Genomic DNA, 144,179 nt, shown 5'->3' with positions numbered 1-144,179 from the left:
CCTGGATTAATGGATGGAGGTTAAGTCATATCAACTGAATAAGTTGAGTGACTAACTAGTATGTTTTGTATGTCTCCTTAATAAATAATTAAATGACATATTGTGATTTTGGACGAATTTTAAATACATAATTATGGTATCATGATATAAGCTTGAGTTTCAGAGTCATTGGTTAGGGTGCGTATATACAGTGGGTGCGTAGCTGGATATAGTAGGTAGGTGTACCCTGTTAGGTCTAGGTACTTATGCCCACCCTTGGGTGCGTTTTAGCATGTTGCCTTCTATTCAGGTTGAGACCCCTACTGTAGTCCAGTGAATGTCCCTTAGTGTGGACATATATATATATATATATATATATATATATATATATATGGACTAGATAGTTATTGTGAGGTATATACGGTGTATCTGTGTATCGGGTCACTTCGTGGGTCTGACCCACGCTTCTATTATTCTTTTCAGGTACAGGACGGTTCCTGTGATACCCCTCAGATCCGAGACGCGGGTTGATCAGATCCGAACCCAAACCGAAGGGATATCAAACAATTAAAGTATTTTAAATCGAACACGGAATACAAAGTGAATAAGAAATAAAAGTTAAAAACTGAAAGAATACTAAATTAAAAAGAAATCCTCAACTTAAACTAATTAAAAACCAACTTATTTAAACTCCTCTAATCCATACAACTCAGGAATCCATCTCTAGTGGACCCCTACTGAAACTCCAAATTGAAATGAAAGTAAAAACTGAAGATAAAATCCAAATTGAACGTCTGGAAAGAAATCCTATGTCATTGGTAGAGTGGAAGTTTGTATCTGTTTTGCTCATCCAAGCTTTAACCTTGGAACTGATGAACACCTGAAAAATAAAGGAGTGGGTCAGGCCCACATGCAAGTCCTATTCTACTACGATCCAAACAGTAATCCGATACGCAGATACATTCTAGGAAGACTCAACAATATCTAGAGTAGTCCATAGATGTATATATAGTACATACTATAGGACGCTCGCTAGTCCAGTAGGTCTTTCTCAACAACACTTATGTCCAGTTATTCATCCTATGCATATACGCGCCCTAACCGTGGTCATGAGACTCAATCTCATACCACGGCACCATATAATATATATATAAAGTCCGCACTCCTCCTAATACAAAATACCATCCATCTGTGTAGTGGTATGATATATGTATAACAAATCCATCCTGAAACCATAGTAGTTCATTCAATTCACAATTGATATGACACATGTAGGTGATGGACTTAACCTTTATGATTAATCCATACCTTAATCCAAGTTAGGTAGAACTTAGTATTTGAACTAGTCCATACCCAGTATGTCATCGTCCCATACCGGTACATACAATCCTCCAGTGAACACAGTTGACAAACAATATTAAATAGTCATCAACCACACTCTAGAATATGCACAAGATAAATTTAATGCATGTACATAAATATTAGGCATTCATTATAGAGCCCAAAGTCCAAATCCAATACTGTAAACTGCTACAACAAATTTAAGCGATCACATTCACCAACACAGTCCAGGAATTGATATCGTTAATAGGATTTTAAGTATCAGTTACATCCAAGCTAAGCATAGGAAATTTTAGTTAATTCCCTATACTTATAATACTATGGAAATATGATTTATATTTATAGTTAAACCATATATAACAATCTTGCTAAGCTTAAGAACATAAACCTTGCAAATCCTTCGACATTGTCCATGAATTGATAAAATTTCATAACAGTTTAAGTACCAATAAACACAATCTAAGTATAGTTGAGTTTAATTAAGTCTCCATACTTAGAATACTGTAAGAAAAATATATGATTATATATAATTAGATTATATAAAACTTTTGCCAAATTCCAGTAAATAAAATTAGCATAACAGTGAACAAGTTACAAATTTCCTCTTGGGTTTTGCTTGCTCTATTCCTCAATCCAATTGTAAATTTATATTTTTCCATCACAATTTCAGCCTTATACAATCCCACACATCATTTAAACAATTTAAATTAATTGCAGAAACCCAAAAACCCAAACAGTTTAAAAAAAAACACATTATAGTGCATTTCAAGAGAGAGCAAGCTCTTAAAATGGGTGCCTGCTCTATTTTTCAACCTAGAGCTGGCTCTAGGATCTTAGAGCCGGCTCCATGACATCTAGAGCTGGCTCGGAGAGCCAGCTCTAAGAGGTTTGGAGCCTTCTCTCCTTTCTCTTAGCAGCCCTCGTCCGTTTTAGCTTCAACTGCTTCAATTCCGGTGATTTACAGAACCCTTTGTGATGTTTTTAATCCTTGTTCTAAGCTCCAACTCAGTCCTAGGTTCATCTTAAATCTCTTCGATCCAATCCCAACATGTATAGGATCTAATTTTTAAAGCCACGAACACAGAACCTCTGCTAGAAATTTTTAAGTAAGTGTTTACAGATTTAATTCCAATTAATTTTGTGCAATTAAATACTGTTCTATGGACTTGTTTTAGAGTTCAAACTCAGTCCTAGATTAATTACGAGGCATCCAATTATAATACTAAGCTCAATTAGAACAATGCTTGATTGTAAACACAGAAGGAACAGATTACAGAATTTCAATGATTATGAAAAATAGTTAATACAATGAGATCAAATAAATTCATATATGCATGGAAGACATGTAATTATGTTTGTTTCAATCCGTTTTAGCTTTTAATAAAACCCTGGAGTCTAACTAGGCATGGACAGAACATGAATTAAAGGGAAAGAAAAGAACAGAGACTTGCCTGCAAATTTCAGATTTTGAAATTGTAAACCACCGTCTCTGAGTTCTCCGTCAACGTTGTCGACTACTGTTCTACACCTCTGGCGCTCTTGGTTCAATCCAGAAGCAATCTTGTTCCCTTCTCCTTGAACCTCACTATTAAATCCTCTAAGGTTTCACACTCTTTTCTGTTTGTTTCTAGGTACGTGAACAAAGGTTTCTGTATTTTTTCTAAAACCCTAAACCCACATAAAGAATATATTTATAGAAGAATTCATTATAACCCTAATCCATGTATAATTATAGACTAAACCCTAATTCCCATCCTAGCCGGCCCATGAAACAACTTAAGTTAAAATCTATGTCGGCTACACAAACGTGACTTCCAAAAATAAAAATAAAAGAAAACCTAATCCTATACATAAAGCATTTAACTTAACTCAATTAAAATAATCCAATTAAAACAATAATAAATAAAAGAGAACAATTAATTAAAAAAAAAACACAATTAAATAAAAATAATCCACAACTAATCAATTAATCAAATAAAATATAATTTAAACAATTAATTAAATAAAAATACCATTTAAAAAATTAATTAAATAAAAAAACCATTTAAACAATTAATGAAATTCCAGGACTGTCCTTTTAAAATTAGGGGTATTACAGTTCCAGCCTTAGAGCTTGATCGTGCTGTTCGAGGACAGTTTTCATTCGTCAGATTACATAAGACTTCTCACGATGTTTTCAGTTTTATTTACTTTCAGTTTTCAGTTCAGTTGGGATTTTATTTAGGGGTCCATTAGATGGATTCCCGAGTTGTAATCATGGAGGTTTTGGATGTTGGATTCTATTAAGTTTTATCGGTTGAGGATTCTATATTAGTATTCAAGTCAGCTTTTAATATTTATTCTTATTTCATTTTGTCATCTGTGTTCGTTATAAAATACTTTAATTGTTTGATATTCCCTCGGGCTTGGGCCTGGGCCTAATCAACCCACGTCTCGGATCCAAGGGGTATCACAAATTTGTCCCTCTATATGCCACCATTCCATACCGGTGCATATAATGCATATGATCCGTAAATGATACAACGCTTTAACCAGTACATCAAATAAAATGCATATGATCCACATAACCCATATAGTTGATAAAAACAGAATTTAAACATTTCATCAACTAAAAATCCATAATAATATCTATGTAATTGACGAGACAATGTTTAATCGTTCGTCAATTTAAAATCCAGAATCCATCCAAGTAATTGACAGAAAATATATAATTAATTCTTCAATTAAATCCAGGAGAAACATAACAAAATTTAATATGTATAAGACCCTATTATGCATCCAAAACAACTTTAAAAATCATGCTCCAGTCATCTAGATTGCTAAAATAAATGTAAGCAACTAAATACTTTACAACCATCAACCGTGTGCGACATTTGCTTAAAACTTCTACACGGTGAATACCATTAGCATATAGAGATAAATTATGCACTGTGGGTTCAATTATAGCATAATATCATATTTAGAGTCCATGCTACAATCCGTTAAATTTTTAAAACAAGATTAAACAATTCAGTTCTTCCTATTCGTTAGTAGCGTGCAAAGTTGTTTATTTTAATACTGTTTATTCTATTTGCACTACGGATTAAATTATGCAATTAAAGAGTTTAAAATCCCATGAAATTACTTTTAAAATTCTTATTCCAATCTTTGAAACAATTCAGAATCCCAAACATGTCCAAAACAGTGCCCAAAACTACTCTGGAACTCACCAAAATCACTCCAGAACGTACCAAAACCATAGAGCCTGCTCTCAAGAAGATGGAGCAGGCTCCAAGCACCTCAGAACCGGCTCCCTAGACCTTGGAGCCGGCTCTCTCTCCCTCTGTGAGAGCACTGCTCCTCTTCGCCTCGTCTACTTCGTTTCCGGCCGTTTCTAACCCTACTGTTCTACATCAAAACTGAACCTAAGGGTCTTAAATTACATCCAGTATTATTCTAGACCTTTGATTATAACAGTAAGACTTGATTACAACAATTAAACAACACCGATTTGTTATGCCTTAAAAAAACAGACGACGCACTCTATCCTAGCAAGAATTATTTCGGATAAAACTTTAAACATATACAGATGATCACTCTGACATATAATACGCATGCAAAAACTTAATTAATATTTAATTAAAATCCTAGAGACCATCTAGGTATGCACAGAATACAGGCTAAGGGGAGAGAGAAAGAAAAGAACTTGCCTTTGTGGTTTTTAAATAAAAACCTCGTCGCCGTCTTCCTAAGTTTTTTCGGCAATTGTGACTGCCGTCAAGGACTCCCCTGCTCCGGTTTTAACCCTCGAACAACCCTCAACCTTCCTCCTTGGTCCGACCTACAATCCTTAACCAATACCCTAACTTCTTCTCTCTCAGTTTCTCTCTAAAAACCCTATGTATCCTCCTGTCCCTTACTGCTGCTATAAGGGTTTTTCAAACCCTATTGTAGACCATCGTATATATTTATAGTTTAAATAGAATCCAACCCTAGTCCTAATTGAGAGCTAAGTCCGGAAAGAAAAATAAAAATATAATACATAATACTCCAATGTCGTGATAAATAAATATATACATAGTTTATAATTAAATATGTATATATCACCTACTAACCCAAACTACCATTATTTGTATTAATAATAAATAATTATTAATAAAAATCATACCTTATCCTTATATACGTATATAACCATATAAATCCATACAAACATCCATATATGGTTAAATATCCGTACCCACAATCAACTCCATTCAGATAGTCTATAAGACCCCTTTTGGGTCGGTCCATTACTCCTATTCCAATCCATCATTTTAAACTAAAATAAAATACATATTTAATCTAGCAAATAAAACTTACAATTAAACACACACCTTATCAAAATCAATTAACAAATAATTTCACACAACACTTATTTCAATTACACATAAAACAGGAAACCATCAAAATACATAGTCATGTAAGCATCTAAAATCAATAAAATAAATAACTAAAACAATAAAATAAAAAAATAAAAATTCCAATTATATCATTTTTAAAACTAAGAGTATTACATGTCGTTCTTCATCGAAGCCCTTCAACATTCAAAAAATCTAAAGAACAACAAGCACGCAAGTGCCGTTCTCCTACACAAGTGCCGTTCTTCATCGAAAACCTTGATCATCTTCAACGTAACTAATGATCCTGTCAAATTTAACATGGATGTGGAGGTTTATCCCAAATAATAACTCACAAGAGAAGCCTTACTCAAGTCTTGTTTGATTACACAAGAGAAGCCTTGCTTCTTAACAGTTTAAGGCCCTGTTTGCATTGGTTTTTAAAAATTATTTAGAGCCAAAAAGCTTACTTTTTAGTGTTTGGATGAGTTAGGCAGATGAGCTTTTGGTTCTAGAGGAGCGTTTAGACAAATCTAGTCTGACCCAGCTTCGGTAGGAAGAGATGCGGAAGTTTTTTTGGAGATTTAATGAATTTTTCATATTACCAAGCGTACCGCTCGTGACTCAAAGTAAAGAAATAAAGTTCCAATTGTATCCTACAACATCATCGTTCTCCTTCTACCCCTCTCGCTGCAACTGACGTTCACGACACGGGCATCTCGCTCAAATTAGGTTTCTTTCATCTTCACTTCTTTTTCTGTATCTCTGGAATATGTTTGTAGCTATATATATATATATATCCACGGACATCCCTTTTCAATAAAATTATGTGTATTCATTGGATCACAGTCTTGTTCGTGATTTATGCTCCACCTTCGGCAAAAAGGGTGATCTACAACGAGCTAAGTTCGTTTCAATTGGGGCATATAACCATGAAGCTCAGAGTTTTTTAAACGCAGAAAGTTCAATTTCACACACAGCTTGGTGTATTTGTTTACGTGAGTGATTGATTTGCTGTAGGTTGTATACCGAGGTTGTAAAAATCGTCACTGCGAGTGTGAAGAGAAGGAAAGGGTGAGGAACCTAAAGTGTGTTTCTTTTCAATCCTGGTGATTATTAGTTTTTTTTTTTAGTCTAAAGGCTCTTTGGATGTTTCCCTGTTCCATGTTAAATTGGTGTGTAATTTTCAATCAATATTTTTTCTTCTTCTGATTCATAACTAGTTGCGAAACAGAACTAAAATTTAGATTAAACCAATTCACCCCCTATTGGTGTCTTCAAATACTCATGTATCTCCGAACCTTCATATTGAAAAATGGAGAGGACTTTTGGATTAAAAAAAAATAATTATTTTGTTATTGTCATATAGTTCAAAACAAAAACCAAAAACAATTAATCTAAGAATAAAATAGTTATTTTAGTATTAAAAAAGCTTCAACAAATATTTTGCTAAACAAATAAAATAACTCTTTGGGCATAAAAAACTCTATAATTTCTAAACACTAACACATAAGCTAAATGAAAGTCATTACTTCTACTTTTCTTTTTCTTTTGCGTAAAAGCATAAACAAAAACTATACCAAACGAGCCATAAGATATTCAATTAAATGCGTTTGATAATACAATTTAAATATGGCTGAAAACGATAAATGTCACTTAAAATGAGATAAAATTTTATGTTTTAAAGTCATCACTTGTCATTGAATACTGAAAATTTAAAAAATTAAAAAATATCTATTTTTTAATTATCACTTAAGAACTTTAGTGCTTAAAATCCAGTTCTTAAAATTTTCAATTTTATCAAACAGCTTTTATAAAGAATGTCCATCACGCACGCTGCTTAAACACTCATTTTGTCCATTTAGAGACTCCAACCCTCGCAACCCATTTTAAAAGATAAAAAAACATACCATTAAACCACAAGATCAATAAACTTGTACTTTGTTTTGTTTTGAAAGGCAAAACACATCTTTTGAGGAATAAATATGCTTATATACGCACATTATAAGCAAATTTCTAATACATTACTCCGTATCAATGATGTACAGTGGCCCATAAGTATATGGGATGGAACTTGGTCTAGTGAGTGAGGGCGAATGGATCATTCTAGCAGTACAAGGCTAAGCCCAAATCCACCCTGAGGTAATCCTAACAAACCTAGTAATAGGTTAGCCCAATCAAACTCACCAAGCCCACATAAACCAACATACAGTGTCACATTATTACCTTTCAAAAGGACTATTTATTAGTAGTAACAATGGCAGAAAACTTCAATGATATCTTCTCAAATTCTTAAATTGAACTACTAAAGCTGTTTCTGTGAGGAAAAAAAGTTTTGGTGTGTTATTTGCCACTAAATCTCGAGGAGAAGAAAAAAAAAAAAATCATACTAAGACATTAAGATATTTTTTTTTTCCTAATTGGTATTCACACACATGCCTCTACTGAGATTCGAACTCCTGACCTCTCTTTAAGAAGAAGGGGCATGATATCACTAGGCCACAAGCCTATTAGTTAAGACATCGAGATATTAACACAGTAATATAGCGTCACCAAGAAATGCTAAAAGGCTTGAAAAGTATAACCGTGCACCCAATAACCATATTTTAGTAGATATGAATTTTACACACAATGAGGAAGTTCCCACTTATCTCCATACAACAGTGAGATTAGGAGCTCAATAAGAAACATCTTCACAATAGGTCTTTTACATACAATAGAAACACACGTAAGCATGAGATCACTTGGACAGGTTTGGGTAATTAAGAAAAGCCAGAACATAATAAAACACACACAACAAATACGTAGAAACACATCACAAATATTAATGTTCTTGTAGGCCAAAGAAGGGTCTCAAACACCACAGTAATCTTTGATTGGGAACTTGGATCTCTTGCCCTCGTTGGAATGAAAAAATTGAAGAAATTTGTAGTGCTGAAATGGCTTGTACTGTAAAGGGTGTGTGTCATCAACTAGCTCCTCTGGTATTTCTATGAAGAGATCCTTGATGAATGAAAATAGACCGAAGGAGTATCTTTCTTTGCTTCCCATGATCACCCGATGATTACAAGATTTTATTCTGCCATTACTCCATGCCTAAACATGCAAAATCAGAAAAGGGGATTCAAAACATTTGGTTTTGTCCACGTTGCAACTTTAGGGGCAATATTGTAAACATGTGTACGTTTGTTTAAACTTTTGGAGAAAAAAAATGAAGCCATACTATTCTACCCAAATGGTCAAATCCATTTGCCATCATCAGATAGATGACAAATGATCTAATCAAACAACTGACTTTAAAGCGTCTGAAGTTACAAATGATTCGATCAGACAATTAAGTAGAGAATTCAGAATGAAAGTTACATTGATTTGGACATGAATTGAAAGTTTCATACCTCGAGTTTAACTAATTTCTCAAATTGATTTAGAATCATGTTGCAACTTGATTTAGAAGCTCAATTAGAATGGAAATTAGAGAAAATTAATTTAGAGACTCACCATGCAAACATCACCTGCCATGACAATGAAAGAGGAAGGAGAAGGGTCAATTGGAATCCATTGGTCGTCCTTTGTTTTAACCTCCAAACCCCCAACTTGATCTTGATGAAGAATGGACATGAAGGTCTTGTCGGTGTGAGGGATGATACCAACATTAGTCTCATTCATTTTAGGTTCTCTGTATTTTATAAATTTAAGAAGGTAACTTGTGGATCCAAGGAGAGACTTGTAATGTTTCTCTATTCCATAACTCTGTGATACCATTTTCATCACCACTTGATCTAATTCTGATACTTGCTTTGAGAAGGCAACTGCATTTTCACTAACCAAGAAACAGCAAAAACAACAATAAACAGTTACAAACTCTAATAAAATATTATAACAAAAATTATATGCAAAAATAATAATAATAATAAGAAGTTGTGATTATTTTATGTGTGTGTGTGTGTATATATATATATTTTGCACAAAAGTGGTATTCGCAAACGCCAGTGAAAGTTTATAATTTGAATTATTTTTGAGATCTGCATTTGACAATGTCGACGCCAAAAAAAATAAAAATAAAAAATATCATTCATGATTGGCAAGTTTTTCCAATATGTATTATATATTAACAAAAACTATACTACCTTACAGCTAAGGAAAAAAATAAAAAAATATACCAGAAAAAATCATTTCCGGAGGGCCACATGTGATTAGTGAAATTCTGAGGTCCTTCTGGAGTGGTTGAATTTTCGATGCCCAAGCTTTCATAGAGAGGAATTGCAGGCACTTGTCCGACATAGCCATGAATATTTGTTTTAGAAGTGTTGTGTGTTTTGGTTTCTAAGGGAAGATCAAATAACTGTTGTGATGCTTGAAAAATTGCAGTGTGAAGCTCCGAAGATACTCCATCATAATCTACTACAAAACAACCATACTCTTCAAGAGCTCGCACGGTTTCGTTTCGTGTCGATAGCCAAGAATCTGTACCAGGCTTCAAGTTTTTCTCAGAGAAATCAATAACAGGAGGCTTAGGCTGTAAAAGGGAACCCATAACTTAGGGTTTCAAATCAATTATGATTGAGGGCTGCTAAGAATGGACTATGTGGGATGCTTTATTTATTCATTTCATATCATATCATATGCATGTTTTTTTTTTATAGGATACTACACCTAATGTAAGTCCAATAACAACATAACATGGGGATTAAAATATTGTTATCCAAAATAACGTAACATGGGGATTAAAATATTGTTATCCAACTAACGAGCTTGTGGGCTGGGGCCAGATTGGGCCCGGGTGCCTAAGGCCCAATGTGGCTCCTAAGTATTTGTATTGTTTAAAAATTGTTATAAATTGGCCCTCCTAAAATTTCTCATTTCTAAACCTGCCCCCTTAGAACCACTGTGCTCTTATATACTTCAGTATATATATCCTGATCTCCCATGTTTGTCCAAATTTACATCTCTCAGCTGAAATTATTATCAAAATAATCTTGACACTCTTTGAGATTTATCCAAATTTCTCTCACTCTTGACGTTAGTCAGAGTTAAGTTTGTGAATGAAATATTTTATAAATGTCCAAATTACAACTAAGTGAGAAAAAATAACTCAAATGACCTTGTTATTATATCAAATGCTCATTTCAATATATAATTCAACATATATTTTTTTTTCGGTAATTAAGTGTTATAATTAAAAAATAAATATAAAATACAGTAAAAACATGAGGCATTCCCCATCGCCCAGACAGAAGATGGGTAAAGAAAAGAAAAGAGAGTGGTTAACCATTGTCCACTCTAGTGGCCCAAAGGTTTCATGAACATAAAAAACAAATAAAAACCAGCCCAACAACCCATAAGTAAAATGCAATCAAATGTAAAAAACACTGGTAGATCAAACCCATATGCATAAACGAGGGTGGATTGATACAGCCAGTTCTCTCTTCTTATTCCTTTATTTATTTATTAACTAAAAAAGAGAATTGGGTTTTGTTTAATCTTATTCCTTTTTTCTCTCTCTTGTTCTATGAATTTCACAGTAATTTTATGAACTTAAGGTTCATATTTTATATATTTTTTATTATACATATTTTTATAGTAATGACATAATATTTAAATTTTGATTACTGCAATTCTACTTTGTGCCTCATGTTTTGCCACGCTGTTAGTTGGGAAATATATATAGTATATATGTCTGTGTGTGTGTGTATTTATATATATTATGACAAGGAAATGGATTATAGATTGATGGATTTGTGATCCTTTGGCGTTACATTTTTTAGGGTTTGGAAGCTTGTAATGGAATATTCGTGGAAAGGATAAAAGAGAATCAAGACAATATTTATGCGATAATTATGCGTTGTTTTCACCAAGCTCTTAATTAATCTTATAGAATAGTTGTATATATTAAGAGTATTGACTATTTAATGAGAACCAAATGCCAAAGCTAGCTAATTATTGATGTATTAAAATACCAAAGCTAGCTAATTATTGATGTGTTACTATATATATATTTTACATCAACATGATTAAACACACACACATAGATAAATGTGTGTAATATTTCAAGATTTAATCAATATGTACTTTATATTTATATTAGTAATAGTGATAAGTTACATCGAAATAGCTAAACAAGAAATCTAAACATTATATTAAACTATTACAATGAAAGGGTCTAATTAATTGTACTGTAAATATTTTTTATTTTCTGGTTAATAATTTCTGCACTTTTATAAGCTAATAATTAAATATCTCTTTCGTACTCACAGTGGTCCATGTAAATATCCTTTTCCTTAGTGATTGTATTATATTATGTAATTTATTTTTTTATAAAAAAAATACTTCAAGTCAATTTCATGTTCACAGAGAAACTTTAGATTACAGAATATCAATATTTGGATAGGTGTATTCTATTAGGTATTTATTTTTGTTCAATCACCCCTACAGGCAATGCCACCAGGAGCCAAAAATACACACCTGAAATAAAAGATTAAATTCCTATATAATGAATTAAAAAACCAAAACATAAGGCCATAATGTCGAATGTTTGTCGTTGCATTCTATTTATTATAACTTAGTGGAGACAGAGAATTGAAGCGTCTTAATTTCACAAAGTGATGATAGTAATTCAGTTCAGATTTGTTTTATAGACAAGCTAATTGCAAATATTGAAGTTCAGTAGGTAATTCTAGAGGTTATTCTCTCAACCAGAACCATGCAATCAGCTGTTCCAAGTCTAGAAGCAGTTGAGGGAAATCCCAAATATCTAAAGGGAAAATGCCCTATCCCAAAGCCAGAAGATGTGACCATCGTGCTTTGTGTTTACAGAGGGACACATGTTGTGAAGATGCTACATTTGGTCAAGCTAGGCTTCGCCAGAGACCACCTGAATACCCTTTTGAGTAGAACTACTAGATAATGGGGATCACCATGACAAAATAACATTAAATATATCATCTGTAAATCAGAAGTGAGAAATCTAATTTTCTTTGCATCTCCAGTGATATTTAAATTGAGTATCGTCAACAATAAGCTTGTTTATAATAGAATTAATATGTCGTTCAACTATTTTAGTTGACAGGACATGAAACCATGTAGGATTTAACTGTTTTAGTTAATCCATTCCGTATATATGAATGGGTTGGAATTTACGTTTTGATCTAATCCGTCCCTCCGTATGTCACCGTCCCATACCGGTACATACCATGCATATGATCCGTAAATGATGCATTAACTCAATCAGTACACCAAATAGAATCCACATAAATCTGTGTAGCTGATATGCAATTAATTCTTCAATTAAGTCCAGGTTCACTCCCATGTAAATTACAAAACCTATGTTTTAGTTTAGCAATTTAAGTCCAAACCATCATCCAGTTGAAAACCATCATCCAATTAATTGCAGAATAGTGTATCTAATAATTCAACAATTTAAAGCAAACCTTTTACTCATGTAATTGCAGGAAAATTAATGTTTCAGCAATATAAAAATCCAAAGTATGCACAGGTCTAATCTGTTAACTAAAAGACTCTACTGTGCATCTAAAACAAAAATTAGAAACATGTTATAATTCATTAAATTGCCATATTAGAGCAAGCAAGTAATTTCCTATCCTTAATCTACGTAATTACAGAACGGATTTATTAATTCAGCAATTATATTCCCGAGTGTGCACAGATCAAATTTATTAAGTAAATGACCCTAACGTGCATTTAAAACAAGATTAACATCATGTTATAATTACTTAAGTCGCCCATTTAAAAATTGAACAACTACTTCCCTTCCAACCGTTAACAGTATGTAAATTGTCTAAATTTCACACTGATCATTCCCTTCCTATAATAGGCTAACTTATGCAATTAGAGAGCTTAAGATCTCTTGAAATTACTTTTAAAATTGTTAGTTCACTCCCTAAAATAATTTAGAACTCCAAACATAGCCCAAACAGTTCCCGGATAGCTCCAGATTGCAACCAAACGTAACCTAACCAAAGAGCCTTCTCTTGAAAATCATAGAGCAGGCTCTTTACACCATGGAGCCTGCTCTACAAAAACTTAGAGCCTGCTCCATAAAAATTTAGAGCCTGCTCTTAAAGGCTTAGAGCCTCCTCTGTCCAATTTTGCTCCGTTTCGCCTTTCAGCTTCGTCTCCGGCTATTCCCAACCTTCGGTTCATCTTTAATACTGAGTTTAAGAATCCTATTTACACCCAAAATCATCCCCATGACTGGTCTTATAATCCGTCTATCATTGAATTAAACTGCGCAATTTAACTTTCCTCCAACCGTTAACAGTACTGAAAAGTTGTCTATTTTCCTACTGTTTAACACTTTAGCGTAAATGTATAAACTATGCATTAAGAGGTTTAAATACACTTGAAGTTTAAATTAAGAACCCAAATGCCCTCACAACACAATTCGAAAAAAATAAAATCATCCAAACGGTGCCCAGAAAATCAGAAAACATTAAAATACGTCAAAATAGGAGAGAGCCTGCTCTAAAATGCAAGAGCAGGCTCTTGCAAGCATGGAGCCGGTTCCATGCCTTCTTGGAGCCAGCTCTTGAATGATGGGAGCCGGCTCTTCAATCCCCAGAGCCGGCTCTTCATCCCTCTGAGCCTCTGTTCTCCTCCATCTATGTTTTTTCGACCATCTGCTTCAGCACCGGCCACTTCCACTCCCTTTGTTGGTTTTTAAAATTGTTCCTAGGAGTCCTAAGTATATCTAAAACCATCCCAAATCCTTACTTAAGCCAATTTGCATCAAATTAGAACTTAAAACTTTTACCAATCCAACATGCTTAGAAAGAGCAAGCACTGCAACCAAAACAAACTTGCATGAACTGTAACAAAATTAATTCACGCCTAAATACAGATAATTGATTAAACAAATACTAAGTATCTAAGATTTAGTTTATTAGTCTATTAAAGCCCTAGAGACTATCTACAGATGCACAGAACACAGGCAACGGGAGAGAGAAAGGAAAGAACTTGCTTTTGCGGTTTTGGAATCAAAACCTTGTCGCCGTCTTCCTAGGTTTTTTTCAGGCGATCATGACTGCCGTCAAGCCTCCTACTGCTCAACCTTCCCTTCTCCTATGACCAATCATTTATCCACAGTTAAAACCCTCACCAAAGATGGTCTGTTATTGTCTCACAATTTACGCTTTGTTCCTCTCTATCTCTCTGGTACGTGAAAGAGGTTTACATATTTTTTTTAAAACCTTAAGTCAACATAATGATATATTTATAGGTTTAGAAAAACTAAAACCCTAATTCTAATTTTAATCCGAGAAAGAAAAACAACCATAAAAGTTATAATGTAAGTCGGCTAAAAACGTGAGAATATATGTAACCCTAAAATTATAACCTATATTAAATTAGGATTAATACCTCAAGTTTAATTATTAACAAATAACAATAATTAAAACTAGCTCTATATACATATATACCCATATATATACATGTATATACTTCCATGGGTAAAATGGTACCCATTTACACTATCCAAATAGTCCGTTAATCATATCCAAGCCCAAGTTTGATTAAAAATAAAATAAAATAAAAGCAATACATTTAATTTAACATTCCAAATGCCACTTAATCACGCACACTTATAATTAAACAGTTAATTCATTTAAACAACAAAGCAGGAAATCACGTAACAAAAGTCATGAAAACACCTAAGAATAATAAAATAAAAATAAAATTCCAATTATGTCCTTTTTAAAATTTAGGGGTATTACAAATAATTAAGCAAATAACCAAATAAACACATAAAGAATGCAAAATTGCATTAAAACCATAAAAAAAAATACCGAGACTATCATTTTAAAATTAGGGGTATTACATTTTTTCCCCTAACAAAAGGAATTCCGTCCTCAGAATTCGTTTTTACCTTTTTCCAGTATTTCATGAAACTGCGAGCGAATGACATCCTTCCGTTCCCAAGTAGACTCAGCCTCATTGTGATGACTCCACTGAACACGCACCAAAGGTATAACGTTGTTGTGAAGAATCTGTTCCCGATGGTCGACAATACGACATAGTGGCTCCAAATATGTTGCATCCAGCTGCAACTTGGTGTTGGTCCGTCATCCTACCATAAGTTTCAGAGTGTGCATTAAGGCGAGGGCCAAGAGTTTTACATTTATAGAAGCCACTACTACCTTTCACTAAAAATATAGCTAGGGCGAGTAGGGATCGTCCCAAGGGATTATGAGGATCGAGCAATGTCGTGGAATTGTTATTAGGGCTAGTAGGTCGAGTGATCAAACAATTGGTTGGTTGGTTGATTAAAGAGCAACTAAATTAAACTAAGTGATAGCAAAGAATGCAATTAAGAGTAAGTAAGAGAGAGAGATCTTGGGGTTTAGAGATCAACACCAAGCAATGGATTTCTATATCATTGACAAGTGATTAATGAGGGCAAATGGTGTGTTGCAATATTGGTGTGTGTGTGTTTGGTTGATTCAACAAGTAAGGATGACTAGTTAAGCATGTATTGTCTAAACATCATGTGAAAGGCACAATATATCTAAGCAATGAAGCATATATTGTCTAAACAACATATGAAAGACACAATAAATCAAAACAAGTCATTAATCATTTCATTAAGCTCACAATCCAAATTCAACACAAGGATAGAGACATATGCTACTTGCATTCAAAAGCTTGGATTATCAAACAACAAGCATAAATTGTCCTCCCATTTAACACTACACTACAACTACACTACATCTACACTACTAGCATGAAAATAAATTAAGGGAGAGGCACAATTGTAACAACCCACTCTACCACATGGTATGATATTGTCCGCTTTGGGCCTGAGCCCGCACGGTTTTGCTCTTGGGCTTTACCCCAAAAGGCCTCATACCAATTGGAGGTGACACACTTACATATAAGTACTTCACCTTTCCTCTACCCAGGCGATGTGGGACTGTGCACCCGTAGCTCGCCAGTGTGGTAGCCTGACAGTGTCTCTCGCACCCGCCCACGGCACACCCGCCCACAGGGTCATCACAATCCACCCCCCTTGGAGGCCCGACGTCCCCGTCGGCACACTTCCGGCTGGGTCAGGCTCTGATACCATTTGTAACAACCCACTCTACCACATGGTATGATATTGTCCGCTTTGGGCCTGAGCCCGCACGGTTTTGCTCTTGGGCTTTACCCCAAAAGGCCTCATACCAATTGGAGGTGACACACTTACATATAAGTACTTCACCTTTCCTCTACCCAGGCGATGTGGGACTGTGCACCCGTAGCTCGCCAGTGTGGTAGCCTGACAGTGTCTCTCGCACCCGCCCACGGCACACCCGCCCACAGGGTCATCACAACAATCCATCAAGAGATAAGTATAAACCATCAAGAGAATCACAAAAGCATTCCTTTAAGTATTATGTTTTGATAATCTCCAAATCTATAACATCAATACACATAGACATGCATCAATAATATAAAATCTAGAGACAAGCACATGAATATCTATTCTAGCATACATAGAAATATGGATAGAATGAAATGATCAATTAGAAGCATTACACCACATAAATCATTGAATAAACAAGATTTATATATATCAAAGTGTCAAAACATCAATTACAACACTAATCCCTCAATAATACACAAGATTAAGATATAGAAAGCATGCTTGGGGCTAACTCTAGCCCCAAGAGGATGTCTAGCCACTCATGGTGATGTTGCTCCAACCCTCAAGGGCTAACTCCATGGTTGAAATCTGTTCCTTGTTGATGAAGAACTTCAATGGTGTCTCTAGCCTCCTCCTCCTCTAAGATTCCTCTTAAGAGATTAACCCTAGAATAGTCTATATGCTCAAAAAGTGCATCATATTCCTTTTATAGGTATGTCAAGTGGTACACAAAATGAGCTGGGGTTGTGCAAAGAAAATTCTCTAATGATTGGATAGAGGATAGATTGCACAAGCTGGAATTTTAACTTTTTCGCACTGGAGGAAGTTCAATCGATCAAACCTTGGACTTGGATCGATCGAATTGGCTGAGATCTATCGAACTTAGGTTGGATCGATCCAACTGGTTGAGCTTTTTGGGAAAAGACAAATCCGAGATATTTTGGAGAGATATTTATGGGAAAAGGACAAAAGTAGTTAGTGGGTGGTATAGCTGTGGATATGATCAATCATTTAAATAAGGACAAAAGAGTTCGATCGATCGAAGGATGGTGTTGGATCGATCGAACTTTTAGGACTTTATACTTTTGGGTCTAGGCTTGGATCTATCTTGAAGTGCTGAGATTGATCATTGTTCGATCGATTGAACCTTGAACTTGGATCGATCGAGCTTTGCTGCTTCCCACTTTTGGCTTCATTTGCTTTCTTCTTTCTCCACTTTGCTCCTTTCTTTGTTTAATCCCAGAATTGCTTCAATTAAGCTCTTATTTGGCTGAGTTAGCTTATTTTCGGGATAAGTGCCTGAAAATGGAAATAATACGAAATCAATCTAAAATGGTAAAGTAAGATAGATAAAGGTACTAGACTGCCTAAGCTTAAAGGGTTTAAATACGCACTTTTCAGCGCTAATCACAACTCAATTTCCCCAATATCGGTATACTGATACCGATCCGCATCTCGTAGAAATTTCTACAACATGGAAACATAGAACACATTGTGCACACAATCCAAATGATCTGGGAATGCCAACTGATAAGCAACAGCTCCAACTCGATCTATAATCATGAATAGACCAACAAACTACGGTGACAACTTCCCTTTCTTCCCAAAGCGCATTACTCCTTTCATAAGAGACACTTTGAGTAAAACTTGATCTCTAACCTGAAACTCCAATGCATGAATACGACGATCTACATAACTCTTCTGCCTACTCTGGGCAATACGCATATGATCCCTAATAAGAGCAATCTTTTCGGAGGTATCCTTAATGAACTCAGGACCCAAAAATCTGTTCTCTCCAACCTCTATCCAACAAATAGGAGATCGACATAGTCGGCCATATAATACCTCAAACGGTGCCATACCAATAGTCTTCTGGAAGCTATTATTATACGCAAACTGCACAAGAACGAAGCACATCTTCCATAATCTGATTAACCCTCTCGGTCTAACCATCTGTTTGAGGATGATAAACAGTACTAAGATGCAACTTTGTACCTAAAGCCTGTTGAAAATTTTTCCAAAATCCTGACATAAAGCTCGAATCCCTGTCCAATATAATTGATAACGGAATACCAAGTAACTTCACAATCTCTGTAATGTAAAGTCTCGCCAATTGCTCCAAAGTGAAGTCAGTGCGAATAGGTAAGAAATGAGCTAATTTAGTCAACTTATCCACGATGACCCAAATGGAATTGTGATCCTTGAATGAATTAGGCAATCTCTCCACAAAATCCATAAAAATGCTCTCTCATTTCCACTCCGGTATAGGTAGTAACTGAAAAGTTCCTGGTAGTCGATGATGATCAATCTTGACCATCTGACAAGTACTACACCGAGAGACAAAAAAAAAAACAATGTCCTTTTTCATACCTGCCCACCAAAACTTCCGCTTCATATCCTAATACATCTTGTCTCCTCCTGGATAAACAGAAAACTCAGAGTGATAAGTCTTAATCATTACATCCTTCCTCAAATCATCAGCAGAAGGTATAACTAAACACCCTTTATACCTTAAACCTCCCTCAGTCCCAACAGAGTAAAATGGAACCTCTCCAGAAGCTATCTCGAAAATTTTGTTAATGCACTGCTGATCTGTGAGTTGTGCCTTCAAGACTTTATGAATGATCGAAGGTGTAACTACCATGCAAGCCATAAAAGTATCAGATAACTCATCACTTCAAAGCATTCCACTCAGTGGTGAATAAAGCAGAAAGACTTGCATAAGGTCGGCGACTGAGTGCATCTGCCACCACATTCGCTTTCCCTGGATAGTACTGTATAGAGAAATGATAGTCTTTCACAAACTCTAACCATTTGCACTATCTCATATTCAGCTCCCGCTGAGTGAACAAATACTGCAGACCCCTGTGATTGCTAAATAATCTGATAGACTCTCCCAACAGATAATGCCTCCAAATGCATAAAGCAAAGACCACAGCTACGAACTCCAAATCATGTGTTGGATAATTAAACTCTTGAGGCTTAAGTTTACGAGACCCATACGAAATTGGTCGCTTCTCCTGCATTAATACACACCCAAGACCTTGCAAAGAAGCATCTGTGTAGACAAAATACTTTATTCAGCTCTGTGGAGTAGACAGAACCGGTGCAGAAATCAACTTACTCATCAAAAGCTTTCTGACAGTGTTCATCCCATACAAACCGTACACCCTTCTTAGTTAAGTGAATGAGTGGTCCTCCTATCTTCGAGAACCCCTGGATGAACCTACGATAATATCCTACCAATCCGAGGAAACTGCGAATCTCGGTACGTGTAGTAGGCTGTCCCCACTCTACTACCACTGAAACCTTAGCTAGATCTACCGCTATTCCCCTTTCTGACACTACGTGACCCAGAAACTTCACTTCTGTGATACCCCTCGATTCTAGAGCCACGGGTGATCAAGTCTGAGCACAGATCCGAAGGATATCAAACAATTAATATTTAATCGAACACAGATGACAAAATGAATTTAATAAATAAAGTTTAAGCTGGAAGAAACTAAAAGTAAAATCCTTTATAACTAAATACTTAGAATCTGATAATCCAAAACTCCATCAATTTAACAACTCGGGAATCCATCTCTAGTGGACCCCTAATAAAAAATCCCAAACTGAATGAAAGTAATATCTGAAGATAAAATCCAAATCTAATATCTGGAAAGAAGTCCTACGTCGTCGGTAGAATAGAAGACCGTCTCTGCTCAGCACGAACAAGCTTTAGACTGGAAATGTCCGATACCTGAAAAATGATGAGTGGGTTAGGCCAACATGCAAGTTCTATACTACTACTACCCAAGTAGAGACCCGATACGCATGTACATCCTAACCAATCCAACAATAGCTAATAGTCCGTAGATAAATATATATATAATCACACTACAGGACTCTCACTGGACTACATGCCCGTCTCAACCTGACTAATAGGCACCATGCGAAAACGCACCCAAAGGTGGGCATGACTACCTAGTCCTAGCAAGGTACACATCCAACCATCATAGCCAGCTATGCATCCCAATGCATATACGCTCCCTAACCAACGACTCTGAGACTCAGGCTCATATCGTGGCATCATAAAAATATATTTAAATTCCATTCCAAACCAAAGTGCCACTCAATTATTTATTGATCTGACACAAAATATAGGTAGGATTTAACTTTTGTAGTTAATCCGTCCCTTAATCCAGAGTAGGTAGGACTTAGCATTTTTGAGCTAATCCCCCTAGTATGACACCGTCCCATACCGGTGCATACAAACCATCCATCCAGTATTGATAATATATATATGATAGCATAACATATCAATATCAACATATCCAATCATAAGCATAACAAGAATGTTTAATTAGCATGCTTGTTTAATACATCTAGTACCTGGTTCTCTGACAAATTTTTAAGTGCAGAGAAGAAATATAATCATCCTGTAACTCACAATAAGCATAATAATAATAATAATAGTATATACATGCTTACTTGTAATTACTCCACAACATCCCACAAGTTGACATAAACAAATTCTTGGAAACATCAACTAGTTCCTTATTAAGTGTTAACTGAATTTATATTAGTTAATAGGCTTAATCCCCATACCACTGATATATGATTTACATATCAAACTCCTAATTTAGTTGCTAATTTAAAACTAATCAACTTAAATCATCTACAAAATTTCAACCATGTAAACTTCCTTAAAAGTGTCTTACTGTCACTTATGAATATATATAATCATTCTGTAATCTAATAAATTTAACTTAAATTACAGAAAGATGATTTAACAATATTACCATTCCCAGATAAATTGCAACTCATAGGGTTATGCGCTTAAAACCCTCTGCCTCCAAGAACAGTCCACAAGTTCACCTAAAACTATAACGGCTTAAATCTACCGATTTCTTTGTAATTTATTACATATCATCACACCTTCAGAATTTCTAATAGGACTTAGATGCTACTGAAACATCCCTGCATAGCTCCTAATAGCATCTAAAAACACCAAATTCTGAAAACCGTAGCCAAAACCATCACTGAAAAGGCGAAAAACTGAAACCTGTTGAAGGAGCCGACTCCACCCAAAGTGGAGCCGCCTCCACTACCAAGTAGAGCCGGCTTTACTACAAAGTAGAGCCTGCTCCACTTTTTAATTGAGCCTGTTCTACTTGAAATAGAGCAGGCTCCTTCCCTTGTGTGTCTTCTTCTCCAGTTCAGGCGGTGTCCGGCATCTGTATTCCTCCAATTAAGTTTATTACTGATTAATGCTTAGGGTTTTAAGAAAAGTAAAACCTATACACGTTATGGAAACAGAAGAAATAGAGAAGAGGAAAACCAACGGGGCGCCGGGAAAACTTAGAAGAAAGACGTTGAGATTTCTGAACCGAGTCTCACAGGCAAGTTTTATAACTAAGTCCAATTATATCCAAAGTCTGAAACTCGGCCCATAAACACAACCTAGTTTATAAACCCTGTCGGCTCATTAAATTAAACCTAAATAGAACTAAAACCCTAACCACACTTTTATACCTAGTCATTAGTTTATTACTGATTAAAACTAAGTCTTAGGGTGTTCCAAAGTTAATTAAATTCATAACTTATTAACCAAATCATATGGAACAAGAATTACACAAAACAGCTTCAAAGTGGATTAAAATCCATACAAGAACACAAACTGTTTCAGGTATCTAGCCCTGCGACCCAGATTAATTTTAATATTTCCCACTATGTTTTAGAACTATTAAAATTCTTAATCCTTTAATTGAAACCATTAAAATCATGAATTAAGTAAAACAAAATAGTAAAACAAACACACTATAAAACGAACAATTTAACAGTTCATAAACATATGCTTATTCAACAATGCAAGCATGCGAAACAGATTTATTTTAACCCTTATTTCATCCTGAGATTGTGTTAAGGATGCAAAGAACACAGGTCAAAGAGGTAGAGCTAGTTATAAAACTTACCTGTGAGACTCGGTTCAGAAATCTCAACGTCTTTCTTCTAAGTTTTCCCGGCGCCCCGTTGGTTTTCCTCCCCTCTGTTTCTTCTGTCTCCACAACGTGTATAGGTTTTACTTTTCTTAAAACCCTAAGCAGACTTATCTTATATATTTATAGGCAACCAAAAACCTAAGTCCAATTATATCCAAAGTCTAAAACTCAGCCCATAAACACAACCTAGTTTATAAACAAATTAAACCTAAACAAAACTAAAACCTTAACCACACTTTTATACATAGTCATTAATTAAAACATTTAATTATTAATTCAATTAAAGAAACAATAAAATTCCAAGTTAACGTAAAACAGAAAATAAAATACAATTTAATAACTAATTAATTAATTCACAAACCACCACTAAATAAATAAAAACTAATTAATTAATTCACAAACCACCACGAAATAAATAAAAACAAATAAAGTCACACTTAATCAACAAATTTACAACTAAAATCAATAAAACACAAGTTAAATAGTTAAATAAATTCCAGAATTATCCTTGTTAAATTAGGGGTATTACAACTTCTGACTGCCAAAATTCACACTCCTCGAACTTAGCATACAACTGATGTTCACAAAGTGTCTGCAACACTATACAAAGATGTCTGGCATGATCGTCCTCCGACTTAGAATAAATCAAAATATCATCAATGAAAACGATAACAAATTAATCTAAGTAAGCCCTGAATACTCTTTTCATTAAATCCATGAAGACTGCCGGTACGTTAGTCAATCCGAACGGCATGACACGAAACTCATAAGATCCATATCTACTGAGAAACGCTATCCTAGGAATATCCTGCTCCCTAACCCGAAGTTGATGATATCCAGAACACAGATCAATCTCAGAGAAATATGTAGCTCCCTTCAACTGATCAAAAAGATCATCAATTCTGGGCAAAGGGTACTTGTTCCGAATAGTCACCTTGTTCAACTTAGCGAACCATCCTTCTTCTTTACAAACAAAACCGATGCTTCCTAGGGTGAAATACTTCTATAAATAAAACCCTGGCTTTGTAATTGCCGAATTTGATCCATCAGCTTTCGCATCTCCACCGGTGCCATCTTGTCTGGAGCTCTAGCAATAGGCGTAGTGCCTGGAGCTAAGTCAATCACAAAGTCTATCTTTCAACTTGGTGGCAATCCTGGAATCTCTTGAAAAACATCCAAAAATTCCTGTACAATCGGTATGCTATCCAATAATACAATAATCTCTTCCTCCGTTTCCTATTCCACATAGAACAAATAAGTGCTAGTAACCCCGTTAGGATGTGGCAAAACAACGACGTACATATCTTGACCATGTATGGTGAATAAAATAGACTTATCATAACAATTAACTTAGGCATGGTAGTGAGATAACCAATTCATCCCAAGTAATACAACATAAATGTGCATGTCCAGGACCGATAGATTGACTAGAAATCTGAGTCTACCAACATCTAGTGTCTCAGGCCCATTACTCTCATGTAAAATGGTAGTATCACCGATCAGTGTAAAAAGAAAACCTGGTGATCGATCACACACTTGTGTCACCAACTAAACTATAAAAACCCAAAATTTCTGAATACTCCGTAAATCAAAACACATAAGGTAAACAAAATGCTTTGAAATCTACTCACATTTAGAATATCACTCTATCTTGGGAATTCTTCCTTCGAAATCAAACTTACTGTATTGATTTACACAAGTTTTTTTATAAACTCCTTGATAATCATTCCGTCTCAACACAACGTACTTACAAACAAATATTTGTTTGCCTATCCAAAAACTAATTAATACTTAACTAAACCATTTAACAATTAATTCAATTAAAGGAAACAATAAATTCTATTAAAGAAAACAATTAAATCAAATAATTAAATAAAACAAATACTGCAATTAACTTAATTAATTAACAACAATTAAAACAACCAAGCAAATAGCCAAATAAACACCTAAAAATGTAACAATGACAATAAAAACATAAAATAAACTACCGAGACTATCCTTTTAAAATTAGGGATATTACATGTGGTACATGTTAAACCCATGATGAACCTATTATGAACTAAAAATCCGAATTCACAGAAGCAATACATGATGAAACACAATTAAATAACTTCAATAACAGATTAAAATATGATTACCCTTCCCATTCATCAACAAGTGTTTACATATTATCAAATTTACATCCAAAAAAAAAAAGAAAATCATCAAGTATCTTAATTATATTACATGACCATGATTTACAAAAGAATGGGAAAATATACAAAATGCATAAATAAAACTCCTAGTCATCATCATGCTTGTGGAAGGTCAGCATCCACTACTTCTTTTCAGGTTCCTGAAAAAAAATATTAAATAATGGGGTGAGCGTAAAGCTCAGTAGGTAGTGCCTAAGACACACCTCTTGTAGCCCCGTGAATCCAAATAATGAATAGATCAATAGGAAATGGGGTCTTACAAAGCAGGGTAGAAATATAATATCAATCCTAATTCAAAACAATTATGTGTCATGCTATGAATGCTCACTCCCCATTTTTCAGCAAAATCTATCACTTCACAAACTGTTAATATAACCCACCCTTTGGTAACTCCGCAGCGACACGAGAGAAGGATTGGCTATTGTCCCTTACCTTTGGTACCCCCGCAACGTCATTTTGGACCTAGATAGCTCAACCACGCTAGGGCAATCTCCCTAGTTCCCTCTAGGTTATATTAACACACCGGCCTTTTGGTAACTCCGCGGCGACCGGGTTTTCTCAAAACACTTTATCAAAATTTCTCCCCAAAATCCCCTTTCACTTTTATTTCGAAACACTTTCCCTTTTCTTTCATGTCCAATGCTATGAAATGCATGTCATGTACTTCACCAATAATATGAGCATAAAAGAAACTTACACTACACAATTTAACATGCTCCTTCATAACAACTTCTAGACAATTAATAAACACCATAGGCATGCAAATTAACATCTAAGCATGTTTTTCACATAATTTCATCAACACATACAAGTATGGATTCCAAATACAACAAATATATCATTCTTAAGACAATTAACTTAAAATTTAGCATGCCTTAAAACAAATATAGAGAAATAATTCACAAAGGGATAAGAAAACATAGATTAGGGACCCCTACCTCAATATTTTGCAAAACCCCCGAAGTCAAAGCCCTAGATCCTAAATCTCCTAGAGTGCACCAAACACCAAATTGCTCTGATCAATTTAAAGATCTCGTCGTGGGCTTTAATTTGCCGCAAACGGCTCTTAAAAATACCAAGTATAGAGAGAGAGATTTAACTTCAAAGATTTGAAGTAAAAGGAAAAGGAAAAAGAAGAGAAAATGAGGGGGAAAGAAAGCATGCGGGAGTGAGAGAGAGAATTGAGAAAAATTGAGACCAAAAGTGGTCTCCAACCCTTTTTGTGCAATAGTGGTGGGTCTCACTTAATTATTTTTATTTTCCTTTTTCTTTTCTTTCTATTTCATACCACATACATGTATAAATACACATTTAACTTACAATCACTTAAAACACAATAAATAAAAATGAACATGATGCAAATGGACCCAATCAAAATACCCGTATGCAATAGTCCCCGTAGCGGGTCCCACACAGGACCGTCCGGCCTCGAAAAATGAAAAATGCAAAAAATGGTCACCCTTACATTTCAAAGAGTCTTGGACTCAATGAAATGTCTCAAACAACTCTCAAACACAACCGGCACACCCCGTAGTGTCCGGTACGCAAAACGGTAAAAGATGAAAATGCCCTTGCGGCTTCAAAATTTTCGAAAAAAAGAAAAATGCCGAAAATTGAAAACATCACAATCTCCCTAACTTAAAAATGATTTCATCCCAGAAATCAAGCCATACTTGGGGAAGAAAATAATGTTGGATACTTGGAGCGAACCTCCTGCTCAAGCTCCCAAGTAGCCTCCTCTACTCCGTGGTGCCTCCAAAGAACTTTCACTAAAGGTATCGTCTTATCCCTTAACACCTTCTGCCGTGTGTCAAGGATCTAAATAGTTCCCTCTTCATAGGAGACATCCTCATCAATATTCACATCAACCCAATCCAAAACATAAGATGGATCTGGTTCATACTTCCGTAACATCGATACATAGAAAACATTGTGGACTCTGTCCAACTGTGGTGGTAAAGCAAGTCTGTAGGCAACCTCTCCTACAAGGTCCAAAATCTTAAACGGTCCAATGAATCGTGGCGACAGGTTAACACTTTTCCCTAATCTCATTAATCCTTTCCATAGAGAAACCCGTAGAAAAACATGGTCTCCCACCTCAAAAAATAACGGCCGTCTTCGCTTATCCGCATAACTCTTCTGTCGGCTCTGAGCTGTAAGTAACCTCTGTCTGATCAGTTTATTCTTCTTAGTAGTCTTGAGTACTATGTCAGGTCCTAAGGCGGTGGTCTCACCCACCTCAGTCCAACAAATAAGAGACCTACAAGGTCTACCATACAACGCCTCAAATGGAGCCATCTGGATACTCGCCTGATAATTGTTATTGTAGGCAAACTCAATAAGCAGTAGATGATCTTCCCAACTACCATCCAAGTCAAGCACATATGCCCGAAGCATATCCTCCAAGATCTGGATAGTACGCTCCGACTGGCCGTCTGTCTGTAGATGGAATGTCGTACTAAGATGCAATGCTGAACCAAACGCTACTTGAAGTCCTTCCCAGAATTTTGAAGTGAACTTGGCATCCCTATTTGAAACAATGGTTATTACAACTCCATGCAACCTTACAATCTCCTTCACATATAGTACACCAAGTGCTTCTGCATCATCTGCTGCAGTAATAGGCAAAAAGTGAGCTGTCTTGGTCAGTCTGTCAATGATGATCTATACGGCCTCATTGCCTCTCCGTGACCTTGGAAGGCCTGTCATAAAATCCATAGCAATCTGCTCCCATTTCCACTGCGCTATGGGCAATGGTTGCAACAAACCTACTAGTCTCTGTTGCTCGGCCTTCACTTGCTGACAGGTAAGGCACATAGCCACAAATTGGGCAACATCTTTCTTCATCCCGTTCCACTAATACTGACTTCTCAAATTGTGATACATTTTGGTACCACCTGGATGAACTGCAAAGCGGGAAGTGTGAAACTCCAGTAAGACGTCCTCACGACAAACCGTGGGAACCGCCAACAAACCTTTGTACCATAAAACCCCATTATATGCAAGGTCCAATCCTTCACGATCTCACCACTGGAGATCAAAGTGTGAATGGCATCTAAATCTGGGTCCTGTCTCTGTGACTCAATCACTCGTACAACAAAAGTAGGCTGAGCCACAAGACTAAACAAGAATGCTGGCTCACTATCAACATCGTCATCAAAACAATACAATCCCATCCCTACCAAATCCTCAAGCATCTTCCACTTCCGAATAGCCAAACAAGCTAGAGTTCTACGAGATTTTCGGCTTAAGGCATCTGCTACTACATTTGCCTTTCCCGAATGATACTGTAAGTCAAAATTGTAATCTTCCAAGAATTTGACCCATCGCCTCTGTCTATTGTTCAAGTCCTTTTGGGAGAAAAGGTACTTGAGACTTTTGTGATCCAAAAACACCTCGAATTTCTCACCATACAAATAGTGTCTCCAACACTTCAAAGTAAAAACAACTACCGCTAATTTCAGATCATGAGTAGGGTAATTAAGCTTGTGAGTCTTTAACTGTCGAGACCCATAAGCTACTACTCTACCATCTTACATCAATACATAACCTAAACCATCACGTGAAGTATCACAATAGATCACATAACCCAAGCCACGCTCAGGTATCACCAACACTGGAGCCGTAGTCAACCTTGTCTTCAACTCTTGAAAGGATGACTCACAGACTCCATTTCACATAAACTTGATCCCTTTTCGGGTCATAGGCGCTGCTAAGTGGGAGTAATCTTTCACGAATCTCCGATAGTAACCCACTAGACTAAGAAAACTTCGGATCTCAAACACATTCTTGGGTTGCTCCCAAGTCAAAACTGCTTCAATCTTTGATGGATCAACCGATACTCTACCTTCTGAAACAACATGCCCCAAAAACTTCACCTCTTGCAGCCAAAATTCACACTTCTCACATTTGGCATACAATCAGTGCTCCCGCAACATCTGTAAAACAATACTCAAATGAACCTTGTGCTTCTCCCGAGATCGTGAATACACAAGAATGTCATCCACGAAAACTACCACAAACTGGTCTAAGTAATCGTGAAAGACGCAGTTCATCAAGTCTATGAATGTCGCTGGCGCATTAGTCAAGCCAAAAGGCATAACAAGGAACTCATAGTGTCCATACCATGAACGGAACGCTGTCTTTGGGATATCCTCATCTCTAACTGATAGTAGCCTGACCTAAAGTCAATCTTCGAAAAACAACTGGCTCCCCTCAACTGATCAAATAAATCATCTATCGTTAGCAAATGATATTTGTTCTTGATGGTGGCATGGTTCAACTTCTGGTAATCAATGCACAACCTCAAAGAACCATCTTTCTTCCTCGCAAATAAGACCGGTGCGCCCCACGGTGACACACTCAGTCGGATGAAACCTTTTATCCTCAAATCATCAAGCTGTCTCTTCAATTCTTTCAATTCAACTGGTGCCATACGATATAGTGCCATATAAATCGACACGGTACCAGGCATTAAATCAATAGTAAACTCTAATTCTCAGTGTGGAGGCAACTCTGTCAAATCCTCTGGAAACACATCCAGAAAATCACAAACAACTGCAGGATAATCTTCTTCCACAATATCATCTTCTTCGACTATAAGACTAGCTAAGAAGTAATCACCACGACTCTATCCACGCACTCCATAAAGTGATGAGATGTGGGAATTAATCTGATCTCCCACGAAAAAGAAACAGTCTCCCTCGGGAGTGTAAACTATGACTTTACCTCTAAAACAGTCCATCGTGGCATGAAATGAAGCTAACCAATCCATCTCGAGAATGACATCAAAGCTAGTAATCTCCAGGAGGATAAAGTCAAACACAAAGATCCGCCCAGCTATCACAATGGAACAATCCTGCACAACTCGGCTTAAAGACACTAAAATCCCAACTGGCGTATCTACATGTAACGTCTGATCCATAAAACTGACCTCTAACCCTGATGTAAGTGCAAATGATGATGATGTCAGGGAATGAGATGCACCAGAGTCAAACAAAACACGGGCCTAAGAACCAAACACTAGAAATATACCTCGGAGAACTGATGGACAAAAAGATGCGTCGACCTGTGCAAGTGCAAAGACACGTCCCTGCTGTGCTTGTGCCTGAGAACTGCCAACCTGAACACCAGACTGCTACGCCAACACAGTAGGAGTATCCCTCCTAGCTGGTCGTGAACCCTGAAAAGATTTAGTAGGCTGTGGTGGTGGTGGTGGTGGTCTGAAACCTGACTAGACTATAGCCGATTATAAAAGCCTCTGTCGCGACCCTCTGCCACTAGTGGTGCCTGCTCTCTGACTCGGGCAGTCTCGAATCAAATGGCCCTGCTGGCCACACCTATAACAAGCCCTCGAAGCTGAAGAAACTGAAGACGATCTCATAGGACAATTGAATTTGTAATGTCCAGGCTACTGACACTGAAAGCAAACAACTCCACTCCTATCAGACCCAGCTGACATGGGAGTGGTAGGAGTGGATCATGTAGACTGCTGTCCCTGAAACTGGGATGAACCACCCCTGTTCCTTTTCCCTGAAAGTCCCTCTAAAAATTGTCCTACATTCCTCTTTTGCTTCCATTGTTCCTTTCTTGCATCTTTATCTTTGGCCTCTTCTTCTAGCATCAATGCTCTTTCTACTGCCTTAGAATAAACCTTGATGCCCTGTGCTATTAACAACGGCCTTATCTTTTAGTCAAGTCCGGAGATAAACTTCCGAACCTTATCAACTTCATTATTCACCATCTCTGGAGCAAAGCGAGAAAGAGAAGTGAACTTGTTCTCGTACTCCGTCACTGACATATTGCCTTAGATAAGGCCAATAAACTGATCCTTTAACTCACATCTCTTGGAGGCAGGGAAATACTTCTCATAGAACAACTCTTTGAACCTATCCCAACTCATCTCTTCAATCTTATACTGATTTGTAACTGACCTCCACCAAAACTTGGCATCCTTTGAAAACTTATGATGATTTTCAAGTGATCATCCATCACATCCATAGAAGTCAATTGAGTTTCTACTTGATCCATGTAGTCATCCATTACCATGGGATCCGCACCACCCTCGAACATTACCGGCATCAACTGAGAAAACCCTTTTATAATCTTGAGATGTTTCTGTGCTGGCGTCTCTTTAACTTGGGCTATAGGTTGTGGTACCGGTTGTGGCATCGGCTGCGGGTGAATAGCAATGGTGGCCATCAAGGCCTTCTGCAACAAGCGATTCAATACTAATTTCGCCGAGCTTTCGCCCTCTTCAATGGGTGCTTCCATATTATCCCTTCTTTTAGGAACAACTCTTGGGGCAATCAAATCCCTAAGAAGTATATCCTTATCAACTGGCTCCACCGGATTGAAGATAGAACTTTTGCCAACATCACCCCTTGTTGGCCTAGGGCCAACTTCTCTTGGTTCCTCACGCCGTGACATCGTACTAAAAAAATGAGAAAACAATTCAATGACATCACTCCAAGGTCCACCGTGGACGATTTAACATGCAATGATGCCGCACTAACACTTAACATGCAAAACTATGTAATAACACCTTAGCATAAATATGTAAGCACATCAACAAATAATCAGTTAAACATGCTTCTTCAAATAAAAAAAACACGTAACCACTGGAGGATTGTATGTACCGGTATGGGATGGTGACATACTAGGGATGGTTTAGCTCAAAACGCTTAAACCTAACCTATCGGATTAAAGAAATGGATTGAAAAATATTGAATCCTAATTGTGACTAAGTCAGATCAACTGCAATTAAGTTGAATGGCTTCCTGGATTAATGGATGGTAGTTAAGTCATATCAACTGAATAAGTTGAGTGACTAATTAGTTTGTATATTGTATGTCATCTTAATAAGTATTTAAATGACATACCCTGGTCTTGGACAGACTTTATATATATGTTTATGGTACCACGAGATGAGCTTGAGTCTCAGACTCGTTGGTTAGGGTGCGTATATGTAATGGATGCGTAGCTGGTTAAAGTAGGTTGAGGTGTACCCTGTTAGGTCTAGGTACTCATACCCACCTTTGGGTGCGTTTTCACATGTTGCCTTCTATTCAGGTTAAGACCCCTACTGTAGTCCAATGAATGTCCCTTAGTGTAGATATATATATGTATAGACTAGATAGATATTGTTGAGCTATCTAGGATGTATCTGCGTATCGGATTACTGTTTGGATCGTAGTAGAATAGGACTTGCATGTGGGCCTGACCCACTCTTTTATTTTTCTAGGTGTTCGTCAGTCCAAGGGTTAGAGCTTGGACGTGCAGAGCAGATACAGACACTCATTCATGCGACTACGTAGGACTACTCTATATGTTTAGCTTTAGTTTTCATTTATGTTATTTCAGTTTCAGCTTGGGATTTTATTAGGGGTCCACAGGATGGATTCCCGAGTTGTATGGATTGGAGGTTTTGGAAAGTTTGGTTTTAATGATTAATAATTGAGGATTTTATTATTTAGTATTGTTCAACGTTATTATTTATTTCTTTAATTCATTATTTTGTATTCCGTGTTCGTTTTAAAATACTTTAATTGTCTGATATCCTTCGGGTTTGGGCCTGGGCCTGATCAACCCGCATTCCGGATCCGAGGGGTATCACAATGTAGTCCGTACATATATATATATCCACACTATGGGACTTTCACTGGATTATGATGAGGGTTTCAACCTGAGTAGAAGGCAACATGCAAAATGCACCGAGTGGGCATGACTACCTAAGCCTAACAGGGTATACCACAACCAACATAGCCAGCTATGCATCCTACTGCATATACGCTCCCTAACCATCGACTCTGAGACTCAAGCTCATGTCGCGATACCATAAATATATATTTAAAGTCCAATTCTATCCATCCAAAAGAAATCCAGTTAGTCGTTCAGCTTGTTCAGCCGCATAGACTTACATATAAGGAGGATTCTATTTTTATAATCCGTACCCTTATTCCAAAATAGGTAGGACTTAGCAATTTAAGCTAATTCATCCCTAGTATGCCACCGTCCCATATTGGTGCATACAATCCAATCCATCCAGCAGTTGATAGAATAAATAATAAATGTAACTATCAACTAATTCATATATTCCACAATCAATAATAAAACATTAAGTATAAACATCAATTGTTCCATATTAAGCATGATAAAATGTTGTAAATTAACAGGCTTAATCGATACTACTTCGCAATGTCCAATAATTGATACTACAGGTCATACATGTAAACCAATTAATTCCAAGTAAGCATCATAGAATATAAAAGTTCACAGGTTTAGTTTTATAACACTAGAACATAATTAACTGAAAAACCATCAATGAAAACTGCTATCCTAAGATTAAGCAACTTCAAATCCTTTCCTCCCAGAAACAGTAACCTAATTTATTAAAATTGTCTACTATTCAAGTATAATCCTCAAGACAAATAGATGTCTCTAAATTGGCATGCTTATTTGAGATTACAGAAACATATTAACTGTAATCTATCACTGAGAATTGCTATTTTAAAAATATAGCAATTTAAACTCCTTTACATCTAGGAACAGTAAACTAGCTTATTTAAAAGTGGTCTACGGTTCAAGTAAAACACCAGTTGGTTTAATTTTTCATTAACCTACTCTCCGAAATTTTAATAGGGCTTAGAACATATCTAAATACCCCTATTATACCTCCTACCAGAATCTGAAAAATCCTAAAATCCAAGCCCCGTAGCCCAAATAGACCGCTGGAACACTGAAAATAAAAAAAAATATTTGACGGAGCTTGCTCCCTCAAAGAAGGAGCCACATCCCTAATGCATGGAGCCGGCTCCCTCTTTGAGGGAGCATGCTCCATGGTCCCTAGAGTCGGCTCCCTCCTTTAGGGAGCCTGCTCTTTGCTTAGGGGAGCTGCTCCCCTCCAACGGGAGCCGACTCTCCTCCTGTTCCTCATCTCTTTCAAGTCTGGCGATTTTCCGACGGACTGTCCTCCATTCCTAAGGTACCTAGGTGTTTAAATTAGGTCCATTATGTTCCAGAAACAATTAAACCCTTTGTTTAATAATTAACAACAATTAAAACCTGAACTATGCAATAAGGATTTAAAACGAGCAACTTACAGTTCATAAACGTTTACTGTTTAAACAAATCAAACATGCAACCCAGACTTATGTTAAGGTTTCCCCAATGTGTTCCAGAACTAATTAAGTTCCTTATTCAATAATTCGACGTCAATTTAAATCATGAATTAAGCAAGAAAATTCAAAACAACCAAGTTAATGATACATGAAACACATACTGATTTAATTACATCAACATGCAAACTAGATTAATGTTAATATTTTTTTACTCCTGAAGTTGTGTTAAGAATGCAAAGAACACAAGTCAAAGGAAGAGAGTTAGGATTAGAACTTGCCTTTAGGTCTCAATCCGAAACCTTACACCGTCGTCCTCCTAAATTCTCCGGCGAACGTTCTGTTTTCCCTTTCTGTTTTCTCCCAGACTTCTCTAAACGTCTTTCTGCCTTCACTATGCCGTGAATAGGGTTCTAAAACCCTAGGCAGACCTTAACACATATTTATAAGCCACCCTTAAACCTAAGCCTAAGTGTAATATGATACGGAGAACTAAGTCGGCTACACATGAAGAAAAATAACAAAACCCTAAATTAATCCCATTAACGTATTACACAATTAAACAATTATAATAAACCAATTAATAGTTAACTAAACCATTTAACAATTAATTCAATTAAAGGAAAACAATAAATTCTATTTAAGAAAACAATTAAATCAAATAATTAAATAAAACAAATACTGCAATTAACTCAATTAATTAACAACAATTAAAACAACCAAGCAAATAGCCAAATAAAGACATAAAAATACAACTATGACAATAAAACCATAAAATAAACTGCAAAGACTATCTTTTTAAAGTTAAGGGTATTACATGTGGTGCATGCTAAACCCATGATGAACTTGTTATGAACTGAAAATCCGAATTCACAGCAGCAATACATGATGAAACACAATTAAATAACTTCAATAACAGATTAAAATATGATTACCCTTCCCATTCATCAATAAGTGTTTACATGTAATCGAATTTACATCCAAAAAAATGAAAATCATCAAGTATCTTAATTATATTACATGACCATGATTTACAAAAGAATGGGAAAATATACAAAAGGTATAAATTAAACTCCTAGTCATCCTTATGCTTGTGGAAGGTCAGCATCCACTACTTCTTTTCTGGTTCCTGAAAAAAATTATTAAATAATGGGGTGAGCGTAAAGCTCAGTAGATGGTGCCTAAGACACACCTCTTGTAGCCCCGTGAATCCAAATAATGAATAGATCAATAGGAAACGGGGTCATACAAAGCAGGGTAGAAATACAATATCAATCCCAGTTCAAAACAATTATGTGTCATGCTATGAATGCAATATTATGCATGTCACTCCCCATTTTTTAGGAAAGTCCATCACTTCACAAACTGTTAATATAACCCGTCCTTTAGTGACTCCGCAGCGACACGAGAGAAGGATTGACTACTGTCCCTGACATTTGGTACCCCCGCAGCGTCATTTTGAGCCCAGATAGCTCAACCACGCTAGGGTAATCTCCCTAATTCCCTCTAGGTTATATTAACACACCGGCCCTTTGGTGACTCCGCGGCGACCGGGTTTTCTCAAAACACTTTATCAAAATTACTTCCCAAAATCCCCTTTCACTTTTATTTCAAAACACTTTCCTTTTTCTTTCATGCCCAATGCTATGAAATGCATGCCATGTGCTTCACCAATAATATGAGCATAAAAGAAACTTACACTACACAATTTAACATGCTCCTTCGTAGAAACTTCCAGAAAATTAATAAACACCGTAGGCATGTAAATTAATATCTAAGCATGCTTTTCACATAATTTCATCAACACATACAAGTATGGATTCCAAATACAACAAATATATCATTCTCAAGACAATTAACTTAAAATTTAGCATGCCCTACAACAAACATGGAGAAATAATTCACAAAGGGACAAGAAAACATGGATTAGGGACCCCTACCTCAATATTTTGCAAAACCCCCAAAGTTAAAGCCCTAGATCCCAAATTTCCTAGGTGCACCAAACACCAAATTGCTCCGATCAATTTAAAGATCTCGTCATGGGCTTCAATTTGCCGCAAATGGCTCTTAAAAATACTAAATATAGAGAGAGGGATCTAACTTCAAATATTTGAAGTAAAAGGAAAAAAAAAAAGATAAAATGAGGGGGAGAGAGAAAATACGGGAGTGAGAGAGAGAATTGAGAAAAATTGAGACCAAAAGTGGTCTCTAACCCTTCTTGTGCAATAGCGGTGGGTCCCACCTAATTATTTTTATTTTTCTTTTTATTTTCTTTCTATTTCATACCACATACATGTATACATACACATTTAACTTACAATCACTTAAAACACAATAAATAAAAATGAACATGATGCAAATGGACCTAATCAAAATACCCGTGTAGAACAGTCCCGGTAGCTGGGTCCCACACAGGACTGTCCGGCTCGAAAAATGAAAAATGCCAAAAATGGTCTCCCTTACATTTCAAAGAGTCCTGGACCTAATGAAATGTCTCAAAAAACTCTCAGACACAACCAACACACCCCGTAGTATCCGGTACGCAAAATGGTAAAAGACGAAAATGCCCTTGCGGCTTCAAAATTTCCGAAAAAAAGAAAAATGCCAAAAATTGGAAACATCACACTCTTGCTCCTCCCCTTGACAGTTGCTACTCTTTCTCAATTTGCAGACGCCGCAGGAAATCCTGCTGCCTACGTGCCGTTCCCATTCGCCGCCTGTTGTTCCGTCTGGTTCTAGCGTTAACCATTCTGTTAACACAGCAAGACAAACATCAGCACAATCAAATGGACCGTAAAAGAATATAACGAATCCTAACCTTAAGCTCTAAATAAGAGAATACGCTACGCGAAAGTCTTAATACGATATAACCTTAGAGACACTTGAACCTAGAGTGCTCTGATACCATTTGTAACAACTTACTCCACCACATGGTATGATATTGTCCGCTTTGGGCCTGAACCCGCACGGTTTTGCTTTTGGGCTTTACCCCAAAATACCTCATACCAATTGGAGTGACACATCTACATATAAGCACTTCACATTTCCTTTACCCAGGCAATGTAAGATTGTGCACCCGTAGCTTGCTAGTGTGGTAGCCTGTCAGTGTATCGCACCCGCCCACGGCACACCCGCCAATATGGTCGTCACAATCCACTCCCCTTGGAGGCCTGACTTCCCTGTCGACACACTTCTGGCAGGGTTAGGCTCTGATACCAACTGTGATACCCCTCGATTATAGAGCCACGGGTGATCAAGTCCGAGCACAGATCCGAGGGATACTAGACAATTAAGTATGTAAATGAACACAGAATGCAAAAAGAACTTAAAAAAAATAATTAAATAAGCTGAAAGAATACTAAAATATAATCTTTAAGATTAAATAATTAAAATCCAATAATCCTAAAACCTCCGATATTTAAACAACTCGGGAATCCATCTAGTGGACCCCTGATAAAATCCCAAATTGACAAGTAAACAACTGAAACAAAATCTAAAGCTAAACCATGAAGAGAGATCCCACGTCGCCGGAACAGTGAGTGACTGTCTCTGCTCAGCACGAACAAGCTCTAAGACTGGAATCGTCCGATACCTGAAAAAACATAATAGTGGGTCAGGCCCACAAACAAGTTCTACTCTAACTACAATCCAAACAAAGACTCGATACGTAGATATATCCTAGATAACTCAATAATAACTATCTAGTCCATAAATATATATATATATATCCATACTAAAGGACTCTCACTGGATTACAAATGGGGTCTTAGCCTAAATAGAAGGCAACATGCAAAACGCACCTGAGTGGGCATCAGTACTTAAGCCTAACGGGATATACCTCTACCTATTATAGCTAGTTATGAATCGCACTTCATATACGCGCCCTAACCATCGACTCTGAGACTCAAGCTCATATCGCGGTACCATAATTATATATTTAAATTCCATCCAAAACCAAAGTAGTGCCACTCAACTGTTCGTTGCCATGACACCAAATATAAGTAGGATTTAAATGTTATAATTAAATCCATTTTCTTAATCCAGAATAGGTAGGAGTTAGCGTTTTGATCTAATCCGTACCTACTATGCGACCGTCCCATACCGGTGCATATAATCCACAAAACAATTCAATAATAGCTAAAATAGAATAAGCAATTCATCAATTAAAATCCAGAGAAGAGGATAATAAGAAAAATTAGACATTCACTGAGTATATTATACTGTAATTTACAAGAGTAAATTTATATCCATCCATTTAATTTGCTAACATAACGACAAGCAATTTAAATCCTTCCAAGCCATTAACAGCATGCAAATTTAATTTTAAATCTCATGATGTTCAAGTTCCTAGTATGGATTAGTCATTCTTAGGTATTAACATGCTTAATTAAATCATTTAAATCCATCCATACAAATTCAAAACTACACTGGAGCCCCTAAAATCCCAAAAACCATAAAAAAAATACACTTACTGTGTATTTACAAAAGGGGAGCCGGCTCCTTTCAAGGTTGAGCCGGCTCCTTCCATAGTTGAGTCGGCTCCATACAAGGTTGAGCCAGCTCCTTTCAAGTTGAGCCGGCTCCTTGCTATGTGGAGCCGCCTCCACTTCTCCCAGACTCCGTCTTCTCCAACTCCGGCTACTTTCTGACTTTCCAGTTGCCCTTGTTAAAGTCCCTAACCCTCTTTTCTAAGTTCCAGATAATCTTAATTATTTATAAGTAGTATTTATGCATCATTTACATGAATCAAAACAAGTTTACGTTCAAAGAAAATCAAGAATCAAACCAAAAGCACATATTAATTATAACCACAGTTTTAATTCAATTTAATACAATTCAATTCTATTCAAATCAAGCAGGATTAAAAGATTAATTTTAATGTCCATTAAACTCCTGGAGACTACCTAGGCATACACAGAACACAAGTCAAAGGGAAGGAGCAAGAAATAGAACTTGCCTTTAGATTTCAATTTGAAACCTTGCACTGTTGTCTCTGAATTCTCCGACGACTGCCAACTACAGTTAAACCTCCTACTGCTCTGGTTCAAACTTACAAGGCTTAGCGGTACAAGGCTCTTACTTCCCAAAAGGAAGTCAGGGGTTTGAACCTTAGTGGAGGCAGTGTATATGAGTTTCCCAACTAGAAAAAAAAAAAAAAAAAAAAAAAATCCTACAAGCAAACCTTTCCTTCCTTCTTGGTCCGACCTTCAATTATGGCCAAAACCCTAACTGGTTCTTTCAGTTTTTCTCTCAAGTCGCTCTCTGTTTGTGAGTAAGGTTTTCAACCCTAGACAGACGTATACTGTTGTATTTATAGCCCAAATTACTTTAACCTAATTCTTATTATACTAAGAGAAGGAAAAGAAAAGAAAACCAATTGAATTATCAAAGTCGGCTATCCCGTGAAAAATACAAAACCCTAATATTATTATTAATGAAAACAGCTAATTAAATTTCCACACAAGCATACATTAAAGAAAACAAATAATCAAATTTAAACCATTGACCAATTAAAACAAATAATTCAATTAAATAAAACAAATAATACAATTAAATCAAATAAATAATAACAATTAAAACAATTAAGCAAATAGCCAAATAAACACATAAAGAATGCAAAATTGCAATAAAACCATTATACAATTAAAATAAATAATTCAATTAAATAAAACAAATGATACAATTAACTCAATTAAATAACAACAATTAAAACAATTAAGCAAATAGCCAAATAAACACATAAAGAATGCAAAATTGCAATAAAACCATAAAAAGAAAATACCAAGACTATCATTTTAAAATTAGAGGTATTACAAGAATGGTCATGGATGTCTTGTCTGTGTGAGGTAGGATACCAAAATTACTCTTATTTATTTTGGGTTTTCTACCTGTTACTGGTCCATCTATTGGTTATGAAACCTCAATTACCTCTATAGCCAATGTAAAAGCAATTAACTTTGTTGTTGATCTCACTCCTGCAAACTTAAAGACCAGTAAGAAAAAGGTTGTCACAACCTCTCCTATTTCAATCTCTAACCAATTTGATGCACTGCCAGTGGAGAACTTGAATGAAGACAATGAATACTCAGTGGAACTAGCATCTTCATCTGAGGAAGAAACTGTGTCTAACACAAATGATCCAACTTTCTCTCTTGCAGTTGAAAAGCTCCTTAAGCCAAGGAAACCCACTCATTCAAAGCACTCTAAAATTGAAAAAAGGGCAAGAGTAGCAAAAGATTTGACCACCCTTAAAGGGTTTAGAGGTATGTGTTCACTCAAAACCTCATCCCAATGATTTGGGGAGCTTGGAACATAAGAGGGCTCAACTCTCCCCTCAAACAAGAAGTGGTTTGTCATCTCATTAGAGATAATGGTCTGAGTCTAATGGCAGTGTCTGAAACCAATGTCAACAGTGGGAATATTGAATCAATTCATAGCAGTTAAAATGTAACTACTCATCTTCTATGTTAGGAAGGGTATGGATTATGTGGGATTCTCGTATATTGGATATTGTGGCATCTAATGAATGCAACCAGGCTATCACTTGTTTCATTTTTCTCAAAGACCTGAAAGTTAATTGTAGAACTTCTTTCATTTATGCTGTTAACACTGCAGTGGATAGAAGAGCATTATGGAGGAACCTAAAACACAATTCAACCTCAACTAAGCCTTGAATACTACTTGGTGACTTCAATGTTCTCCTACATGTCAATGATTCCTTTAGAGGTGCTCTTAGGTGGACTACTGGTATGACTAAGTTTAAAGAGTTCCTGATTTCACATGGTCTTGAGGACCTAAGGTACAATGGTATATTCTATACTTGGTCTAATGGAAGTTTTGGGTGTGCAAATATCTCTAGGAAGTTAGACAGAGTTCTAATCAACCAGCCTTGGATGGCTAAATTTACACAAGCGGAATGCCACTTTCTACCACATGGAATCCTAGACCACTCTTCTATGGTGGTTAATTTTGGTTCACTTGCCCCTAAAAGGAACCTCCCCTTCAGGTTTTTCAATTTCTGGGCATTAAATCCTAACTTCTCAACAATTGTTTCACAAGCTTGGCAAATAGAGGTGCATGGTTTAAGAATGTTTAGGTTGGCTCAGAAGTTGAAAGCTTTAAAACAACCACTTAAGCAGTTGAATAAGAAGGAGTTCAGTGCAATCTCAAGAAGGGTAACTGCTGTTAGAAAGGACCTGTCCCTTTGCCAGAGAAACCTTAATTCTAACCCATTAGATGATGTTTTTAGACTCAGGGAGAAAGAGCTATAACAGAAATTCACTGAGCTTTTACTGGTTGAGGAGATGTTCTTCAAACAAAAATCTCAGGTACATTGGCTTAAAGAAGGAGGCCAGAATACCACATTTTTCATGAAAAGCTTCAACTCCAAAGCCAACAGGAGGAAAGTTCATTCAATTATTGATCCAAATGGGAATCAAATCTAAGGTCAGGACCTTAAGAATAAGTTGCTCAACCATTTTCAAAGCATCATTGGCCAATATAACTTCAGCTATCCAGGTATAGATTCATTCTCAGTAATTATCACAAAGATTGTACCATCAAACCTGCTACCTTCCTTAACAGCAATCCCCACAGACCAAGAGATACAGGCTTGTATTCTCTCATTCCACCCTTACAAGAGGTCGGGTCTTGATAGATACAATTCTTGTTTCTTTAAGCACTCCTGGCCAATTGTGGGGCAGGATGTCACTGCAGCTATCAGGGATTTCTTCATTTCAGGGAAAATGTTGACTGAAATCAATAGTTCTTATATTGCTCTAGTGCCTAAGAAACCAAACCCTACCTCAGCCAATGATTTTAGACCTATTTCCTGTTGTAACATAATCTACAAGGCCATATCCAAACTCATCTCCATCAAGCTAGCTCCTATACTTCCCTTGCTTATTAGTTCTACCCAAACTGCCTTCATTAAGGGTAGACACATGTCTGACAACATCATACTAGCACACGAGCTTCTAAATGGCTATCATAGAACCAACCATTCCCCAAATTGTGCCCTAAAAATTTATTTAAGGATGCCTTTTAATTCCAATCACTGGCAGTTTATCCTGGACACTCTTTAATTATTTGGTTTCCCAGCTCTTTTTATCAATTAGATCAAACAATAAATAACTACACCAGTTTTTTTAATCTCCCTGAATGGGGAGCTGTTTGGTTACTTCAAAGGAATGAAAGGTATCAGACGAGATCTTCTTTCACCCATGTTGTTTGTTATTGCAATGGAAGTCTTGTCACTATGTATTAACAAACATATTGCAAACAATCCAAGATTCAGGTTTCACTGGAGGTGCAAAAGGCTGTCAATCACCCACCTCTCTTTTGCGGATGACATTTTGATGTTCTTACATGCTAGCTTGGACTCAGTTCAGGTGTTAATGGAAGCTCTGTCTTCTTTCTGTAATATTTATGGAATGCAGCTGAATAAGGAGAAATCCAAGGTTTTCTTCTCAAAGGTTGACGATGGTCTAAAAACAACAATTTTATCTCTTCTTCAGTTTGAAGCAGGTTCACTTCCTGTCATGTATCTTGGGCTGCCACTTTCTTCATCCTCAATTAAAGCAAGGGACTGCCAAACACTCATTGAAAGGATCACAGCAAGAATTGGAGCTGGACATCAAGATTTTTATCGTATGCAGGAAGGGCTATTTTGGTTAAATCAGTTCTTTGTTCCATTCAATCATTTTGGTCTCAGGCTTTCATTCTTTCCAAAAAGGTTCTTGAGCAAATCAACCAGTTGCTTAGAAGCTTCTTCTGGTTTGGGGTTGATTTAAAGCATAAGGGAGTAAATGTGGCTTGGCAAGCTGTGTGCAAACCCAAGTATAATGGTGGGCTTGGTTTTCCAGATTTGGAGCTGTCTAATAGGGTTGCTAGTCTGAAGCACATTTGGAAAATTTGTTCGAGAAAGGAGAGCCTGTGGGTTGCATGGACACTGGAATACCTTGTAAAATCAAAGAGCTTTTGGGCGCTTAAAACTTCATGTCTGAGTTCAGGGTTTTGGAGGAAACTACTAGGACTGAGGACAATGGCAAGAGGTCTACTAAGGCATAAAGTGGGGACAGGGAATGATACTAGCTTATGGTTAGACTACTGGCTACCAAATGGTCCTATTGTACAGCAATTGGGTCTCATTGGTTTGGAAATTCTTCAACTAGATAACAACATCTTAGTTGATAAACTAATTTCCAACAACCATTGGGCCAATCCAACCACTATTCAGCTTCACCAATTTTTCCAATCTAGAAGTTTCATATCCCAATTACATGAACTGCCCTTACCTTCCTCCAATCCAGATTCAATCGAATGATTACCTTGTCCAAATAGATACTTCTCTATAGCTCACATATTGAAATACTTCAGCCCCCCATCACCAATCTTTAATTGGCACAAAGTGGTATGGTTTAAGCATCACATCCCTAAGCATATATAGTCTAATTCTTTGGCTAGCAGTAAGAGGAAAACTCTACACACTTGATGCAAACCTGTCCTATACAAAAACTACACAAACAAATGCTACCTCTGTGAGATAGACTAGGAGTCAATTGACAACATTTTCTTCAAGTGTGATTACTCCTGCAACATATGGAAGTTTGTTCAAGTAGTGGCTGGGTTCTACATCAGGCCTAACAGCTGGAATGACATGATCCAATGGTGCTCCACACACTGGTTATCAGCAGATTGCTTAATACATAAGCTGTTGTGGGCAGCTATAATGTACTTTATTTGGATAGAAAGAAATGCTAAAGCCTTTAGTAACCAAGCAACACCCTACCACAACATCATTGCACAAGTTAAAAACTGTGTGAGAGCCAGACTAGCAACACTCAAGTTAAAACCCAGCTCTGACATGATGATGATCTACTCTCCCTCTCAGCTACAAACTCTCTTTCAATAGGGATGTTCCTTAGCATATGGACAAGCCTTGTTCCTACTTTGACCTATGTTGCTGAGAAGATTTTAATGGAATGCTGGCGTGAGGCTATGGTATTCATTATTTGCTGCTGTTGTTGCTGCTGAAAAGGTTGTAGTTTAATTGGATGGTTTAGCTTTTGAGTATTTTGTTTGTAACAGATCAAAATTTGTATTGGTTGTATCTTCTTTGTTGTTGGTCTATGTTGTATCTTCCCTATATGGGGACTCAGGGCATGCTTGGTGTTGTGGAATGAATTGGAATGGAATGAGAATGGAGGTGGGAATGTAATGGAATGGGAATAATGATTCTCATTCTACCGTTTGATTGCAAATATGGAATGTGTAAAAATGGAATCTCATTCTCATTCTTATGTTTAGTAAGAAAGTTGGAATATAATGAATTTATATTGTTTCTTTAAATTACATTATTAGTAAAAAAAATTAACTAAAAAAATTAATCTGCAAAAATAAAAGGGAAAGAGATAATAGAGAGAGAAAATAGACGAGATAGAGAGAAACATAGGGCTCTCCGATGACTGCAAAAATAAAAGGGAAAGAGATAATTGAGAGAGAGAGAAAAAATAGATGAGATAGAGAGAGAAAATAGACGAGATAAAAGAAACAGAAGGCTCTCCGACGACTGTAAAAATAAAAGGGAAAAAGATAATTTTCCGATCATCTTTTCCGGCGAGAAAAAAGAAACAAAAGGACTAGATAATGACTGAGAAAGTTGCATAACAAAGCACAAAAGCTCATAGAAGTTCAATTACACTATTTTTGTCTCATCCTTGTGTGTGTAAATCGGAGAGAGGGAACAAACGGCATATAGAAACATATTATATATATATTATATAGTGTGTGTATGCGTGAATTATCTCTTTAAATTACTTTATTACTTTATTAATTCTTGGTGGGAATGGAATAGACATTTCACCTCTCAAGAAGGAATGCCCATTCCACTATTAATGTGACACACCAAACAAGAGAATAGAAACAAATGCATTTGATTCCACCTTCATTTGATTCCATTCACTCACACCAAAAATAGCCTCAATGTAAATTTTTCAACCTTATATACAAGCTTACCTTTAACGAAAAAAGGGGGATCCAAGGAGAGACTCGTGTATTTCTGTATACCATAACTCTCTGATACCATTTTCTTCACCATTTGATCTAATTCTGACACTAGCTTTGAGAAGGAAAGTGCAGTTTCACTGACCAATAAACAACAAAAATAACAATACAGTGAAACAAAAAGGTACTCTAATGAAATACTATGAAGAGAAATATTAAGCAGTGACTATTTTAGGTTCGAATTACCACATAAAATACATAGTTATGGAACAATGAACTTTCACTATATAGTTTTCTTTTTCTTTTTTCTTCTAATATTTCAAAGACCAAAATTCCCTTTACTGTAAATTTTTTGTGCTAAAGAAAAAAAACACACGCACGCACAGAACCCCAAACACAAATTATACCAGAAAAAATCGTTTCCGGAGGGCCACATGAGATTTGTGAATTTCTGAGCTCCTTCTAGAGTTGTTGCATTTTCGATGCCCAAGCTTTCATAAAGAGGAATTGCAGGCAGATGTCCAAGATAGCCATGATTAGGTGTATCATAAGTGTTTTGTATTTTGGTTTCTAGGGGGAGATCAAATAAGGGTTTTAATGCTTAAAAAATTGAATGGTGAAGCTCCAAAGAAACTCTATCGTACACTGCTATGAAACAACCATACTCTTCAAGAGCTCGCACGGTTTCATTTCGTGTTGATATCCAAGAATCTGTACCAGGCTTCAAGTTTTCCTTAGAGAAGTGTATAACAGGAAGCTTAGGGTGTGGAAGGGAACCCATAGCTCTAGGGTTTAAATTAATTAATTAGAAGGGACAATATTGTGATCGGAGTGCATTATTATTATTAGTGCTCATCCACGATTCTTATAGAATTCTACTGGTGATGTTTCTTATATGAGCTGCATCACCTCCTCGACACCTGACCGAGGCTGCCGGCCGTCGTGTGTTTTAGAGTTTTCCGTTCTTATATATATATATATATGTATTAAATTAAACAATTTCAATTCTTGTAAGGATTTAACTAGGAAAACTTATGATGAGGACACTCTTATCGGGACTTCAACTTCTTAATTGTTGGAGCTGACACTGACATCTTCATTGATTCACGTATAGATATCATCGATCACATTAATCCAATCAATGAGGATATGAACTGTTGGGCCATTAGCTTAACCGGGTATAAACCTCTTCTCCTTTTAAAGACAAGAGGAAGCATTTCCAGCTTCAATATACATCTACTTTATTTATTTTTATAATAATATCCTCCAACAAATAATAATAATGATAAACAAGAATATGGGCTCTAGATTCCGAGGGCAGTCTCGTCATAAACTTTCAAAGTGTGTGCTTGTGGTCGCGTGTGTTTTATGGCAAGGAAATAGATGATAGATTGATGTATTTATGGTCCTTGACAATATTACATATTTTTAAGGGTTTGGAAGCTTGTTAATGGTGGTGTTGACCTGTTTCTACTAAGTTCTTAATATTCTAAAATAATTGTGGTTGTTAAGAGTATTTACTATTTCATGAGAACCAAATTTCTAGATTTTATTTGGATAAACATGAGAGAAAGAAAAGAAATGATATTATTAATTATAAGAGAAAAGAAAAAATAGTAATAATATTTATTCCTATTTGGATAAATTATGAGATAAAAGAAAGAAAATGACAAAAAAGAAGGGAAATGACATTATTCTTGTTTGGAAAAGATAAGGAAGAGAAAAGAAATAAAAATAAATGATAAAAATTAAATTACTATCATAACTTTTTAAAAATGTTATAAGATTAGAGCCAAATGTTATAAGTGGGTAATTTTTAAGATGTTCAAATCTGGTTAACTTGAACTGGTTTAACTTTTAAAGGCTTTCCAAGATGTTCAAGTCTGGCCAACCTGAACCGGTTCAGCCCCACCTGAACCGGTTCAAGTTTCAACGTCATTTTCTCAAAATTCTTTCCGGCCAACTTGAACCAGTTCAACCCCACTCGAACAAGTTCAAATCCTTCACACCTTTTTGGTAACTTTGTTTCCTCGTTTGTTTTTATTCCTATTTTGGGTAACTTCTTCTATATTGGTGATGCATGAAATTGACTTATTTCCCAAGTTCAAATAGGTTTTTAAAAGTCTATAAACATATTTTCTCACTTAGGGTTTTACGGCTTTTTGAATACAAAATTCTGATTTAATTGAGAGCCATATTTGTGAGAATTTTTAGTATTTTTCATTGAGAGCATTTACACTATACACACGAGCGATTTATAGTGTTATTCTTATTCTGATCGGAGTACGAGTTTAAAGATATCATCAATATCGATCAGAGAAAGTAGAATTCATTCATTCTACAACAAATTTAGATTCGAAGATGTTTAGATCACACTTTGAAGAGGTCAAGGCATTTGTGAAGTGTTGTTGATCAACTGGCAATTCTTCTACAAGGTTCGAGGAGTAAGTCTGAAGTCGAGAGCTGTTGGATGGGGGAATCACAAAGTTAGGGGCATTTAGTGAGTTGGGTCTTGGTAGAGTGAATGGGCGTGAGTCTGAGTCAAAGTTCGGTGTATTTTACTTCAAATATAATGGATCATTTACACTCGGGACATCTCAAAAATCCTCGAGATTTTTCAATTGGTTTCCTCACTAAAATCCGGTGTCACTCTAACTTACTTGCATTTATTTTTATTTTGTGGTTTGATTAATTTGCTTTTATTTCGGAAAATTTAATTTAAGCAAAAATAGGATAAAAGACCAAGTTGAACCTATTCACCCCCTTTAGGTTGCTTATCCATATTATATTCCACAATCATTCTGCATTGTGCAACTCACAAGAGTATGTAATTCTTGGGAATGTAGTCCAAATGAAAGAATTCGTGGGTTTTTGCCATCTATGGTTGTCTATTCCTTAATATATAATAGAGAACTAATTTAAGTGAATCATGTAAAATATTGTGTTACATGGATGTGTATGATTGTTATTTTCATATATGTGTGATTGATAAGAGCACTGCTATTTCACTCGACTTAAAAAACCCTATTTAGTACGGACTCCTCCATAAAATCTAAGTGTCATGTTGTAATTAGTGGAGCCCTTAATAGAAACAAACACACCTCTCTCTTCTTCGCCCATGCCCCCAAGTATTCTTATTCCCTTTCTCTCTCTCTCTCTCTCTCTCTATATATATATATATATATATATATATGTATTCTCTCTCTAAACTCTCTCTATTTTCATATTTTTTTCAAATGAGTTATGGAGACCCGGTTAACCCATGAACCCCGGTTCTTCAATTCTCAATTATTATTATAGATATCCAAAAAAAAAACCATATGACAAAAACGAGAAACGAAATAGATCTGCAAACCCAAATCTTTTTTTTCTTCCTCTTTTTCTTTCTTGGGGTGAAATCTATAGTTGAAGTTGAAAATAATAGCAAAAGACAAAAATTTCATTCCTTGCAACAAATTCATTTAATGGAAAAGATATTTTATAAAGAGAAGGAATTTTAAGCAAAAATATGTACATACAAGTAACTTGTACACTGAGAAAAGATATAATAAAAAGAGCAGAAAAGGAAATCAAGAGAAAAGGGTAATTTTATAAAATAAAAAAATAAAAATAAAAAATAAAAAATAAAAACAAAACGTATTGCATTTAATATGTCATATGAGACTTGGTATTGGGTTGGCTTTTATCGGTATGAGGAAGCCGTCAAAAATATCATTTTCCAATTGATAATGATGTTTCCACTCCGTGAATGATTTAATTCTTCGGAACCGGAAAAAAATAGTTGGACAGAGTTAATATATATCCCTAACACCCTTTTATTTTTTGGTTAATTTATTAACTTGCTGTATCCCTAAAAAAAAAAAATTATTGTTTAATACGTGCTCTTCGAAACGAATTATTGGCTCCATTACTGAGGACCATAGTGATATTTTTCAAAATCTTATAGGGAAGATTGAGATTCAGACGACAAAATATTTTAGTGTGTTAAGCACCAATAAATCCTTATATAATAATAATAATAATAAAATCCAGCAATTAAGATATTAACAAAGCCTGCAATAAAGCATCAGCAATAAATCCTCAGAGGCATGAACAGCACAAACGTGCACCCGAGAACCATACGCAGATATGACTTCGACTTTTACATACGTAGAAACACACGCAGATCAGTTGGACAAGTCCAGCTCATATATTAAGAAAACCAAGGACATTATTAAACATACACAACACATACGTAGAAACACATCACAAATATTCTTGTAGGCCAAAGAATTATCTCAAACACCACAGTAAATTTTGATTGGGCACGGACACTTGGATCTCAGTCTCCACCCCTCATCCGAGTTCAAGAAGTGAAGAAATTTGTAGTGATAAAATGGTTTGTACTGTAAAGGGTGTGTTTCATCAACTAGCTCTTCCGGTATTTCAATGAGGATATCCCTGATGAATGAAAATAGACTGAGGGAGTATCTTTCTTTGTTCTTCATGATCACCCGATGAGTAGGAGGTTCTATTCTCCCATTAGTCCATGCCTAAACATGCAAATTATAATAAAGGGGATTTAAAACAGATTGAATTAAGTGCAGTTAAATCAACAAATATAAATAACATAATATTGTTAAATCGTTGATGCATAGATGTATATTACCGGAATTGAAGGCAAATGAAACTCGAAATGGAGAATTCAGAAAGAAGGTTGAATTTATTTGGACTTGAATTGAAAGTTCCATACCTTAGGTTGAGTTAAATTTTCAAACTACCCATGTTGCAACCATGTTTAGAACTTCGTGATGAGTGTTTCCTTTTGGGCTCTCTTTTTTTCTTTCTTTTATTTTTATTTTTTTCCTTTTCCCAAGAAATTCAAGAAAATTGTATATATGTATATGGTGATATGAAAGAAGATAGAGAATATTTAGGGAGTACTCACCATGCATACTTGGCCTGCCATGACTATGAAAGATGAAGGAGAAGGCTCAATTAGAATCCATTGGTCGTCCTTTGTTTTAATCTGCAAACCCTTAACTTGATCTTGATGAAGAATGGTCGTGAAGGACTTGTCCTTGTGAGGGACGATACCAACATTAGTCTCATTCATTTTGCGTTCACTATATTTTATAAGTTTAAGCAGGTAAGAAGTGGATCCAAGGAGAGACTCGTTGTATTTCTGTATACCATAACTCTCTGATACCATTTTCTTCACCGTTTGATCTAATTCTGACACTAGCTTTGAGAAGGAAAGTGCAGTTTCACTGACCAAGAAACAACAAAAATAACAATAGAGTGAAACAAAAAGTTACTCTAATGAAATCTTATGAAGAGAAATATTAAGCAGTGAGTATTTTAGGTTCGAATTACCACATAAAATAGTTATGGAACAATGAACTTTCACTATATAGTTTTCTTTTTCTTTTTTCTTTGATTTTTTTCTTCTAATATTTCAAAGGCCAAAATTCCCTTACTGTAAATTTTTTGTACTAAAAAAAAAAGAAACAAAAAAAAAAAAAAAACGGAAACACAAAATATACCAGAAAAAATCATTTCCCGAGGGCCACATGAGATTAGTGAATTTCTGAGCTCCTTGTAGAGTTGTTGCATTTTCGATGCCCAAGCTTTCGTAAAGAGGAACTGCAGGCAGATGTCCAAGATAGCCATGATTAGGTGTATCAGAAGTGTTCTGTATTTTGGTTTCTAGGGGGAGATCAAATAAGGGTTTTAATGCTTGAAAAATTGAATTGTGAAGCTCCAAAGAAACTCTATCATACACTGCTATGAAACAACCATACTCTTCAAGAGCTCGCACGGTTTCATTTCTTGTTGATATCCAAGAATCTGTACCAGGCTTCACGTTTTCCTCAGAGAAGTGTATAACAGGAAGCTTAGGCTGTGAAACCAGGGAACCCATAACTTTAGGGTTTTATTAAGAAGGGACAATGTGGTCCTCTGTTTCATATTAAATGTTCCTTTTGGAAAATTGTTCCAAAAAAATAAATAAATAAATAATAATAATAATAACTATTATGGGGTGGAGGGAGGGAGTACCACTCATCCATGATTCTTACAGAGGATGCTTCTTATTTGAGCTGCGTCAATTAATCCGACACCTGACCGACGCTGCCTGCTGTCGACGTGTGTTTTAGAGTTTTCCATTCTTTTATATATATATATATATATATATATATATATATATATATAATATTAAAACAATTTCCATTCTTGTAAGGATTTAACTTATGACGAGGACACTCTTATCGGGACTTCAACTTCTTAATTGTTGGACCAGACACTGACATCTTCATTCGTGAATCAACCGCATAGATATCATCGATCACAATCCAATCAATGAGGATATGACCCGTTGGGCCATTATTAGCTTAACCGGGTAAAAACCTCTTCTCCTTTCAAAGACAGGATGAGATTATTCTAGCTTCAATATACATGAAGTATTTATTTAAGTAAACAATAATAATAATAATTATTCTAGCTTCAATATACATGAAGTATTTATTTAAGTAAATAATAATAATAATAATAATAATAATAATAATAATAATAATAATAATAATCGACTTTGATAAACAAGAATATCTTGTTAAACAAGAATAATTTCTGCTTTAAATAACGAAACAAAATACTCCTATCAATAAAATATGAATATCAAAGTTCAAAAGTCACATCTACTTTAATTATTTTTATAATAATATCCTCCAACAAATAATAATAATAATGATAAACAAGAATAATTTATGCTTCATTTAAATAAACATTAGGGAAAAGAAAATAAAGGATATTATTAATTATAAGAGAAAAAAAATAATAATAATATTTATTCATATTTGGATAAATTATGAGAGAGAAAAAAAATGATAGTAAAAAGGAAAGGATAAAAATTAAATTAATATTATAATTTATTTATAAAATATTATAAGATGAGAGTCAAATGTTATAAGAGGGTAATTTTGGAATTATGAAAATACTACTTAGTCAATATCATAACTTATTTATAAAATGTCGAAATTATGAAAATACTACTTAGTTACTATTATTTTGTTACAAATTTTCTCATTTTTGAGAGGATAGCACGTGAAGAAAAGTATCCCACCAAATATGGGATAACTATTCCATCAAATCTCTCCCAATCATTTTTTTTTTTTTCTCTCCACTAAAAAATTATCGAAATAAGATTTTCACTATACTTTTTTTTTCTTTTCTTTCCAAATCACTTCTTTTCTTTCCAAATCACTTCTTTTCTTTTCTTTCCAAATCACTCAATAAGCATAAAATGCCAAATCTAGCAACTAATTAATGTATTATTATATTTTAATTCAGTGTGTGTGTATATATATATATATCTATATGTAATATTTTAGGATTTAATCACTATCTACTTTATATTTATATTAGTAGTAGTTAGCCGTTACATCGAATTAGATTACATATAGATAAATAGGAAAGCTAAACATTGCATTAAACTATTACACTGAAAGGGTCTAATTGTATTATAATTTTTTTTTTTTGTTTTTTTTTTTTTCTGGTTAATAATTGCTTAACTATTTGACGCTAAATCTCTCTTCCATACTTACAATACTCCACCTAAATATCCCTTTTCTTTTTCATTTTATTATATAATTTATTTTCTTATAATAAAATATACATATTTCAAGTCATTTTCATGCTGACAGAGAAGCTTTGAATTACAAAACAAATATCAATATTTATATAGGTGGATGTTATTAGGTATTTATTTGGTCCAATCAGCCCCACAGGCAATGCCACCAGGGGCCAAATGCACATCTCTAATTCCTATGGAATTAAAATGCCAAAGTCTAAGTCCATAATGTTGATTGTTTAGATTAAAGTCATAATGTTACCAAAAAAACCTGTAGTCAGTTAAAATATGAATTAATCAATAAAACCAGATCCCTAAATGCCAAAGCCTTGCCAATTCTTGATGTGCTACCACAGTTTCAAATTGTTTCAAACATAGCTTAGGATGATCCTTTAGTTTTTTCCTTGAAACTAGACGTTAGGAGGCTGATCCACATGTGTTTGGTTTATATTACACTCTCAAAAATCATTGAAACTTTAGGGTATACGCATATACTTCATCCTACTGAGTAACTCGTTTACTTACCCTAATTAATATTTGTTTTTCAGGCAAAGAGACTCTTTTTTTGGATACACAACATTCCTAGATTGGCTTGAGTTTCATTTGGATACATTTTGTATATTTTTTACATGCAAGTGTTGGCATGATATAACTCTTTTGAAGTAGTTAATCACTATAAGAAAAATAATTTTTTAGAATGTCTTTTTTTTCCACGGTTTTAAAATAACAACCGTGGTACCACGGTTGTTATTTTAAAACCGTGGTAGTAATTATACTTTCTACCACGGTTATAATAGAACCGTGATAAAAAGTAAATTTATTTCACTTAAATTTTGTGCGTACTCATTCAAACTTTTATATCGTTTTTTTTTTTATCACGGTTAATGAAAAATCGTGATAATAAATTATTCCAAGGTTCAAGCACCGTGGTAGAAACTAAATTTGAATTAGGGCTGTACGCGCGCGGGTCTTATTCCCGCTACTTTCTTAAAATTTTAGGGCAAATTATTTTAGACCATACACACCATACCACACATGTTAGGGCAAATCATTTCGGCCTCCCAAATCGCCTCCATCTCTATTCTCGTTCTCAACTCTAAACTTGCCCTCTCTATCTCTGCAACTGCAAACTACAAAATCTACAAGAATCAAATCAGCCTCCCAAATTGCCTCCATCTCTATTCTCGTTCTCAACTCTGAACTTGCCCTCTCTCTGTTTCTGCAACTACAAACTACAAAATCTACAAGAATCAGAACCCATATCGGCATATCATTTCAGATTGTTTAAAAAATTAAAACCCATATCCTTCAGTTTCCATCGCCCGCTGTTCCAGTTCGGGTTCGCCGTTCGAAAGCTTCAGCCTCAGGCCCGTTGTCTCTCAACTCTCAAGCCCTTTCTACTCTCTCATAAGGATGACGTTGAGTAACGACTTGAAGATCAGCAATAGACCAAAATTGCAGAACTCTACAGGTAAATGTTTCTGTTATATCTTTCATCTCAATCTGTTGGCGAAATATTTATCTCCGTATGTGGATAAGTAATTGTGATGAAAAATCAGTTGGGGATTTTGGGATTTGAGGATTTTACTAAATTAATTTGATGCAATTTATTGATTTTCTTGAAGCCCTAGGTTTAATTAGAGTTCTATTATGTTTTATGTTTGTGAATTAATTAAAAATGATCTCAAAATTTCATCATCTCTCGTGCATTTTAATGTGAAAAGCCTTGTGAAGCTCAATCATGATCAATGAATTGGCATCTATAACTGTTGCTGTGATTGATGAAGATGTCTGATTTTCGGGGAGCTGTTTAGTTTCTGCCAAAGCATGATTCCGTTGTAGTGACCATAAAGGATTTTGGGTATTCCCACAAATTTAGTGTGCTTTGTTTTGCCATGCTAAATATGTTTTACCTTATCATGGTCGGGGAATTATGATATTTTGACTAGACTTCCACCTTTTGTTGATTAGCATGTAAGATTATTTATTCAATTGTGGCCCACATGATTTGGACATGTGACATATTACTTGGTGGGTAAGTAAATAGATATCAATTAATATTATTTATTTTTGGTCAACTTATAATTACCTTTTTGGTAATTACTTATTGGAGAAGTGTTTTCCTTTCTTATTCCTTACTTTGATGGAAAGTAGAATTATGTTACTATAAGGAAAACTGGTCCTCTCTCTGCCTTTATAAAAGTGCATATACTCCATCAATTATGTACAATTAATGATACAACACGTAAAAGTTTTATGTGTGCAAAAGGCCAAGAAAGAGAAACCAGTTTCCACTTTTGCCTGTTGATCAGAGTTGCAGATTAGTTCGTAATTAAAGGATCTGGACGTTGGATTTAATCTCAACAAGAATTGATATCGTGAATCGAGGTATTTATATCTAACTAGTATTTATTTATGCATTATAGATATGTGAAAATCATGAAGTTTTAAGATATGGGATTCATGTAAATTTGTGATTAATGGCTTAACACGAATTATTATAGTTTACATGTGGTATCAGAGCTAACGGTTTAGGAACTCATTATTTTTCATTAAAGTTGCATAAATAATATATATAAATTTAAAATTAAATGATTGTATAATCTATTCTTTTAGAATCGTATGTTTAGATCAGTCCGTGTGGTTTTTAGGTTTGGGTACCTCAATTTTCGAGCCAAAATTGAATTATGAAAGTTGATTACTGATACATAGTTTACATATGTGTAATAGTACAAACGTATGCATAATGTGTGTAAGACAAACAACTTCAATGCTTTAAGTTACTGATTTTCGTGCATGACTAATAAAGAACATTGAATTAAAATGATAATAATAATAATAATAATAATAGCATTTGTCTTGCTATTGTTTTATAGAAACAGTCAGTTGTAAAAGGATTACAAAGACTCATTATTATTATTATTTAAAAATTAATAAATACATAAAGTTTGTGTATTTATTTATTTTATTAAAGAGGTTTAAATTATTGTTATAAGTATTTGTCCAATGATTTGAAGATTCTGATTTTAATTTAAAATAAATTAAAATTAAAGTTATTGAATATATAAAATATATGTATTGATTTATTTATTTTAGGAATTTGAATTTCTAGAATAATTTGTGAGTTTAGAAATTTAATCTAATAAATTAGACATGCAAATAACTTGTTGTTTCGTATCCAAACATACATACATATTGTAGAATCAATTTTAAATTGATTCAATTATGATCTTTAAGTCCGAAAATAAAATAATATATTTTATTATGTATATAAAATAAAAAGATATTTTCTATGAAATTTCGGACTATTAAGTTTTTGAGATCGAAGTTGCTTAAACTTTAATTGACAATTATGAGTATGTGTGTATAATGTTAAATGGGTAAATTAATAATTAATTAATTACTACTTAATTTAATATTCATATTATGTGTGGGTTAGCAGCTACCAAAGTGGCCTAACCATAATGGTCGATAAATATTAATTTTAGTAGTAAATATAACTTAATGATGAATTAATTACTGTCTAATTTAATATTCATATAATGTGAAGATTGGTAGCTACTAAAGTGGCCCAATCATAATGATTGATGAATATTAATTTTTGTAATAGACATAATTAATCATAAATTAATTACTATCTAATTTAATATTCATATTATGTAAAGGTTGGTAGCTACCAAAGTGGCCTAACCATAATAGTTGATGAATATTAATTTTAGTAGTAAACATAATTGCAATATTTCATGAATTATGATGCTTATAATTTTTTGTGATATTCATGAATATTGATTTTATTTAATTATGAGAAATAATTCCTCAAAGGGAATTGATATTCAAGTGATTAAATAAAAATTAAAGGGTCGTATGTATTTTTTTTTAATTAGGTAAATATAGGATATCCAAAGGTAACTTATTTGTTTAATTAAATAATGCATCACCAATAAAGGTATACATATAAATACATGTAAGCATCATTATTAGTATTTTATAGTTGCCACCCAAAGGGGTACTATAGTTATACATTGTATTTATATTTTTAAGTTATACATACGTGTTGTTAATTCAAAGCATTATTGTTGTTAAGATTTTATCTTATTATATTTGTTTTATTACATCCCTTAATGCGCATGCTACATCTGTTCTGATTCTCAATATGACTAACTTCTCATAATGAAATGAGTAAGTTGAATTCAAAATTTAGATGTGTTAAATCTTAATTTAACATTTTAAATTGAGAAACTTACTGTTATTACTGATAAAAACAGTGAGGAAAAAAAGATTCTCCATAAAGTTTGGGAGAGATTGAACAGATTAAGCATTATGGTTATGCGAATAATTGTTCCTCATAGTGATAGTGCTAAGGAATATTTGATTATAAGAATGTTTTTGTGTTGTAGATAAATATCTAAAACGAAAATTATTAATTGATATAACTACTATGGATTTTTTGTTGTACTCGTACCATGTATGATCGTATTTTTAGATGACTAATGTTGCTGCAAAATTGAGAACCTTATGGATGATTGTGAATGGGAATTTTCTTATTCAATTTATTCTCAATTTCTTGTCTATTCAGTATGGGTCATTTCGAATTAACACTATTAAGACAAGTGGAAAGTGATTTAATTGACCATTATGTTAATTTATGAGTAGACAAAACTTAAGTAGCAAGGTAATCATTATGTTCATCTGACGACTCAAGAAGTTAGAAAGAAATTTGGGAATAAGTCAGAAAAGGCAATAAGTGAGCAACACCCAAAATTAAAAGATTTAGGTCAATCTACTAAAAGAAAGTAATGTAATAATGAAAAAGTGTCATTAATGTATTGAACACTTTTAGAAAGATTACATGACATATAAAGAATGATTCGAAAAAGAAAAGTACGCTTTTGGCTTTTGTATATTGCGAATTACTTGTTGAAATTCTTTTTAATACATGATAGGCTGACTTAAGTACTAATATTTATATTTCTAATAGATGCAAGAATTTTTTATGGCCTAAACCACAAATTCAAATAAGAATTTCTTATTTATGATAATTGGGAAAAAGTTTTGTTGAAACCATTGTAACACTATGTTTAATGTTAGACAATGAATTTTATTTAAATTATTTTAAAAAATTTATGTTTACTCAATTTCCCATAATTTGATTTTATTTCAAAAACTTTATGTTAATAGTTTTTCATTTAAATTTAGTAATGATATTTATTTAAATAATTTGTGAGTTATGGTATTATTGTTGATGGTTTCTGTAAATTCAAATTTGATGGTTTATTTATTAAAATCCTTTTGATCTTGTATCATAATATTAGAATTAAGCGTAGCTCAATTAATAGAAAATTTATCTTTGCCATAAAAGACTAGGCCAATATCTAGTGAAAGGTTAGGGAAATTAGTAAAGGATGTGATTCTTCTGAATCTAAACTTTACTGATTTTGATGTGTGTATAGATTGTATTAAGGGTAGACAAACTAAACGCACAAAGAAATGAGCCACAATAAGTACATAGCTTCTTGAAATTATTTGTAGACCTTCTGATGTTCCATCTTTTGGAGGAGAAAAGTATTTTATCGCCTTTATAGTTAATTTTTCACGATATGGATATATCTATTTGTTGTATGAAAAATCTCAAGCAGTGGGTACTCTTGAAGTATACATAAATGAGGTTGAAAAATAACTAGATAGAAAGTGAAAATCATAAGGTCATATAGAGGTGGTGAATATTATGTAAAGTATGATAAAACAAGTTAATACTCTAACCATTTGTTAAACTCCTTGAAATGTATGCCATTTGTGTTCAATACACTTTGCTATACATGCCACAGCAGAAGTGTGTAGCTGTAAGGCATAATCGTACTCTTATGGAATTGGTTAAGAGTATGTTAAGTAATTCCTCGTTACCCATAATGTTGTGGATATTAAGTAATCTAAAGGGTACAAGTTTTACTATCCGAAACACAGTACGATAATTATTGAAATCGATAATGTCAGATTCATTAAGAATAGTGAAATTAGTGGGAGTGATAAAAATAAGAATTTGATCATTTCAGAAGTTAGTGTACAAATATCTTTATCCATAACTTATAAGGAAATAATTGCTCCTTCAATTGTTGAACCGTATAACAACAAAAAATAATTAAATGATCAACAACTCTATAATGAGATTGTCACCAATTAATAGATTGTAAAAGAATTATAAGGAATAACATTAAGACAATCTCAAAGAGAAAGGAGATCTGCTATTCCGGATGACTATGTGATATATCTGCAAGAATTTGTTTTTGATATATAGTGAGATATATACGGATCCGGTTGCATATTCACAAGCCATTAACAGTAATGATTTTACTAAATGGATTAGTGTCATGAATGAAGAGATTATAAAGAAATCTCCTCTCTAGTATTTAAGAAGGAATCTTTTAAAATATCATGGCATTAGTAGCTTATTATAATTTAGAGTTACATCAAATGGATGTGAATACAATTTTTATGAATAGGAGTTTATAAGAGGAAGTCCATATAGAACAACTTGAAGACTTCATATTAGAGGGTAAAGAATTCATGGTCCGTAAACTTAAGATGTCAATATATGGATATAAACAAGCTTCCTAACAATGGTATATTAAGTTTAATGATACCATTATTTCTTTTGGTTTTAAGAAAAACACTGTTGATCAGTGTATATACTAGAAGGTTAGTGGGAATAAGTTTATATTTCTGATTCTATATATTGATGATATTTTATTTGTTAGTAGTGATCTTAGTTTATTATATGAAACTAAAAGTTATCTCTAAGAACTTTGAAATGAAATATGTGGATGAAGCATCCTATGTGATAGGAATAGAAATATTTCATTATAGATCACATTGATTTGTTTTTAGAATTGTCTCATAAAGCATATATTAAAAGAGTTCTAGAAGATTTGGTTGGAGGAACAATATTATGAAAAAGTGCAAAGTAATTTATGATTACTTTGTCTATTATGAAATTTTAATTTGTAGCATGATTTGGTTGGAGGAACAATATTATGAAAAAGTGCAAAGTAATTTATAATTACTTTGTTTATTATGAAATTTTAATTTGTAGCATGCTTTGAGGTTATAATTTATGGTTGCAGAATTTATTTTAGGACTTGGAGTTATGGGTACCGTTTTCAGATTGCTGAAAATTTATGCTGCAATTGTTGATCTTCTTGTATGAAAAATGATAAGTATTCTAAAGTTGAAATACTTTATCATTAAAGAAGATATTTGGAAACAACGAATGTCTATTGAAATTATAAGCACACAACTTATGATTGCAATCCATTAATGAATAGACTACCATCCAAGACATTTATAGAACATGTTGAAAGAATGGGTTTTAAATGTAGTCAATGATGATTATTTTTTAATTGTGGATTGCTTAAATAGTGCTTATATATATTTGACATTTTGCGCTGATTAAATGTGTTTCTGATATTTCCTATTAATTAAAGTACATGTACGTATTGCTTTAATAAGTGGTAATAGGAATAGTCTTAGAAAAGACATTATTGTTAGATCATTATTGATATTTCTCATTTATAAACTATGTTGAATAGATTACTAGTGTTGTGGTACATGGAAGGGACTGTGTCATTTAAGAATATATAACCGCCATGACTCGCATTGGTAATTTATTTACCATGGTATTTATGATGATCAATTTAATGAGTTAATCTGATTTATGCTGCACATTAATGACTATTTTACTAAACTACTACAGAAATTATCATATGTGCCAAGTGGGAGAATGTAAGATTATTTATTTAATTGTGGCCCACATGATTTGGACATGTGACATATTACTTGGTGGGTAAGTAAATAGATATCAATTAATATTATTTATTTTTGGTCAACTTATAATTACCTTTTTGGTAATTACTTATTGTTTTCCTTTCTTATTCCTTACTTTGATGGAAAGTAGAATTATGTTACTATAAAGAAAACTGGTCATCTCTCTGCCTTTATAAAAGTGCATATACTCCATCAATTATGTACAATTAATAATACAACACGTAAAAGTTTTATGTGTGCAAAAGGTCAAGAGAGAGAAACCAGTTTCCACTTTTGCTTGTTGATCAGAGTTGCAGATTAGTTCGTAGTTAAAGGATCTGGACGTTGGATTTAATCTCAACAAGAATTGATATCGTGAATTGAGGTATTTATATCTAACTAGTATTTATTTATGCATTATAGATATGTGAAAATCATGAAGTTTTAAGATATGGGATTCATATAAATTTGTGATTAATGGCTTAACACGAATTATTATAGTTTACATAGCAAACCCATTTGGGTTTTTAGCTTTAGTAACTCCTTGTATTAGAAAAAACTTCGAATGGATTAGTGTAATGACAACACTTATTGTGTCCATGTCTTTGGTGTGGTTGGTACACTGATTCACCTTTTCTGTTCTGGTATCAGTTACGGAAAGTAACATTAGTTGGTGATATTGCTTTAGTAAAATGACATGGTATCATTGTTTTGTTAAAAAAATAATAATAATATTAAGCTATGATTCACCAGTGAAGTTGTTTGAGTTCGGAGCCCTGCCAAGGGAGTAGTAATGAAAAGAATTCAGGAAATAATATTAAGCTATGATTCCCATTATGAGGGGGAGATTAACTGTTACAGCAATTCTTACAATAAGCTTAGCTCTGCAAGATTGCCTAATTCACTTGGGATATTACCACTGAAACCACAGCCACTAGGATTCTGTGACACAAAATAATAATCACTCTGTATATATGTTGGCAAAAAAATCCCAGTGTAAAACAGGATGGCAAAAAGAAAAAGTCTGTTTACTGGATCTCACAATATGTCAAGCTTTTATCCAAAATTTGGTAATTCATACAAATACAAAGACAAGTTTTTCCACTTTTTGATGACGTATAGAAGCATTGTCAAATAAACAAGATGGATAATACCAACTACAATCTAACATCTAATTTTATTGATGCTATCATAAATATTTTGTGCAACTCCATCTATATAATCCTCTTTCATGATCTTTTTCAATAATTTACTAAAAATAATCATTAAAATCAATAACTATTTCACAAAGTGATAGTATAAAGAAGAGAAAAAAGTAAACAATTCAACCAAACATTACCAAACCACACACAACAATGAAGGATCATAATAGGTAATAGACTTCCAATAAAAGCCTATTAGTTGATGACACATGAGAAAAAACTTTTAGGGAAAAATTGAAGTATTAGAACAAATTAGAACACAACTCGCTAACCTTGCCATCATTGAGACCAGAATGAACTCTCTATTAGACTTTCTGGCTACTGGGAAGGTAACCAACCAGATCTCTGAGCTCCAAAGAAGAGAATGATATTGCTGAGAACTTGGCCATAGTCATGCCCAGAAAAAGCCAATGGAACAAGCCCAAGAAGCAGAAACACAGGACCCATGTAACACTGTCTCACAAACAATGATACCATGTCATTTTACTAAAGCAATGTCACCAACTAATGTTACTTTCGGCAACTGATACCAGAACAGAAAAGGTGAATCAGTGTACTCTTCTATTTTTTTTAATTGATGAAGTCGTAAGTTTCGTGAATAGTTGATCAATTTATAACTACTTTTGCGACTTTAAACCCAGCCAATAAATTTTAATAAATCCCCTTGTCTTGTTTTCTTGGAAAATTAAAATATAATTCTTTTGAAAATTGAAAACAAACCGAAAAAGAAATAAATGAAGAACCAAGAGAGAGCAACAAATCTGGTGTACTCTTGTGGAATGTGATAAATTTTTGTCAAGTGACAATACGCATAATGTACCTAAAGCTTGAATCACAACATTAAATGGAATCTCGAAAAGTTCAATAATAAAAACAGCGTGAAAAACGTACACATTGCTCATGAATCCATGGCAGTCGTGACCAAATTGATATGGTCCAATAAGTGTTCCATGATTAGACTGAGACACAATGAGCACATTCCATTCATTTTGTTGTTTCGTTCACAATTAGACAACAAAAATGAAGTTTTCGAATGATTCAAAAGCCAGAGGACACTTGCAATCATCTCAACAGATTGAGTAAAAGAAATGGAATCGTATCCAAAAGGACTCCCTCTCTCTCTATAGATATGTGTGTGTGTGTGTGTAAACAGAGGAATACATGCCATGTGCATGAGGTATCTCTGGCCCCTGGGGGACCACAACCTTCTGAGGCTTCTTTCTATCAACAGGGACATGTTGTCACCTGATTTAAAAGGCTCTCCACTGCTGCCCAACTCCTTAATATCTTGTGACCTGATGGAAGTTTTCCGATAATTGCTTGGTGCATGTGGGATGGAAGACTCTACACGTGTTTGATGGTGGATTACGACGGGTTTTAAGAGGCTGGACACCACCATTGTCGGAGAAAAAAAAAAAAACTCAACATATGAACATGTACTAGTTTATAAACATTGGCTATCTTGAATGCATGGCAGTTGCAGCAACAGCTCATAAAAGTTGCTGGAATCATGCCCCTACTTTTTTGCAATTTTATCATGGCGAATCCAAGTTTCCTCATAATTTCTTTGATACCCTTTTCTGCCTTTGTCCTTGATACACCTTTGATAAATTTTGATTTCCTCCTTGACTTTTAAGGTCTTAACCTAAATGAGCCTCTTCCTCTTTCTTATTTTAGTCTCATTCAAATTCAATTTATAGTCACGTAAATGCATGTCCAGATGGTGCAGACCAAACTATTACATCAATTGAAACTACTCACAGTTTGATTGTGGAGCATTGGATTGATTAAAAAATAAATAAAAATCCTTAGAACATTAAGAGTGAAATATTGAGTTGATTTCAGCAACATTGCTGTCGTCTTCCTGATCATGAAATTTGCTGAATTTAATGCAGATCACTGGGAATGGCGCTCCTTGATGTCAAGTACTTTACAGAAGCTTCAGTTGCTGCCTTGCGAATATTTGATAGGATTGACCAGATTCCTGAAATCGATGGTGAACACTAAGGTAGGTTCAAGTGTGTGTTGATCATTTAACCTACCTAGTAATTTTGTTTCAATAAGAATGATGAAGTTAAAGCAATATTGTTTTTTCAATTTACTGGTGATCCTATTCAGAATATAAGTACTGATGTGATCAGATGTAACAGGTGGGTGAAAGAGGGGCTCTTTTATCAGGTGGACAAAAGCAGCGGATTGCCATTGCTAGAGCTATCATTAAGAACCCTGTGATTTTACAAGGTATATCTATTATACTGTATTATATATGTTCTTTGGAATGGAGTCCTTTCAACTCTGTTTTTCATATTATAATTTTAAAAGAACGGTCAACCAGATGAAAATTTTAACTATTTTTTGGTTTAAATTACAATTTCATTTCAGAAAAATTAACAAACAGTTCTCAAGTTTCTCTAAAAGTTCATAAGTTAGTACTTGTAGGGCGACCTCGTACTGAGGTTTTAATGGTCTCAGACCCCTTGCCTAGTAGAGGACTTGATGTTTTCCTTGTCAATCATGGATGAGGAATAGAGATCTATTACAACCCCATTTTTTGTAGTTCATTGCAATGTGAAAATTTTTGTCTTGTAATTGCTTCATTTGTTTATTTTGTGTTTGACTGATATACTTAATTTGGGTTGTGTCAACTGGCAAGGCATCATGTTGACAAGCCCCTTGTTAGTAGATGTGCTACCAATTCTTGTTTCAATAATATAAGAGATAGGAAGTGAGGATTTTGATTTTGTTTGTGTTTAAAGAAAGGGTAGTAAATCTGGAGACGACACATGACCACCCTTAGTCACACTAACAGAATACCTTGCCTGCAGTAATAGAGCCCTCGAGAGTGCCTTGCATCTTTGAGATCTGATCCACAGTTGCATCCCTGGGAAAGAAATTAGTGATTAGTGCAAAACCCTTTTCCTGATGCACATAAACATATGCACGCAGCTAGATATCTGACAATTTTGTTCTCTTTTTGCCACATGAATATACGTACACTACTGCGAGAACTTCTAGTTTCAAAACTTGCAATCATTTTTTGTGTTGTTAGATTTTATTGATGTATCTCGAAAGCATCTTAATTGATATGCTGATGCATATAATACCTAATTCTTTTAAAACTGGGCTGTTATTGTTATTGCTGTCGTTATTTACTATCATATTTTCCCTAAAGGTGGTTAGGCGGGGATTTTAGTGCATCGTTCGTTAATTTGCAGAGATGACCTGAGAAAGAACCCGGGATTGGCGCTACGTGACACAGGTGCAGCTGCTACCACATTTGGCAAAAGGCTTGCCCTCTTGAAACCATGTCTTCTTTTTTTTTTTTCCTTTTTCTGTCATAATTAGATTCTTAAATGCCTTCCCCGTCAGGAAATGCATTATGTTAGCTACAATTTGAAATCTAAAATGTTATATTTATATTAAAAGGACAATAAACCAAATTGTACCTAATATCAAATGAAAATTTCTTTCACCAAATAATCAAAATATATCCTTTCTACTTGAGGGTGTCCAAATTAAAGGTAAATCTAAAATAAAAATCTCAGTGAAAAAACTCAATAAATGCATTGGGATGTTGTCAAGAACTTGAATTTAAAGTTATGAAATTAATTATTATAGTTTCTTTTGACTATTGAATTACTTCTTCTTCTTTTTTCCTTTTTGGGTGATGCAGTAAAGAGTATTGGAAAACAGGGGGTTCATTTCTATCAATAAAAGTAAAACGCTAAAGGTTAAAAATGGGAGGTTGGAGATGTTTTAACTTTTAAGAGCTCCACAGAATAATTTGCAGGCTTTTGCAGCAATGTTCAAAAGCAAGCTAGCATGACAAAACAATAAGAATTGAAACACCACAACATACATCCCAAGTACTTTTTCAAAAGCAAAAGCAGTTTTTTTAGTTTTGTACTGGATTGCTGTTAAGGAAGCAGTAAGTAATGAAGTAGACATTTGGGTTCCATACTCTTTCTTGTCCATATTTAAATGAGTTAATTTAGATTCAACAATTTAGATCCAAAAGCAGTTTTTTATTATAATGCTTGCTTTGCTTGGTTTAATTTTGGCAACTTTACAACTTGCTTTACATTAATTCTCTTACTTCAACTATCTTTGTAGGTCAAAGCTAGGATTGCGGGTTGCGGTTGCCGTTACTTTTTTTGTTGCCGCTATATTTTTTGTATGGCTCATGAAGTTGCAAGAAGATATGAAGAATTTTTGTTTTATTTTGGTTAAGTAAATATATAAGGTGTGGATCATGTACTTCTTTCAAATTTGTATATGGTTAATTTTTTAATAAAACAATGATTTGGAATTGGTTATATATATATATCAGTTGTAAATTATTTGGGTTATGATGCCATTTTTTATTTATTTAGGATTTGCTTCTGGTGAAGCAGTAAGACTAGTGGTAAAAAAAAAAAAAAAAAAAAAAAAAAAGAGGCTTCATAAGGGCTAAATTATTATTTTTAAAAGAAATTATATAACACTTTCTACCATGGTTATGTACCGTGGTAGAAAGTCTATTTTTTTACCGCGGTTTCTCACCGTGGTAGAAAATAAACTTTCTACCACGGTAGGGAATCGTGGTAGAAAATAGACTTTCTACCAAGGCTGTTTCTATCACGGTTCAAAATCGCGGTAGAAAGTCTTTTTTACCGTGGTAAAAAGTCATTTTTTTTGTAGTGAATGTATAACTTGTTTCGAAGTATGTCTTGATTCATTTTGGATATGTAATATGAATTTAAGTACTTTATTTTGATGTTACTTTAATTTGTATGTAATGAGGTCAAGGTCCAAACACTTTTTATGTATGGAATGTATGATGTACATTATATATTATGTTTTTATCTCTTTGACGTAGTTTTATCTTGGGGGCGTTTTAGTCATTTTATGTTACTTTTTATTCTTGATTTGGACCATGGTTGATCAGATAACTCATTTTTAAGGGGGTTTCTTCACAAACTTTTTCTAAAAAGTCCCATTTTAGCCCTAAAAATCAAGCGTTTTCAAAAAATAATTGCTCGCAGCCAAATGCTTTTTCTTCTTGACATATGTTGCACTCAGGGGCATTTTGGTCATTTTATGTTACTTTTTATTCTGCGTTTGGACCATGGTTGATCAGATGACTCATTTTTAGGGGAGGGTTTCTTCACAAACTCTTTCCAAAAAGTCCCGTTTTAGTCTTGAAAATAAAGTGTTTTCAAAAAAATAATTACTCGTAACACATTATGGCAATTTTTTTTTTTTTTGTAAATTTTCAAAAATTCATATCTTTTTCGTTGTAATTCCAAATTAAGTGATTTTTGAGTCAAAATTTATTAATTTTTCGTTGTCTATCTAATGGTTTGCACGGTAGCATCTATTTCTATTTGAAATAACCATTTTACCCCCAGTGGCATCTTTGACCATTTTAAACCCTAGCTTCTATATTTGCTTCTTTTAAGTTCTGTGACTTATCGGGAAGTCAATTTGGCGTCTTAGAGGTAGTATTCATCTCTAGAGACTTCTTCTCTTTTGTTGCTTCCGCATCTAGGATTCATTATTTGGTCAGTTTTCGAGTTGTTCGTTGACATACAGGATTCTTTGAAATTTGAGCCGTCACATTGGTTCAATAGATTGACTTACCTAAAAAAAAAGTATGGAATCCTTGTTCAAGATTTGAGGACTTTATAAATAGAGGTGAAGTTGGCTGAAAAAGGCAAGCAGGGAAAAAAAAAAGATGTAGGGTGAAAAAGGGTGGGTGTTTTAAGGAAAAGAGAGAGTTATGACATGTAAATTTGTACATATTTTGGCTAGATTGAGTTGTAAGTTTTTGGTTCTATTTGTCAAGACTCAAGATTGGAATCAAATTAAAGAGTGACCGTGTTCATTCTTTGATTCACTCTGTGATGATGAGAATAATACCTTAGGAAGGTACGTGAGTGTGAGAGGACATTTGGATGGTTCAAAATTAGGCTTTTAGAGAAAATTTTCATTCTACCTAACTTAAACAGGTTCAGTAAAACTTGAACCAGTTCAAATTTTAAAGGCTTTTCAAGATGTTCAAGTTTAGCCAACTTGAACCGGTTCTGCCCCATCTGAATCGGTTCAAGTTTCAACGTCGTTTTCCCAAAATTCTTTCTGACCAACTTGAACCAGTTTAGCCCCACTTGAACCTGTTCAAATCCTTCAAACCTTTTTGGTAACTTTATTTCCTGGTTCGTTTTGATTCCTATTTTGGGTATGTACATTTCTTCTATATTGGGCATGCACGAAATTGACTTGTTTTCCAAGTTCAATTAGATTTTCAAAAGTCTATAAAAACATATTTTCTCACTTAGGGTTTTACGGCTTTTTGAATACGAAATTCTAATTTAATTGAGAGCCATATTTGTGAGATTTTTCAGTATTTTTCATTAAGAGCATACATACTATACACATGAGTGATTTAGGGCGTTGTTCTTATTCTGATCAGAGTACGAGTTTGAAGATATCATTAATATCGATAAGAGGAAACATAATTCATTCATTCTACAACAAATTTAGATTCGAAGAAGAAAGGTGTTTAGATCACACTTTAAAGGGGTCAAGGCATTTGCAGATTGTTGGTAGAGTGAATGGGTGTGAGTATGAGTCTAAGTTCGGTATACTTTACTTCAAACATTGTGGATCGTTTATGCTCAGAACAATGCAAAAATCCTCGAAATTTTTCAATTGGTTTCTTCACTAACATCCAGTGTCATTGTAACTTAATTGCATTTATTTTTGCTTTGTTGTTTGATTAATTTACTTTTATTTCAAAAAATTTAATTTAAGCAAAAATAGGATAAAAGAGCAAGTTGAACATATTCACTCCCTCTAGGTTGATTATCCTTATTATATTCCATAATCATTCCACATTGTGCAACTCACAAGAGTATGTAATTATTGGGAATATAGCCCAAATGCATGAATTTGTGGAGTTATGAATGAATTTGTGGAGTTTTGCCATCTATAGTTGTCTATAACTTAATACTCCATCTTTTTCAAAATAAATGTCTCTTTTGAAAACCGTGACTCACAATTCTCTAAAATAGACATTTTTTTTGGGATAAAGATAGTACATAATAGAGAACTAGTTTGAGTGAATCATGTAAAATTGTTACGTGAATTTGTATAATTGTTTTTTTCATGCATGTGTGATTGATGATGATGTTGCCATTCCGTGAATGATTTAATTCTTGAGAACCGGCAAAAGTTAGTTGGAGGGAGTTAATTTATATCTCTAACACACTTTAATTTTTTGGTTTGTTAACCTGCTGTATCCCTTAAATATATATATATATATATATATATATATATATATATATATATATATATATATTGTTTAATTCGTGCTCTTTGAAACGAATTATTGGCTCCATTACTGAGGACCATAGTGATATTTTTCAAATTCTTAAAGTGGAGATTGAGATTCAGACGACAAAATGTTTGAGTGTGTTATGCACCAATAAATCCTTAAATAATAATAAAATCCAGCAATTAAAATATTAACAAAGCCTGCAATAAAGCATCAGCAATAAATCCTCAAAGGCATGAACAGCACAAACGTGCACCCGATAACCATATGCAGCTACGAATTTTACATAAGATGTTCATGGACTCCTGAACCTTTTCAATATGAACATCTTCGTAATAGACTTCGACTTTTGCATCCGTAGAACACACGCAACCATGAGATCACTTGGACAAGTCCAGGTCATATATTAAGAAAACCAAGAACATTATTAAACATACACAGCACGTACGTAGCACATCACAAATATTAATTCTTGTAGTCCAAAGAATTGTCTCAAACACCACAGTAAGTTTTGATTGGGCACGGACACTTGGATCTGAGTCTCCTCCCCTCATCCGAGTAATAGTAGTGAAGAAATTTGTAGTGATAAAATGGTTTGTATTGTAAAGGGTGTGTTTCATCAACTAGCTCTTCCGGTATTTCAATGAGGATATCCCTGATGAATGAAAATAGACCGAGGGAGTATCTTTCTTTGTTGTTCATGATCACCCGATGAGTAGCAGGTTCTATTCTCCCATTAGTCCATGCCTATACATGCAAATTATAAGAAAGGGGATTTAAAACAGATTGAATTAAGTGCATTTAAATCAACATTACAACAAGTTTAAATCGATAACATAATTTTTTTATTTTTTTTCCTTTTTCCATGAAATTCAAGAAAATTGTATGTATATAATGATATGAAAGAAGATAGAGAATATTTAGGGAGTACTCACCATGCATACTTGGCCTGCCATGACTATGAAAGATGAAGGAGAAGGCTCAATTAGAATCCATTGGTCGTCCTTTGTTTTAATCTCCAAACCCCCAACTTGATGTTGTTGAAGAATGGTCGTGAAGGTCTTGTCCATGTGAGGGACGATACCAACATTAGTCTCATTCATTTTGGGTTCTCTATATTTTATAGGTTTAAGCAGGTAAGAAGTGGATCCAAGGAGAGACTCGTTGTATTTCTGTATACCATAACTCTCTGATACCATTTTCTTCACTGTTTGATCTAATTCTGACACTAGCTTTGAGAAGGAAAGTGCAGTTTCACTGACCAAGAAAGAACAAAAATAACAGTACAGTGAAACAAAAAGGTACTCTAACGAAATACCATGAAGAGAAATACTCAGCAGTGACTATTTTAGGTTCCAATTACCACATAAAATAATTATGGAACAACGAACTTTCACTATATAGTTTTCTTTTTGTTTTTTCTTTAATTTTCTTCTAATATTTCAAAAACCAAAATTCCCTTTACTGTAAATTTTTTGTACTAAAGAAAGAAAGAAAAAAAGAAAAAAAAACACACACACACACACATGCACGCACACAACGACAAACTATACCTGAAAAAATCGTTTCCGGAGGGCCACATGAGATTAGTGAATTTCTGGGCTCCTTCTAGAGTTGTTGCGTTTTCGATGCCCAAGCTTTCATAAAGAGGAATTGCAGGCAGTTGTCCAAGATAGCCATGATTAGGTGTATCAGAAGTGTTCTGTATTTTGGTTTCTAGGGGGAGATCAAATAAGGGTTTTAATGCTTGAAAAATTGAATTGTGAAGCTCCAAAGAAACTCTATCATACACTGCTATGAAACAACCATAATCTTCAAGAGCTCGCACGGTTTCATTTCGTGTTGATATCCAAGAATCTGTACCAGGCTTCAAGTTTTCCTCAGAGAAGTGTATAACAGGAAGCTTAGGCTGTGAAAGGGACCCCATAACTTTAGGGTTTTAATTAAGATGGGACAATGTGATCGGGATGCATTATTATTAGTACTCATCCATGATTCTTATAGGATTTTACTGGCGATGCTTCTTATATGAGCTGCGTCACCTCATCCGACACCTGACCGAGGCTGCCGGCCGTCGTGTGTTTTAGACTTTTAAATTCTTATATATATATATATATATATATATATATATATATAAATTAAACAATTTCCATTCTTGTAAGGATTTAACTAGGATAACTTATGATGAGGACACTCTTATCGGGACTTCAACTTCTTAATTGTTGGAGCTGACACTGACATCTTCATTCGTGAATCAACGTATACATATCATCGATCACATTTATCCAATCAATGAGGATATGAACTGTTGGGCCATTAGCTTAACCGGGTATAATTAAACCTCTTCTCCTTTCAAAGACAAGATGAAGTGTTTCCAGTTTCAATAGACATAAAGTATTTATCTAAGTAAATAATAATAATAACAATAATAATAATAATAATCTATAAAATAAATAAAGTTAAAAGAACGAAACAAAATACTCCTATCAATAAAATAAGATTATCATCTGTTTTGCTATTTGGGACTTATTTCAATAACACAAAAAGTTCAAAGAGTCCCATCTACTTTAATTATTTTTATAATAATATCCTTCAACAAATAATAACAATGATAAACACGAACATGGGCTCTCATCATAAACTTTCGAAGTGTGTGCGTGTGGTCACGTGTGTGTTTAATGGCAAGGTAATGGATGATAGATTGATGTATTTATGATCCTTGCCAATATTACACATTTTTTAGGGTTTGGAAGCTTGTTAATTGAATATTCGTGCCATTTATGATGGGTTGTTTCTACTAAGTTCTTAAAATTCTAAAATAGTTGTGGTTATTGAGAATATTTACTATTTCATGAGAATCAAATCGCTGCTTCATTTGGATAAACACAAGAGAAAAGAAAAAAAAATTATTAATTATAAGAGAAAAAAAAATAGCAATAATCTTTATTCATATTTGGATAAATTATGAGAGAAAATGACAGAAAATAAAAGAAATGACAGTATTCTTGTTTGGAAAAGATAGGAGAAAGAAAATGAAAAAAAAAAAAAAAAAAAGAAAGAAAAAAAAAGAAAAAGAATTCAACCATAAGTGGCTTGCCCTTTCCAACCTCTGATCCAGATCATGTGGAATGGCTTCCAAGCTCAACAAGGGATTACTCTCACAGACTCACTATGGATTACTTTGCAGTTCCTTCTCTGGTTTTTGCGTGGGATCAGCTTATATGGTTCAAACACCACATCCCAAAGCATGGTTTTATAGCTTGGCTTGCTCTCAAGGAGAGATTAACAGCACTAGATACCAAACCAATGCAGAAAAAACACTATACCAATGCCTGTTACCTTTGTCTCTCAGCTGAAGAATCTATGGACCATTTATTTTTCAAAGGTCCATACAGCAGCCTCATTTGGACTTTCATTCAGCATGCTGCAGGTCTTTACATCAATCTTAACAATTGGAGAGATCTGATTTCATGGTGCTCAGCAACATGGACACAGAACCATTTCATTACACACAAGCTGCTTCTTTCAAGTGCCATCTACTTCATTTGGCAGGAGAGGAATGCAAGAGCATTCAGGAACAAAACAGCCTCAGCTCTTCACATCATCCACCTAATCAAGGGTTGCATCAAAGCAAGGTTTACATCCCTAAAACTAAGGTATGGTTCATAAATTAGGAAGATTGGATCTCTTGAAGCTCTTCACCAGTTGTTTCTTCAAGGTTGTTCATATGCAAATAGTCAGTCTTGGTTCTTAATTGACTAGATGGTGTTATGCTGATATATGGATGTTGAGAATGGAGATATTGAAAACAGATTTGGAATTGCTCAGTGGAACAATTTTACACTCTTGAAAAGCAGTTGCGATGTATAAGAAAATGCATAGATGCTGTATTATGTTTTGCTGTCTCCTTTGGTAATCTTGTGGCAACACTTGTTGCCTTAGCTTATGGCTTGTAATGTCCTTAATGGACCTCTTGTACATTCTTCTTTTATTTATCAAAGCTTATCCTTTTACCTAAAAAAAAAGTTAAATGTTATAATAAGGTAATTTTGGATTTATGAAAATATTATTTACTCACTATCATTTCGCTCAAAATCTTCTCATTTTTTGGAAGATAGCACATGAGGATAACTATCCCATCAAATCTCTTCAAATCATTTCTTTTCTTTCCACTAAAAGTTATCCAAACAAGATTTTTACTATCCTTTCTTTCCTTTTCTTTCCAAATCCCTCCAAATCACTCAATACAATCTAAGTATAAAATGCCAAAGCTAGCTAATAATTAATATATTATTATATTTTAATTCAGTTCATGTGTGTGTATATATATATATGTGTGTTTGTAATATTTTAGGATTTAATCACTATCTACTTTATATTTATATTAGGAGTAGTTATTAGATGTTACATCGAATTAGATTACATATGGATATAGATAAATAGGAAATCTAAACATTACATCAAACTATTACACTGAAAGGGTCTAATTGTATTATAATTGTTTTTTTATTTTTATTTTCTGGTTAATAATTTCTGAACTATTTAAAGCTAAATCTCTCTTCCATACTTACAATACTCCACCTAAATATCCTTTTTCTTTTTCATTTTATTATGGATAACGCTTAACTACTCACTGGTGAGTAGGGTGAAACTACTCATCCTTATGTAGTCCAATAATAAAATAACACATCACATTTAATAATAAAATAATCCACACTTTACAAAGCTTACCCATTCGACCAAAAATAAAATAAAATAAAATAAAATAATCCATACCTAAAAACACTATATACGTTTATTCAATTGTTAATCCTTTCCCATTCAACAAAAAATAATAATAATAATAATAATCCACACCTAAAAACACTATATACGTTTATTCAATGGTTAATTCGAGAAAGTAGAGAAAGGTATGGATTATTTTATTATTAAAGGTAATGTGTTATTTTGTTATTGGACCACATAAGAGTGAGTAGCTTCACCCTACTCACCAGTGAATAGCTAAGCATTGCCCTTTTATTATATAATTTATTTTCTTATAATAAAAAATATATATTTCAAGTCATTTTCATGCTGACAGAGAAGCTTTGAATTACAAATTAAATATCAATATTTAGATAGGTGGATGTTATTAGGTATTTATTTGGTCCAATCAACCCCACAGGCAATGCCACTAGGGGCCAAATGCACATCTCTAAAGTAATTTAGTCAATTTAGGGATTAAATTTGTAAAGAGTGTGATATGCATTGTAAGCATACTTTAGAAATATTTTTTGCACTTGCAAAATATTAACTTTTTGGATATAACTTTCATTAAGCTAAAATCATCTTTACCATTGTCCTTCCCTTTACATTTTGTACAATAGAGTCTGCTTCTACTAAGCCAAAATTTCAACGTTTTTTTTTTTTTTTTTTTTACCAAACACAATTGGGAGAAAAATTTCAAATTAAAAGAGATTTTAAGCTGTCCAACAACAATACTAAATGTACATTTAATTATACCCTTGTTGCGACTTTGGTCCATTTTTTATTTGTAAAGAAAAAATGAAACATTTAGTTACGATTAGAAATCTCTATCTATGTATTGATCATTGTTGGATGATAGTCAACACATTTACCACAGAATATACAGATTCCGAATCTAATATTGTAATTAAGCAACAGTTTTTTTCGAATATCACTGATTCAAAAGCTTAAAGCTCTTAAGCAGCCTTTCAAAATGCTAAATAGAAATGAATTTAGTGCCCTCTCTGAGAGGGTGGCATCATGTAGAGAAGAGTTTTTCCTTTGTCAAAGAAACCTTGATTCCAACCCAGCCAATGATGACATCAGAGTTAATAAGAAGGTTCTTTCAAGAAAGTTTAATGACCTTGTATTAGCTGAAGAAATGTTCTACAAACAAAAGTCACAAGTCCACTGGCTCAGAGAAGGAAATCAAAACACTTCTTTTTTCATGAAAAGTTTAAGCTCCAAGGCAAATAGAAGGAAGGTTCACTTTATTACTGATCCAAATGGGAATCAACTTCATGGTCAAGACTTGCAGAGAGAATTGCTTAATCATTTTCACTCAATACTTGGTCAATCCAATAGCAACTACCCAGATATCAACTCCTTCTTCTCTATCATCAATAAATTTGTACCAGCTCACCTTCTCCCATCTTTTACATCCATACCTACAGATTTAGAAATATAAAACTGCATACTCTCCTTCCACCCATATAAAAGCCCTGGGCCAGATGGTTACAATTCAAGTTTCTTTAAGCATTCTTGGTCAGTAGTGGGGAATGATGTAATTGCAGCTATTTGAGACTTCTTCATTTCAGGGAAAATCCTAACTGAGATTAACTGCTCCTACATTGCCTTGGTGCCCAAAACCCCAAACCCCTCATCAGCTAATGATTTTGGACCTATATCCTGCTGCAACCTAATCTACAAGACTATCTCCAAACTCATATCAAACAAACTCAATCCTATTCTCCTTATACTCATTAGCCCTACACAGAATGCCTTTATTAGAGGAAGACATATCTCTGACAACATACTGCTTGCACATGAATTATTGAATAGGTACCATAAAACAAATCATCCTCCAAATTGTGCTTTAAAGGTCGACCTAAGAAAAACATTTGATTCCTTTCACTGGCAGTTTATATTGGACACACTCCAATTATTTGGCTTCCCTACTGTCTTCATCAACTGGATTTCTCAGTGCATCATTACACCATCATTATCAAGCTCTCTCAATGGGGAACTCTTTGGTTTTTTCAAAAGTTGTAGAGGGATTAGGCAAGTGGACCCCTTATCCCCTATGCTTTTTGTCCTTGCAATGGAGGTTCTAACTCTATGTGTCAATGATCACATTCAGAATAACCCAATGTTTAAGTACACTGGAGATGTAAAAAGTTGTCCATCACACACCTTACATTTGCGGATGACATACTGATGTTCTCACATGCCAGCTTGTCCTCACTACAGGTTTTAATGGATGCATTGAATAGGTTTTGTACTTACTCAGGTATGCAGCTCAATAGATCAAAGTCCAAGGTATTCTAATCAGGGGTTGACAGCACATTGAAAGCTGCTATTGTTTCCCTCCTTCAATTTGAATCAGCTACTCTTCCAGTGATGTACTTGGGTTTACCACTCTCTTCTGTTTCAATAAGGGCAAGGGATTATCAAACCCTTATAGAAAGGATCACTGGTAGAGTTGGAAGCTGGACTTCAAAGTTCCTCTCTTATGCAGGAAGAACTGTCCTTGCGAAATCAGTACTTAGCTCCAAACTTATCGGTCCCAAACTTTTATTCTTCCAAAGCAGGTTCTTGAGTTGATTAATCAAATTCTTAGAAAATTCTTTTGGACTGGAGTTGATCTGAAGAACAATGGGGCTAAAGTGGCATGGCAAGCAATTTGCAGACCTAAAGTAAATGGGGGGCTTGGTTTTGCTGATCTTGAACTGGCAAATAGAGTTGCAAATTTGAAACACATTTGGAAGATTTCCTCAAAGCTAGAAAGCCTTTGGGTGGCTTGGTCTTACACTTACCTCATTAAAACTAAGAGTTTTTGGACACTTAAAGCTACTAGCATCAGTTCAGGCTTTTGGAGGAAGCTGCTAGGGCTAAGGGATATGGCAAGAGGACTACTGAAGCATAGGGTGGGGACTGGAAAGGACACAAGCTTATGGTTGGACTACTGGCTTCCAAAAGGACCATTGGTGCAGCAGTTGGGCCTCACTGGTATGAAAATTCTTCAACTAGACAACAATATTCTAGTTGATAGCCTAATTTCCAACCACTAGTGGGTTCAACCAGCCACCATCCAGCTACACCATTTCTTTCAATCTAGAGAGTTCATTTCTCATCTTCATGAATTGCCCCAACCCACTGCTGAACCTGATTGTGTTGAATGGATGCCTAGCCCCTCAAGAAATTTCTCAATGGCGCACACAATGAGATACTTCAACCCTCCTTCACTAGTCTTTCCTTGGCATAAAGTTGTGTGGTTTAGACACCATATTCCTAAACACAGCCTAATTCTTTGGCTGGCTGTGAGGAGGAGATTGTACACCCTTGATGCCAAACCTATTCTTTACAAGCACTACACAAATTCCTGCTACCTGTGTAACAAAGAATGGGAATCAATTGACCATCTTTTCTTCAAATGTGAGTTTACCTCACACATTTGGAGGTTTGTCCAAGATACTGCGGGTTTTTACATTTTGCCAAATAGTTGGAATGATCTTCTCCAATGGTGTTCATCTCACTGGTCCTCAAGTGCTTTCTTCCTCCATAAGTTACTTTGGGCTGCAGCTGTCTACTTTTTTTGGATGGAGAGGAATATAAGAGCTTTTAGGAATCAAAAATCTTCTTCTTCCAGCATCATTGCTCAAGTTAAGGGATGTGTTCGAGCAAGACTAGCATCACTTAAGCTTACAAACAGTTATGACTTGAAGAGAATCACATCTTCCTCTCAACTCCACTTTCTTTTTCAGCAGGGTTGTGGTCAAACCTTGCTGATCCCTTAGTATGAGGAAATTGTTGTTACTTTGCAGTACTCTCTGCAACTCCTTTGCAGTGCTACTGGTGCATGTAAGGAAAATTGTTTTTGGCTGTTCCATGCTACTAGTGCATGTTAGGTATTTTGTTTTGGTCTACCATGTCTGTGGTATCTCTTTTGATGTTTCTTCTCCCTTAATAGGGACTCCATGTACATTCTTTCTTCTCATATATACAAGCTTACCCTTTAACTAAATAAATAAATAAATAAAGGATCCTGCCTAGCAAAGGTATGAATTTATTTTTCCTTCCTGTTTTCTTTTCGGGTCATAAAGAATAAGAAACAAATCAAATCCTAAAATATTGAATTTAAAAGAATATTACATCTTTTATATTGGGGCTCATCTTTATCACAATTCTTTTGTCTCTAAAAAAAAATTAGATCACTAAAACGATCCTCTATATCCTTTGTTTTTATTTTATTTTTTTAATTTGAATTAAAAAAAAAAAACTGTGGAGAGTTTCTATGACATTGGTTATATATGACAATTATATGACAAAGTCAAAAGTGTAAGGTTTTGGACATGTTAAATTATAAGTTTACCTATTTACCTATCAGTTTTTTACATATTACAAATTACCATATATAATTACACCTATAATATTACTATCTATAGGTTACTTGTTCATCACTCACCTACCCCCAAACCTTCTCCTATATGAAGGACCTTTATGTAATCTTCATTAATCGCAGTACAATATAATATTTTTCCATCCCTTTTATTTCAAATATACTATCAGAGCTTTTCGATCACTCATAAAAAGTCTTATTAGTTTATTGTAGTCACTGTCGGGGATGGCACTATCAGCTTCATCCCTCGAACATTCAAACTTATATTTCCACATCCTAATCTTCAATCTTAAGTTTTTTTTTTTTTTGGTAAATGGTAAGCTTGTATATAAGATTTAAGAATGTACATGGTGCCCCAAATAGGGGAAACAACAACTAAAGAACAAACCAAAAACTAAGGAACAAACAACCATTCCAAAACAGCAACCCCAACTATAGAATACAAAAGGACAATCACACTTATGATCAACAAGATAACTTTCCACCAAAATAGTAGTATGAATATTCCAAATTTAGCATACTCAGTACCATGAGTTAGGGTGATAGCAGAAGCTGACGACCAAAGGAGGCACATCCTTGCTGAAACAATAACTGTAGTTTTTGGATAGAGTGGATTTCTTCAAATCATAACTGGTTGTGAGCTTGGTTGATGCAAGTCTGGCTCTAACACAACTCTTCACCTGAGCTATGATGCTAGAGGATGGGGCTAATATGCTGTTTATAGCTCTAGCATTCAACTCCATCCAGATTAAATACACAGCCGCAGCCAAAAGTAATTTGTGTAGTAAGAAATCTGAGGAGTTCCAGTGGGCAATACACCAATGCAGTAATTGTGTCCAATTGTCAGGCCTAATGTAGAATCCTGCTACTTCCTGAACAAACTTCCAAATGCGAGAAGTGTAGGCACACTTGAAGAAGAGATGGTCAATGGACTCCCAAGCAAAATTGCAATGATAGCAGCTGTTAGTGTAGTGTTTATGGAGGACAGGTTTGGCATCAAGAGTGTTTAGTCTTCCCTTCACTGCCATCCATAGAATAAGACTATGCTTAGGTATATGGTGCTTGAACCAAACTAGTTTGTGCCAATGGAAAACTGGGGAGGGTGAAGTAAAGTATTTGTAAGTGTGGGACATAGAAAGCTCCTTTGTGGGACTAGGTAGCCATTCAATAACATCTGGAGTTGTGGTAATGAGAGGCAGTTCTTGAAGTTGTGATAAGAATCTTCTGGTTTGAAAGAACTGGTGCAGCTGTAAGGTGCCAGGTTTGACCCAATGACTATTAGAAATTAGGCTATCAACTAGCATGCTATTATGAAGTTGAAGAATTTCTAATTCATTGAGTCCCAGCTGCAGTGCAATTGGGCCATTTGGTAGCCAGTAATCCAACCAAAGTCTTGTATCTTTCTCTTCCCCTACCTTATGCTTTATAAGACCCCTTGCCATTGACCTTAATCCCAAGAGCTTTCTTCAGAAACCTGAGCTCAAACTTATTACTTTAACTGACCAAAAGCTCTTTGACTTTAAGAGATAAACTTTGGACCATTCCACCCACAGGCTCTCTTTATGTTTGCAAATTTTTCAAATGTGCTTCAAATTAGCTACTCTATTAGCCAACTCTAAGTCTTGAAAACCAAGTCCTCCATTAACCGTGGATCTACAAACAGCATGCCAAACAACCATAGCTGCACTTTTCTTGAGTTCGACCCCAGTCCAGAAGAAACTCCTAAGCAATTGGTTGATCTGATCTAGAACTTTCTTAGGAAGAATGAATAAATGAGACCAGTAGGCTTGGATGGAAGAAAGAACAGCCTTGACTAACACTGCTCTTCCTGAATATGATAGGAACCTAGTTGTCCAACAGCCCACTGTAGTAGTAATTCTTTCAATGAGAGTCTAGCAATCTCAAGCATTGCTTGAAGATGAGGATAATGGGAGGCCCAGGTACATTACAGGTAGTGTCCCTTCTTCAAACTGGAGCAGTGATAAGATTGCAGACTTCAATCTATTGTCCATAACTGAGAAAAATACTTTGGATTTTGCTCTATTGAGTTGCATACCAGATAAGCTGCAGAATTGGTTAAGTGCTTCCAAAAACACCTGAACTGAGGCCAAATTAGCATAAGAAAACATCAAAATATCATCTGCAAAGGTTAAGTGAGTGATTGAAAGTTTCTTGCATCTCCAGTGGAAGGAAAATCCAGCATTGCTCTCAATATGTCTATTAACACACAATGATAGCACCTCCATTGCTAAGACAAACAACAAAGGAGACAAATGATCCCCTTGTCTTATACCCCTTCTTCCTTTGAAGTATCCAAAAAGTTCCTTATTAAGTGATATTGAAAAAGATGGGGTAGTAATACATTGAGCAATCCAGTTGATGAAAAGAGGGGGAAATCCAAAATAAAGTAGTGTATCCAAAATAAATTGCTAGTGAATGGAGTCAAAAGCTTTCTTAAGATCGATCTTAAGTGCACAGTTGGGAGAATGATTTCTTCTATGATAACCATTCAATAGCTCATAAGCCTAGATAATATTATCAGAGATTTGTCTTCCTTTGATGAAAACAGTTTGGGTAGGGCTGATTAGGATGTGAAGTATAGGGCTTAATTTTGTGGAGATAAGTTTGGAAATGGTTTTATAGATTATGTTACAACAAGAAATAGGTCTAAAATCATTGGCTGAGGTTGGGTTTGGTTTTTTGGGCACCAAGGTAATGTAAGTGCTATTAATTTCAGCTAGCATTCTACCTGAGAGGAAGAAGTCTGTAACAGCTGCCACAACATCCTGTCCTATTATTGGCCAAGATTACTTAAAGAAGTAGGAGTTATAGCCATCTAGACCTGGGCTCTAATAGGGGTGGAATGAGAAAATGCAGTTTTGGATTTCAGTGTCTGTGGGTATTGCTGTGAGTGAGGGAAGCATGTGAGATGGGATAGTTCTTGTGAACACTGATGAGATAGAGTCAATACCTGAGTAGTTGCTGGTGTTTTGGCCAAGGATAGACTGGAAATGATTAAGTAGCTCAGATTTGAGATCTTGGCCACGAAGTTGGACACCATTAGGATCAGTGATTGAAAGGATCTTCCTCTTGTTAGCTTTGGAATTGAAGCTCTTCATGAAGAAAGAAGTGTTTTGATCTATTTCCCTAAGCCAGTGAACCTGTGATTTCTGCTTGAAAAACATTTCTTCAGCCAAAACAAGCTCTGATAGCTACTATCAAGCTCCTTTTCTCTGAGTCTGAGTGAGTCCTGTGATGGGTTTGTGTCTAAGTCCCTCTGGCAAGAGTGTAAATCCACTCTACAAGCTGCTACCCTCTCTGAAATGGCACTGAATTTTTTCTTGTTAAACTGTTTGAGTGGTTGCTTGAGAGCTCTCATTTTCTGCACCAGCCTAAACATCCTTAATCCATGGACCTCCATTTGCCAAACTTGTGAAACAATGGTCAAGAAGTTGGGATTGATAGCCCAGAAGTTGAAAAATCTGAAAAGGAATGTTTCTTCTAAGGTTCAGTGATCCAAAGGTAACAATCATAGGTGAGTGGTCTGAGATTCCTTAGGGTAGGAATTGGCATTCACATTGTGTAATACCCCTAATTTTAAAAGGACAGTTCTGGAATTTATTTTAATTATTTATGTGCATTTTTACTAATTAGATTGTTTAATTGCTTGTGTTTTGGTTACTTGCTTGGTTGTCTTGTCTATTTAAATTGTGTTTTATTTTATTATTATTGTTTTAAGTGAATTATTTTAATTGGTTATTTAAGTGGTATTTTGTTTTTCATTTAACTTAATTATATTATAACGTTTTTAATTATTTATGTGATTTTGTGATTTAAATGTAATTTAGCTGTTTAATCATTAGGGTTTTATGTTATACATCGTGTCTGGGTTTGGGCCGACTTGTAGTTGGTTTAGGATTTAATTTAGGGTTTCAAATAAAACCTATAAATACATAAGTATTCGTTTGCCAAAGGTTTTGTAAAACCCTACTCACGTAATAGAGAAAATACAGAGAGTTGTGAGGGCAGAGAAACAGAGAGGGACGGGGTTGCTTCTGGGTTGAACCAAGAGCCCCAGAGGGGTGGAACGACAGTGTAGGACGTGAACGGGAAACTTCAGAGATGTTGGTTTAGAGTTTCAAATCTAAAACTCAAGGCAAGTTTCTATTCTTCTCTTTCCCTTTAATCTATGTTCTGTGCATGCCTAGCTAGACTCCAGGGGTTTAATTAATGCTAAAATTGAACAATTATGCATGCTTATTGGGACCAAAACAGAGGGTGTATGATTTTAGTTTCATAATTCTTATTTTGAATGATTTTGAAACTTTTGATGCATAATTGATGTTTAAGTTTAAATCTTTGCATGTTAAAACACTTAAAATAATTTAGTATGGACGTATGGGACGTAGGTTGAAGCTTAGAGGCCTTAGCAATGAAATTTTAGGGTTACAGAGGCTGAAACAGACGAAGAAGACGACATCAGCACCAACTTAGCCGACTCAGTTGGAGACTGAGCCGACTAAGTTAGTAACTTAGCTGACTCAGTTGGAAACTGAGCCGACTAAGTTAGCAACTTAGCCGACTAAGTTAGCAACTTAGCCTGCTCAGTTGTAACTTAGCCTGCTCAGTTGTAACTTAGCTTGCTCAGTTCGGATTTTTGGTTTTAAACGCCCAGTTTTGCGTATTGTTGGTTTTAGGCCGTGTTTAGACTGTGCAGGGTGTTTATACTTGGTTTAAATTATTTTAAATGATGTTTATGATTGTAATAAACCTATGGTATCATAGGGAAACATTAATTCATAAATGGATTTGGGGATTGGACAGTATAAATTAGGAAAATCCTACATGTTGCACTTTGATGGGAAATCAGTTTACACATTGGAACTTGGAGAATTGCTTAAATGTGATGCAATATTTATTAATCATATTTAACCACGGTTTAAGTGTCATGGATTACTTGAAATTAACCATCCTTATGTTGGAACAAATTGATATTTAACTTGTTTTTAATTATGTCAATTTATAGACGGTTTAGAGGATTTAAATGCTTAGACTTATGTTAGCATTTTTAAGAATTGGAATATGATTTTTAGGCCCTATAATGAATACCTAATATTGATATATATGTATTAAATTATACTGATGCATATTGTGGAGAATGGTTGTTGAATACATAGTGTGATTCTATAAACTATGCTATTTGGAGGATGGTGTGTACCGGTATGGGACGGTGGCATATTAGGGACGGATTAGTTAAAATACTAACTCCTACTTATTTTGGAATAAGTTGGATTAATTATAAAAGTTAAGTTCTACTTATATGGATGTGTATGCACTAGTATGGGACGGTGGCATATTAGGAGTAGTTTAGTTCAAAACACTAAGACCTACCTATTCTGGGGATGGATTAGTTCGAAACACTAAGTCCTACTCATGTTTGTGTCATATCAATAAAACTATTGAATGACCTACTTTGGTTTCAGGATAAATTTGTAATACATGTATCTGACCATAATACAAATGGGTGATATTTTATATTAAGAGTATGGACATTATATATTTATGATATGGTGCTATGGTATGAGCTTGAGTCTCAGGACCATGGTTAGGGTGTGTATATCGCCTAGGATGGATAGCTAAACAGTAATTGCTGTTCCCTAGTAGGTCTAGGTACACATGACCACATTATGTGCGATTTGCATGGTATCTCTACTCAGGCTGAGACAGATCTATTGGAGTAGTGACCGTCCTATAGTGTGTAATATATACATTTATGGACTACTCTAGATATTGTTGAGTCTATCTAGGATGTATCTGTTTATTGGATTCCTGTTTAGATTGTAGTAGAATAGGACTTGCATGTGGGCCTGACCCACTCTTTTATTTTTCAGGTGCTCGTCAGTTCCAGGGTTAGAGTTTGATCATGCAGAGCAGATACAGACACTCATTCTTCCAACTACGTAGGACTACTCTTTATGTTTAGTTTTATGTTTCATTTCAGTTGAATACAGTTTCAGTTTGGGGTTTATTTGGGGTCCATAGGATGGATTCCCGAGTTATAAACTTTTGGAGTTTTGGACTAACGAATTTCAATAATTATATTTTGAGGATTTTTATTCTAGTTTCTTTCAGCTTATTATTTTTATTTCTTTAATTCAATTTGTATTCTGTGTTTGTTATAAATATTAATTGTTTGATATTTCCATCGGGTTTGGGTCTGGGCCTAATCAACCCGTGTCTCAGATCCGAGAGGTATCACAGATTGAGGGAAGGAAGTCGTCCAAGCTTGATTACTGAGTACTCTATCCAGCTTCCTCGAGATATTAGCACATCCAAAGCTCCCATTGGACCATATATGGAAGATTCCATTGAATCTAAGGTCCTCAAGCCCATTAGAGTTAAGAAAATCCTTGAATTCCAATATACCAGGTGTCCATCTTAGAGCTCCACCAAAAGAATCATTAACATGTAGAAGGACATTGAAGTTACCATGAAGAATCCAAGGATCAGTGGTAGTTGCATTCAGTTTAAGATTCCTCCGTAGTGCCCTTCGATCCACAGCAGTGTTAGCAGCATAGATGAAAGAGGCTTGACACTTCAGCTTCAGGTCTTTAAGGAAGATATTACAGGTTATTGCTTGACTGCACTCATTGGAAGATATAAACTCCAATTTATGTGAGTCCCATAGGATCCAGACCCTTCCCAAAATAGATGAGGAGTAATTGCATAAGATTTGCCACTGGGGAGCAATATTTCTATGAACAAAGGCAACATTCCCACTGCTAACTTTGGTTTCAAAAATTGCCATGAGAGACAAGCCTTTGTCCCTAATAAGAAACCTAATCTCTTCTTGTTTGAGGGGAGAGTTGAGCCCTCTTATGTTCCAAGCTCCCCAAATCATTGAGATGAGGATTTTAGGTTGCACATACCTCTATACCCTCTGAGGGTGGTCAGACCCTTAGCAATTTTTGCCCTTTTGTCAATCTTGGAGTGCTTTGAGTGAGTAGGCTTCCTTGGTTTCAATAATCTTTCCACTGCGGGTGAGAATGCTGGATCATTACAACTTAAGAAGGAGTCACCATCTGATGAGGAGGCAAGTTCCACTGAGTATTGGTTATCTTCATGTACATTCTCTTTTGTGAATGCTTTAAATTGGTTAGAAGTTGCAACTGTAGAGTTGGGGACTGGCTTTTTTCTTGTGGTTTTAAGGTTTGAGGGAGTAAGATCAATTACAAGGTTAATGGCTTTTGTGATTGCTGTTGTTGCACCTGAATACAGATTACTTGATTGAGGTTTAGTAATGGGAAGGGTGATTAAAGGTAATTGGATTGTTTTGTCCAAGGGGATGACTGTGTTCTTCTCAGTTGGGACACTATGGTCAATTGAGCTTGGAGTGGGGATGACTGTGTTCATTTCAGCTAGGACACAATGGTTAATTGAGGTAGAAGTAGATGCAACTCCAACAATCTTCTGAGGGGCAGATGGTGAGAATGGGTTGGGGATGGGCTTGCAAACAGACCTTCCATTACTCCTGGTTACAATCTGCCAGTCATTAGATTCAGTGTGTACCTTCTTTGGGCTGCTCTGATTAACCTGTTTAGGTCTACAATCTTCATCATTGTGACCAAAGGATGAGCATAAGCTACACTTTTGGGGGAATCCATAGATAATGGACCCTAATGGTTTCCATCCTGTTTCCTAGTCTCACTTGGAAAGAGGTTGGAAGTGGGGAAACAGGGGTAATTTCTACACATAATTTTGCAAAATCAAGCCTATTCCTATCTCTGGTGTTCTAGTCTGCATATAGGGGTTTTCCAATTGCACTCCCTACATAGCTTAGACCCTTTGGAGACCAGTATTCAAAGGGCACATTGAAGAGTATGATCCAAATTGCTAGAGAGCTTGGTGAGGTGCTAGAGTCAGCTGAATTTCCTGAATCCTACTCCCACAGTTTAAGACTAATTGGTTTCCCTGCCAAGTACCATTGACCCCCAGCTACAATTTTTGTGCAATTCTCAATGCTATCGAATTGAAAGAAAAAAGTACCTTTAGAGTTGGCCACCACTTTTTTTAGTCCTCTGTTGCCCCCACAGCTTGTAAGCAGAGCTTGAGACCGCCTTAAATGGTAACCTTTTCTGAAAGGAACCTAAAATGTAGCACTGCCAGAATTTAACTCCTTCTAACATGGTATCCTCTGGTGGTTCGACTAGTACTGAGTCCTCCTTGTAGATGGGTTCGTGAAATTGGAGGTTCCAATCCATGGACGGAGATTGCGCAACTGCAACCCAACTTGGTTGATTCTTTTTAATTCATTGATGTTACTTGTGGTGGTTATATTGTTTGGGTGGCAGTTAAAATGATTTGCATGATTTTGGGGTTATGGTGGGATCTATTGGGATGGCGAGCTAAGGTTATGAGAGAGATTTGAGTGTGGATCATCCAAGGGCGGTGAAACATGTGGTTGGGCCAACTTGGTACTTTGGTCCATGCTGGTTGGGTCGTGACTATAATAGTTAGGATTCAAAGTGCAAGATAAAGTTGGACTTTGATCTGTCAAAACCTGTGTGCTTTGACTTGACTGGCTATGTAGGGTTGGTGCATAAAAAGTAGATGAGATCTTGTCTGCTTCTGTTTCCCTCCTTTTTAAATTTGAGTTTGACTTAGGGTCAAACATTGCTGATGGAAGGATGACGTCAGCTATCTCTGCCACGTGGTTGGTCACTTGAACATTGTTGGAAGTCCCCGCCGCCGGAGCTGAAGTAGCAGATATGGGTTGTTGAATCTGAACCAGTGCCGCCCTTAATTCTTCTTCTTTGGATTTAAGCTGTGATCTCAGTGATGCCACCTCATTGATAAGATCAAATTTGGAGGCCTCCATAACAGCTGCGTCAATGCCCTCTGGGAGAAGGACGACATCGTTGATCTCAAGCCTCGATGGCTTAAGGAGTCTGTCCTTCTGCAAAACGAGCCTGACCTTCTCTTTAATAGCCCCTGTGACTGAAGGTGGACGAGGAAGAAACTGATTCGGAACATTGCTAGCATTTCTTTTGGTTAGAAGAGGTGGTTTGTGTGGTGGTAATGGTGGTTTGGTTGATTGTATTGTTGGTAGTGGTAGTTTAGTTGGGGTGTGGACTGATATGGGAGGAGATGTATGGATGGGCGATTTAGCACTTCGTACTATAAGAAAGGGTGGTTTCAAGTGGTTTGGTGGCCGGCAAGGGGGGATTGGAGGTTTGGATTGGTGGCTGGCAAAGGAGGTGGTAGGAGGCATGGAGGTTTGTCAGTCACTTTCAGAACAGATCATCGATGCCGTGAAGTTGAGTGCAATGGTGTACTTAGACTTCTGTGATGTTGCAAACCTTACTCTGATGCATCCTTTGATGAGGTGAATGATCCTACAATCTTAAGTTCATAATCAGCAAAAGCCTTATTTAGCGGCCCAATCAACCTCCAAGATACATCATCGCAGTTTCACGATAATACAGCCATAATTTCGCCTCGTCAGTGCTTCATACTAAGACACAATCAACAACGGGGCTAGCAGTAATGCGTTACTTACCACGCCAGTTGCCATGTCAGACATAACCAACATCGGTCCCAACAGTAATACTACGTCACCTGCCATGACAGCTATCATGTCAGACAGAGTTACCAGCGGTGCTAGCACTAGTGCCTATCACCTACCACGTCAGTTGTTAACTGTCCTACTGCCACGTCAGCTGTTAATCGTGCCTCCATATGCATCATGGGTGAAAACTCACCTCCACCAAATTTTCATCAAGTTACTTTCATGATTTTGCCTTCAATCTCAAATTGGATTCATACTCACCATGAGTTTAAAAGAGAAGTTAAGTTACAAGTTTACTCATTTACCTACCACCTAGATTTCTTGTATACTACAAATTACCATTTATGATTATACTTATCATATTACTATTTATAGGTTATTTGTTCATCACTCACTTGTATTTGTTCATCACTCACTTACTCCAAAATCTTCTCCTATATAGGATCTTTATGTAATCTTAATTAATCGTAATACAATATAATATTTTTTAATTCCTTTATTTCTAACAGGTCAAATCAAATTTAAAATTATTCTCAACTTCAACTATTATAGTTTAGTGATATTTTTTCAAATTAATTCTATAAATGAAAGATTAAGATTCAAGTCTTTGTCAAGACAAAATGTTTTAATATGTTATTTGCCGGGAACAAAATAAATAAAAAGTTCATAGTATGGCAGTAAGATATTAACATAACTTGTAAAAAAACATCACCAAGAAATCCTCAAAGGCCTGAACAGTTCGATCGTGCACCCAAACACCATATGTAGATATGAATTTTACATGTGTCACAATGAGAAACTTCTCACTTAGCTAGAGCCGTCACAATAGTTTCATTGAGAATCTCTCATTACAGCAATGAGAGTTATGAGCTCAATAAAAAACATGTTCATGACAGACTTTGTCTTTTAGGTTTATACAGTAATAAAACAAGCAACCAGAGATCACTTGTACAAGTTTGCGTAATTAGGCAAAACTAGAACATAATCAAACAAACATAAATATATAGAAACACATCACAAACATTCTGGTAGGCGAAAGAAGGGCCGGTCTCAAACACCACAGTAAGCTTTGAGTGGAAACTTGGATCTCTTACCCTCATCCGAATGAAAGAAGTCAAGAAATTTGTAGTGGTCGAATGACTTGTACTGTAAAGGGTGTGTGTCATCTGCTAGCTCTTCTGGTATCTGTATAACCAGATCCCTGATGAATGAAAATAGACCAAGGGAGTTTCTCTCTTTGCTGCTTACGATCACGCGATGAGTAGGAGGTTCTATTCTGCCATTAGTCCATGCCTAAACATGCAAATTATAAGAAAGGGGATTTAAAACAGAACTAGCAATAAGGCATAATTTCATGACATTTGGCTTTGTCTACATTGCAACTTCAATTGTCTTAACCCAATGCAATTTCTTATGCATTTAAATAGCAATTTTTGTACTCTTAGATAGAAAAAAATATGAATTTCATTCAGGTTGAGCTCAATTTGAGGTATTGACAATCCGAACTCAACACTAAATGAACAATCCAATCTTAGTCCAAATTTGAACCCCACCCACGTACCCACACACATATATCTATATGAAACAAGATAGAGAATATTTAGAGACTTACCATGCATATGTCTCCTGCCATGACTATGAAAGATGAAGGAGAGGCCTCAACTAGAATCCATTGGCCGTCCTTTGTTTTAACCTCCAAACCATCAACTTGATTTTGATGAAGAATGGACATGAAGCTCTTGTCCGTGTGAGGGATGTTACCAATATTAGTCTCATTCATTTTGTGTTCTCTATATTTCTTAAGTTTAAACAGATAAGAGGTCGATCCAAGGAGAGACTCGTAGTATTTCTGTATACCATAACTCTCTGATACCATTTTCATCACAATTTGATCTAATTCCGATATATATATATATATATATATATATATATATATATATATATATATATATATATATTTTTGAAAAGTAAATTTAAATATTATAAAGAGGGAACCTAAACAGCCCATAGCAATATTATATAAGTAGGCCCAGGCTTGAAGTAAGCCAGGCCATGAGAGAATAAAGTTTGAACAAAGTAGCCAAGAACAAAAATTTATAACAATAAAGTGAAACAAAAAGGTACAAGTTAAAAATTCTAATGAAACATTATGAAGAAAATTTATTGGGGGGAAAATTATCAAGTTGTGACGATTGGCAAGTTTTTTCTAATATGTACTATACCAAAAAAAATCATTTCCGGAGGGCATGAGATTAGTGAATTTCTGAACTGTTTCTAGAGTTGTTGCATTTTGGATGGCCAAGCCTTCATAGAGAGGAATTAAATTCCATTGTCCAACATAGCCATGACTAGGTTCTTTTTTTTTTAGTTAAAAAGGGTAAGCTTGTATATATAAATAAATATTGAATGTACAAACAATCCCACTAGGGGGGAAAAACAAAAGGAACAACAACTTCCTTATCAACTACAAAAGAAAACAATAGCAAACAACAAAGACAATATTAGCCACCCTCTTTAGCCTTCTACCATGGCAGCGTTAACCATGAACAATCATCACCATTGCTTAGGATAGGGGCCAGGGATGTCCACCAAATGTGGAGCAGCCCTGTTGGAAGAGTGCCTGCAACTGTGAGGGAAAAGAGATCAGCTTCAATTCTGAACTACTCCTGAGCTTGAGTGATGCAAGTTTGCTTCTTACACAGGTCTTAATATGAGCAATGATGCTGTGGGCAGTGGAGGATTGATTCTTGAATGCTCTAGCATTTCTCTCCATCCAAATGAAGTAAACTGCAGCAGCCCAAAGAAGTTTGTGAAGCAAGAATTGTGTTGAAGCCCAGTGTATTGAGCACCAAAGCAGTAAGTCAGCCCAACTGTTTGGCATGATGTAAAATCCAACAGTTTCTTGGATAAACCTCCAAATGTGTGAAGTGTAGTCACATTTGAAGAAGATATGATCAATGGATTCCCATGCTGAATTATAGAGATAACATCTGTTTATGTAGTGCTTGTAAAGGATTGGTTTTGCATCAGGTGTATATAATCTCCCTCTAACAGCTAGCCAAAGGATAAGGCTGTGTTTGGGTATGTGATGTTTGAACCACACCACTTTGTACCAAGGAAAGATTAGGGATGGGGGGGCTGAAGTAAGCAAAGGTATGTGCTATTGTAAAGACCTTTGTAGAGCTAGGTAACCATTCAATGCAATCTGGATCAGTAGAGGGCTAGGGTAATTCATGTAACTGTGAAATGAAGCTTCTTGATTAGAAAAAGTTGTACAGCTGAATTGAGTTTGGATGAATCCATTGGTGGTTGGAAATTAGGCTATCAACTAGAATATTGTTATCCAGTTGAAGAATTTCCACACCAATGAGACTCAATTGCTACACAATTGCCCCATTAGGTAGCCAATAGTCTAACCATAAGCTAGTATCCTTACCAGCCCCAACCCTGTGCATTATCAGCCCTCTTGCCATGGATCTTAACCCAAGAAGCTTCCTCCAAAATCCTGAGCTCAGTCCAGTAGCTTTCACTGGCCAGAAACTTTTTGTTTTGATGAGGTAGCTAAGTGTCCAATTCACCTACAAACTGTCTTTCTTCGAACAAATATTCCAGATGTGTTTCAAATTGGCTACCCTATTGGCTAATTCCAAGTCAGGCAATCCAAGACCACCATTAGCTTTAGGCCTGCAGATAGCTTGCCATGCTACCTTAGCTCCTTTGTTTTTCATATCCACCCCAGTCTAGAAGAATCTTCTGAGGATTTGGTTTATTTGCTCTATGACCTTCTTTGGTAGGACAAAGGCTTAGGACCAATAAACTTGTATTGAATAAAGCACAGCCTTGACAAGGACAGCTCTACCAGCATAGGACAGAAATCTAGAAGTCCAGTTTCCTACCCTTGCAGTAATCTTCTCTACTAGGGTTTGACAGTCCCTTACTTTGATTGAGGCAGAAGATAGAGGTAACCCTAGGTATGTAACCGGCAGCGAACTAGTTTTAAATTGTAGAAGTTGTAAAATTTCAGCCTTCAATGCATTGTCTACACCACTGAAGAAAACCTTAAACTTTGTTCTGTTGAGGTGCATTCCAGATATGTTGCAAAACTGATTAAGGGCATCTATTAGAGTTTGAACTGAGGTTGTGTTGGCATGGAAGAACATCAAAATATCATCTGCAAAAGTAAGGTGTGAGATTGACTGCTTTTTGCATCTCCAATGATACTTGAATCTTGGATTTGTCTCAATGTGTTTATTAACACACAAGGTCATGACCTCCATTGCAATGACAAATAACATAGGGGATAAGGGGTCCCCTTGTCAAATGCCTCTCTTCCTTTTAAAGAAACCAAACAGCTCCCCATTGAAAGAAATAGAAAATGATGTTGTGGTTATGCATTGTCCAATCCAATGTATGAAAGTAGAAGGGAAACCAAACAAATGCAAAGCATCCAAAATGAACAGCCACTGCAATGTATCAAAAACTTTTCTTAGGTCAGTTTTGAGTGCACAGTTTGGAGGGTGATTAGCTCTGTGATAGCCATTCATCAGTTCATGAGCAAGTATAATATTTTCTAAGATATGTCTTCCCTTAATGAAAGCATTTTGGGTATTGCTTAAAAGAAGGGAAAGGATAGGTGCAAGTTTAATTGATAACAGTTTGGAAATAGTCTTGTAAATTAGGTTGCAGCATGAGATGAGCCTAAAATCATTAACTGATGAAGGGTTAGGAGTTTTTGGAACCAGTGCTATATAGGAACAGTTAATCTCTGTCAACATTCTGCTTGAGATGAAGAAGTCTCTGACTACAGCAATGACATCCTATCCAACTATTGGCCAAGCATTCTTGAAAAAACAAGAATTGAATCCATCTGGTCCTCGACTCTTATAAGGGTGGAATGATAGGATGCAGGGCTGGATTTCTTGGTATGTGGGTATGGTTGTGAGAGTTGGTAATAGTTGGAAAAGGACAAACTTAGATATTACTAGCGCAAAGGAACTCATACCTAGATAGCTGCTGCTACATTGGCCAAGAATGGAAATGAAGTGGTTGAGAAGATCCCTCTACAGTTCCTGCCCTTGAATCAAGTTTCCATTTGAGTCAGAAATTGATTTAATCTTCCTTCTAATAGCCTTGGAATTAAAACTCTTCATGAAGTAGGTAGTGTTTTGATCACCTTCTTTGAGCCAATGGACCTGTGCTTTTTGTTTAAAGAACATTTCTTCTGCTAAAAAAAGATCAGAGAGTTTCTATGAAAGTTCCTTCTCATTGACTCTAAGGGCATCATCTGTTGGATTAGCATCAAGCCTCCTCTGACAAGAATACAATTCATCTCTACAAGTTGTAGCCCTTTCAGTAATAGCACTGAACTCCTTCTTGTTTAACAGTTTAAGTGGTTGCTTGAGTGCTCTTAGCTTCTGCACAAGCTTGAACATCCTTGAACCTTCAACATCCAGTTGCCAAGTTTGATAGACTATGGGAAGGAAGTTGGGGTTAAGTGTCCAGAAGTTAAAGAATTTGAAGGGAATGTTTCTCTTGGTGCATCACCAGTGTTGTTCATTTTGGTTTCTGTGGGGAGATCTAATAACTCTTTGGATGCTTGAAAATTTGCATTGTGAAGCTCCAAAGAAACTGAATCATACACTGCTATGAAACAACCATACTCTTCAAGAGCTCGCACGGTTTCATTCCGTGTCGATAGCCAAGAATTTGTACCAGGCTTCAAGTTTTCCTTGGAGAAGTCTACAACAGGAAGCTTAGGTTGTGCAAGTGAAACCATAACTCTCGGGTTTTAAGAAGGAACAATGTGGGATGCATTATTATTGGTCATATGCATGTTTTCTTTATAGGATACTCTAGTGGTAGGAAAATTCAACGCATGCACATGGTGGAAAAATGCCCCCATTCATTTTAATGTTTAGCACTGAGGCCCCCACTTGGAAAAAGTCTCCATTTTAATCTTTTAATTATGTGTTGTTTTCAATATGATCTTAATCTTTTTACAAAGTAGTTGTAGTTGGTGAGATTATTTACTTTTTAATGAGAATCAAATGCCTAAAATGCCATTTTAGGATTAATTTAATCAATATCTACTCTATATTATATTTATAGTAGTCGTAGTTATATGCTACATCCGACTAATGGCTAATTGATTGATTCATCAAGGCTCAATTCTTTGCATGAATGGTAGAGAAAGCGAGCAAGATTTTTTTTTTTTTGCCTTTTAATAGACTGTCCAATTTTGTCATGTCTAATGTAACGGAAAGAATAGTAGTTGTTTAAAGTAGTGCAATTAACTAATTAATCCTTAGATTACATCACTAGGCTTTTGTTAAATTCATGTACAACTGCTCCTTGCTGTTTAGGGAGCAGTTGAACATTATTGTATACAAAAAAAATATATATATAATAGTTTCTTAAAGTAGTACGTGAAATTAACCAAATAGCTGTTACAACTATTATTTGAACAATATTTAGTTATTTCCCTAATCAGCAATGAATAAGTGATTTCTATTAACTGATGATATGATCCAATCACACATGCACATATAATTTGTAATTTAAAAATTAGAAAAGTAATAAATAAATAAATAAACAAAGAAGATAACTGAATTTATTCCAAAAAAAAAAAAAATACTATTTTCTTTATTTATTATTATTCTAATTTTATTGTGTGCATGTATGATTAGATCATATAACATTTTCCTTGTTTATTATGTCTTCATTCGTGCAAAATATACATATATATCCATTCGCATAATTGGCTGACAGGCCTAGAGCAATGGTCTATTATATACATTGATTTATTTGCATAATTGTACTGAATTCAAAGTCTTGATAGAACCAAAAATCATTGTACACACACACACACACACACACACACACACATATATATATATATATATATATATATAATATTGATCACAAACTGACTTCAAAAATACACTTTCGCTTACATTTCAGCATAACATCCGACAAAACACAACAATTATTCATAAACAAGCCGTAAGAACTCGAAGAGCCTTGTTATTATAGAACACAAACATTGCTGCAATCAGGACATGCCTGAAAAAAAAAAAAAAAAAAAAAAAAAAAAAAAAACACCCACAGTACAACTATAAACACACATTTAGACAAACTAACTCTTCAAGCAGCAATACCACAGAAGTCTTTGAGAATATCTTGTGATCTCCGACCATGATCAGTGTTATAGAAATTGAGCAAATCGACATGGGCAAAGGGCTTGAACTGCAAGGGGTGCTCATCGTTGACTAGCTCTTCGGGTACTTGTACATTGCTGCTGAGGAATGAAAACAGAGCCGCCGTGTATCTGGTTTCCTTACCCTTAGTATCCATGGTGACTTTGTGGTTAGGAGAAAGTACTCTGTCGTTACTCCATGCCTATACATCCAAGAAAAGCATGCATGATGCATTCATTTCATGAATATCATTCAGTACATGATCAAGTAATCAATCAATTACCGATCTTTAAAGGGTAAAGTGCGACTAAAATACCTAAAATATCCTTAAAGTAAAATAAAATAAATAAAAAACATATATATGTATAAATTTTATTTAGGGTATTTTGGAGTTTTATAAATAAAAAAAAAAAAAAGGAAAGGAAAGGGTCAAATTGATAAACAGGCAATTTGCTACAAATTTTCAAACTATAGGGATTTATATCTACATACTAAATAGCATGGGTGCGTGTTTATTGCATATTTTCTATATAACAAGGGGGTTTCTAAATAGGTTTCAAGAACTCAGTAAAAAGAAAAATATTTTTTAGAGAATTATAGAAAATGGTTCACGGAAAATAAAATCCAGTTAATTTCAGAAAAATCTAATTTTTGTAAAATTTTCTAATTTTAACTTTTAAAAAAATAAAAAGTAAAAATAATGTGAGAGAACTGTATCAAATAAGTCCTAATTTTTTCTTGAATTTGCATGCATGCGATAGCGTTATCTTCATTTTCTCAGATGTATATAATTTAGTTGCACATGTTACTTACCAAAAAATAAAATTAGTTCCACATCTTTTAAAAATATCAGCAACTTCTCTATAAAGGTGATGTGTAAGGTCACAATATATTTATTATACATACATACATAAACATAAATAGAAGATAGATATACTAGTATATTGACAGACCTTGCATGCATCGCCTGCCATTACAACAAAGGAATTGGGCGGGAACTCAACATTAATCCACTCGCCATCTCTAGCTCGGACCTCTAAACCAGAAACTTGATTTTGATAGAGTATGGTGAGAAAGCTCTTGTCCGTGTGAGAGGGAAAAGCCAAAGTAGTCTCATTCAATTCGGGTGCTCTATATTTCAGGAATCGAAGAAGGTAGGTGGCTGATCCAATGTGAGACTCACAGTATTTCTCCACACCATAGCTTTCAAATAGCATTCTTACCACCATGTGATCTAATTTCTCTACTGTCCTCGCAAACGACACCGTATTTTCACTGACCAAAACACATAATACTGGTTAATATTAAAGAAGAGAAGAAAATTCCAGTTTAGTTCAATTTATGAGAAGAGAAGAAAAGCTTAAACAATTTGAAATTTTGTTTTAATTTTATTTTATTTTATTTTATTTTATTTTTGAAACTGAGTTAAATAGAATAAGGCTTAATTTTTCCCCTGGCAGAACTGTATTAGAAAAACAGAAAAAATAAGTCTTAATTTTAAATAACTATATTTTATAGTTTTGTGTAAACTGTTTTTTTATTTTTAGAATTCATAAATCAAATATTGGTTTAATTGCTTAATTGACAGTTTTTCTCTGCAAATAGAGTGGAAATTAAATCTCTACAAAAAAAAAAAAAAAAAAAAAAAAAAAAAACTCAAAATAAAATTAAAAAAAAATAAAAAGCTTTGAAAAATATAAATCAAATGATTTAGCATGTAGAAGTTTCTAAAATTATATAAAAAAAAATGGTATATATATATATATATCTATATATTATACCAGAAATACTTGTTTCCTCCATTGGGCCACATGAGATCGGTGAAGCTTTGAGCTCCTTCAAGTGTGGTTGCATAGTCAATGCCCAAGCCTTCATGGAGGGGAATGTAGGACATTTGACCTACATAGCCATGGTAGGGCTTTTCGTTAACGTTTTGGACTTTGGTTTCAGGGGGAAGATCAAACAACTCATCTGCTGCATGGAATATTGCTTTGTGAAGCTCTGATGATACTCCATCATACATGGCTATGAAACAGCCTTGTTCTTCGAGGGCATGCCGGATTTCGTTGGCGGCCGACGACCAACAACTCGTACCGGGCGTCAAGTTTCCCTTCTTGGTGAAGTCCACAACAAGAAGCTTGGCCGGTGATAGGGAACCCATTTTTTTGTAATTGTTATTTTGTTTTCTCAACTAGCAAATTATGTTTAGAGGCTTCTTTGGGTAGGAACAAGTTCAATACATACCTCCTTTTATATAGAAAAATGATTAAGTGGCCAAAGAGGGCTCCCCATCCACTTGATGGTTGTGTGGGACCCATTTCCTTTTCTGTACTATTTATATTTTTAAATTATATGTAAGTCTGTTTGCTTACATCTATACTTTTTTACCGAATTGTATTGTGGATGTACCTCATATAAAACTAAATTAATATATACCATCAAAATACTGAATTATTTTCTTAATCTTTATTTATATCATTTACGTATATAATTTCATTGCATGTGTATGTGACTCATAATTTCATCTATACTTTCTTTTAATTGGATTTTAATTCCATGTTTATGTAATAGGACGGCAACTGAGATGGTATTGAAGATATCCAACAAGTACAATAAGTCAATGGGTCCCAAGTCCTTGGCCAAACATTCTATTTCTGATTTGGAAGCTAATGAAGGGGAATATTCTAAAGCAACCAAACTAAAATAAAATTGTCCTAATGCACTACAAAATTACAAACGTATAATTTCTTTTATATTTTATACAAGGCCACACTGACAAGATATATTTACTTTTGTGTCAAATTTTGATTAGTACGTTTAGTTTTAATAATTCAAGAATCATATAATAATTATGTTTTAAAAATATAAAATTAGTTAAAATGACAGAAAACAACTAGGTTCCCAAATTACATTGCTTTCGTTTTCAGAAGTTTAAAAAATAAAAAACGATATCAAACAAAGTGTAAGAGATTGGGAATGTGGTCCTCTTCCCTATGTGAATCAACAAGACTATGATGCCCTCACACAAGACAGATGCCTTTGAGTTCTAAATATTTTTTGGGCACCGTCCTTCAGATTTAGAAATCTTATATTACCAAACCACCTCAAAATTCGAATAAAACAAGTAATTCATGTACGTCGGTGGAGGACCATTCAATTTAGTATTAATTTCTCTCTTTGTAAAACAAAGATTGACTGACTTTGTTCTAATAATTGTCCCCTCTTCCTACCTTCCGGAAAAATAAAAAATAAAGTTTTTTGTCACTTTTTTTTCGTCCAAGCATCTCTTCTGGTATCATTTTTTCTATGTTCCCTAAGGCCCCATGTAAGTAAATTAAGCTCATGAGAAAGCTCTTCATATATAAGGTTGTGCCAATAATTTCATTGTCAGCTTAACGAGAAAAAAAATTAAAGAAAGAATTTCATTGTCAGTTTCCAATAATATATATATATATATATATATATATATAGATCATACAGTTGCACACTTTCTCCAAAATTTTATGTGGCCTATATAAAAGGGTTGAAGTTAAAGCATAAACTCTCTCCAATTCTTAGAATTAATTTAATTTAATTACTTCTCTTTTTTCCGAGCCTTTTCTTATTCTTCTAAAGTTTTCTCAATTGTTATAAATTTCGTCCTTATCTGGATTTCTCTGTGCTCGTTTTAATTAGCAATTTTTTTTAAAAGGATAAATTAATATATATTATTTATTCTAACATGTTAAACATATAAAAATGTCTCAATGCAATAACATGTACCACCAAAAGTTGTGGTATTCTCTCGCTTTAAAAATAAAAGGCCTATGATTTTAGTTCTCAAATAAATAAGTGAGTATGTTTATTGTCGATGCAAAGTTAAAATAGAAAAAATAAAAAAATAAATAAATAAATAAATAAATTTGTAACAATTGGTTTATAAAAATGTATTTCACTACATGGTATGATATGATATTGTTTATTTTAAATTCGAGCCTTCACGATTTTGTTTTTAAATTTTATCCCAAAATATCTTATACCATTTGAAATGTACCAATTCTATTTTCATACCTAGACGATGTGAGATCATACACCTGTAACCTGCTAGTTTCTTGCTTGCACTCGCCCACACACTCATGCCCATAAGGACACCACAATCATCCCAGGGCCCAATGTCCTCATTGGCCACACTTCCAGTTAGTTCATATCATTTTTAACAACTCATTCCACCAGATGATATATATTATTACTATCTAACTAAAGTTATAAAATTTTATAAATCAATTGTAATATAATTTTATTTAAATACGAGTCATAGTATATATACTTTGAGAAAGGCTCATCTGACTAAATAATATCTCATCTACCTCCCAAAGTAAATGACGAGGATTCGAGTTTTCAAAAGAGTAAAGTGGGTGTGTGAATTTTTTGCCAATGACAAAAGAAAAAAGATAAAAATTGAGTATATACAGTTAAATGTAATTGAAATAATATCCCCTTGACGGTATATATTACCCATTTTCCAAAACAGGACACTAAATTTTTTTTAGGGCAAAGGTAACACTAATTTTTTTTTTATATTTTTTATTCTCACAAGTTCAATAAAACACAGCACACACTCGCAAGTTCGATATTGATTCTAATAGATCTAGGCTAATACCAATTGTTACTAATTAATTACATTGATGCAGGGCAATATTTTTTATTTTTTTATTATTATTTTATTTTATGGGCAACCTTGAAAGCCGATAATCAAGATTTGTATATGTAAATTGATAAAAGACTCAATCAGTTTTATTATCAATTAATGTGCTAATCATTCATTTAAACATTTTGAAAGGAGAAATATTTTATCTTTATTTATTAATGACTAATTAGAGGGCAGAAAATATCCATTGTAACAGTACATACTCTCTATATATTAATAGTAGGAGTTCTCTTCACTTCGAAAATGTTACCCAATTCAGTGTTAACTCCACAAGTCACAACACAAATTTTGGAAGATGTTTATACAAACAACTTAGACAGGACAGACATATATTATTGAAATAGTAGGAAGTTCACAAAGTCTTGATAGTACATAACAACTTACAAAGCAAATTAACCAAGCCATCATTTATTATACAGTAGTGCATAAACAAACATATAACAAATTAAGTTGCTAGAAATTGAAAGAGACATCTTAAACACCACAGTAGGTTCTAATAGGACACTCCAAGTAGCGATTGTTCCCTTCACTATAGAATTTGAGAAAATCAAGATGATCGAATGGATTAAACAGCAATGGGTGTTCTTCATCAACTAGCTCTTCCGGCGTTTGCACCTTATTCCCCTGCATGAATGAAAACTGTGCTAGAGAATATCTTGCTGCATTCCCATTCATAGTAACCCTGTGATGAGGAGATTGTATCCTCCCATTGCTCCATGCCTATTTCAACGTCCAAAATTATATATATATATATATATATATATATATATATATATGCACTTTCATTTTCTCAAAATATTAACTATTTACAATCTAAAGAGCACAATCAACTAATATATATTGGACAATGCTAACTTCTCAACCCATAGAAGAGCACCTCCGTAAACTAAAGACTTGAGAGAATTTTTTTGCCATTCAAAGTGAAAAGTCGAGGGTTCAAGTCTCCCTATTTAATGGAGAAAGTCTACAATACCCGAGTACTTACACGTAGTATTCCAACTAATAAAAGGACAAAAATTTTCAATTTCTGACAAATTGAAAGTTTCGATGTTTGTCCATTGGTTGAGGATATTACAGGCTTTCTCCATTCGATGGGGAGAGTACGATTTTCCACACACATATATGAATGTGTGTACGTATAGAAAATGATAGTGAACTTACCATGATCGCATCACCTGCCATGACCACGAAAGATTGAGGAAGGTAGTCAACACCAAAAAACTCGCCATCTTTTGCTTTAATCTCCAAGCCGTTAATTTGATTTTGATGAAGTACAGTCATAAAATTCTTGTCGGTGTGAGAGACAAAGCCCTTATTAGTCTCATTCGGTTGGGGCTCTCTATACTTCATGACTCGACAGAGGTAATTGGCTGAGCTTTGGTAAGACTCATAGTATTTCTCCACACCATAGCTTTCAAATACCATTTTAACCGCCAACTGTTCTAATTCTGCTGCTACCTTGGAGTAGGAGAGCAGACTTTCACTGCACCCAAACACATCAATAGATAGAGATACGGATAGAGAGAGAACACTCATTCATAAAAAAATAAAAAATAAAAAAGGATTGAATTATACCTGAAAGCATCATTTCCATGAGGCCACATGACATTTGTGAAACTTTGAATTCCTTGAGGTGTATTTGGATAATCAATGCCCAAGCTTTCATAAAGAGGAATGATGGGGATTTGACCTACATAGCCATACAAGGGTTTACTGGACTTGTTTTGGACTTTGGTTGCAGTGGGGAGATCAAACAATTGTTCTAATGACCTAAAAACTGCATCATGAAGCTCTGATGAAATTTTATCATAAATTGCTATGAAACAGCCATATTCTTCAAGGGCATGAGTAACGGCATGGCGTGCCGTGAGCCAAGAACTTGTACCAGGCTTCAGGTTTTCCTTAGTGAAGTCAATAATGGGAAGTTTGTGCACTGTGAGGGAACCCATGAATCACTTAGATTCTTTTCTCACCTACTCACTCTGGCTGAATGTTACTAAGGAACAGCTATGAGATGCACACATTACTATCGTTCACGTTTCTTATAATATGTTACTGGTACTGCACTGTGTCATAAGAGGACAATCGAAGCAGAATACATTGTGACATGCAAAATAAAGATAATTCTATATATATATATATATATATATATATATATATATATTTTGTGTGTGTTATTGACAAGAAATTGACACACACATTACTCAAGACTCAAACTCTCACCATCCACTTTGGGAAGTTAATAATGTACCATTGAGGCACTGAGGCTGCCCTTGATATAAAAATAATTCAATTAATTTATACATTTTCCTTCACTCTGCATTTTTTTATTTAGAATGGATTGTCGGTCACTTTGGGAATCATTTGAACCGCGAAAATGCCAACCAGAGAGGCTAGCTAACATTTTTTTTTTTGGATAGTTTCGGCCAATTCGGCAATTTAGGGCTTCATTTTGACATTTTTTTAGTTCTATAGGAAGCAGGGCTTTTGGGGGGCAGTTTCGGCCAAATACTTTTATTTAGGGTTTGCCATTTTTCGAGGCTATAGGAAGCCAATTAACCAAAAGTTTTAGGCTTTGTTTATTAGGGCTGATATATATTTTGGGACAGTTTCAACCAAATTCCACCATATTTTAATTAGGTTTTATGTTCTATTTTTTAGTGATTTTTTAATATAGTGCCATTTTGGACTTTTTATTATTATTATTTATTTTTAAGATTCCTTATGTTGCCAGGTTTCCATACAGTATAATATAGTCACAGCTGAGGGACATCTATATATGTACCGATCATGTAAGTAGTAAGTACCATCTATATGATAGACAAATAGTTAGTAATATTCAAACATACAATTTGGTGTACTTATCATCGTGACCAATTTTTTTTTTTTTTCTTTTATTCTTTTCTGTAATGTTACGCGTTTTATGTTATTATATATATATAAACGACGCAATCATTATGAGTTTTTTTGTTTGTTCCCTGTACTTAATCAAAAGTCTTTACATCAGATGATAAAATGAATTTAATTTGTAACATTGCATCAATGTTAGAATAAGAGAGCAGGACCATGGTCCCCTCCAATAATTGGTGATTTTGTTGACCATTTCATGTAAATTGCTTCCCAATCTATTCGCACAACGAGACACGCTCTCTTTAACGGTCCCCTCATCTACACATGTTTATTTGACAATGATATACATGTGCATAATGCTATATTATACTATTCTTTCAAAATCAAGATAATGAATTCAGGCTGTTAATTATGAGAATTATGTTTGATTTGTACCATGTTAGACTTGACACTGAGATATATATATATATTGCTATATTACCCTATCCATTCGAAACCAGATAATGACTTCAGGTTGCAATGAGAATTATCTTAGTTGGACCATGCGCGATACATACACGAACACGCACACACACATGCTATAATTGTTCATGATTATTGTAAGATGCTGATGGTGCTTTGTGTTTTAAGTTTTTAACATAACACTTGAATGAAAAGGCATCATTAAATGCAAAATAAGGATAATCCATGGACAAATCTTTCTCAAGTAGATTGGATTATGTAAAGTTGTAGTCCGAAATAAGGTTCGAGTCGTGTAAAAGACAACAATGAAAGCCGTAGAGAGAGAGAGAGAGAGAGAGAGAGATATGGGGTACTTTGGAGCTTGAAAACTTATAATAAAATTTATTCGTTTCGTGATTCTATTCTTAGTTTTTTGTATTTAAGGTTCTGTGATGCATGATAGTTAGCTGAAGATTTTGAAATTCGTTTGGACCATAAAAAGGTTAAACGGGCGAACTAATCAGTTTTTATCGAATGATTTCGAGGAATTTGTTTTTAACCCAGAAAGAATTCAGTTTTATTATAAACGGCCCAACTCGTTAGATATCTACAGCAAACTGCCATAGTAGGAGCCTTTTGGCCGAATTCAATTGTTTAGGACTGGAGAATGGCGTTTTCTCATTTTTGAATATTTCGGAATTTTCGTTAGAAGATTAAACGGATTCGATTTACTTTCTTTTTTGATATTTAATAGTTTTTAGTAATTAGGTTTCTTTCCTTATTTTTAAAGAATATTCCGAACAAGTTTATTATTGAACAGTTTCCTTACTATGCTAGTTTCTTTTTAGAATTTCCTTTATATATGTTGTTAGGATTTTTATTTATAAATATATGTACTGCAGAGCAGATTATTAATTCAATTATTAATACATTATCAGATTCCTTGCGAATTTTTTTTTCGTCCTTATGGATTCAAGGTACCCTCGTTCCTTAGTCATCTTAAGCGATGTGTTTTAGACGTTATAGATGTTATGTTTTTATCAATACCAAAACAACCGTATTGTTGTAGGAGTGTTTTGAGTAGAAATCGGTACCATATTTTGTAACAAAATTTTGTTTATTACATTACCAAAATACACAATATAATTAATTTGGTGATATAAGTTTAGGTTAAAAAATCTAATATGTTATGAACTATTTTAAATTAATATCGTTCCAAACATGATATAGACCCAATTTTTATACTAATATAAAAAATATATATATATGTATATATCATAACCTATGTCAAACGGGCTGCAAGCGTTGGTGGCTCATTTGCTAGGAAGTTAATTAAATTGTCTTACAAAATGTAGACGGCAGAGACTGACCTTCAAAAATAATAATATAGAAAAGAGAATGGATCTGCAATCTACAAGGTAGCTAGTGAGAGGGACTGAGCGAGTAATTTTATCATGTGGTACCAGCTAAAAGATAATGAATTACATAAGGATTTGATCGTACCCAGGTTAATATTAAAATTAGTGATAGGTCACAATAGAATGAAACATATTATATATATATATATATATATATATATATATATATATATATATATATTGATATGAATATAAAAAACGCATACCAACTACTACGTAGTATTCTCCAAGAAATAATTGGTTAGGAAGTCCTTCTCAATATGATTATCGGTGAGCTGAATACAAAAATGTTCAGAGAGCTAGCCAAATTTACCAAAAGGTTGGTTACAAGGTCCATATCATTTGACTCCGTTGTGTCATCCTTATGACTTGTTTTATATATATATATATATGTGTGTGTATGATGTTGTCAAAAGGTACATGAAAATCCCATAACAGTTTTTTTTTTTTTTTTAACCAAAAAAAAAAAATCTCATGACAGTGAAATTGTATTATAATATGTTTTCTGTTTCAATTTTTATAAATAAGACATATTATGGTTCCTTCAATATATAATTAGATGATTTTGTTCATTTCATGTACTATTAGTTAACATTATATTTGCACATCACCACATGATCTGGTCAGCGGTCCCCCTTCGTCCAACATGTATAGCCGACACTATTACATACAAATATATAAATATTTTTAGAATTATACAAAGTTATCAATGAGTACTGCGAGTCCAATCACATTCGTATGCATGATAATGAAGTCATTGCTGATACATACATACATATATATATATATATAATAACAAAGAATCGTGTAACTTTCATTATGATGACAATTAGTTACTGACATTCAAAATATACAATGACCATTTTTTTTTTTTTTGTTCGTTTGTAAATTGTAATGTTAATAATGTATTTTATGCTCTTATATAAAAAGCATACAAACAAAACAAACAAGGCAATCAAATTAAAGGTTTCTAATCAAATGTCTATACAACAGATGACACAATGAACTTAATTTGTGTCATTGTATGAATGTTGGAATAGAGATTTTGTTGGTCCCCTGACTCCTTGTTGGCCATTTCATGTATTGCTTCACAATATATTTATTTTCTTTCATTTTATTTATAGGTAAATTGCTTCACAATATATTCGCATGCATAACAAGACATGCCATCTTTAAGGTCCCCTCATCTCTACAACATACTGATTTCACAATGATAAACACACACACACACATATATAATGCTATATTATACTACTCTTTCAAAATCAAGATTATGAATTCAGGTTGTTGATTATGAAAATTTTATTTGAGTTGTACCATGTTAGACTTGACACTGAGATATATATATATATATATATTATATATTTGAAATCAGATCATGATGACTTCAGGTTCTAATGAAAATTATCTTAGTTGGACCATGTTCTCAAAGAGTATCTGCAATTCCTTACACACTATTACTGTTCATGATTCTCATAAGATGCTGATGGTGCATTGTGTTATAACAGGACAATTCAATGAGAATTGAAGAATTTCTACATGCAAAATAAGGATAATCACCGGATAAATCTTTCTCAAGTAGATTGGATTATGTGAAGTTTGGTCCAAATTTAGTTTTTTTCCCGGCTTCATTTGATCCATTTTTGTCTTGCGGGTTTGTAAACCCGAAATCTAGCAGTCCCGTAGGTTGGAACTCATTATATATATAATGGTAATTACCCAAAAAAAAAAAAAAATCTCTAAAAGTGAGAAAAAAGGAGTTGGAAATTTAAGAATTTGTAATGAAATCTTTTATGGAGTTAAAAATAATCTATAAGGTAAAAAAAAATTATTGTGTGATGTATTATTTTAAATATTTCAATGATAAGAGTGTCGGTGGCTAGTTTGCTATGAACTTAAGAAAACAAATGGTAATATAGAAAAGAGAATGACTAGAGGGACTAATTAAATGTGTAATTTGATCATGTATTATCATCTAAAAGATAAAAAAAGTGGAGTTATAAAATTATACAAGGATTTGATCCATCTCCTTAAAATTAACTAGTGCAAGATCACAATAGAATCAAGTAGATAGTGACATCAATATTTAAAATAATAATAATAAAAATAAAACACATAACGAATAGTATTCACCAAGAAATAGTTGGTTACAAAGTCCTCAGTATTTTTCTATTGGCGAACCACCAGAAACCAAAAGATTGGTTACAAGGTCCATATCTTGGGACTCCATAGTGCCATCTCTGTGACTGTGAGTTGTTATATACAATATAAGCATATATACAATATAAGCATTTTGTTATGTGAAAGGAACATGAAAGTCCCCCTCATGACTGAAACTTTCATAGTTTTGTAATATATTTTGTTTCAACTTTTTAAAATGAGATCTAACAGGAGATTCAATATCATGGACCCCTATATTATATAATTGGATTATTTAATTTGTTCATTTCAAGTATTATTAGTTTACATTATATTTTCACTAGAAGACATGCTCTGTCCAGCGGTCCCCTAATTTGTCCAACATGTTTAGTTGACACTATTATATATATATATATATATATATATATATATATATCTATATATATATATATTGCAATATTATACATTTTTGTTCAAATCAAGATCATGATTTCATGTTATTAATAATTTTTGAGAGATCTTAGGATTATACAATGTTATCACTGAGTGTATCTGCAAGTCATAGTTGATATTCCGGAATATAATAGCATATATATGTATATATATTTCTTGATAGATACACCGACATATGTTGTTTTTTGGAATTATTTAAGAACCCAATCATCATGTTAGTCCAATTGCAATCACATGCATTATCATGAACGGTGGGTTTAATTAATTTATTGTTCATTAATTTTATAAATATATGAAAATGGAATGTATTGTGACAATTTTTTAGTTGAATGAGGATGTGAGAGTGTTTCGAAAAAAACACACGAGTAAAACAACGTTGTCAGAATGTTCATGTGATATCATTATTTCAATTATAAAAAATTTATAAATTCAACCTACACCGACAATCTAAGTGTTGTCACATATAACATTGTCCTTTAAATAAAAATATATATCACTTAAGTAAAGAGAAATGATTTTAACATAAGCAACAAAACTAATGGTCCAATTTAAACCAACTTTAGTTCTGTACTATTAATGTTTTATACTTTACCCCAACCAGTCCTCTACTATTAATATGTTTTATATAAGAAGAAATAAACAGATGAAATTATTTAAATAATATAAAATAAATTACTATTTCAAGGACGGTAAAGGATTATTCTCTAATATTATTATTTTTAACTCAGTTCTTAGAAAAGTTAACAAGAAAATCAACCAAAACATACATTTCTTTCTCAGTTCTTTGAAAAGCCTTTGTGTGAGTGAGTTTGTGTGACAGCTTTTTGTTATCTAAGAGTCCGTGGGCTTTTGTGTCTATGTCTCTTTATGAAGCCCACTCTCTATCGCAATGGGCCTTCTTGTCATCTACTTTAATTGCCCAACTTTCCTGACGGGCCTCAATGGGCCCTCCTCCAATTCTGTTTAACAGATTGAGCCACAGCCCGAATATTTGGACTACCTATCTCTTGAGAAATCTGAGCTTGGACCAAGCCTACCCATTCTTTTCGGCCTTCTCATTTTGCCCTTCTTTAGATCCAAATAATCCCCCTCACAAAATAAAAGCTCGAGCATTCTAGTCTCACAAAAATAAATAAAGTTAGTGTGTGAGTTATGAAGTATCAGAAAAAGGCTCTCTATATTCAGAATCGTTCATTTGCTCCAGGAATCTCTCTCAAAACCCTCTGGGCTGGACCTTTCCCCCAAAAAAAAAAAAAAAAAACCCTCTGGGCTGGGCCCATCTTTCTTGAGCCTTCTATCTGTGCCGGCATGAAAGGAGGATTCTCTTAACATCATGCGGAGGTTGGGCCTGGAGGTGGTCTCAATGAGCCTTGGCCTGTTGGGCCACTCTTCGGGTGGACTGATGACCCTTTCGAGCTCTGGGCCCAATGAATCGGTCAATATGTGGCCCGGTTCATTTTCAGTACCCTCAATATTAATGCTTCCAAATTTGATTTTGGAAAAAAAAAAATATGATACTTCCTCCGAACCTGAAATGCTGATATGGTGTTTTGGAATTTATAAAAGAGAATTATATATAAATTGTAATACCAAAGTGATTTAACTATGGCTTAAAAAGTTAAGTTTCAGAAGGAAAATTTGTGCCAAAATTTTTATATTTTCCCTAGCATACTCACAAAGAACACCAAAAAATAAAGAGAAATAGAAATAATTGGTTGGGAAGAGGTGCTAAAGCAGTAACCACCTACATTAGAATTTGCTATACTTTTGGTTTGTATTTGACAATATCTTTGTACAATAGGAATGTAGTTAGGAATAAGGTTTCATATTTGTTGATTTACCAGGAAACCTGCTAATTAAGGTGATAACTATACAAGTAACTAAAACTATATTCTTGAGATGGTATATTACTGCATATTTTTTAGAAAAAAATAAAAATTTGAGAAATTATGCAGTGTTGAATTCTCTTCAGACAGTTTATGTGGGCTCCTTGTCGTCTTGTCCAACCTAAAACATGTTTTAAAAGGCTCCATCTATGTGAGAATGATCAAAACCCAACGTATTTTCAAAGCAATTTACTCTCTAAAAAAGGACAATTAACCCATTCTTATTTATTTATTTATTTATTTATTAAACCCACTTTGCCCTTAGGAGGGTAGCCCAAGGGTGGTCTTTTATTCATTTGATGATGAAGTAGAAAAAAAACCCTCGTCTCTTTCACCCCCAAACCCCAGAGATTGCAACAATGGCATCAAGAGCCCTCACCACAACCTATTCGAAACTCCTCTCTCGAATGGCTGTTCGTTCTCTCCGCACGTTCGCTCCTTCCGACTCACTTATTCAAACTATGGGTTCGGATTTGGACATGCTAGGGCTGAAGATGTGGGCAGTGGAAGAGGTGGATGAAGTTCCACTGTCCGCGGAGGATTACTCCACGAATTACTACAGCCACATTGACCGTTACAAGATGGCAGAGACGGCGACGACGGAGGAGCTGAGGAGGAGGAACACTGCCACTGGCGGATGTAGGCGAAATGAACGAACCACGTATATCCTTGTATTGTTTCATTCTTAATTTCCTATTCAATCTTTTATTTTTGTCAACAATAACACCCTTCTTTATTTTCCACGCCAACCCTTTCTAGCTCTCTACACTCTCACTTTTTTTTTTTTTTTTTTGCATAAAATTTTAGTTCATTTAATCCATATTTTGGCTCTGTTGCTTTATATGTAGTTTGCTTGCTCACAATTTATTTATGTATAATTATATATAAATTAGATTTGTCAAATCACTTTATGAAGATTTAAACTAATTTTGATCTATGTAGCTAAAACTTTATTTATATATGTTACTCTGTTTTGTCAAATCAGTTTAGTCGAAAGACAGTTTTGGTTGGCTAGTCAGATTATTTCGCCAAAGTGGAGATTTGGCAACATTGGTGGCTCAAAAATCAGCTCATTTCTGTTGGTGAGCAACTGCTATTTGCATGCTTCAGCCTACAACTTTCTCTCCTGCACCTTATTGTGCAAATTTTGGCAGCCACATTTCAAATATCGAAGTGTGGCTGAGAAGCCACAAACTTTGATATGGTTGGTGGCCAACTTTTATATAAAATCTTATTGATGGAGTGGGTTTCTTTATAAATAGAGAAGAGCAGAATAAGTTGTGGCGCATTCGGGGAGTGATTGGTTTTTGAGATTTTAAATTTATTTGAGAAGACACTAAATAATGTGTATAGAGTTATTGGGTGTATTTGGGTTTTGGGTGTGAGCTATTACTAGTATAGATCTGGCTTCCCGGGTATCTTCACAAAGTTTAAGGATTTCCCCTTAAGCTTACTCGCTTTCGTTTTCTTGTTGAAGATGTTCCCCTTGTTATTCCTTGTATATTCTATTGACTTCACAATGAAATATTTTACTGTGTCTTCGCTGCAGGCCTAAGGCCGAACCACATAAATGCTTGTCTCCTATTTTCTGTGAGTGCCTTTTTGTTATTTCTTTTACGACCATTCTTTTTCTCTTGTTCTCAATAACTTCATCCAATCCTCTCATAACATATATATAATGACAACGTATACATGTGTGTGCTTGCATTTGGCTTAGCAAGAAAAAGTTAGAACTGTCTTTGATTTCGAACAAAAGGATGAGACTAAGCTTGGTCTATACATGAGATATATAGCATTACAATTTGGATATAACTTCCCCGCCAATTTCAACAATAAAAAAAAAATAAATAAATAAAAGGAAATTTGTGATTAATCTCTCAGTTCGAAGCATTAAAAGCCGTCTCTCTTTTACATCTGCCTCTGTTGCTAGCATTTGCCTACATGAAAATTTAGGAAGGGTCCTTGATTGTGTAATTTTCTTGAATAGCTTTTGAACATAGGGAGGGTTTGGAATATACAATTGGGATATCTCTTTTATAAACCAAGAGAGATTAAACTTATTAGAAGACAGAAAATAGTAAAACCAATCTCTGATATTCGAGTTTATTTGACTAAGTTCTCTTTTCTTGGCTTAAATTGTGAAAAAAAAATAATAATAAAAAAATAAAAAATAAAAAAAAATAAAAAAATAAAAAAATAGTGGGTTTTGTAGAGATCTAGTTGGTGTTCCTAAGCATTTTCTTTTCTTTTCAGTCTTTTTTTCTTTCCCTTCCCTACTTGTGTATAGTCATGGATGGTGGTGATCTGTATAAAGCAAGCACTAGTTTTAGAACAAACAGTTCGTCGATTTGGAGCAACAATGCATGGAAATCTCTTTTATAAACCAGGAGAGATTAAACTTATTAGAATACAGAAAATAGTAAGACCAATCTCTGATATTCAAGTATATTTGGCACAGTTCTCTTTTCTTGGCTTAAATTGCGAAAAAAATAAAAATAAAAAATAAAAAATAGTGGGTTTTGTAGAGATCTAGTTGGTGTTCCTAAGCATTTTCTTTTCTTTTCAGTCTTTTTTTCTTTCCCTTCCCTATTTGTGTATAGTCATGGATGGTGGTGATCTGTATAAAGCAAGCACTCGTCTTAGAACAAACAGTTTGTCGATTTGGAGCAACAATGGCATGGAAATTTTCTCACTATCTTCAAGAGAAGAAAATGAGGAAGAAGCTCTGAAATGGGCTTCCCTCGATAAACTTCCCACTTTTAATCGCTTGAAGAAAGGCTTACTATTGGGTTCACAAGGTGCTGCAAGTGAAGTTGATGTTCTCAACCTTGGACTTCAAGAAAGGAAGAATTCATTCGAGGGATTATTGAGATTTGTGGAAGAAGATAATGAGAAGTTCTTGTTGAAGCTCAAGTACCGAATTGATAGGTAAGCATTATCACAATATCTTTTTCACTCTTGAACCATACATACACATCTATACATTGAAGCCTTGAATCATATAATTGCTTTTGCTTATAAATGCACTTTTTTGCTTCTTTATGTAATTTCTCAGAGTTGGGATTAGTCTGCCCACAATTGAAGTCAGATTTGAGCATCTAAATGTTGATGCCGAAGCTTATTTAGGGAGCAGAGCTTTGCCAACTTTCATTAACTTTGCTGTTCATATACTGGAGGTAACAAATGGCAATATGGTTCACTAGCTCTTATTCTACATATTCTTATTGTCTTCAATTCTGTTTTTGGCAACTGGTTCTTCATTCTAATTTGTCCTCGGTTCAAAAGGGTTTATTGAACCATCTCCATATACTTCCAAGCAGAAAGAAGCATATGACTATTCTTCATGATGTTAGTGGAATCATCAAGCCTTGCAGGTGAGACTGTGCCTCCTCCATTCATGAATCTAATTCTGATTAGTTCAATTCTCTTCCCAGTTTTAATTATGTTCATAAAAAGTTTGTCTTTTTGCAGAATGACATTGCTTTTAGGTCCTCCAAGTTCTGGAAAGACCACACTGCTATTAGCTTTAGCTGGAAAGCATGATCCTGATCTTAAGGTAAAGAAATGTGACTGCAGCATCAAATCTTTTATATATAACAGATTGAGCTTATCAGTTCCAACTTCATTGTGAAGAAAATTGTTGTTCTTCCTTTAATGCCAGCTTTCTGGGGGGGTGACTTACAATGGCCATGACATGCATGAGTTTGTACCCCAGAGAACTGCTGCCTACATCAGTCAACATGATATGCATATAGGGGAAATGACTGTGAGAGAAACCTTGGCATTCTCTGCGAGGTGCCAGGGGGTTGGATCCCGTTATGGTAAGTTGAAAGACTTTTCTTTTTATTTCTTCTCTTTCTGCATTCAAAATGTAGAGTTGAAGTCTTCAACCAAGATAAGCGTTGATTGTTCTTTTCGATCATTTACAGAAATGTTAGCAGAGTTGTCAAGAAGAGAGAAAGCCGCGAATATTAAGCCTGATCCTGATATTGATATCTACATGAAGGTAAGAAAGGAACTACTTCAAAATTTTCTCTAGGAAATGCACAACATTGACCCTAGTTTCAGGAAAAGATCAGTGAAACTAAGCTTATCTAGACTAATGTGATACTTATAGATCAATGAGTTCGTGAATCAACATGGAATTTCCACAAGCTGATTCCACTTTCTACAGGAAACTTATGTTTCAATATCCACCATAATAGCTGTGTTTTTTAAGCATGACTTGTCCTTACATGAGATTCCATGTTCAGTTCAAAATAAACTAAAATCAATCTTCACGTCATGTTTGTGGAATTTGTTTTCCCTTCTTGTGTTATTTTTATTGTTTCTGATTGAATATCCAGGCAATAGCGACAGAAGGGCAGCAGGAAAGTGTCGTCATTGATTATATTCTGAAGGTATCATAACCACAAAGCTATTTACAGTATCTGAAGGTAGCATATAGCACTGCACAAATTTATTCATTTCCTTTCTTCTTAAACTACAGGTTTTAGGACTAGAAGTCTGTGCAGATACTATGGTAGGGGATGGACTGTTAAAGGGTATCTCTGGAGGACAGAGGAAGCGTGTTACAATGGGTAAGACAACTCAATCTCTAAAATTCAAAAAAGAAATTTTCTTTGCTCTTGAATTTACACTAATGGTACAAAAAAAAAATTCCACTAATGCGTTTTAGGAGAGATGTTGGTTGGACCAGCAAAGGTACTTTTCATGGATGAGATTTCTACCGGTTTGGATAGTTCAACAACATTTCAGATTGTGAAATCGCTAAGACAATACGTCCACATTCTTAAAGGAACTGCTCTCATTTCTCTCCTGCAACCAACACCCGAGACTTATGAGCTATTTGATGACATTATTCTCCTATCTGAAGGCCAAATTGTGTATCAGGGTCCTTGTGAACATGTACTTGACTTTTTTGAATTCATGGGTTTCAAATGCCCTGAGCGGAAAGGAGTGGCTGACTTCTTGCAAGAAGTAAGTCTGAATCCAACTTTATTCATCTCATTTGTTTGATTGTTATGAAATAAAAAGGAAAATGAATTCTGAACAGATGAATTATATATGTATATATGTATGTATGTATGTATTTATGTATGTATTTTGTCTTACTAAAAATGAAAATATTCTTACAGGTGATATCGAAGAAAGATCAGAAGCAGTATTGGGCATGTAAAGATAAGCCTTACAGTTTTGTTACAGTTCACGAATTTGCTGAGGCGTTCCAATCATTCCATGTTGGACAGTCACTAGGAGACAAGCTTGCAACCCCTTTTGACAAGAGCAAGAGTCACCCTGCTGCTTTGTCAACCAGAAAGTATGGTGTTAGCAAGGGAGAGCTCTTGAAAGTGTGCATCTCTAGAGAACTCTTGCTGATGAAGAGAAATTCATTTGTCAACATCTTCAAGCTCACACAAGTATGTCTTCCTACATAGATCTATGTAAATGTTCTAATTTTGGTCTTAGTTTCGTTAATAATGATACATTTTTCTCTCTTTTAGCTTACTGTAATGGCATTGATTGAAATGACACTCTTCCTAAGAACTGGGATGCACCAAAATTCAGAAGCTGATGGAGTGATATATACTGGTGCTTTGTTTTCTACTCTGATTATTAACATGTTTAATGGATTTTCCGAGATTTCCATGACAGTTGGAAAGCTTCCTGTATTTTACAAGCAAAGAGACCTTTTGTTTTATCCCCCATGGGCATATGCACTTCCCAGATGGATCCTCAAGATCCCCATCACAATATTAGAGGTTGCCATTTGGGTATCCCTTACGTATTATGTTATTGGATTCGATCCAAATGTTGGAAGGTAAGAATTAAAGAAACTTGTTCAGCTTAGTTTCCCTTATTTATCTGTTCCAAATGATAATTAGTCAAATGTTCTCTGTGCAGATTGTTTAGACAGTACTTGCTCCTCTTACTTTTCAACCAAATGGCTTCTGCATTGTTCCGATTTATTGGGGCAATGGGCAGGAACATGATTATTGCAAATACATTCGGATCATTTGTATTGCTCACACTTTTTGCATCGGGTGGCTTTGTCCTATCACGAGGTGTAAAACATGAATGAATCTTATGAGACAATTCTTATCATACTTTTAAAATTATATAAAATGTTTTTTTGTGCTTTGTTTGATGCCACAGAGGATGTAAAGAAATGTTGGATTTGGGGTTACTGGATGTCACCATTGATGTATGGCCAGAATGCAATTGCAGTAAATGAATTCCTTGGGAATAGTTGGAAACATGTAAGTCACTAAATTTGAGTGTGTTCTTGTGAATCTTGTGTGCTCGCACATGTTTTCGTCTCAATATGAATGAGCTAATGTTTGAATTCCTCAAAGGTTCCCCTGAATGCAACCGAGCCACTAGGAGTCACAGTTCTGAAGTCTCGGGGGTTCTTCCCTGATGCATACTGGTATTGGCTGGGAGTAGGTGCTTTATTTGGATTTATGTTGTTATTCAACTTCTTTTTCAGTCTGGCTCTTGCTTATCTAAACCGTGGGTATCTCTGGCTTCTCTGCTTCAAAACATTTTGATGTGCCAGTTCATCTAATAGTATAGTTTTAAATATTTTCAGCTTTTGGGAAGGCTCAAGCTGTTGTACCAGAAGAAAGACATAGCAATGCAAACAATTACCAAACTTGCAAAGCCATCCAGTTATCATCCCAAGGAAACAGCTCTCTTGGCAAAACTGCACCAAAAGGTGATGGAGTTTCTATATTTTGATTACGTGTTACTTTATATATGCTAGCTGGTATTATTTCGGATTGCAGAGAGATGGGATCAAATTAGGAAGAGAAGTATCTCAGCTGGATCCTCATCCATGAGGATGAAGGACAATGTTGAGGCAAATCAGAACAGGAAAAGAGGAATGATTCTTCCATTTGAACCACATTCTATTACCTTTGATGAAATTAAATACTCTATTGACTTGCCTCAGGTAACTAAAAACTCACACAATTGATGTTGTTTGTGTATGTATTTTAATGCAGAAAATTACTTATTTTAAGGTAGCACATACTAAAAACATGGAGTGATTGTATAAATATGACTTGTAGGAAATGAAAGATCAGGGTGTCCTTGAAGATAGATTGGTGCTTCTGAAGGGTGTTAGTGGAGCTTTCAGGCCAGGGGTTCTTACAGCTCTAATGGGTGTTAGTGGTGCCGGTAAAACAACTCTGATGGATGTGTTGGCTGGCAGGAAAACTGGTGGATGTATTGAGGGCAACATTACTATTTCTGGGTATCCAAAGAAGCAAGAAACATTTGCTCGAATTTCTGGGTATTGTGAGCAGAATGATATACATTCTCCTCATGTTACTGTCTATGAATCCTTGCTCTACTCAGCTTGGCTGCGGTTACCTCCAGAAGTCAATTCTGAAACCAGAGAGGTTAGTATTGCTGAAGCTCTTATTTTTTTTCTTTTTTGAGTTGAAAGTAAGCAAAAAATACAGAGAATTGGGTGATTGAACTTGGCTTGGTTAAGACTTGAGTTTATCTTGAATACGACTGGAAAGTCAAGCTTATTTTGTGCAATTTCAGCTAGTCCAAATTTGATCAGATTTCAATTTTTTTTTTTTTTTCTGAGTTGAAAGTAAGCAAAAAATACAGAGAATTGGGTGATTGAACTTGGCTTGGTTAAGACTTGAGTTTATCTTGAATTCAAGTGGAATGTCAAGCCTTTTTTTGCAATTTCAGCTAGTCCAAATTTGATCAGATTTCAATTTTGTGTTTTCTTGGCTTGACTGCTAAGGGAGCCATCTTTAAGAAGTTCATGGGTATCACTTAGAGTAATAGAGCATTTTGCCTCACATGTTGCTGCTAAAGCTACTCATATATGCTAAGATATGTAAGAGCTTGAGTTCGATAAATCGAAAAATGTGAAATATAACCTAAATGAAAAACATAATTTCATTCAAAACTGGCTCTAGGTTAGTTTTACTGAAGGTCCTCAATGCTGTTCAAGGTTTATATTTTAACTAATTTGCAAGAGCAGTTCTATATGTCACGAAAACATTCAGTAGCAGAAGTCTCTAGATTCAAGTCGTTATTTTTCTCCTAAATCCACCAATTAATCACTTTTTTTTTTTATCTTTCATAATTGCCAATTAATCACTTTGCAAACCTTCCAGGTGGTGAAGGATGGGCGAAAAGAAAAAGAACACTAATATTGCATTTGACTATTCAACTCTCACTCATTTTGGCAGATGTTCATTGAGGAGGTCATGGAACTCGTCATGCTGACCCCATTAATGGAAGCACTAGTTGGGTTCCCAGGTGTGAATGGTCTCTCAACCGAGCAGCGAAAGAGACTAACCATTGCTGTTGAACTGGTGGCAAATCCCTCCATAATTTTTATGGATGAGCCAACTTCAGGACTAGATGCAAGAGCTGCCGCAATTGTGATGAGAACAGTTAGGAGCACTGTAGACACAGGAAGAACTGTTGTATTTACCATCCATCAACCAAGCATTGACATATTTGAAACTTTTGATGAGGTAAGAACTGTTAATCTAAAATAAAAATTAGCATCATATATGATTTCATTCTATGTACAATATATTGACACATAAAATACGGGCTTACAGCTTTTCCTAATGAAGCGAGGAGGACAAGAGATATATGTTGGGCCACTGGGTCGCCATTCTTGCCATCTAATCAATTACTTTGAGGTGAGATGAAATGAAAGATAAAAGAAAACAATGACTAATGACATTATAGTTCTAGCTTTAATTGGTAAAAAATTACTCAACAACACATCACTTGCGGCATTTTTTTTTACAAGGGAATTGAAGGAATAAGTAAAATTAAAGATGGCTACAATCCAGCAACTTGGATGTTGGACGTTACTACTTCAGCGCAGGAAACAGCTTTGGGGGTTGATTTCACTGAAGTTTATAAGAATTCAGAATTATATAGGTTGGTTGAAATATAAAGCACATAACTGCATAATAAGATTGAGAAGATATTCTTACAGGCATAAGAAAGCTGATAAATGTTTGAATTGCCCATTCCTAGTTACACATCTAAATTTTGTAATAAAAAATTCAGGAGAAACAAAGCTTTAATCAAAGAATTGAGCACACCTCATCCTGGTTCAAAGGACCTCTATTTCCCTACTCAATATTCACAGTCATTCTTCACCCAATGTATGGCTTGCCTGTGGAGGCAACATTGGTCATACTGGCGCAATCCGGCATATACTGCAGTAAGATTTCTTTTCACTGCCTTCATGGCATTGATGTTTGGGACAATGTTCTGGAGCCTTGGTTCCAAAAGGTGAGCTACAAAAAAGAGAATTTACTAAAAAGTTCAAAACTCTTTATTCCCAATATCCATTTCAATTTAATCTTGATGTATATTGCAGGACAAGGCAACAAGATATTTTTAATGCTATGGGTTCTATGTATGCTGCTGTTCTCTTCTTAGGGTTCCAAAATGCCTCATTGGTGCAGCCAGTGGTGGCTGTTGAACGAACTGTCTTTTATAGGGAAAATGTTGCTAGAATGTACTCAGCATTGCCATATGCCTTTGGTCAGGTATCTTGTCTTCTTTCGTTACAAACTTCACAATTCATGTAATTTTTTGTGGTCATGTCCATTAATGAAATTTCTCTCCCCTTTGCAGGTTGTTATTGAGATTCCATATATTTTTGCACAAGCTGCAGTATATGGTGTTATAGTTTATGCAATGATCGGATTTGAATGGAACGTTACCAAATTCTTTTGGTACTTGTTCTTCATGTACTTCACATTGTTATATTACACATTCTTTGGCATGATGACTGTGGCTGTGACTCCAAACAATCATATTGCTTCCATTATTGCTTCTGCATTTTATGCAATATGGAACCTATTTTCAGGATTTATAGTCCCACGAACTGTGAGTTCCTACAATCCCATTTTCCTTTAAAATGCGGAGAATACAAAAAGTGAGGCCTAACTATTTACTGTGCTAATTTTTATTGCCAACAGAGGATGCCGGTATGGTGGAGATGGTATAACCGGGCTTGTCCCTTTGCTTGGACCTTGTATGGACTGGTTTCATCGCAGTTTGGGGAAGTTAAGGACAAGCTCGACACAGATGAAACAGTAGAAGATTTCTTGAGGCGGTACTTCAATTTCAAACATGAATTATTAGGTGTGGCAGCAACTGTTGTAGTTGGTTTTACAGTTCTTTTTGCATTCATCTTTGCCTTTTCCATAAAGACATTCAATTTCCAAAAGCGATAAGGTGTAATTCCAGATCATCCACTGATTGGTATTTGATTACAAAAAGGGCTTCTCTTTTGAATTTTTCATGTCATCGTTTGAAGTTGAATATTCATATTATCAAGTTAAAAAGGTTTAGTACTTGAACTGATAACTTTTCACTGAATATCAAATTCAACAAATGGCAAAAATCTATGATTATAAACTCTAATTAAAGGTGCATATCAAAACCCTTGAAATATGGCCATTGGAACCATAAATAAATAAGAAGTAATCATTTTAGTTTCACAGACATACATAACTTTGACTTCGTATAACATTGCTCTCATGAGAGTAGCAAAGAGCTTCTTTGAGACATTTCCTTTTTCGCATTAATTCCAAAGCATCTTTGTTAGAAAAATAAATAAAAACAACACCAAAAAATAGAAGAAAATTAGAAATAACTGGTTAGGAGAAATGTACTAAAGAATTAACTAACTACATAAGAATTCGCTATTGGACATATATTTCTGTACAATAGGGGATTATAGGGATAACATATTGAAAGGACTTTGCATACATGTTGATTTAACAGGAACCTGCTATTTAAGTACTACCTGCACCGATGAAACTAAAACCATCATTGTTACATATTAGCCTCTCTTTGTAACCAAATACTAATGTGAGTATTGGATGATCTGGACTGGAATGACGCCTTATCGCTTCTGGAAATTGAATTTCTTTATGGAAAAGGCAAAGATGAATGCAAAAAGAACTGTAAAACCAACTACAACAGCTGCTACCACTCCCAACAATTCATGTTTGAAATCAAAGTATCTCCTCAAGAAATCTTCAACTGTTTCATCTGTGTCAAGCATGTCCTTAACATCTCCAAACTGTGAAGTAACCAGTCCATACAAGGTCCAAGCAAATGGGCAAGCCCAGTTAAACCATCTCCACCATACCGGCATCTTCTGTAGTTGGCAATGAAAATTTGGACAGTATATAGTTAGTTTTCACTTTTTATATGCTCTACATCTTATCAAAGGAAAATGGGATTGTAAGGACTTACACTTCGCGGGACTATAAATCCAGAAAATAAGTTCCATAATGCAGTAAATGCAGAAGTAACAATGGAAGCAATATGATGGTTCGGAGTCACAGCCACAGTCATCATGCCATAAAATGTGTAGTATAATAACGTGAAGTACATGAAGAACAAGTACCAAAAGAATTTGGCAGCCCTCCATTCAAATCCGATCATTGCATAAACTATAATACCATATACTGCAGCTTGTGCAAAAATATATGGAAGCTCAATAACAACCTGCAAAGGATGAAGAAATTTCATTAAGGGACATGACCAAATAAGATATACATGAATTGTGAAGTTTGTAGTGAATGGATACTTGATACCTGACCAAAGGCATATGGCAAAGCTGAGTACATTCCAGCAGCTCTTTCTCTGTAAAAGACTGTTCGTTCAACAGCTACCACCGGTTGCACCGATGAGGCATTTTGGACCCCTAAGAAGAGAACAGCAGCATACATAGAACCCATAGCATTAAAAAGATCTTGTTGCCTTGTCCTGCAATATACTTCAAGATTAGACTAAAATGGAAATTGGGAATACAATAGTTTAAACTTTTTAACTGCTTTGATTCTATTTTTATAACTCACCTTTTGGAACCAAGACGCCAGAACATTGTCCCAAACATCAACGCAATAAAGGTTGTGAAAAGAAATCTCACTGCAGTATATGATGGATTGCGCCAATATGACCAATGTTGCTTCCATAGGCAAGCCATGCATTGGGTGAAGAATGACTGTGAATATTGAGTAGGGAAATAAAGGTCCGTTGAACCAGGACGAGGTGTGCTCAATTCTTTGATTAAAGCTTTGTTTCTCCTGGAAATAATGTCACAAATTTTATATGTGCAACTGGGCAAAGGCTATTCAAATATTTATCAGATTTCTAATGCTTGTAAGAATAGCTTCTCAATCTCATTATGCAATTATGTGCTTTATATTTAAACCAACCTATATAATTCTGAACTCCTATAGACTTCAGTGAAATCGACCCCCAAAGCTGTTTCCTGCGCTGAAGTAGTAACTTCCAACATCCAAGTGGCTGGATTGTAGCCATCTTTAATTTCACTTATTCCTTCAATTCCCTTGTTAAAAAAAAGCAAGTGATGTGCTAGTGAGTAATTTTTGACCAATTAAAGCTAGAAGTATAATGTCATTAGTCGTAGTTTCCTTTATATTTCATTTCATCTCACCTCAAAATAATTGATTAGATGGCAAGAATGGTGTCCCAGTGGCCCAACATATATCTCTTGTCCACCTCGTTTCATTAGGGAAAGCTGTAAGCCAATTTCTTATTTGTCAATACATTGTACATATATGATAGAATGAAATCATATACAAAGCTAATTCTTATTATAAATTAACAGTTCTTACCTCATCAAAAGCTTCAAATATGTCAATGCTTGGTTGATGGATGGTACATACAACAGTTCTTCCTGTGTCTACAGTATTCCTAACCGTTCTCATCACAATTGCAGCAGCTCTTGCATCTAGCCCTGAAGTTGGTTCATCCATAAAAATTATGGAGGGATTTGCCACCAGCTCAACAGCAATGGTTAGTCTCTTCCGCTGCTCGGTTGAGAGGCCATTCACACCCGGCAACCCAACTAGTGCTTCCTTTAATGGGGTCAGCTCCACGAGTTCCATGACCTCCTCAATGAACATCTGCCAAAATGAGTGAGAGTTAAATAGTCAAATGCAACATTAGTGCTCTCTTTTTTTTTTCCACCCATCCTTTACCCCTAGAAGTTTCGTATAGTGATTAGTTGGTGATTTTAGGAGAAAAATAAACAATTGAATCTAGAGACTTCTTCTACTATGTTTACGCTCACATATAGAACTGCTCATTGAGCAAATCCAGTAAAACTCATCTAGAGCCGGTTTTGGACAATTTATGTTTTCATTTAGCTTATATTTTCGTTTTTTTTTTTTTTTAAAATAATAATAATAAATAAATAAAATATCATAGCAAAATGAGTAGTTTTAGCAGCACCATGTGAGGCAATGTGAAGATATCTTGTCAGTTCAACAACAAAATTGGTAGATTATGCTAAGTGATGCCCATAACTCCTTAAGCTTGGCTTCCTTAGCAGTCAAGCCTAAAAGACATAATGTTCAAATCTGATCAAATTTGGACCAAATGAAATTGCACAAAGTAGGCTCAACTTTCCTGTTGAATTCAAGATAAACTCCAGTACAACCAGAGCACAACCAAGTCAAGGTTCAATAACCCGATTCGCTGTCTCTTTTGCTTACTTTCAACTCTTAAAAAAAATGCTTCAGAAATACTAACCTTTCTGGTTTCAGAATTGACTTCTGGAGGTAATCGTAGCCAAGCTGAGTAGAGCAAGGACTCATAGATAGTAACATGAGGAGAATGGATATCGTTTTGCTCACAGTACCCAGAAATTCGAGCAAATGTTTCTTGCTTCTTTGGATACCCAGAAATTGTAATATTACCCTCAATACATCCACCAGTTTTCCTACCAGCGAGCACGTCCATTAGAGTTGTTTTACCGGCACCACTAACACCCATTAGAGCTGTAAGAACCCCTGGCCTGAAAGCTCCACTAACTCCCTTCAGAAGCACCAATCTATCTTCAAGGACACCCTGATCTTTCATTTCCTACAAGTCATATTTTATACAATCACTCCTTGCTTTTAGACTGTGTTACCTTAAAATAAGTAATTTTCTGCTTTCAAACATACACAAACACATCGATTGTGCAAGCTTTTAGTTACCTGTGGCATGTCAACAGAGTATTTAATTTCATCAAAGGTGATAGAATGCGGTTCAAATGGAAGAATCATTCCTCTTTTCCTATTCTGATTGGCCTCAACGATGTCGTTTGTCCTCAAGGATGAGGATCCCACTGTGATACTTCTCCTCCTAATTTGATCTCCTCTCTCTGCATGCAAAAATAATACTAGTTGGCACATATAAAGTAACACGGTGATCATTATATAGGAATTCCATCACCTTTGGGTGCAGTTCCACCAAGAGAGTTGTTTCCTCGGGATGATAACTGGATGGAATGGTCATTGTTTGCATTGATGTGTCTTTCTCCCGGTATAACAGCTTGAGGCTTCCCAAGAGCTGAAAATTTAAGACTATACTATTAGATGAACTCTCACTTCAAAACGTCTAGAAACAGAGAAGGCAGAGATACCCACGGTTTAGGTAAGTGAGAGCCAGACTGAAACAGAAGTTGAATAACAGAATAAATCCAAACAAGGCCCCAACTCCTAGCCAATACCAATATGCATCAGGGAAGAACCCTCGAGACTTCAAAACTGTGACTCCTAGTGGCTCTGTTGCATTCAGGGGAACCTTTGAGGAATTCAACATTAGGTTATTCTGATTGAGACACAAACGTGTGTGAGAATACAAGAACACAATCAAATTTAGTAACTTACGTGATTCCAACTATTCCCAAGGAATTCATTTACTGCAATTGCATTCTGTCCATACATCAATGGTGACATCCAGTAACCCCAAATCCACCATTTCTTTATATCCTCTGTTGCATTAAAAAAAAAAAAAAATTGTATTATATGAAGTCTTAAATGTATGAGAATAATTGTTTCTCAAGACTGATTCATGTTTTCCACCTCGTGATAGGATAAAGCCACCCAATGTGAAAAGTGTGAGCAATGCAAATGATCCGAATGTATTTGCAATAATCATGTTCCTACCCATTGCCCCAATAAATCGGAACAATGCAGAAGCCATCTGGTTGACAAGTAAGATGAGCAAGTATTGTCTAAAAAATCTGCAGAGAACATTTGACTAGTTATCTTCTGGAGCAGAGGGAAATATGGGGAACTAAGCTGAACAAGTCTTTGAGAGATTCATTTTTCTTTAATTCTTACCTTCCAACATTTGGATCGAATCCAATAACGTAGTAAGTGAGGGATACCCAAATGGCAACCTCTAATAATGTAATGGGGATCCTCAGAATCCATCTGGGAAGTGCATATGCCCATGGGGGATAAAACAAAAAGTCTCTTTGTTTGTAAAAGACTGGAAGCTTTGCAATTGTCATGGAAATCTCGGGTAATCCATTAAACATGTTAATAATCAGAGTGAAAAACAAAGCACCATTATATTTCCTTCCATCAGTTTCTGAATTTCGGTGCATCTCAGTTCTTAGGAAGAGGGTCATTGTAATCAATGCCATTACAGTAAGCTATAAGAAAGAGAGAAATGTTTCGTTAATAATGACACTAAGACCAAAATCAGAATATTTATATAGATATATGAAGGAAGGCATACTTGTGCGAGCTTGAAGATGTATACAAATGAATTTCTCTTCATCAGCAAAAATTCTCTAGAGGTGCACGCTTTCAAGAGCTCTTTCTTGCCAACACCATACTTTCTGGTTGACAAAGCAGCTGGGTGACTTTTGGTCTTGTCATATGGGGTTGCAAGCTCGTCTCCTAGTTTCTGTCCAACATGGAATGACTGGAACGCCTCAGCAAATTCGTGAACTGTAACAAAACTGTAAGGCTCATCTTTACATGCCCAATACTGCTTCTGATCTTTCTTTGATGTCACCTGGAATAATATATATATATATATATATATATATATATATATTAGCAAGACTTAAAATACATGTATATAAAATTCATCTATTTTGAAACTCATGGTCCTTTTTCTTTTTTTAAACCAAGCAAACGAGATCACCTACTTCTTGCAAGAAGTCAGCCACTCCTTTCCTCGTGGGGCATTTGAAACCCATGAATTCAAAAAAGTCAAGTACTTGTTCACGGGGACCCTGATAGACAATTTGGCCATCGGATAGGAGAATAATGTCATCAAATAGCTCATAAGTCTCGGGTGCTGGTTGCAGGAGAGAAATGAGAGCACTTCCCTTAAGAATGTGGACATATTGTCTTAGCGATTTCACAATCTGAAATGTTGTCGAACTATCCAAACCGGTAGAAATCTCATCCATGAAGAGTGCCTTCGCTGGTCCAACCAACATCTCTCCTAAAACGCATTAGTGGAAATATTTTTACCATTTGTGTAAAATTCAAGAACTAGAAATTTGTATTCCTTTTTTAACTTTGGAGATCGAGATGTCTTACCTGTTGTAACACGCTTCCTCTGTCCTCCAGAAATACCCCTTATCATTTGATCCCCTACCATAGTATCTGCGCAGACTTCTAGTCCTAAAACCTATAGTTTAAGAGTGAAAGAAATGAATAAATTTGTGCAGCGCCATATGCCACCCCCAGATATTGTAAATAGCTTTGTGGTTCTAGTACCTTTAGAATATAATCAGTGATCACACTTTCCTCCTCGCCTTCTGTAGCTATTGCCTGGATATTCCATCAGAAACAATAATAGAATTATTTCCTCCACGAGAAGGAAAACAAGTTCCAAAAACATTAAAACTATTCAGTGATGATTCCTGATTGACTCTAGTTGATTTTAAGCTGAACATATATGAAATTCAAATGTAAGAACAAGTCATGCTTAAAAAAACACGACTATTGTGGCGGAGATCAAAACATAATATTCACGTAGAAAGTGGAACCAGATTGTGGAAACTCCATGTTGATTCAAGAACTCATTGATCTATGTGTGTCACATTAGTTAAGAGAGGATTAGTTTCACTTATTTTCTCCTGAAACTACTATCAATGTTGTGCATTTCCTAGAGAAAATTTTCGAATTAGCTCCTTTCTTACCTTCATGAAGATATCAATATCAGGATCAGGCTTGATATTCGCGGCTTTCTCCCTTCTTGACAACTCTGCTAGCTTTTCTGCAAATGTTTGGAAAGAACAATCAACATATATACTTAATTGATCTCGGTTGAAGACTTGAAGTTATCAGAAGAAATAAAAAGGGAAATTTTCAACCTACCATAACGATATCCAACACCCTGGCACCTCGCAGAGAATGCCAAGGTTTCTCTCACAGTCATTTCCCCTATATGCGTATCATGTTGACTGATGTAGGCAGCAGTTCTCTGGGGCACAAACTCATGCATGTCATGGCCATTGTAAGTCACCCTCCCAGAAGACTAGCATTCAAAGGAGAATGTCAATTTTCACATTGAAGTTGGAACTAACAAGCTCTGAATATATATAGAAGATTTTATGCTGCAGTCACATTTCTTTACCTTTAGATCAGGATCAAGCTTTCCGGCTAAAGCTAACAACAGAGTGGTCTTTCCAGAACTTGGAGGACCTAAAAGCAATGTCATTCTGCAAAAAGACAAACTTCCTATGAACATGAAAATGGGAAGAGAATTGAACTAATCAGAATTTGATTCGTGAATCGGACGAGAAACACAGACTCACCTGCAAGGCTTGATGATTCCACTAACATCATGAAGAATATTCATATGCTTCTTTCTACTTGGAAGTATATGGAGACAGTTCAATAAACCCTTTTGAACAGAGGACATATTAGCATGAAGAAACACTAGCGCAAAATCTGTAAAATAAGAACAAGTGAACCAAATTTCCATATGTTACCTCCACTATATTAACAGGAAAGTTGATGAAAGATGGCAAAGCTCTGCTTCCTACATAAGCTTCTGCATCAACATTTAGATGCTCAAATCTGACTTCAATTGTGGGCAGACTAATTCCAACTCTGAGAAATTGCATACAGAAACAGAAACTTGCATTTATAAGCAAAAACAAATATATGATTCAAGACCTAACATGTAATATATGTGTATCATTGTATGTGTGGTTCAAGAGTGCAAAAGATTACCACCGGTGGGTGGGACAGAAAAGTTGCTCTATTGTGAAATAGAGGTTATGGTTTCAAAATTGAAAACAACCCATTTTAAGTGGAGCTAAGATTGCTTATATCTGATCCTCTTCAGATCCCAGGCATATGGTAGACAATTTGTGAAATGTGGGTGTGAAAGAAATGAGGGTTTAGAGTCGTGGAGGACAATTTGTGAGGTGTGTTTGAGTATTTACCTAATAATAATAATATATTATAATAACTCTTACCTATCAGTACGGTTCTTGAGCTTCAACAAGAACTTCTCATTATCTTCTTCCCCAACTTTCAATAATCTCTCCATTAAATTCTTCCTTTCTTGAAGTCCAAGGTTGTGAACATCAACTTCACTTGCAGCACCACCATGTGATCCCAACAGTAAGCCTTTCTTTAAGCGATTGTAAGTGGGAAGTTTCTCGAGAGAAGCCCATTTCAGAGCTTCTTCGTCGTCTTCGTCTCTCGAAGATCGCGAGAAAATTTCCATGCCATTGTTGCTCCAAATTGAAGAGCTATTGGTTCTAAAACTAGCGTTTGCACTATGAAGCTCACCACCATCCATGACTACCCAAATAAGAAGAAAAAAAAAAAAAATTAAAGAAAATAAATTTTTGCCAAATATACTCGAATATCAGAGATGGGTGGTGTTTTTTTTCAGTACTCTGATAAGCTTAATCCCTCTTATTTTATAAGAGAGATCCAAATTGTAACTCTCCTGTATATTCCAAACTCTACCTATGTTCAAAAGGTATTTGAGAAATTAACTTGTACAATATTCAAGTACACTCGTAAATTTTGAAGATAGGCAAATGCTATAATTATACATATATATATATATATATATATATAGATAGCAGCAGAGGCAGTATGGCAGATGGAATAGAATGGAGGCTTTTAATGCCTCAAATAGAGTGATTTTTGTTGAAAGTGGCGGGGAAGTAATATCCAAATTGTACTGCCACATCTCTCCTGTATCAAAGACATTTCTAATTTTTCTTGCTAAGCCAAATGCAAGCGAAGCGCACACGTCATATATGTGATGCCAGCATATGCGTAATTCTTGTCTAAGGCATATTCCACGTGTTATGCTCTACCCCTTCAACTGTCAATAAATAAATAAATAAATTACAAACAAACAAAAAAGTGAAACCATATGAATTGGGAAAATAAAAGGACTAATTTTTACCATCAAATTCCAATTACTCCTGTTAATGCTAACTTTAATATGACCATTTGAAAATTAAATTATGAATTATCAAAATTTGAGGACAAACAATTTAGGTAAATAATGTCAAAAAAAAAAAAAAAAAAAGTATGAACTCAATTCATCTATACTAACATTTAAATAATAACATTTAAATAATTAGACCTGCATTCAAAATGGTCTCCAATATTAAAAAATGACAAAATTATAGAACTCCACCGAAAAATGATTTGGAGGCATTAGCCAGTTTAATTCACATGAATAATGGAGATCACATCACATGAACTGAGGTTTATTCTTTTTATAAAAATCACATCATATGCAATATAATCTCCACTGTCTTCAATGTAAAGAATCTTAATTTTAATAAATAAAGACAAAATCTTCAATGTAAAGAATCTTAATTTTAATAAATAAAGACAAAATTACCAGTTAACATTTAACTTTCACAAGTTAAGTGGTATGGTGTACATAATTAATTAGTCCTGGATTTTCTAGCTGGAATTTCTTTTATTTTTATTTTCGAATGTTGGTCCATTTCACCTTGCACTAAAGTTACAAATTCTCCAGCTGAATTTATACAAATTAATGAAAAATAAAAAAATAAAAAAGAGCTCTAAAAGAGGGCTAATTTTTACCATCAAATTCGAAAAAATAAATAATGGTTAAACCATATGAATTGGGAAAATAAAAGGGCTAATTTTTACCATCAAATTCCAATTATTATATTGAGGATCAATGTTATCCTGTTAATGCTAGCTATAATATGACCATTTGAAAATAATTATCAAAACATGAGAAAACACTTTAGCTAAATAATGTCAAAAAAGTTTCAACCCAATTATTCTATATTAGTATCTAAATTAATTAGATCTACATTCGAGATACCAATATTAAAAAAAAACAAAATTTTGAAAATCCACTTAAAATGTCCAAAATAATTTGGAGATAGTAGCTGATGGTAGAGATCACATTACATCAAATACGGTAAAATTTGAACTAACTTTTTACTTCCAAAAGTCAAGTGATATGGTATGGATAATTAGTCCCTAATTTTTTAGCTGGATTTTCAAATGTTGGTCCATTTCACCTTTCAAGTTCCAAATCCTCCAGCTGAATTTATGCAAATTAATGAAAAAAATAAAAATTCAAGTTCAAATATACTAGAAAATCTAAAATTTAAGGCCATGTCTTTTCAACCAACAAATATTCTTCACGTGACTGAATTTTGAAGGGGTGAGTTTCCGTATGAATACACGTTCGTTAGCTCAATTATGAGTCTATATGATGCAGCCCGTGAGGTAATTTATTAGTGGGGCTTTTTGAGTGGGGTCAACCACTAACTATTTAATGTTACACGCAAAAGAGTCCAATACATTTGCACCACTCTTTTCAATTTTGACTTAACGTTTGTGTTTTTTTTTTTTTTTTTTTTTTTTTTTGTCTTAGTCACTTAGACACGCATGTTTTTACTGAGATTCAAAACCCTGATCTCCTTTTAAAAATTAGGAGCCTGATACCGTTAGGTCGCTGGCCCATTAATTTTTTTAGTCTTGACTTGACAGTAAAAACATGTGAATATTTATTTTGTAAGTCTGGTATAAAGTATAAATAGAGTTTCATATCATTAATTTTTATAACTCTATACGAGTTTGATACAAATCAATATATATTTATATACAATTGTTGGATTTTATTAATAGCTTCCGCTACCATGGTCCAATGATATTTCTTCTACTTTTTAAAGTGTTTGGTGAGGATTCGAGTTTTCAACGAAGTAAAGTGAATGTGTAAGTGTATAGTCATAAGCTTCGGCTAAGAGGACTATTAACACAAGCAATTTGAGTCCCACTTGAAAGTTTTCTAAATATAGGTAAGATAAATATAAGAAAAGATTATAAATTTTAGAATTTTATGAGTGCATTTTATTTAAGAAAAAAAACAGAAGTTAAGGCTGGATGATTTATTATTTGATGGCGTACATTATTTGTAGTTTTTAATTTAACTTGTGACATAATTGCTTTGAAAGTTTGTAGTAATATTATAATAAATGATATTGAGTTAAATATATGAACAAAATAATAAAGAACAGGCAGAACTTAGATTTTAGTAACTATATGTTAAACAAAATTACTTAGCATAAAGTAATGAATAGTCATTAAAATTAAAATTTAAACATAAATAAGTGACTATTTGATGAATAATTACGTAACAATTCTTGTAATAAATCTGTAAATAACATGTGATTGACTTTCTTTTCAAACAAAATCACACGATACAATGAGATCATCAATGGAGGTTAAGTTTTTTGGGCCAAAACACAATAATATATTGAAAAACTTATTTCAATTGTCAAATGCAATTTTTTTCTTGCATCTTATACTTTATTCTTTGAAATTTGAAGATGAAGAAGTGGAAGATAATGGGCAGGAACACAAAGAAGTCAACATCACTAATATGCTTCACCAGCCACTTTCTTTGAGAGAAAATAATAATAATAATAATAAATAAATAAAAAATAATACTTCTTGATCGGGAAAGAAAAAACTAGTAAGTGAAAAGAAAACTGTTACTATTTTTTATCATTTTTCTATTGGAAAACGTCATAATGGAGCGCAATGATATCATAGACAACTTGACATCTCTATAGGATTAAAAATAGTTTAATATATTTTGACAAAGCTTAATTACACATAGGGCAAATTGCATGACTTTTTTCCACTTTCAGTTTTTGGTACAATTATTAATACATTAAGCTTGGTTGGGATTGAGTGATTCGGAGGGATTTGAAAAGAAAAGAAAAGAAATGATGATGAAAATCGTGTTTGAATAGTTTTTAGTGAAGAGAAAATAAATGTTTGGGAGAGATTTAGAAGTATAACTCTCACGTTATCTTCCCAAAATTGAGAAGCTTTGAAGAGAGAGAATAATGAATAAGTAGTATTTTCATAATACTAAAATCACCTCTTATAACATTTCACTCTTATCTAATAATATTTTATAAAAGGGTTGTGATAGTAATTTAATTCTTATCATTTCTTTTATTTTCTATCATTTATATTTTCCAAACAAAAATATTATTATTTATTTTTTTTTCCCTCATAATTTATCCAAACATAAATAAAGGTTATTGCTATCATTTTTTTTCTTTTCCTTTTTTTTTCTTTTCTCTTATAGCTAATGTTATACTTTCTTTTCTTTTCTATTATGTTTATCCAAACCAAGCCTAAAATAATTTTTTTTTAAAAAAATTAGATCTAATCTCATCTGTGTGTACGTATGAATGTATGGTCTTTAAAAGAGTTTTGGTAATATGACTGATGGTTAGTTTTGTTCATGGTACTAACCATTTTTCTGGGGGGTCAATATATTGTAATGAATAAGTGGTCTCCTTCACTTTTAACTTGTCAATATCTCCAAGCACTCACTGCGTTTGTTGAATACTTGAAGAATTGGGTTTTCTTCAAGGTTGGTTGATGTGTATGTATGTATAAACTTCATCTCAAATGCAGTGCAAGTGTTTTGGTTTGGGTTTTCATTTAATTCTCATGTAATACTTTGTTGTTTCTTGAAATGAAAGGACTCTTTCATCTGTAATTCTGTCTTTCTCTTTTTTCATTTAAGAAGGATTTCTGTATCTCAAATTAGGATTTCTTCAGTAGCAAATTCGAAACATTAATGGATTTGTTATCATTTCGATCTGTTGATTTAGATATTGGTCAGCTTGATTTATTTTGTTCATTGATTTTATTTAAGAATTGTGCATTGAGGCCATTCTGGTGTCTTTTGCTTAAATGACCTATTTAGGTATTGAGATTTTGTGACAATTGATTTATTTATACATAGATTGATAGATGTAGGGTCTTTAATAAAACTGGTGGTATAAGGAAAATACCAACTCAAATTAACATTAATACAAACAACTCTGACATGGTGTTGTTAAAAATTATTTTTAAATTTTTTGATTAGATTTGTAAATACATACGTATATATATTAGAAGCATTTATAAGAAAATGAAAATACATTGGAACTATTTTAAAAAATTAGAATGAAAAGAAAACCTAAAATGAAATTCACCTTAAAGAAAACTTTAAAAAAAAAAAATTATATTGAGGTTATAACATCACTTTAATGGTGCCTAATTTTTTTAAAAAAATCTTATATTTTTTGAAAATTAAAAGAGAACCCCACAAAAAAATTGAACATTTAAGAATCTAAAGTTGTAAAACATAAATGTACCAATTAAAATAAATTATACGTAGTAGAACTGTAACATATCCAATTGAAATTTTTTTATTAGTGAAGTGTCATCCTATATATTAGTGGAGTGTGTGATTATATCATTCCCTATGGGCTGGACTTGTATTTTTGCATCCAACCACGGACCAAAATGTTTGCATTTACAAATGCCAACAAAAACTAATGGATCACTCTGGCCCATTAATTTGGTCACATGCCCTCCCCTGAAACTGAAAGGGACTTTTTCTTAGCTTTTGGTTTGATTATTTATGGCCTTCATTTTATGTTCAAACCAGAATGATGAATAAAAATCATTGCTTCTTAAGTTTTGAATTGTTATAAACTTGGACTTGGTCCACGATACAAACCCTTTTGACTAAATTACCCTTTTCCCCATTGCTCTTCTTCCTATCTTGAAGTCCAAGGTTGAGAACATCAACTTCAATTCTAATAAGTTTAATCTCTCTTGGTTTATAAAAGAGAGATCCCAATTGTATTATTCCAAATCCTCCCTATGTTCAAAAGCTATTAAAGAAAATTACACAATCAAGGACACTTCCTAAATTTTCATACAGGCAAATGCTAGCAAGAGAGGCAGATGTAAAAGAGAGACAGCTTTTAATGCTTCAAACTGAGAGATTTATCACAAATTTCCTTTTAGTTATTTATTTTTATTGTTGAAACTGGCGGGGAAGTTATATCCAAATTGTAATACTATATATCTCATGTATAGACCAAGCTTTGTCTCATCCTTTTGTTCAAAATCAAAGACAGTTCTAACTTTTCTTGATAAGCCAAATGCAAGCACGTACATGTATACATTGTTATTATATATATGTTATGACAGGATTGAATGGAGTCATTGAGAACAAGAGAAAAAGAATGGTCGTAAAAGACATAACAAAAAGGCACTCACAAAAAATAGGAGACAAGCATTTATGTGGTTCGACCTTTGGCCTGCAACGAAGACACAGCAAAATATTTCACTCTGAAGTCAATAGAATATACAAGGAATAAACAAGGGGGGCATCTTCAACAAGAAAACGAAAGGGAGAAAGCTTAAGGGGAAATCCTTAATCTTTGTGGAGATACCCCAGAAGGCAGATCTGTACAAGTAATATCCCACACCCAAAACCCAAATACACCCAATAACTCTATACACACTCTTTAGTGTCTTCTCAACTAGATTTAAAATCTCAGAAACCAATCACTCCCCGAATGCGCCACAACTTTATAAAGAAACGCACTCCATCAATAAGATTTGACTTGGTGTAACATTGCTCTCATGATAGTAGCAAAGAGCTTCCTTGAGACATTTCCTTTTTCGCATTAATTCCAAGGCATCTTTGTTAGACTTGCTATTTAAGTACTACCTACACCGTTGAAACTAAAACCATCTTCTTGAGAGTTGAGATTGCTACATATTAGCCTCTCTTTGTAACCAAATACTAATGTGAGTATTGGATGATCTGGACTGGAATGACTCCTTATCGCTTCTGGAAATTGAATTTCTTTATGGAAAAGGCAAAGATGAATGCAAAAAGAACTGTAAAACCAACTACAACAGCTGCTGCCACTCCCAACAATTCATGTTTGAAATCGAAGTATCTCCTCAAGAAATCTTCAACCGTTTCATCTGTGTCAAGCATGTCCCTAACATCTCCAAACTGTGAAGTAACCAGTCCATACAAAGTCCAAGCAAATGGGCAAGCCCAGTTATACCATCTCCACCATACCGGCATCTTCTGTTGTTGGCAATGAAAATTTGGACAGTATATAGTTAGTTTTAACTTTTTATATGCTCTACATCTTATCAAAGGAAAATGGGATTGTAATGACTTACACTTCGCGGGACTATAAATCCTGAAAATATGTTCCATAATCCATAAAATGCAGAAGCAACAATAGAAGCAATATGATGGTTTGGAGTCATAGCCACAGTCATCATGCCATAAAATGTGTAGTATAATAATGTGAAGTACATGAAGAACAAGTACCAAAAGAATTTGGCAACGCTCCATTCAAATCCGATCATTGCATAAACTATAACACCATATACTGCAGCTTGTGCAAAAATATATGGAAGCTCAATAGCAACCTGCAAAGGAGGACATGACCAAATAAGATATACATCATTTACATGAATTGTGAAGTTTGTAGTGAATGAATATTAGATACCTGACCAAAGGCATATGGCAAAGCTGAGTACATTCCAGCAGCTCTTTCTCTGTAAAAGACTGTTCGTTCAACAGCCACCACTGGCTGCACCGATGAGGCATTTTGGATCCCTAAGAAGAGAATAGCAGCATACATAGAACCCATAGCATTAAAAAGTTCTTGTTGCCTTGTCCTGCAATAGACATCAAGATTAGATTGAAAGGGAAATTGGGAATACAATAGTTTGAACTTTTTAACTGCTTTTATTATATTTTTATAACTCACCTTTTGGAACCAAGATGCCAGAACATTGTCCCAAACATCAATGCAATGAAGGTTGTGAAAAGAAATCTCACTGCAGTATATGGTGGATTGCGCCAATATGACCAATGTTGCTTCCATAGGCAAGCCATGCATTGGGTGAAGAATGACTGTGGATATTGAGTAGGGAAATAAAGGTCCTTTGAACCAGGACGAGGTGTGCTCATTTCTTTGATTAAAGCTTTGTTTCTCCTGCAAAAAATTATAACAAAATTTAGATGTGCAACTGGGAAAAGGCAATTCAAATATTTATCAGATTTCTAATGCTTGTAAGGATAGCTTCTCAATCTCATTATGCAAGTATGTGCTATATATTTAAACCAACCTATATAATTCTGAACTCCTATAAACTTCAGTGAAATCGACCCCCAAAGCTGTTTCCTGCGCTGAAGTAGTAACTTCCAACATCCAAGTTGCTGGATTGTAGCCATCTTTAATTTTACTTATTCCTTCAATTCCCTTGTAAAAAAAGCAAGTGATGTGCTAGTGAGTAATTTTTGACCAATTAAAGCTAGAAGTATAATGTCATTAGTCGTAGTTTCCTTTATATTTCTTTTCATCTCACCTCAAAATAATTGATTAGATGACAAGAATGGCGACCCAATGGCCCAACATATATCTCTTGTCCTCCTCGCTTCATTAGGAAAAGCTGCAAGCCAATTTTTTATATGTCAACACATTGTACATATATGATAGAATGAAATCGTATACAATGCTAATTATTATTATAGATTAACAGTTCTTACCTCATCAAAAGCTTCAAATATGTCAATGCTTGGTTGATGGATGGTACATACAACAGTTCTTCCTGTGTCTACAGTATTCCTAACCGTTCTCATCACAATTGCAGCAGCTCTTGCATCTAGCCCTGAAGTTGGTTCATCCATAAAAATTACGGAGGGATTTGCCACCAGTTCAACAGCAATGGTTAGTCTCTTTCGCTGCTCAGTTGAAAGGCCATTCACACCCGGCAACCCAACTAGTGCTTCCTTTAATGGGGTCAGCTCCACAAGTTCCATGACCTCCTCAATGAACATCTGCCAAAATGAGTGAGAGTTAAATAGTCAAATGCAACATTAGTGCTCCTTTTTTTTTTTTTTTAGCACCCGTCCTTCACCCCTAGAAGTTTCGTCTAGTGATTAGTTGGTGGTTTTAGGAGAAAACTAAATAATTGAATCTAGAGACTTCTGCTACTATGTTTCCGCTCACATATAGAACTGCTCATTGAGCAAATCCAGTAAAACTCATCAAGAGCCAGTTTTGGACAATTTATGTTTTCATTTAGCTTATATTCGGATTTTTTTTTTTTTAATAATAATAATAAATAAATAAAATATCATAGCAAATGAGTAAGCTTTAGCAGCACCATGTGAGGCAATGTGAATATATCTTGTCAGTTCAACAACAAAATGGTAGATTAAGGCAAAATGCTCTATTATGCCAAGTGATGCCCATGAACTCCTTAAGCATGTCTACCTTAGCAGTCAAACCAAGAAGACACAAAGTTCAAATCTGATCAAATTTGGATCAGCTGAAATTGCACAAAGTAGGTTCAACTTTCCTGTTGAATTCAAGATAAACTCCAGTACGACCAGAGCACAACCAAGTCAAGTTCAATAACCCGATTCTCTGTCTCTTTTGCATACTTTCAACTCTTACAAAAAATGCTTCAGAAATACTAACCTTTCTGGTTTCATAATTGACTTCTGGAGGTAATCGTAGCCAAGCTGAGTAGAGCAAGGACTCATAGACAGTAACATGAGGGGAATGGATATCATTTTGCTCACAGTACCCAGAAATTCGAGCAAATGTTTCTTGCTTCTTTGGATACCCAGAAATTGTAATCTTACCCTCAATACATCCACCAGTTTTCCTACCAGCGAGCACGTCCATCAGAGTTGTTTTACCGGCACCACTAACACCCATTAGAGCTGTAAGAACCCCTGGCCTGAAAGCTCCACTAACTCCCTTCAGAAGCACCAATCTATCTTCAAGGACACCCTGATCTTTCATTTCCTACAAGTCATATTTATACAATCACTCATTGCTGTTACACTGTGTTACCTTAAAATAAGTAATTCTCTGCTCTCAAACACACACAAACACATCGATTGTGCAAGCTTTTAGTTACCTGTGGCATGTCAACAGAGTATTTAATTTCATCAAAGGTGATAGAATGCGGTTCAAATGGAAGAATCATTCCTCTTTTCCTATTCTGATTGGCCTCAACAATGTCGTTTGTCCTCAAGGATGAGGATCCCACTGTGATACTTCTCCTCCTAATTTGATCTCCTCCCTCTGCATGCAAAAATAATACTAGTTAGCATATATAAAGCAACACATGATCATTATATAGGAACTCCATCACCTTTGGGTGCATTTCCGCCAAGAGAGCTGTTTCCTCGGGATGATAACTGGATGGAATGGTCATTGTTTGCATTGCTGTGTCTTTCTTCCGGTATAACAGCTTGAGGCTTCCCAAGAGCTGAAAATTTTAAACTATACTATTAGATGAACTCTCACTTCAAAACGTTTTGAAGCAAAGAAGGCAGAGGTACCCACGGTTTAGGTAAGTGAGAGCCAGACTGAAACAGAAGTTGAATAACAGCATAAATCCGAACAAGGCCCCAACTCCTAGCCAATACCAGTATGCATCCGTGAAGAACCCTCGAGACTTCAAAACTGTGACTCCTAGTGGCTCCGTTGCATTCAGGGGAACCTTTGAGGAATTCAACATTAGCTTATTCTAATTGAGACACAAACATGTGTGCGAGAATACAAGAACACACTCAAATTTAGTAACTTACATGATTCCAACTATTCCCAAGGAATTCATTTACCGCAATTGCATTCTGCCCATACATCAATGGTGACATCCAGTAACCCCAAATCCACCATTTCTTTATATCCTCTGTTGCATAAAAAAAACATTATATGAAGTCTTACAAGTATGAGAAGAATTGTTTCTCAAGATTGATTCATGTTTACCACCTCGTGATAGGATAAAGCCACCCAATGCGAAAAGTGTGAGCAATGCAAATGATCCGAATGTATTTGCAATAATCATGTTCCTGCCCATTGCCCCCATAAATCGGAACAATGCAGAAGCCATCTGGTTCACAAGTAAGATGAGCAAGTACTGTCTAAAAAATCTGCAGAGAACATTTGACTAGTTATCATCTGGAGCAGAGGGAAATATGGGCAACTAAGCTGAACAAGTCTTTGAGAGATTCATTTTTCTTTAATTCTTACCTTCCAACACTTGGATCGAATCCAATAACATAGTAAGTGAGGGATACCCAAATGGCAACCTCTAATAATGTAATGGGGATCCTCAGGATCCATCTGGGAAGTGCATATGCCCATGGGGGATAAAACAAAAAGTCTCTTTGCTTGTAAAAGACTGGAAGCTTTGCAATTGTCAAGGAAATCTCGGGTAATCCATTAAACATGTTAATAATCAGACTGAAAAACAAAGCACCAGTATATTTCCTTCCATCACTTTCTGAATTTCGGTGCATCTCAGTTCTTAGGAAGAGGGTCATTGTAATCAATGCCATTACAGTAAGCTACAAGAAAGAGAGAGAAATGTATCGTTAATAATGACACCAAGACCAAATTCAGAATATTTATATAGATATATGAAGGAAGGCATACTTGTGCGAGCTTGAAGATGTAGACAAATGAATTTCTCTTCATCAGCAAAAATTCTCTAGAGGTGCACGCTTTCAAGAGCTCTCTCTTGCTAACACCATACTTTCTGGTTGACAAAGCAGCTGGGTGACTTTTGGTCTTGTCAAATGGGGTTGAAAGCTCGTCTCCTAGTTTTTGTCCAACATGGAATGACTGGAACGCCTCAGCAAAATCGTGAACAGTAATAAAACTGTAAGGCTCATCTTTACTTGCCCAATACTGCTTCTGATCTTTCTTTGATGTCACCTGTAATAATATATATATATATTAGTAAGACTAAAAATACATGTATATAAAATTCATCTATTTTGAAACTCATGGTCCTTTTTCTTTTTTAAACCAAGCAAACGAGATCACCTACTTCTTGCAAGAAGTCAGCCACTCCTTTCCTCGCAGGGCATTTGAAACCCATGAATTCAAAAAAGTCAAGCACTTGTTCACGGGGACCCTGATAGACAATTTGGCCATCCGATAGGAGAATAATGTCATCAAATAGCTCATAAGTCTCGGGTGCTGGTTGCAGGAGAGAAATGAGAGCAGTTCCCTTAAGAATGTGGACATATTGTCTTAGCGATTTCACAATCTGAAATGTTGTCGAACTATCCAAACCAGTAGAAATCTCATCCATGAAGAGTGCCTTTGCTGGACCAACCAACATCTCTCCTAAACGCATTAGTGGAAATATTTTTACCATTAGTGTAAAATTCAAGAACTAGAAATTTGTATTCCTTTTTTAACTTTGGAGATCTGTCTTACCTGTTGTAACACGCTTCCTCTGTCCTCCAGAAATACCCCTTATCAATTGATCCCCTACCATAGTATCTGCGCAGACTTCTAGTCCTAAAACCTATAGTTTAAGAGGGAAGGAAATGAATAAATTTGTGCATCGCTATATGCCACCCTCAGATATTGTAAATAGCTTTGTGGTTCTAGTACCTTTAGAATATAATCAGTGATCACACTTTCCTCCTCGCCTTCTGTTGTTATTGCCTGGATATTCCATCAGAAACAATAATAGAATTATTTCTTCACGAGAAGGAAAACAAGTTCCAAAAACATTAAAACTATTCAGCGATGATTCATGATTGACCCTAGTTGATTTTAAGCTGAACATATATGAAATTCAAATGTAAGAACAAGTCATGCTTAAAAAAACACAACTATTGTGGCGGAGATCAAAACATAATATTCATGTAGAAAGTGGAACCAGATTGTGGAAACTCCATGTTGATTCAAGAACTCATTGATCTATGTGTGTCACATTAGTTTAGAGAGGATTAGTTTCACTTATTTTCTCCTGAAACTACTATCAATGTTGTGCATTTCCTAGAGAAATTTTTCGAATTAGCTCCTTTCTTACCTTCATGAAGATATCAATATCAGGATCAGGCTTGATATTCGCGGCTTTCTCCCTTCTTGACAACTCTGCTAGCTTTTCTGCAAATGTTTGGAAAGAACAATCAACATATATACTTAATTGATCTCGGTTGAAGACTTGAAGTTATCAGAAGAAATAAAAAGGGAAATTTTCAACCTACCATAACGATATCCAACACCCTGGCACCTCGCAGAGAATGCCAAGGTTTCTCTCACAGTCATTTCCCCTATATGCGTATCATGTTGACTGATGTAGGCAGCAGTTCTCTGGGGCACAAACTCATGCATGTCATGGCCATTGTAAGTCACCCTCCCAGAAGACTAGCATTCAAAGGAGAATGTCAATTTTCACATTGAAGTTGGAACTAACAAGCTCTGAATATATATAGAAGATTTTATGCTGCAGTCACATTTCTTTACCTTTAGATCAGGATCAAGCTTTCCGGCTAAAGCTAACAACAGAGTGGTCTTTCCAGAACTTGGAGGACCTAAAAGCAATGTCATTCTGCAAAAAGACAAACTTCCTATGAACATGAAAATGGGAAGAGAATTGAACTAATCAGAATTTGATTCGTGAATCGGATGAGAAACACAGACTCACCTGCAAGGCTTGATGATTCCACTAACATCATGAAGAATATTCATATGCTTCTTTCTACTTGGAAGTATATGGAGACAGTTCAATAAACCCTTTTGAACAGAGGACAAATTAGCATGAAGAAACACTAGCGCAAAATCTGTAAAATAAGAGCTAGTGAACCAAATTTCCATATGTTACCTCCACTATATTAACAGGAAAGTTGATGAAAGATGGCAAAGCTCTGCTTCCTACATAAGCTTCTGCATCAACAGTTAGATGCTCAAATCTGACTTCAATTGTGGGCAGACTAATTCCAACTCTGAGAAATTACATACAGAAACAGAAACTTGCATTTATAAGCAAAACAAATATATGATTCAAGACCTAACATGTAATATATGTGTATCATTGTATGTGTGGTTCAAGAGTGCAAAAGATTACCACCGGTGGGTGGGACCGAAAAGTTGCTCTATTGTGAAATAGAGGTTATGGTTTCAAAATTGAAAACAACCCATTCTAAGTGGAGGTAAGATTGCTTATATCTGATCCTCTTCAGATCCCAGGCATGTGATAGACAATTTGTGAAATGTGAGTGTGAAAGAAATGAGGTTTTAGAGTCGTGGAGGACAATTTGTGAGGTGTGTGTTTGAGTATTTACCTAATAATAATAATAATAATATATTATAATAACTCTTACCTATCAGTTCGGTTCTTGAGCTTCAACAAGAACTTCTCATTATCTTCTTCCACAACTTTCAATAATCTCTCCATTAAATTTTTCCTTTCTTGAAGTCCAAGGTTGTGAACATCAACTTCACTTGCAGCACCACCATGTGATCCCAACAATAAGCCTTTCTTTAAGCGATTGTAAGTGGGAAGTTTCTCGAGAGAAGCCCATTTCAGAGCTTCTTCGTCGTCTTCGTCTCTCGAAGATCGCGAGAAAATTTCCATGCCATTGTTGCTCCAAATTGAAGAGCTATTGGTTCTAAAACTAGCGCTTGCACTATAAAGATCACCACCATCCATGACTACCCAACTAAGAAGAAAAAAACAAAAATTAAAGGAAAAAAAATTCTTAGAAACCCGAACTACTACTCTACAAAACCCACTATTTTTTTTCAAAATTTAAGCCAAGAAAAGAAAATTTTGCCAAATATGCTCAAATATCAGAGATGGGTTTTGTTTTTTTTCTGTACTCTGATAAGCTTAATCCCTCTTATTTTATAAGAGAGATCCAAATTGTAACTCTCCTGTATATTCCAAACTCTACCTATGTTCAAAAGGTATTTGAGAAATTGAAGATAGGCAAATGATAAATATATATCACACAGGCAGATGTAAAAGAATGGCCGGGAAGTTATAGCCAAATTGTACTGCTACATCTCTCCTGTATCAAAGACATTTCTAATTTTTCTTGCTAAGCCAGATGCAAACGAAGCGCCCACATCATATATGTGATGCCAGCATATGCGTAAAAGTACATATTCCACCGTTTTTTTTTTTTTGTTTGAGATGCAGCATTTACATAAGCAAAGTCATGCTTCAAATAGAGTGATTTTTTTTTTTTTTTTTGAGTCTATGATGCAGCCCGCATTAGTGGGGCTTTTTGAGTGGGTTCAACCACTAACTATTTAATATTACACACAAAAGAGTCCAAATACATTTGTACCACTCTTTTCAATTTTGACGTTGGTTAGCTCAATTATGAGTCTATGATGCAGCCCGTATTAGTGGGGCTTTTTGAGTGGGTTCAACACTAACCATTTAATATTACATACAAAAGAGTCCAATACATTTGTACCACTCTTTTCAAATTTGACCTTTTTTTGGGACTTAGGGAAAAATGGGTTTTGAGTCCTGACCATTTATTTATTTATTTATATATTTTTTTTTAGTCTTTCTTTTTAGTTGGTACTTATACTTAGATACGCATATCTTCACTAAGGCTCAAAGTTTTAATCTCCTTTTGAGAAGTAAGGGCCTGATACCGTTAAGTCACTGGCCATTAATTTTTTTAGTCTTAACTTGAACAATAAAAACATGTGAATATTTATTTTGTAAGTCTGGTATAAAGTATAAACAGAATTTCATATTATTAATTTTTACTAAACTCTATGCGAGTTTGATACAAATCAATATATATTTATATATAATTGTTGGATTTTGTTAATAGCTTCTGCTACCATGGTCCATTGATATTTTTTTTACTTTTCAAAGTGTTTGGTGAGGATTCGAGTCTTCAAAGAAATAAAGTGGATGTGTAAGTGTATAATCATAAGCTTAAGTTAGGAGGACTATTAACACAAGCAATTTGAGTAATTTGAGTCACACTTGAAAGTTTTCTAAATATAGGTAAGTTAAATATAAGAAAAGATTATAAATTTTAGAATTTTATGAGTGCATTTTATTTAAAGAAAAAAAAAAAAGAAGTTAAGGCTGGATGATTTATTATTTGATGGCGTAAATTATTTGTAGTTTTTAATTTAACTTGTGACATAATTGCTTTGAAAGTTTGTAGTAATATTATAATAAATAATATTGAGTTAAATATATGAACAAAATAATAAAGAACAGGCAGAACTTAGATTTTAGTAACTATATGTTAAACAAAATTACTTAACATAAAGTAATGAATAGTCATTAAAATTAAAATTTAAACATAAATAAGTGACTATTTGATGAATACTTACGTAACAATTCTTGTAATAAATCTGTAAATAACATGTGATTGACTTTCTTTTCAAACAAAATCACACCATACAATGAGATCATCAATGGAGGTTAAGATTTTTGGGCCAAAACACAATAATATATTGAAAAACTTATTTCAATTGTCAAATGCAATTTTTTTCTTGCATCTAATACTTTATTGTTTGAATTTTGAAGATGAAGAAGTGGAAGATAATGGGCAGGAACACAAAGAAGTCAACATCACTAATATGCTTCACCAGCCATTTTCTTTGAAAAAAAACAATTGATAGTCCTCCCTCACCTCCTATAGTTGTTGCTTCTTGAAATCAAAATGTAAATGAAAAAAAAAAAAAAATACTTCTTGATAGGGAAAGAAAAAACTAGTAAGTGAAAAGAAAACTGTTACTATTTTTTATCATTTTTCTATTGGAAAATGTCATAATGGAGCGCAATGATATCATAGACAACTTGACATCTCTATTTTTGGTACAATTACCTATGCATTAAGCTTGGTTTGGATTGAGTGATTTGGAAGGATTTGGAAAGAAAAGAAAAGAAATAATGGTGAAAATTGTGTTTGGATAGTTTTTAGTGAAGAGAAAATAAATATTTGGGAGAGATTTGGAGGTATAGCTCTCACGTGTTATCCTCCCAAAATTGAAAAGATTTGGAGAGAAAGAATAATGAATAAGTAGTATTTTCATAATACCAAAATTAGTCTCTTATAACATTTCACTCTTATTTAATAATATTTTATAAAAGGGTTATAATAGTAATTTAATTCTTATCATTTCTTTTATTTTCTATCATTTATATTTTCCAAACAAGAATATTATCATTTATTTTCTTTTCTCTCATAATTTATCACATGAATAAAGATTATTGTTATCAATTTTTTTCTTTTCCTTTTTTTTTTTTCTTTTTTTTCCTCTTATAGCTAATGTTATACTTTCTTTTCTTTTCTTTTCTATTATGTATATCCAAACCAAGCCTAAAATAATTTTTTTTAAAAAAATTAGATCTAATCTCATCTGTGTGTACGTATCAATGTATGGTCTTTAAAAGAGTTTTGGTAA

At 34.7% G+C, this 144,179-nt stretch overlaps 9 protein-coding genes and 1 long non-coding RNA gene across 11 annotated transcripts; 3 read left to right on the top strand and 7 right to left on the bottom strand.

The window, feature by feature from the left end:
- Positions 1-49,346: 49,346 nt before the first annotated feature.
- On the bottom strand, positions 49,347-51,013 carry LOC132281635 (probable 2-oxoglutarate-dependent dioxygenase AOP1.2). Its single transcript, XM_059783324.1, has 2 exons — positions 50,637-51,013; positions 49,347-50,360 (listed from the first exon to the last, which is right to left on the bottom strand). Exons 1-2 carry the CDS (start codon positions 51,011-51,013, stop codon positions 50,024-50,026), a joined length of 714 nt encoding a protein of 237 aa, XP_059639307.1. The 3' UTR covers positions 49,347-50,023.
- Positions 51,014-62,923: 11,910 nt separating this feature from the next.
- Positions 62,924-66,049, top strand: LOC132284652 (uncharacterized). Its single transcript, XR_009472333.1, has 4 exons — positions 62,924-63,353; positions 63,612-63,724; positions 63,867-63,957; positions 65,830-66,049. It is a non-coding gene; the product is annotated as an uncharacterized LOC132284652 (long non-coding RNA).
- Positions 66,050-69,523: 3,474 nt separating this feature from the next.
- Positions 69,524-70,958, bottom strand: LOC132281634 (probable 2-oxoglutarate-dependent dioxygenase AOP1). The gene is made up of 3 exons (XM_059783323.1): positions 70,585-70,958; positions 69,967-70,288; positions 69,524-69,778 (listed from the first exon to the last, which is right to left on the bottom strand). The coding sequence occupies exons 1-3, from the start codon at positions 70,956-70,958 to the stop codon at positions 69,524-69,526; spliced, it is 951 nt and encodes a 316-aa protein (XP_059639306.1).
- Positions 70,959-78,676: 7,718 nt separating this feature from the next.
- On the bottom strand, positions 78,677-79,597 carry LOC132281633 (uncharacterized). The gene has a single exon (XM_059783322.1). It carries the CDS (start codon positions 79,595-79,597, stop codon positions 78,677-78,679), a length of 921 nt encoding a protein of 306 aa, XP_059639305.1.
- Positions 79,598-94,648: 15,051 nt separating this feature from the next.
- LOC132286345 (probable 2-oxoglutarate-dependent dioxygenase AOP1) lies at positions 94,649-97,080 on the bottom strand. The gene is made up of 3 exons (XM_059788669.1): positions 96,701-97,080; positions 95,873-96,194; positions 94,649-95,121 (listed from the first exon to the last, which is right to left on the bottom strand). Exons 1-3 carry the CDS (start codon positions 97,078-97,080, stop codon positions 94,867-94,869), a joined length of 957 nt encoding a protein of 318 aa, XP_059644652.1. The 3' UTR covers positions 94,649-94,866.
- Positions 97,081-100,080: 3,000 nt separating this feature from the next.
- Positions 100,081-101,555, bottom strand: LOC132286446 (probable 2-oxoglutarate-dependent dioxygenase AOP1). The gene is made up of 3 exons (XM_059788782.1): positions 101,182-101,555; positions 100,768-101,089; positions 100,081-100,326 (listed from the first exon to the last, which is right to left on the bottom strand). The coding sequence occupies exons 1-3, from the start codon at positions 101,553-101,555 to the stop codon at positions 100,081-100,083; spliced, it is 942 nt and encodes a 313-aa protein (XP_059644765.1).
- Positions 101,556-109,152: 7,597 nt separating this feature from the next.
- LOC132282676 (uncharacterized) lies at positions 109,153-110,992 on the top strand. Its single transcript, XM_059784421.1, has 2 exons — positions 109,153-109,464; positions 109,779-110,992. The coding sequence occupies exons 1-2, from the start codon at positions 109,153-109,155 to the stop codon at positions 109,806-109,808; spliced, it is 342 nt and encodes a 113-aa protein (XP_059640404.1). The 3' UTR covers positions 109,809-110,992.
- Positions 110,993-111,389: 397 nt separating this feature from the next.
- Positions 111,390-119,108, top strand: LOC132282677 (pleiotropic drug resistance protein 1-like). Of its 2 annotated transcripts, none has more exons than XM_059784422.1 (24): positions 111,390-111,721; positions 111,849-111,969; positions 112,079-112,167; positions 112,265-112,349; positions 112,455-112,614; positions 112,723-112,799; positions 113,140-113,193; positions 113,283-113,373; positions 113,472-113,773; positions 113,932-114,213; positions 114,298-114,614; positions 114,698-114,858; positions 114,950-115,053; positions 115,150-115,306; positions 115,386-115,493; positions 115,582-115,748; positions 115,867-116,199; positions 117,016-117,306; positions 117,397-117,480; positions 117,594-117,727; positions 117,860-118,087; positions 118,176-118,347; positions 118,436-118,690; positions 118,783-119,108. In XM_059784422.1, exons 1-24 carry the CDS (start codon positions 111,396-111,398, stop codon positions 119,038-119,040), a joined length of 4,356 nt encoding a protein of 1,451 aa, XP_059640405.1. In that variant the 5' UTR covers positions 111,390-111,395; the 3' UTR covers positions 119,041-119,108. The 2 variants fall into 2 exon arrangements, with proteins under 2 accessions (XP_059640405.1, XP_059640406.1); XM_059784423.1 differs by having other exon boundaries at positions 115,386-115,519; positions 115,644-115,748.
- A 344-nt stretch (positions 119,109-119,452) lies between these two features.
- LOC132282678 (pleiotropic drug resistance protein 1-like) lies at positions 119,453-127,658 on the bottom strand. Its single transcript, XM_059784424.1, has 24 exons — positions 127,074-127,658; positions 126,582-126,702; positions 126,405-126,493; positions 126,224-126,308; positions 125,965-126,124; positions 125,787-125,863; positions 125,362-125,415; positions 125,182-125,272; positions 124,782-125,083; positions 124,364-124,645; positions 123,961-124,277; positions 123,700-123,860; positions 123,505-123,608; positions 123,262-123,418; positions 123,068-123,184; positions 122,830-122,996; positions 122,381-122,713; positions 121,462-121,752; positions 121,281-121,364; positions 121,039-121,172; positions 120,679-120,906; positions 120,415-120,586; positions 120,071-120,325; positions 119,453-119,972 (listed from the first exon to the last, which is right to left on the bottom strand). Exons 1-24 carry the CDS (start codon positions 127,400-127,402, stop codon positions 119,715-119,717), a joined length of 4,368 nt encoding a protein of 1,455 aa, XP_059640407.1. The 5' UTR covers positions 127,403-127,658; the 3' UTR covers positions 119,453-119,714.
- A 5,514-nt stretch (positions 127,659-133,172) lies between these two features.
- LOC132285121 (pleiotropic drug resistance protein 1-like) lies at positions 133,173-142,366 on the bottom strand. The gene is made up of 24 exons (XM_059787287.1): positions 141,110-142,366; positions 140,611-140,731; positions 140,434-140,522; positions 140,253-140,337; positions 139,994-140,153; positions 139,816-139,892; positions 139,392-139,445; positions 139,212-139,302; positions 138,817-139,118; positions 138,420-138,701; positions 138,015-138,331; positions 137,754-137,914; positions 137,570-137,673; positions 137,325-137,481; positions 137,131-137,247; positions 136,894-137,060; positions 136,446-136,778; positions 135,509-135,799; positions 135,328-135,411; positions 135,088-135,221; positions 134,727-134,954; positions 134,463-134,634; positions 134,128-134,382; positions 133,173-134,029 (listed from the first exon to the last, which is right to left on the bottom strand). The coding sequence occupies exons 1-24, from the start codon at positions 141,436-141,438 to the stop codon at positions 133,772-133,774; spliced, it is 4,368 nt and encodes a 1,455-aa protein (XP_059643270.1). The 5' UTR covers positions 141,439-142,366; the 3' UTR covers positions 133,173-133,771.
- Between the last annotated feature and the right edge of the window lie 1,813 nt (positions 142,367-144,179).

This window comes from Cornus florida, unplaced genomic scaffold, assembly GCF_030987335.1.
Source record: "Cornus florida cultivar Cherokee Brave unplaced genomic scaffold, ASM3098733v1 CherokeeBrave_3.0.0_Hap2_Chr11, whole genome shotgun sequence".
NCBI classification, from domain to species: domain Eukaryota; kingdom Viridiplantae; phylum Streptophyta; class Magnoliopsida; order Cornales; family Cornaceae; genus Cornus; species Cornus florida.
The sequence above is the reverse complement of the archived record's forward strand: the minus strand, read 5'-3'. Positions and strand labels throughout refer to the sequence as shown.

What these genes read in the sequence shown, in the direction of transcription:
- LOC132282678 (XM_059784424.1), bottom strand. Translation starts at nt 127,402, where the DNA reads ATGGATGGTGGTGAGCTTCATAGTGCAAACGCTAGTTTTAGAACCAAT. An exon ending in TATTTGAAGCTTTTGATGAG is followed by an intron (nt 121,365 to 121,461) that starts GTAAGAACTGTT and finishes ATTGGCTTACAG; the next exon opens with CTTTCCCTAATGAAACGAGG. An exon ending in TGCCATATGCCTTTGGTCAG is followed by an intron (nt 120,326 to 120,414) that starts GTATCAAGTATC and finishes CATCCTTTGCAG; the next exon opens with GTTGTTATTGAGCTTCCATA.
- LOC132281633 (XM_059783322.1), bottom strand. Translation starts at nt 79,597, where the DNA reads ATGGCAAGGGGTCTTATAAAGCATAAGGTAGGGGAAGAGAAAGATACA.
- LOC132282677 (XM_059784422.1), top strand. Translation starts at nt 111,396, where the DNA reads ATGGATGGTGGTGATCTGTATAAAGCAAGCACTCGTCTTAGAACAAAC. An exon ending in TGGCTGACTTCTTGCAAGAA is followed by an intron (nt 113,774 to 113,931) that starts GTAAGTCTGAAT and finishes ATATTCTTACAG; the next exon opens with GTGATATCGAAGAAAGATCA. An exon ending in TGGCTTTGTCCTATCACGAG is followed by an intron (nt 114,859 to 114,949) that starts GTGTAAAACATG and finishes TTGATGCCACAG; the next exon opens with AGGATGTAAAGAAATGTTGG.
- LOC132286446 (XM_059788782.1), bottom strand. Translation starts at nt 101,555, where the DNA reads ATGGGTTCCCTCACAGTGCACAAACTTCCCATTATTGACTTCACTAAG. An exon ending in CATGGAAATGATGCTTTCAG is followed by an intron (nt 101,090 to 101,181) that starts GTATAATTCAAT and finishes GTTTGGGTGCAG; the next exon opens with TGAAAGTCTGCTCTCCTACT. An exon ending in TGGCAGGTGATGCGATCATG is followed by an intron (nt 100,327 to 100,767) that starts GTAAGTTCACTA and finishes ACGTTGAAATAG; the next exon opens with GCATGGAGCAATGGGAGGAT.
- LOC132281635 (XM_059783324.1), bottom strand. Translation starts at nt 51,013, where the DNA reads ATGGGTTCCCTGGTTTCACAGCCTAAGCTTCCTGTTATACACTTCTCT. An exon ending in TCGGGAAATGATTTTTTCTG is followed by an intron (nt 50,361 to 50,636) that starts GTATATTTTGTG and finishes TTTCTTGGTCAG; the next exon opens with TGAAACTGCACTTTCCTTCT.
- LOC132281634 (XM_059783323.1), bottom strand. Translation starts at nt 70,958, where the DNA reads ATGGGGTCCCTTTCACAGCCTAAGCTTCCTGTTATACACTTCTCTGAG. An exon ending in TCCGGAAACGATTTTTTCAG is followed by an intron (nt 70,289 to 70,584) that starts GTATAGTTTGTC and finishes TTTCTTGGTCAG; the next exon opens with TGAAACTGCACTTTCCTTCT. An exon ending in TGGCAGGCCAAGTATGCATG is followed by an intron (nt 69,779 to 69,966) that starts GTGAGTACTCCC and finishes TTGCATGTATAG; the next exon opens with GCATGGACTAATGGGAGAAT.
- LOC132286345 (XM_059788669.1), bottom strand. Translation starts at nt 97,080, where the DNA reads ATGGGTTCCCTATCACCGGCCAAGCTTCTTGTTGTGGACTTCACCAAG. An exon ending in GGAGGAAACAAGTATTTCTG is followed by an intron (nt 96,195 to 96,700) that starts GTATAATATATA and finishes TGTTTTGGTCAG; the next exon opens with TGAAAATACGGTGTCGTTTG. An exon ending in TGGCAGGCGATGCATGCAAG is followed by an intron (nt 95,122 to 95,872) that starts GTCTGTCAATAT and finishes TTGGATGTATAG; the next exon opens with GCATGGAGTAACGACAGAGT.
- LOC132282676 (XM_059784421.1), top strand. Translation starts at nt 109,153, where the DNA reads ATGGCATCAAGAGCCCTCACCACAACCTATTCGAAACTCCTCTCTCGA. An exon ending in AACGAACCACGTATATCCTT is followed by an intron (nt 109,465 to 109,778) that starts GTATTGTTTCAT and finishes TTGTCAAATCAG; the next exon opens with TTTAGTCGAAAGACAGTTTT.
- LOC132285121 (XM_059787287.1), bottom strand. Translation starts at nt 141,438, where the DNA reads ATGGATGGTGGTGATCTTTATAGTGCAAGCGCTAGTTTTAGAACCAAT. An exon ending in GGGTGTTGGATATCGTTATG is followed by an intron (nt 139,893 to 139,993) that starts GTAGGTTGAAAA and finishes AAACATTTGCAG; the next exon opens with AAAAGCTAGCAGAGTTGTCA. An exon ending in TTGGGAATAGTTGGAATCAT is followed by an intron (nt 137,482 to 137,569) that starts GTAAGTTACTAA and finishes AATTCCTCAAAG; the next exon opens with GTTCCCCTGAATGCAACGGA.